Consider the following 144179-nt stretch of genomic DNA (forward strand, 5'->3'; position numbering starts at 1 on the left):
CCTTGCCGGCTTTAGATTGAGCAATGCCGCGAGCAGCGGGCATTCGTAGTTCGACGACTGACGAGCACGTTCGTTGCTTACGCCGCCGCCGAGTGATTCAGTTTTTTTGCGGGCGCAAGTCAGTCCAAATAAAGAGCTTCATTTCCAGGTATCGTTGGTGTGCTACTGACCGCTGGACTGCCGTCACTACAACGTGACATCTGGTGGAGGTGCGGGGTAGGCAACAAACGTGCTCGTCAGTCGTCGAACTACGAATGCCCGCTGCCTGAAGAAGGATGTCTACCCCCTCCCGCCATCGACGACACATTAGATCGGCTATGCAACGCTAAGTACTTCTCAACGATGGACGTGAACAGCGGCTACTGGCAAATTGAAGTCGACGAAAGAGATCGCGAGAAGACTGCGTTCATCACACCAGACGGACTCTTCGAGTTCAAGTTGATGCCATTCGGCCTCTGCTTTGCCCCAGTGACGTTCAAGCGAGTAATGGATACGGTGCTCACCGGCTTGAAGTGGCATATTTGTCTAGTCTACTTAGATGACGTTGTTGTCTTCTCCTCAAGCTTTGAAGACTATCTCAGAAGGCTTCAGATAGTGCTGGAAACAATCAAGTCTTCAGGACTAACACTGAAACCAGAGAAGTGCCACTTTGCCTACGAGGAGCTGCTGTTCCTTGGTCACGTCGTAAGCAAGGATGGAGTTCGCCCAGACCCTCAGAAGACGGCTGCGATCGCAGAGTTTCCACAGCCTAATGACAAGAAAGCTATACGCAGATTCCTTGGATTATGCGCTTATTACCGGCGATTCGTCAAGGACTTTTCGCGCATCGCTGAACCTTTGAACCAACTAACCAAGGCTGACGTGCCTTTTAAATGGGAAAGGCCGCAAGAGGAAGCTTTCAAAGAGCTGAAGCGCCGCTTACAGTACCATCCTGTGGTCGGGCACTTTGATGAAAATGGCGAAACCGAAATCCATACCGATGCAAACAGTGTGGGCTTAGGAGCGGTCCTCGTTCAGAAAAATGGAAGACAGGAGAAAGTTATCGCGTACGCTAGCCGTTCACTGTCGAAAGCCGAGGCCAGCTATACGACCACCGAGAAAGAATGTCTCGCCATATTTTGGGCCACGTCGAAATTTCGCCCCTACCTGTACGGACGACCATTCAAGGTTGTGAGCGATCACCGTGCTCTGTGTTGGCTAGCCAATTTGAAAGATCCCTCCGGCCGCCTTGCTCGTTGGAGCCTGCGCCTTGAAGAATTCGACATAACAGTGGTCTACAAATCTGGCCGCAAGCATTCCGACGCAGACTGCTTGTCGCGAGCCCCCTTCGACGCAGCACCGGAAGAGGAAGACGGCGACGCTTTCTTAGGACCGGTAAGCACCAGCAGTTTCGCGCAGCAGCACCGCTCGGATCCTGAGTTGCAAAGCCTAGTTGATTACCTGCAAGGCAAGACCGCATCGCCTCCCCGAAGGTTCAAGCGCCAACTGTCGTCCTTCGTCTTTCACAATAATGTCCTCCTGAAGAAGAACTTCGCGCCCAACAGGACAGTGCATCTTCTTGTCGTGCCCAAAAATCTCAGGGCAGAAATTATGCAGGCATGTCATGATGAACCGACTGCAGGGCATCTCGGGATTGCTCGCACATTGCACCGCATCCAGAAGAAGTACTATTGGCCGCGGCTAGCTACCGACGTTTCCCATTACGTGAAAACGTGCCGTGAGTGTCAGCGACGCAAAACGCCTCTGACTAGACCAGCCGGACTCCTGAACCCCATACCACCGCCAACTAAGCCATTTCAGCAAATCGGGATGGACCTCATCGGCCCTCTCCGACTTCGTGATAAGGTGACAAGTGGATCATCGTGGCCACCGAATACATGACCCGCTACGCCGAAGCAAAAGCGTTGCCTAGTGGTACCGCAATAGAAGTCGTAAAATTTTTTGTCGAACAAATTCTCCTGCGACACGGCGCCCCCGAAGTGCTCATTACAGACAGAGGAACGGCATTTACAGCGGAGCTGACGCAAGCCATTTTAAACTACAGCCAGACAAGCCATAGAAGGACAACTGCCTATCATCCACAAACCAACGGCCTCACAGAGCGTCTGAGCAAGAGCATCGCAGACATGCTCTCCATGTACATCGACGCCGAACACAAGACGTGGAACTCCATTCTACCCTACGTGATCTTCGCCTATAATACTGCCGTCCAGGAGACAACCAGGTTTACCCCATTCCAGCTGGTATACGGCAGGAAGCCCACGACAACACTCGACGCAATGCTCCCGCACGTTTCCGACGAAGACAACCTCGACGTCACCGCCTACCTTCATCGCGCCGAGGAAGCCCGAACACTTGCGCGGCTTTGCATTCAAGACCAGCAGCACACCGACGCCCGGCACTACAATCTGCGCCGACGAGACACGCATTACAAGCCAGGTGATCGTGTTTGGATATGGACGCCAGTTCGCCGCCGTGGATTGAGGGAAAAGCTGCTGCGACGCTACTTTGGCCCGTACAGAATTGTCCGTCGCATCGGTGGCCTCGACTATGGAGTCATCCCCGACGGCACGACAGCATCTCAGCGACGCTGCACACGCCCGGAAGTTGTACATGCCGTACGCCTGAAGCCATATTATGAACGCTAATGGACTCGAAGCTTGCATTCTCCGTGTTTATTTTCATTTTAAAGCGTCGAGACGATGCTTCTTTGAAAGGTTGGTTTTGTTGGTTTTGTGGGGTTTAACGTCCCAAAGCGCTTCTTTGAAAGGGTGGTAATGCCACGTATCATTGTAGTCTTGGGAAGTAGCGGGGCCAGTTGGTTCATTTTTTCAACTTAAAACATTGCGCAGGGACAGGAAACAGTCGACAAACACACAGACACAGCACTGACTGACAACTGAGGAATTTACTGCTTTGCTTGCAATAAATACAGAAAGTATCGTCTAAAATACAAAGAAAGCCTTGAAATCGTCATTTTGTCACTTCTGTCGTCATTGCTTGTCCAGATAACCCATTTCTTTTTTCGTCAACGTTAGTGATGGTGTGCTTACGCAGGTGGAACGATTCTTCTGAATAATGAACGCTTCGTATATCTCTCGCATGAGCTTTCGGGGGTATCTTCTCAGAATCTTGCAGCGTCGAAAGTGTGGAATGCATTCGCAATCCGACACGTGTCCCGCTAGCTTGCTGCCATATCCTTTTTCGATGTTGCCGACGTGTTCCATGAGACGTATGTTGACGCAGCGTCTTGACTGCCCAACATATGACGCCCCGCATGACAAGGGGATCTTATAAACTACATCACTGTCGCATTCAGTGAATTTGTCTTTGTGCTTTGTTTTACAACGTGTTGTTTTTTCAGCGCCTTGGTTGACCATTTTGCACAACTTGGATAATTTGCTGGGCGCATTGAAAACTAAGTCCACTCCAGCTCGCGCCACCACTTTCTTTAGTGCGTGGCTGACACCGTGGACATATGGCATGACGGCTACCTTCCGCTCTACTTTTGGGGGCTTCTTGGGGTTCGGTCGCCGGAACTATTTCAGTAACTTGAAGCCAAGGCTACAGATGAGGTCGTCCGGGAACCCAGCTTCACGTAACTGTGTCAGCTGTGTCTGGACGCTTTGCTGCTGACGGTGAACGCAGGATCTATTCACCGCACTCCTCAATGCGCCTGTGGCCACAGCTCTTTTTACCAGTTTCGAGTGCGCCGATGAATATGGTAGCAGGCCTTTTTTTGACCGCGGTGCATAACACCAGCACAGATGGGCTTCTTCGATGAATAGTCGTAGATCAAGGAACTGAAGCTGATTCCCCGTCGGTAATTTTTTTGTCAGTTCAAGGTCAGCAAGACTTACACAGAAGATCTTGAAGATGCCGTCGACAACGTCCTGACCTACAATGGTTGGTAGGACCACTACCTCCTTCAAGCAAGCATGGCATCAGGCTGTGCCGGTTGCTCCGTTCGGAGGCCTGGCACCAAGTGGAATATTTCAAAGATTGCCTCAAGATCGCTTGCCTTCGAGAATCGCCGCCTGACGGAGGGGCCAGAAGGCTGCAATTAGCCCTTCGGACGGCGTCACAGGTAACGGACTTTTTGTGGAAAAAGGTGTTGGCATCAATTCCAAAACAGGGCACTCGCTCCCCTCCGAAGCAGACACTCCATGTCCTTGGGAACACGCAAGTGCCTCTCCAGGCAAGCCAAGTGCTTGAACTGGGACCGAAGTTTTGGATGGAACCTCGTCTGGACAAAGTTCAGCTGCTCCCCTTTGTGAGGAGTAGTGCCGGCAAAGGAGATGATGAAGAAGTAAGCAGGTGCATAAGCGAAGGGGTAGACGTTTTAAGTCGAGCCTCGAAGAAAAGAGCCTTTCCACGCCTTGACAAGACGGCCAAATCTTTACAGGAGGCGGACCTCAGCCTTCTATTGTCGGATAAAGAAGGAGGATTTGTCGTCATGTCGTCAGCTTCCTTTGGCGAGAAGGCAAGCCAGGCCATCGCAAAGAACTTCCGCAAACTGAACAAGATTAAACCCCAAAAAGTAAGGAACGAAGCCCTAAAACTGTGTGAAGCCAACAACTTGATAAAACTAGGACTAGCTGTGAAGAACAGTGAGGGCTTATGCCTGAATGCCTTCTTCACGGCAAAAACCCACAAAGATGACTCCCCTTTCAGAGTAATTGTGTCTGAAAGAGGAACGTGGCAGCAACCCTTGGGACGATACCTGCAAGAATCGCTCTCCTTCCTCGCCGTCGAAGACCCTTTCCTTGTCAAGAAGGCAGAAGAAGTTTCCGCATTTCTCATGAACGGCTGCCAGGAAAAAGTGAGTGTCTTCTCAATAGACATCCAAGATCTTTATTACACTCTGCCACATACTGCCTTGTTTGAGACAGTGAGAGAAGGAATCGATGCCATGGGAACTGTAAGGCTCCAGAATGAATGCGGAATCAATGCGGATAGATTCCTTGAGTTGCTGGCCTTCTATCTACGTTCGACATTTGTAAAGCATAATGATGACCTATACATCCAACGGCAAGGCGTATGCATTGGTTCGTGCGTTGCACCAATTCTCAGTGACCTTATGCTAGCTCGCCGAGACCGTCAACTACAAGAAACTCTGGCTAATACCACTGTCGTGAGGACATTCCTGTTTGTGGACGACTTCCTTGTTATCCACAAGCTTCCAAACCAGAAGCAGCACAAGGACGTTGTCGACGGCATCTTCAAGATCTTCTGTGAAAGTCTTGCTGACCTTGAACTGACAAAATAATTACCGACGGGGAATCAGCTTCAGTTCCTTGATCTACGACTATTCATCGAAGAAGCCCATCTGTGCTGGTGTTATGGACCGCGGTCAAAAAAAGGCCTGCTACCATATTCATCGCCGCTCTCGAAACTGGTAAAAAGAGCTGTGGCCACAGGCGCATTGAGGAGTGCCGTGAATAGATCCTGCATTCACCGTCAGCAGCAAAGCGTCCAGACACAGCTGACACGGTTACGTGAAGCTGGTTTCCCGAACGACCTCATCTGTAGCCTTGGCTTCAAGTTACTGAAAGTGTTCCGGCGACCGAACCCCAAGAAGCCCCAAAAAGTAGAGCGGAAGGTAGCCGTCATGCCATATGTCCACGGTGTCAGCCACGCACTAAAGAAAGTGGTGGCGCGAGCTGGAGTGGACTTAGTTTTCAATGCGCCCAGCAAATTATCCAAGTTGTGCAAAATGGTCAACCAAGACGCTGAAAAAACAGCGCGTTGTAAAACAAAGCACAAAGACAAATTCACGGAATGCGACAGTGATGTAGTTTATAAAATCCCCTTGTCATATGTTGGGCAGTCAGGACGCTGCGTCAACATACGTCTCATGGAACACGTCGGCAACATCGAAAAAAGATATGGCAGCAAGCTAGCGGGACACGTGTCGGACTGCGAATGCATTCCACACTTTCGACGCTGCAAGATTCTGAGAAGATACCCCCGAAAGCTCATGCGAGAGATATACGAAGCGTTCAACATTCAGAAGAATCGTTCCACCTGCGTAAGCACACCATCACTAACGTTGACGAAAAAAGAAATGGGTTATCTGGACAAGCAATGACGACAGAAGTGACCAAATGACGATTTCAAGGCTTTCTTTGTATTTTAGACGATACTTTCTGTATTTATTGCAAGCAAAGCAGTAAATTCCTCAGTTGTCAGTCAGTGCTGTGTCTGTGTGTTTCTCGACTCTGTCCTGTCCCTGCGCACTGTTTTAAGTTGAAAAAATCATTGTAGTGTCTGTTCGTTCGCGCAAGGCCGCAGGAAAGGGGTGTTATCATTTTGTTCGTGACGCGAGAAGCGACCGGACTAATCTCGATTGATCACAGCTATGCCGAGCTGCATCTACGTGTTTCCAGATTACTCTAGATGATCTCGACCTGTTATCTCGAAGTTTCTTTGCCGGTTTTAAACTGAACGATGCCGCGAGCAGCGGGCATTCGTAGTTCGACGACTGACGAGCACGTTTGTTGCTTACGCCGCCACCGAGTGATTCAGTTCTTTTGCGGGTGCAACTCAGCCCAAATAAAAAGCTTCATTTCCAGGTCTCGTTGGTGTCCTACTGACCGCTGGACTGCCGTCACTACAACGTGACAATATGACTCTTTCACGTCAGCAATGTGTGTCCGCAATTTTTTCCGCACGATTACATCGTTCTTTCAAGATAAATGTGTGAAAGTGTGATTGCGATAGAGTGTGATAAAATGTTCCCAGGGGAAAAATTTGGTTGGTGATGAGCAATTAGTTAATTAATCAAAAGCGACAAAACGTGAAAAAGAACAGGTCAAAACAGCCTTGGACGTCTATAGTGTACATGGACGTCACAACAGCCACGGACGTCGATGTAGTATGTGCACGTTTCGCTTTCTCATTGCTCCAATGCGGGTCGACGCAGTGACGCAGTTTTTCAAAGCTATGGCTCTTCTAAATGAAAAAAAAACAAACGAACATGAAAAAAACTAAAGCATAAACTCATGACCACAACGACTTGAGGGCGATTCCTCTACACTAGAGCAAACACACATGTAGACCCACCAATTTAATCAAATATTAAAACAAAGTCATTGTTTCTGTCTTGTCCATAAGGTGTCTGCGCCTGTATCAAAGCAAGTATCCAAGATGATGTGACAGCACGAACAAATCGACGTGTTGCTATTCCTTTTAATACGCGAAGCCCTTCGTTAGTTCTCCTCAATCGAGGCGGGACGGCTTCTTGGTTCGGCATGCAATACCAGGGAATGTCGGAAGAAGGTCGCTCCACTTAAATATGCAAGGCGCAAGCCCCAATAAGATTAAACTGGTATCATCTGAACATCACCAGATAATTACACTAATTCGTCCATCCTTCGTATATGCCGACAATTCAGCTTAGAGGAGAAAAAAAATGGTGTTGAAGTTGAAATCTCGAACATTTTATGCAAGGAAAGACCTGAGCATCTACAAATTGCATCCAACAGACTCTATATACTGTTGAAATCTGTTAAGTCTGGCTCATATAATGAAAGGCTCAGGTCTCTGTATAGCTACCGTTCTGGCAGAAAGGACTCCAGCATTTAACTAACTAAAACTGTAGAACCATGCTGGTCAGGTTAAAAGACAGGTAGTTAAACTGAGTATCCTAGAGGCTTCTGCTCTTAATTGAGTGTAACTCAAATCAGCAGCTCCCACTTCACACGTAGCCAGTCGTGGTGCACATAGCCGTCACGAGTAAGGTCCTCTAGCTTCAAGGAAGTGGGAAAGCAAGTCAGCTCATTGCTTGAATTTGTTGGCCTTTCAAGGTTTCCGAACGGGCTCGGTGTAACAACGTTTATGTATTTTGCCCCGGACATCGGATGCACGACGCTCAGCTTAATGTTGTACGTAAATGGCCACGTAATAGAATCGTCCATGTCGCCCTCGTGCACCTGGAGAGCCGGGTATAACATCACCGAATCACCTTCTTTCTCGAACCATACTCCGGGTGATATGCAGTAGCCGCGGAGGTATACCTTCCCACCGGCATAGTTAGCAGAGCCGGTTCTCACAGTGGCTTCTTTAAGGGCTTCCACACCTTTGACAAAAAAGACGCAATGGTCCACGTCCAGGCCAGAAATCCAGAACTGTTCTTTGGTCCAGAGCAATGTTTTCTCACTACTTTCCGTGCATGCTTCGACGGCGTCAGCAATCTGCGCCAGCCTGTCAGCATTCAGACTGGTCGAAATCGAAAGGTCCTTTTTCAGTCTTTCGGTTACTGCGTTTATAGAGTTGGCAAGATTTTCTGTTTGCTCCTTTCTTGCCTTCAGACATTCCTTCATTTGCTCATTACAAGCCACGACTTTGCGCACTCAGTCCGCGAAACTGTCCAAACTGTCTTTCATTAGCTCCGGCAATCCTTTCAAGCTTTCGTTTAAAGCGATCAATTCTTGCCTCAGCGTTTCTTTGAAGGCGTTCACGCTGTGGCAAGTTTCGGTGAGTTTGTTGTCATGTGATCCCTTGTCAACAGGGAATCGCTCGAAGAAGGGTCTCATTTCACATCCCTGCTGTTTCAATGCTCTCTTGAAGGAAGACAAAATCCCCTTTTCGATCCTCAAAGTGGAGTGCCCATAGCATTCCGACGTGAAGGGTGTCTCCAGGGCACGACACTCTGATCTCAGGTGCGTACACACGTCTCTGCGGACAACGGTGGCCGAGCACTTGGGGCAGGAGAACGAGTGGTGACCACACTCCCGTTGGAAGTGCTGCCAGATCTCTGAAGCGGCCATCACGTCCGCGCAGACATTTTCTTCGTTCCAGCATTTCAGCTACAAATAACAGATAACCGTTAGCATAGAGCAAACCTACAGAATAAGCATTCATGCACTCAGCGTCATGACTGCGTTCGTGAACTGCTAAACGCGCACTTAGAGGGAACCTTCTGAGTTCTGTTGTATACTGTTGGGCTTCATGGCGCATAAGAAACTAAGGCTATAAGGTTAGCAATGTGTGATGTCTTGTATAGACTTGACCAGAATGTACTCTTTATTTGCTCGATTTGCTTTGCACATTAGTCTCAAAACAATGGACAAATAAAAGGGGGCATTTTTATCTGAAATGAATGTTACGCGAAAAAGAATGTGGTGATTTTAAAATCAATTTAAACTTTGTTTTCCTTCAGTTTTTCAAGGTTTATGCATGCGAATAAGACGTTGGTTACCGTGAGCTTGTTTCCACATACAGGGCATGTGTTTCACCTAAGACTGTACACCGTTAACTTTTTAACTATTACCCTAGGGTAACCGCGGTTACCCTTGGCGCTGTGCCCAAGAAAGTCTGGCTACATTGCGCCAAAATACATGCTCTTTGGAGAAGCTTGCAGGCAAAGCAACCTCTCCAGTCCACGTAAATCGTCGAAATAGCCAGAACACCGTAGCGTCCCACAGGTGTACATGTAAGCAGTGGCGCCATCTAGCGACAAGACGTCAAAGCACATCAAGCCGTTGGGTTGAATTTTTTCGTCCTGTAATTATTGATGATAGCAAAGGTAGGTGCAGTATGAGCCTTTTCTTTTTGTTGAAAAGAAGCAAAACTATCTCAATACAATAAAATGTCAAAATCTGAATAAAAGCTACAGTACTGAAACACCAGATGACGTTGCTAAGAGGAAAAGATTGGGGAAACACTCTGCATTTAGTCAGGCCCAAGAGCGGGAACATCGCCAAATTACTGAAAAAAACAGGGGCATGTTGTCGCTCGTACCTCGACGTGTGGGCGGGAGTATGCGTAATAAAAGCGAAGAGGAAGCATTTCGAGCCAGCTATCGCGTTGAAGAATGCAGCGGCGACAAGTACTTTTTCCGAAGCGGGCGAGCAGCGCGCCGCCACCTTGTCAACGCATCCCGTAACGTGCCCGTAGCGCGCTATGGCTTGTAGCGTGCGTACACCCGGAAGACGCGACGAGATGCGTAGCGTTCTGCGCATACGTTACCCGCAGAGATTCTCACTGCGTACGCCCAACTACAAGTGTCTATTGGCAGCGAGCCAAGATGCAGCGCTACGATAACATCAAAGCGACTTTTTGAAGTCAAAAAAAAAAACTAGCCCGCTCACTTCGCTCGCCCGGCGCACTCGGGTGCATTAAACCCGATACCCCGCAGCTGTCAAAGTTCTGCCTCTACATGGCTCTATGTACCTTCGCACCCGGAGAGCACCCTCCCCCTCCTGCACAAGCTGCCGCACCAAGTTGCGATCGGCTGCGTCGACCGTCTACGTGAGGATCGCACTAAAGGTCAAGCCAAGCCAGGCACATCCTGAGGCCCCGATTAGACATCGTGATGTTTTGCTTTAGCAATAAAACTGTAAAGGCGATATTTCAGGACCTTAACAAGATACTACGACGACGTGAGCTACTACGACGTGAGCTGTCGCAGAGCGTAGATTTCTGCAGCAAGAATTATGATGATATGTCTGCCGAACTCTCAGCACTAAAGGAGGAAAACAAAACGTTAAAAGAAGAAAACGCTGCGCTATCTGCTGATCGCGACAGCTTACGGAACATGCTCCTTGCTTTTGAGCTTCGGCTGACCGATTTGGAGCAATACCCTCGAAACAGAAACCTGGAAATTAAAGGGCTTCCCGAAGCTGACAACGAAAACCTCCCCGACATCCTCCAAAAGATTGGAGAAGTAATCGAAGTGCCCATAACAGCTCAAGATATTGAAGCCTGCCACTGGGTTCCGGCTAAGAAGTTGAGATGCCCAAATGTGATAGTGCAGTTTCACAACCGATCGAAGCGTGATGCTTTCCTGAGTAAAGCAAAAGAAGTCAAAGCCACAACTGCTGATCTTGGTTACACTGATCTTGGTCAGACTGAAAGTTCTGCCGTGTATATTAACGAACACTTGTGCCCTACTCTGAAAAAGCTAATGAGCCTGACTGTGGCGAGGAAAAAGGATACAAAATGGAAGTTTGCCTGGACAAAGAATGGCAAAATTTTCGCCAGACAAAATGAGACTTCCACAACTGTGCGCATCACCTGCATGGGCGACTTGGACAAGATTGTCTAAGCCGCTGGTGCTGGTCACGCAGACCAATACTGCCGTCCTCAGAACACTATGCTATACCTGGAAAACAGTTTGCCTTGCAACATTCCTTTAAAGTGTTGTACACAGAACACAATTTTTGCAGTCCATATAAATTCGCGATCTCTTGTATCTAAACAGGAACATGTTTCAAACTTTCTTGATGAGTGCCGCATCCAGTTCGATGTGATAATGTTCACAGAAACGTGGTATCGTCTAGACAGTGACATGCTATCTATAGACGGGTACAGTCATTATTTTTTAAACAGAAGTGAAACTCGTGGTGGGGGCGTTGCGATGCATGTCAAGCAAAACATATCCTCCGACATTTTTAAACCATTTACGCGGATCACTAGGGATTATGAATCGTTGTGCGTACAAGCCGAAGAACAATTGTTTACTGTGGTATATCGGCCGCCAACTGGCCGCCATAGCATTTTCTTCGAGTTCGTTGAAGAAGTATTAGACTATGTTGCAGATAAAAATTCTCGCTTGCTACTAGGTGGTGACTTCAATGTAAACATGGGCAGTGATAACGTTCATTCTTTACAGCTGAATAATATAGTGACTTCGTGCGGCTTCAAAAATGTGATTTCGACACCAACTCGCGTTTCGCTGACTGGACAATCATTGCTTGATCAGTTCATTGTAAACGCAGACACAGCAGTTAAAACTGCGGCCACTATAAGCTATGACATAAGTGATCATAGTCCCATCTTTATATCATATTCAGCAATCTCTCCAAGAAAAAAATGCTTAAGCCTCCAATGATCTCTCGGTGCCTATCGACAGCAAACATGGATTCTTTTCGCGCGTGTGTTTCAGACGGTGACTGGTCTCTTGTATATGAGAAAACAAATGCGAACGATGCCTACAATGCATTCCTCTCTATTTTTCGCCGTTACTATGACACCTGCTTTCCATATAGACGAGTGAAATCGAATGGAAGTATAAGAAAGCCTTGGGTTGGGCCCGATCATCTGAAAATGATAAAGAAGAAAAACAAACTTTTCAAAAAATTCCTGGACACCAGAGAGCCATCTGCTTTCTTAAAATTCAAGAAATGCAGAAATAAGTTAAATTCGGAGCTAAGGAAAGCGAAGAAATTGTATTATAATAACCTTTTTACAAATACGTTAAAGAGTCGTCCTCATAAGGCATGGAATGTTATAAACATGGTGTTAAAGGGCCGAAATCCAAGGTTTTCAGCGGCAGAATTTCTAAGCAATACAAACCTCTCCGGTGTTGACTTAGCGGAACACTTTAATACTCATTTTGTCAACTTGACAAATACACAAGATAGCCTGGAAGCAGATTTCACCTTTCCATCTCGCTGCACTGACACTCTTTTTCTTCCGACAACCGATGAGGCAGAAATTTGTTCCACATTTCTGAACTTACATAACAGTAATGCCAAAGATGCTGACGACTTGCAAATAAAGCCGGTTAAATACGTTATTGATATCATCGCACCCTATTTATCGTATATATTTAACTTAGTACTTGAATCAGGCTGTTTTCCAACCGCTATGAAGAAAGCAAGAGTATCCGTTATACATAAGGGGGGCGAAAAGAATGGTTGGTTTGGTTTGGTTTATGGGGTTTAACGTCCCAAAGCGACTAAGGCTATGAGAGACGCCGTAGTGGAGGGCTCCGGAAATTTCGACCACCTGGGGTTCTTTAACGTGCACTGACATCGCACAGTACACGGGCCTCTAGAATTTCTCCTCCAAAGAAATTCAACCGCCGCGGCCGGGATCGTACCCGCATCTTTCGGGTCAGCAGCCGAGCGCCGTAACCCGCCGAGCGCCGTAACTATCGACCGATATCTATACTTTCTGTATTTTCAAAAGGACTAGAAAAACTAATATTTGCACGTATTAACATCTTTTTCTTGAAGCATAGCTTACTAACCGACTGCCAGCACGGTTTCCGGAAAGGCAGGGGTACTGAAACGGCTTTACTTACAATGAAAGAACTTATAATTAACAACATTGAGAACAACTACCTTACAATCGGCATATTTATTGACTATAGCAAAGCTTTTGACCGTCTAAATCATCAAATATTATTACACAAACTGTTTGCATATGGCTTACGTGGTGTATGCCATTCGTTGCTTGAATCTTATTTATGTGGCCGCCAACAGTGTGTTTCTATTGACAATATCTGCTCGTCTTCTCAAACAGTTACCTCCGGCGTACCTCAAGGTAGTGTTCTGGGGCCGTTTTTGCTCAATGTATGTATTAATGACGCTGTTGAAAATAGAAATACTGCATCATTTGTGCTTTATGCTGATGATATGAGCATGTTTCTGGCAAACATATTAGTGCAGTTCTAGCGGAAGCTCAATCTGAATTGTTGAAAATTTGGGATTGGTCCAATCTTTATGGACTAAAAATTAATACAACTAAAACTAAAGGTGTACTGTTCAAAGCCAGAAACAAACATGTGGATATAAACCACCCTCTTGTACTTGGTCCTGAAGTGATAACAATAGTTGATAAACTTAAAATATTGGGTGTAACCTTCTCCGCTGATATGACATGGACTAGTCATATCGAATCATTATCAAAACACCTATCAGCAGCAGCAGGTGCAGTATCACGATGCCGGCAGCTCTTACCAGTGAAAGCCAGACTCCAAGTTTACCACGCTCTTTTTGCTTCTAGAATTAATTACTGTACACTTGTGTGGGCTACAACGAGCCTTAAGAATCTGTGCATTCTTCATCGTTTGCAAAAGAAAGCTTTGCGCTACATTGGCAATCTCCCACGACTACATGCAACCGGCCAGTTCTTTGCAGATTTTGGCATTATCAACGTGATGACTGTCTTTGAATTCCGCTTAGTCTACTCGTTGTTCTTTTCAAGTGAAGATTTTAAAGCATTTTTAACCGCTTCTTCTTGCTTAACTAGTCAAAGAAGTGATCCCCGAACCCGTGCTTCAGACATGTGGTTTGTACCACATCGTCGCACGGGATACTTACTTCAATCACTTACATACCAGGTTCCCTTTGTGCTGAATAAACATGAAAAACTGCGTGCTGATTTCACTACTTTTACTCGGAAACAAGTTCGCGAATATTTCATGAAACGTTGAAACAATCCTTTTGATGCTTTGATTGTGTCCCTCTGGTAATACCATCAGGTTGCACTGTTATTTCGGTAACCACATATCTATTCTTTATACCTGTGTTTATACCTCTGTTTATACCTGCGTTTATACTGCGTTTATACGGCCTTTATATTGCGTTTATCCCTGTGTTTATCCCTGTGTTTATCCCTGTGTTTATGCCTGTGTTTATGCCTGTAATATGTTCCATGTAAAGCAGCTTCCTGCTAAAACTGTCGCCTGCTGAAGTATGCGAGCGCCCTCGGCACTCTCAAGCAGTGAGAAACTGCTTTTTCGCTGAGGTGCCCCCCAACCTAGAGTTGGAAAATAAACATTGAATTGAATTGAATTGAATAGGTGAATTGGACTAGAATTCGTTCCCGATTGAGTGAAAGCATTACTGCGGTGTCGCGTACGCCTTGATGTTGCTCATGTTTTGCGCCTCAAGCCTGATTATGAGCGCTTTAATTTTGCATCGTAAGAGTTTAATTGCGCCTTCCTTTCTTTTCGTTGTTTTGTCGTTGTCCGGGTCGAAAAAATGAAGATCATCATGACATTACTGCAAGTCATTCATACCTCTTTATTTCATCACCATTTTGCAATGCAGTAAAACCACCTCTCGTTCCTGTCCACACAAAAGTCACTAACCCAAGCCAACGCTGTAAATATATTGACCTTGTACTACACCCCTTCATGGAGATAAGAAAAAAAAACGGGGAACCTGTGCTACATAATGGCTGGCACGCTATTATTTCCTCGTGACGCTTGACAAAGATAAGATAAGAGTGCAGGATGCTCGTCGAAAGTGTACTCCCCCTTGACGGTGGCATGATAATTTCCTGACCAAATATTTAGGGAAATCCCCCAAGGTGGAGTAGATTTGTAATAAGGGAGTATTTACTCATTGACGTCCACCCGAGCGCAGCCATACGGCCACAAAGGAAAGCTATACAGCTTTCACAGCTATACAGCTGCGCTCGGGTGGACGTCAATGAGTAATTACTCCCTTATTACGATAATTTCCTGTTTCATTTGGCCTCCTAACAAGTACTTGGATGCAAAAATAGAATTAATGCTTTTATTCGCTTTTTGCTCAGCTGAACTAGTGATAATTGGTACATGTCTTGCACTATTTATCCTCGCTTCATGGAGATTGCTGGTTATCTGTCCGCGCACCACTGAGGCGTTTGGAATTCTGCCTATGCGCACATCTCATCTTTTACTATCACTGGAAAGATAGACGGAATGCATTATAGGTGCTATTTGTTACATATACGAGAGCAATAGCTGTGACAAGCACTGAAATGAGTGACACGAAATAAAACAAAATTTCTAGCGGTCGCAACGAAAATTGCCCTAATAGCGGCCGTACCTTTCCGCACTCTCTATTTGATATGTGTTCCAGGGAAGACTTAATTTTCAAACATGGACTTTTTGGGGTTAAAACAGCTGTATAGTGTTACCCGGTCAAATGTTTAGGGGAAACCCCCAAGGTGGAGTAGATTTGTAATAAGGGAGTAATTACTCATTGGCATCCACCCGAGCGCAGCCATACGGCTACCCCGGACCAGGACGAATTTTTCTTTAACTACGAAGTTTCTGATAAAGCTGTATAGCTTTCCTTTGTAGCCGTATGGCTGCGCTCGGGTGGATGCCAATGAGTAATGACTCCCTTATTATAGTGTTACCAGTGTTGGCGGACAACGGAAAGCTGATGATTTGTCTGAATTAGTACTCTGGTTAACTAATCTCGGATAATTAACTTTTTAACTATCACAGCTAGGCAACTGGTTGCAATCAAAGATTTGTAGCCGGTCGTTAGTAATATATAGCCATATTAGTTTTTACAATTTTGTAAACACGATTATTCTCGGCACAATATCTCCACAAAATTTAGTACATCGTGACAAAATCCGCTCGCGAAAAGAGTGCGGGCAAATCAACCTTTCCAGTGCATGTAACAAGTCAAAAAAGCCAAATTTTGTGGAGCCGTAGCGCCAGGGGTAATCGTGGTTTCGAAATTAAGAAAAGTGATATCGCTATTACTAATGACCGGCTGCAAATCTCTAATTGCAACTAGAAGCCATGCATTACTAGTTAAAAATTATTAAAAATTAGTTAACAACCTTACTACTTCAGACGATTCATTGGTTTGTGGTGTCTGCCAAGACTAGTAATAGTATGTTGAAAAAGCCATATTTTTACCTCTAAAAGCTGTTTTTCAAAATTTTGACTTGCCTGAAACGCCTGGTATACATCGAGAAAGGAATCGTTTTTTGGGAACATGTCTGTATCTACAGCACGACCAAGCCGGTCTATCTTGACGACAGAAAACTTGTATCTATTAAAATGCTTCAGTTAACGCAAAAAAGTTGCATTTTTGGCCGGTATGCGATCCCCAAAATTACAAGCTCAGACCTGAAACTAAAGCTGATGATGATGATGAAATTTTATGATGCAAGGGCATCCGTGGCCAAAGAGCGCCAAGGGACAAGGTTATTTATTCTAATTAAGGTTAGGTCAGAGGCCCATTTCTCAAGTATTTCACCGTACAGAAGCCGAGTACCAGGCAGGGGAAAGCTTGCACCCATTGTATCACCGGTGGGTACCCGGCGGCACTGGGGATTGAACCCCGCACCTGCCGCATGCGAGGCGGATGGTCAACCCGTAAAACTGAACTATTTTCTGCGGTGTTGTTGAACTTTGATCCCCGTAAATCACCTTTCTTGTCAATATCTCGTCGGCAGGGGTCTCCTTCCAGTCGACTTCCTCGTCTTGGCAGTGCTGGCCATCGAGAGGACACACTCGCTGACCGGTCTCTGCGCACTGACCGTAGCAGGACTCGCACAGCAGGTGTAAGCACGGTAGGAGTGCGGTCTTCCTGCACACTAGTCCACAGGCCCGGCATAACTTGTTCCCAGGAATTGGTTTAACGAAGCGTAGGGGCCGCCAGTCGAGCTCTGCGGTGAAACCGACCAACGTGTAGGACATGCCTCCGGTAGCCATCGTCAACTGCTCTACAAAGAGCGCGGGGTAGACTTGCCTGAACACCAAAGTATTATCTATCCCTATGTATTGTTTTTATTTTCAGGGGTCGTCAACGCTACAATCGTGGTGTTATCGTTGGATTCACATGTGCTGGCTTCCTGGAACGCGCGTATGTAATGAAAGTACGCTTATCGCGTCTTTGCGGTAAATGCGATTCCACGAAGTGTCGTATTAATTGCTGCTAAAGAATAAATTGCTACCGTGTGGCCGTAAGTGAGAAGAAGTCTCTAAACGTACTGCAAAACCGGGACCGCCAAAGAAAAAGTTTCATACACTTGATCGTGGTATAGCCATTCTGGTGCTTTATTAACCCTGCATTCTTGACTGTCGTGTGGTACGGAGTGAATTCCGTACTGGAGTATATTACGAGGTTAATCAGCATGTAGGGAGGTTTTATGATAGGCAGCGACATCCCACCTGATCAACATCTCGGCTTTCAGGATTGCTAGCGAAGTATTGCTGTCGCACAAAAAGTGCGCCATAGGCCAGTGCCCAAGGCAAGGGACATGCTTCACATCGAGCAACGACAAGGATTCCTTTAGCCAAAGGGTACAAGCGATATGGTTTTTGTAATCTAAATGTCCTGCTCTTCTCCTTTTGTGTCGTTCCGTTGCGATTCCTGAATCACGAGTGTGATATCCCGAGAATACAGGGTCAATATGATGCGGAATATTTATGTGGCGTGATTCTTGTGTCTCTAATCACCTTATGAAAGGCTTCTCTCGGATAAGTCGCTGGCATATTAAATCTTTAATTTGGCGTGCGGTGGCATATTGTGGTGCATATTTTTCATGTTATGCTTAAGTAGACTAACTGCCTGATGAAATAAAAGTTATTAGTAATATTCATTGTATGCGGCTACGAGAAGCAAAACAATGGGGATACTTAGCAAGTGTTGCGGTGGCGCAATCGCGCTTACTACGGGTGAACGACTTGACAAGCATGAAAGTTGATGTAGTTTACGCCGCGGAAGAAGCGAGATAACCGAGAACCATTGCTAAGTATCACCCGTTTTTTGGCTCTTCGTAGCCGCAGGCGATTAAGATTACTAATAATTTTGATTTTAATCAGGCATTTATTTACTTTAGCATAACATGAAAAATAAAATGGGCCGCGAAATTCCACCAAACGCGCCAAATTACAAAATAAATCTGTCAGTGGTTTTGCCGACAGGAGCCTTTTACAAGGTGGAATTAGGTGTAAAAAAGTCACGATTGTTCAATATTTGGCCAAGTGTACGCAATTAATAAAGCTTCCAATATAATTTCCCAGTGACTTCTTTATCGTCTCCGTATTGTTTGCGTATGATGCAAATAACGTCATGCCAACTTCTCAAGCACCTCCACCTCTCTATGTTCCAAGCGGTTTCCTTGTCAGGCAAGCAAAAAGCGCGGGGAATAATGGGAAGCTTCACATGGAAAGTTTCGACATCAACGGCCTATGATAATGTTCGGTTCAGATAACAAAGGTGGGTTCAGATAAAGCCAACGCTCTCATACTTCACTGTTTTATTGGCGAGAACTCCGGTGAGGCTTGTTACCTCTACTGCCGAGGCACTCGGTGTTTGCGTTGTTTAACGCCATGCGCACAAGCTAAAAGAATTGGAAAAGATTGGCTCTGGACTAAATTAGACCCTCCAATATTCTTAAAACTGCACTGGGGAGGAATCTGAACACGTATGTTTACCGCCGGAACACGATCTACATGTTCCGGGCGTTCTTAGAAAATTCGAATTTGCCCTGTGCGGCCGATTTCCCTAATTTAAATCCCATTAAACGTCCCGGCTTTCGCCTTTTTTTTAATTTCCTGCAGACGGTGGGAGGAGTCGACCAAGCTTTGAACCACTCCCGTGGCGGCTTGCCGCTCTGCCGTCGACGGCGGTAATAGGCGAAAGCAAATAGTCCACGCATACTTTTATTTTCGTGGGCCTAATTTGCAGCTGTGTAACCTCTGACTAGATCTATTGATTCAAGGAAACCTAAAAAACAAAATAAAAGCGAAAGCAAAGTCGCCACACGACTGCCTGAAAGGTGCTCCATGCGTTGGTCTACTCCTCCCACCGTCTGCGGGAAATAAAAAAAAAGCGGGAGGCGGACCTTAATCCGCTTTAAATTAGAGAAATCGGCCGCACAGGGCAATAATTCGTGGTTTCTAAGAATGCTAGGAATGTGTAGATTGAGTTCCCACGATAAAAAGACGAGTTCAGATTCCTCTTCCGTGCAGCTTTAACGAGTGCTCACATCGCACAGGGCACAGCTCTTGAATGCGTTCGTACTACGGCCTTATCTCGGCGAAATGAGTCTATCTGGTGTTGTGTGATAAAGTTTCCGTGCCGTAGGAGACCTCCATCCACAATCCGCCCAGCACTGCCCACCACCCACCTACTAACTCCGAAATTTATTACTCCCCAGCAAACAACCAACCTTCACCCTCCCGTAAGCCTCACCCACCAACGAACACCCATCTTTACATCTCAAATTTGTCCTGTTGTGTCTGAAGAGGTTGCACTTGCGTCCAATGAACGATGCAGCTTTAATCAGCATCGATAAGGAGAAGTGCTCAGCGTTATCGGACAGAATATTTTCGCAGAAGAGGGGAAATCTGGGCCAGTTGGTACATAATGAAGAGGAGAACCTGAGAACCCTCAAACTGAGGGCCCTTAAGGGTATCCCGAATTAATTAATTAATTAATTAATTAATTAATTAATTAATTAATTAATTAATTAATGAATGAATGAATGAATGAAAACGAAAATTACGAGAAGAGGGACGTACACCACGACGACTGAGTGGTCGTCGTCGTACACCCAGACGTCATGGTGTAGTACGTCACTCTATCTACCATTATCCTTTAAGACTGGTTCTCCTCTTTGGATTATATGTCTGTCCAGCAGCGCTGACAGGTCTTTCTGCTGACCACCGCTCCGGGGGCTGCATTCATACTCGTTTATTTTTTCAGCACTTCTACTCAGCAAAACCGCCTGAAACTGCTTTCTCTACCGACAAGGCCGCTGCAGTCACAACGCAAGATTACAGATGCGCTCAACATGGACTACACTCGTTCATGAAGATAAAATGCAGCGAACCTGTGGTACACAATGCCTGACGCCCCATTGTTAACATGCGGTGCCTGCCCAAAAAAAGAGCATAGGATGCTCGTCGGAACTATACTACCTCATGATTTCACCTTGATAATTTCTAAAAGCCCCTCGATGACACCAGCGTCGTTTTTTTATTTTTTGAACGCGTAACAATATTAAGACGCAGAACAGGAAATTAGTGAGTCTGTTCGGTTCATGCTCCGCATAGCTACCGACAATGAAGCACAGTTCGCCCCCTTTATCTTCGCTTCACGCAGAAATACGGTTTCCTGCCCAAGCATTATGACTGGAAACAACGTTGGAATCCATAATGTCACAACTAGTATTTCTACGAAAATACGATATAGTGATCGCAGTGAGGTACTATCAGCGTGAATTGAAACGCGAACAAGCCAATTGAAACGCGAACATCACAACTCGCAGATATTATACTAGGGAGGCAAAATACATGTTTCCCATCGAAGCCGAAAAGACCGCTCTTCTGAAAAGTTAATAGGCCACGCCTGTATTTCGCCTCCAGCCTCTAATATGCTTGATTTTTTTGTGCTCGCGCTCCAGGTGTTTTGTTCGCGTTTCATTTGACGCTGATAGTACATTCCAAGAAATGACCCTTAAGAAAACTCTTAATGTAGTGGCCGCAAAAAAAATCTTTCAAAGGGGGTAACTGGGTCCAGCTCATCATCAGTTGAGAAAGAAATCACCGCATTGAACTACTTATATTTATAGCAGTGAAGGAGGTGATTCCTCCTGGCGACGATGAAGATATGAAGAGGAAGGATTTCGTTCGTGCTTTGCTATTGATGGAAGCTAGATTAGAGAATGTGAGAGATGACAATAACATGTCAACCACAGGCGTCGCCCTTCTGAGCTCATTTGATGCGAGAAAGCCTGTTATTACTACCCCTGTAGCGAAAAATCACGCAGTTGTAAAGCAGCGTTCTTCTCTGTCGTGTCATATACTCCGCGGTCTTACTAACAGCGCTACCTTGAAATTCAAATAACGAGTGACCAACACCAACAAGTCCTACTCAAGCAACTTGGAGGTTACAATGTATTCTCCATGCCGGATACTTCTCAAGCTCCTTTTCCGGCTTTTGGTATGCACGCAGTGAATAGTAGGTAAGTTTTAATGAATGCGTTTTCGTGAGACTGTTGGGATGGCCGAGGGCAGGAAGCCGTCATGGATTTTATGGCTGTGAATATGAGGGCTCAGACTATATTCAGGGTACAGGGCAAGGATGATTGACGCTCGACCTGTCGTATGTCAGTATAAGGCGGGCATCCGGCGTGAGAGGCGAAAGGTACGTGGTACTGGGGTGGTGGGGAATGAGGACGGGCATGAGAGTGTCAAATAAATCTACGCGGAACTTCCGAGAGTCGAGCTAAGTGTGCAGGATCTGAGCATTCTTCAAACGATCCCAACGCACTGTCATGCGCGGCGGCTCATAGAGTCATGAACAGGACATAGAAGTCGAGTGTGGAAGCGCGGCGCTAGCAGTGTTGGATAATATCGTGAGCAGTAAAAAGTCAACGGGTGTGGAGTTTGGCTGGATTTTGGGGTTTTATGCCACTTGAGTCTGAGCGACGTTCTAGGATCAGCTTGCTGATTTTCGGGCCGGTGGTACAGGGTGTATGATTGTTGGGGGTGAATGGGGAATGACGTGCGCGGTAGAATCGCTCCAACATAATGAGATAGCAGGACGACACCCAGATTACTAAAAGTGCAAATATTTACTGCTGCCACTTTAAATTCAGACAACGGCCGGCGGGTGAAAAGGTTACACTCATATATAGCTTTTTTGTATATATTATGTCTCTCCATCCAACAACGTCAATAATCTCAAACTGAAAAACAAGAAACGCAAGAGAATTTTATTTTAGAAAAAGTTTCATTCGTTTAGTTCAGAGTTGCGGTTACAACAGACACTTTGAACAGTGGAAAGAGTTGGGCTGCTCCATACCGTCAGTTTAAGGGAAGGCTGCTATTAGCGTTTACAAATAGAAGTTTTCAGGTTGATTGATGGCTTCTGCACCACATATGACCAACATCAGAAGAGAAGCGAATGAAGTAAATTTGCAAGCAAGTTAACTGCGACTTAAAGGTAACTTTTTAGCCATTACAGATCGGCACCTGGTTACAATTAGAGATGTGTAGCTGCCTCCCAGTAAAAGCTGTAATAAGCATCTTCACTGCGTAAAATCGATAACTTTCGTCCCGGTGGCATAAAAAATATTGATAGTTTATCGGGGAATTAAAAAATTGCGCTCCGGTGAGGTGGCACAAGTGCTATGGAGTGACGTCATTTTATGGGCATCGCTGTCGCTGCTACGAAACCCCACAGTTTTCAAATCGCATGAGAAATGGAGCAAATTTGTCCAGCCACAGCGCCAAAAGTGAACACCTTTCCAAATTTAAAACAGTCATATGCCTAATAATAGTGGATCACTCTCAATCTGAATTTGCAGGCTAAAGCTATACTTGCTGCAGTCCTCCTCTCTGTTATTGAAAGGAAGTTAACAATTAGAGAGAACATAATTCAGCTTTTTCCGGACGTCAACGGTGATGGAAAAGCCAAAGTTTAACCTTTGCAAACAACAACTTTTAACGATTAGTATTCAACTCCTATCATACACAGGGTAAATAAAGCACTACAGGAGCGACGTACGCATCCCAGTTAGTGCAGAGAATGCTCTGACTGGACTAATTCTCCTGTAGTATATTGTAGCATGAAATCACGCGACCCACGTTATCTGAGTTTCAGATGAGAATGTGCACTTTGTCTCTCGAGCAAGTGTGATTCACAGCAGAAGCTCAAATATTAATCGAAGCTGGTCTTCGTGCACGTAGCCGTCGCGGGTGAGGTCGGCAAGGTTGAGGGAGGGGGATAAAAAATAACCAGGCTTGTTGGATGATTCTAAAGGCCTCTGAATAAGCATATGTGTACGCCATGGTTTCACTTCGAGCTGGCATTTTGCGTGTTCTTTTGGGTGCACGACGCTAAGCCTCATTCGGTGCTCGAGTGGCCATTGAATAAAGCTGTCCATGTCCCCCTTGTGAACATGTAAACGCAAATACAGGGTCAGAGATTCGCCATCTTTTCTGAACGTGATTCCAGGTGAGATGCAGTAGCCGCCCAGGTACATCCGCTCGCTGAAATAAGGAGCATACCCCACCTCGAATGCTTTTTCTTTGAGTAGTTCCACACCGTTTACAAAAAATTCGCAGTGCTGTACTTGTAGCTTATTTTGCCCAACAATGAGGCCAACGCTGTCCAATGTTTTCTGGAAATTTTCTTTCGCTTCAGCTTTTGCGGCGTCGATGGCACCTGCAAGCCTTGAGCATCTGTCACCGTTCTCTCGCATCACATTCACAAAGTCGCCTCTGAGTGTCTCTTCCAATGCGCCCATCCTAGTAGAGACAGTGTTGATTGTTGACCGTTTCATCTCCTCATTAGACGCGGTTATTTCGCGAATACTTTGGCGTGTTGCTTGCGACAGTTCGTGCTTCAGCGTCTCTGTGGAGGCGTTCTGGCCGTGCGAGATTTCGCTCAGACGGTCGCCCAGTGCTCTGCTCTCACTAACCACCTGCTCCAGAAGGGCCTTCATTTCGCGGGCTTGCTCTTCTAACACTCGGCTCGAAGCTGTCGAAGCAGGTGGCTCGTCTCTGCGCACAACCATTTCTCCGCATTGCGGCGCAGGAGGCGCCCCCTGGTTTGCACAGCTCGACCTCAGGTGCGCGCAGACGTCGCTGCAGAGAACCGAGGCCGCGCACTTGGGGCAGCGAGTGGAGTGGTGTCCGCAGTCGCGCTGGAAATGTTGAGAGATCTCAGAAGCGGCCATTACAGCAGGGCAGCCGTTTTCTTCGTTCCAGCACATAACCTGGAAGTGAGGAAATCAGTGGATCATAAAGGCTCAATAATTAAAATATACTTTGAACTAATGCATATAACGGCAGAAGGAAATAGGCTTGCTTTCCAGGATTTATTGGTTCGAAGATTAGAGGTAACTGATAGTTAAATATCAGGATTGATAAGTATAGATAATTATGTTGAATGCCATTTCGGGAAAAAAGGCAATTTTTTACAATGGAAACGCAACTACAGCATGCAGTGCGGACCACTGAAAGAAAGAGTAAGCTGTTTCCATTGACAACTCCCAGTTGACGATTCTCGAGCTAAGAGGAAATCAGACATAAAAGAAAATATAGACTGAAATCTGGAGGTTAGAGCGAGGGGTGGGGGGGATACTTAGTGGGGTTTTAATCCGCAAAGCCGCATATCAGCCACGAGAAAGCTCCATGGGGTTCTCATTACTCCCGCAGTCATTTAAGGTCTTTTTTCAAGTCTTTTTTTTCTAATGTTCATTTCACTATTCTATGTAAGCGTCATTAGAGTGTTCTGTCGGTGCTCGCGCCTTGGCCTCCGAGGGCTAGCCGGGAGTATTTGAAAAATTAGCAAATAAACGAGCACTGACATCGTACAGCTGCATGAAAGTGCGGCCGCCGAGGCCAGAATCCGGTCGCATGCATTTGGGGCTCAGCAGCCGAAGGCCACATCCACTATGCTTCCACAACGAATGCTGAGAACTGAGGCGAGGAGAGGAAAGCTCTTTATGCAATATATTTGGTTGTGACCTGAAGCAAAAAATTGGCATTAAATGCAAAACTCCTGCAAGGTATGTTTAAAACCTAACATTAAACGACTTCGTGATCAAAAACCTTGATTAGCTATCGAGATTAATATGCACCAATGCAATTCTCGCCTGTAAAGGCGTTCAGCTGGAATGAAAATAAACGGGAAGGAATTTGGTGCATGCAGCAATAGAGACATAAGTATACCTGCTTTGAATGAAAGAAATAAATAAATAACACCCTTGTCTAGAAAAAAATAATTACTGATCTTGAATATCGATACAAAGAGAAAAAAATTCTTAATTACTCAAGAGAGCTACTAGTGTTCAAGATTCTTCTGAAGGGAGTAAATGAGTTTATTGCAAGTAACATTCTGGCTATCGCTAATAATGGATCGGTTTGTTCAGTACCAAAGCTCTCCGCTACAGCATTAATTATCTCAAGGTTTCGAGTGCATTTCTGATTTTGGCTTGGTCCGCTTGCATTTTCGGCAGTATAAAAATCGAGCATTGTTACTCAAGTTCACAATTGTGTCCAAATAGGGTATTGTCATGAACTCCTTCATTATTCTGGTCTCATTTATCCCTATTCCTGCAATCGATAAAATAAAAAACTATAACAACAAATAAACAACGCTTCACTTTGCGGTGAGTTTGATTGGCAAGTGCGCTCAAAATCTTGCTTGGACCAAGAGAACGCGTGAAAAAAAGATTTAGCATGCATGTAATGGCTGCGCTGGCTTTGTGATATAAAACGACGTTCTCAATATATAAGTGATCGAGGACGAATCACGCAGAGACAACTTTATTTTCTATGGAAATCAGTATAACTGTTATGTGCGGGGTAAGAATGCCAATTTATGCTGAAGCAAGTGGTCTTAAATTACCTCGCTTGCTGCGCCGTTGATCTTCTATTTGTATCATTAAGACAAAGGAGGCAATACACGCATGCTATTCTTTTTTTTTCATACCGCACCGTCGAAACGGATGGAGAAGCGTTTCTATATGAGCGCAAGAAACTGGCTGCCTCTGAAGCGCGTACCAAGGCGCTCACGAAGACTAAAAATGGCGCCATTCCTGACGACGCAGAAAGCGCACGGCGCCGAAGGACAGCTTTTCCTCTTGATGCGGGCAAACAATAAACGCTTGCATGAAACACTGAAAAGCGCCCCCGCCGAGAAGTGAGGTAGGGGCGCAGCTTCGCTGGTGCCGGCGATAAGGCGGGAATCAGAAAAATCGAGATGGGCCAACCGGATATGCCGACAGGCCCTCGCTCTTTGCCGCGCATCTGCTGATAAAGCGCGATGACAAGCGGTTTTGACCAGTCTGACCACCGCGCGCGAGCTCCGTTTTACTTTTGGTGCACCTGCAACATCCACCCTAAGCTTGTTCATCGGCCCATCTTCGTTCATATTTAGCACGAACGTCCAAGGACTGGAATGAGCTTCACTCTGCTGCTAGATTCCATTGTATCTATGACCATCTCAAGCAGTGAACTGAACAACTCGTACATAATTAGAAACACCCACCCCACCGTTAAACCCCTTTACATGTATTGTTAGGTACTGGAAATAAACTAATTAAAGAACTAAGGATTTCAAAAGTAGTAGCAGCGTTAAGACGGCAGAGATTTTTTTAGCATCCATCGATCTAGTTTCTTCGTGAAGGCAACAAACTTAACAATACCACAGAAATTATCCCGTTACACAGTGAATTTCGCTGACTGCGAATCATTTATGTCCTAGTACAGAACATTATCGGTACAGAATGTTACCGGTAGTACAGAATCTTCTCCTATGGGGCAGAAACACAGAAGCTAACGAACAAGGTCCCTCTTAAACAGAGGATATAGCGCAGCAAGCAAAGGAAATGATGTAACGATAAGGAACAGGAAGGGGGAAGATTGGATCAGGGAATAAACGCGGGTTTATGACATCTGAGGAGAAATCAATTTTTCCGGCTTGGACCACAATTATGCGCTAAGTTTTGACGGACAGGTGATTGGCATTATCACGGTGTACACCGTGGACATTATTCAAGAGGATAGAACACTAGTAGCATATTTTTCATCTAACTTGAGTTGGGAAACACACATCGACTATCTCTGCCAAAAACTTTTTGTTGTGGGTGCACTTTCACGAAGTCGCAGCACTCTGTCTTTAAAATGTAATGTTATGCACTAGCCACTCTCATTTACTTGCTGCAGCTTGATATGGGCTACGAGGAGACTGACTAATGTGGAGAAATTAATCATACTACGAAAAAGAGTGGTTCGTTTGAATGCTAAGCTTAAAAGGCCCTGTCCCACACCACAAATTTTCCAAAATAAAACATTATTGGCGTGGACAATCTATATGAGTGCCGTCTTCTGGAAGCAATGCATTTTTTCCACCGATGGAAGAAATTATCAACTTCAGCATCCTTAGAACTGCGCCAAATTCCTGTCAATACAAGAAAGCTGGATACATGGACAAGACCATATTTTCGTAACTACAAATTGGAATCTTTACCTGATAACCTGCCCGGCACTTTGAATACTTTTAACCCTGCTGGCTACACCAGAAAAAAACTTAAGAACTATTCTGTAAAACTATGAATGAGTATGTGTCGTTTTGCTTTCGATTATCAATGCATTATTTGTGAACGTATTGTGTTATTTTTGCGCAAATGGTTGTAATGTTTCTTCCAATAAAGTGACGCGTTTAGTACAGCAATCTTCTACTATTTACAGCGTTGTTAATACTGTATGCAAAATGCTTGTTATGCTTGTTTTTCTTCGTTATGTTTCTTCTATGATGCATATGACCAATTTTCACTATTTTTTGTAAACATTCATGGTTCTATTTTATTATTACGTTTGCTATATGGGCTGTCACTTGTAGCGGTTGCCTGGACTTAGTTAAGCTGCTCTCAGCGTTTATCCAGAAAGCCACCAGCAAAAGCTTAGAAATTAACTGAATTGAGCTGAATTTACATGGACTTCGGCAGGGCATGTAATGCGAAGGCAAGATTATCGATGCTACTTAAGGGTAACGGAGTGGATTTCAAGAGAAGGCAGATGTAGGAGAGGGCGGCAGAAAGTTAGTTGTGCGGATGAGATTAAGAAGTTTGCGGGGATACGGTGGCTGCAGCAGGCAAAGGAGAAGGGTAATTGGAGAGACAGGGGAGAGGCCTTTGTCCTGCATTCTCGTAGTCAGAGTAATGATGACATTACAAGAAGCTCAGGAAATTCAGAAGTTCAGTTCAAGTCGCAGCCATTACCTGTTCATCAAGATTCCACCAAGAGATAACGCAGCTGATGTGAGAAAATTAAACCTCATGTTATATGCATAGCCCCACCCCTTATGTAATACACCTGAATAGGGGTCTTTAAGAAAATAAACCGAAGTGAACTGAATTGATCAAATGACTGTCATCCTTTCGAAAATCAGTATGCCCCCACCTCTCTTTTCAGCATCTCGACGGAAGGACACTCGGTCCAGATGACGTCTGCTTCCAGGAAGTGCTGGTCATCCAGAGGGCACACCCGGTCCCCGTCGCCACTGCACTGGTCGTAGCAGAACAGGCACAACAGGTGCATGCAGGGGAACAGTGCTGTCTTCCTGCACACCAGTCCACAGGCGCGGCATATCCTGCTCTGCGGAATCGGTTTCATGAAGCGCAGGGGTCTCCAGTCCAGGTCAGCGGCGAAGCCTACCAACGTGCACTGCTGGCCTCGAGCAGACATCGTTCACGCCGTCTCGTGCAGCTGCTCAGAAAGCTATCAAAACGCCGATTACCGCCCCTGCCAAGACGCGGTTTCATCTTTCCTTTCCTTTTTTTTTGCCGGTTGCCATGGCTACAATCACGGTTTTTATATCTCACATCACGGTCGTCGCTTGACTTAGCGCGCGTTTACGCGCACCGAGCGGCTTTCTGCCCGCGACCCATATCAACTTTCTGGCTCAGGCGTACGTTATTCGGTTGATTGGTGTTTAAAACATCCCACAGTGACTGAGGCTGTGAATGACGCCGTAGTGAACGGCTTCGGAAATTTTGACCAACTGGGGTTCTTTAACATGCACCGAAATCGCACAGTACACGGGCCTCTGGAATTTCGCCTCCATCGAAATTCGGCCTTAGCTGTCCGGTTTCGGTGGAGATGAAATTCTAAAGGCCCATGTACTTTGAAATCCCAGTGCACGTAAAAGAACCATCCATGACTCTTCTAGTGGTGTTCCGTTCTGTAACCAAATCATTTCGTACTCGGACCATAAATTCTCTATTTTGTGTTTACCTGAACAAATTTGAGGGCGAGAAGCTGTCTAGTGGACACCGTCCTGGATAAGTGGTGATGTAATCAGCAGCTTCGTGACGTCACCGCATATGAAGAAGGAAAAGAATTGAGAGGTGTAGAAGAAAGAGGTGAGAAGCGTCGCCTGAGGCAGGATCCGTCCGTTAGGCTTCGAGGTCAAGACGACAATGGTCGTCGCTGCATAACTGCGAAGGAGCTAGAGGGAAGCACCTCGACCAACAGGAACATTGCTCATCTAATGAAGAAACACCACAAAACGAAAATCAGATAAAGAACTCAGGTCCCTGTGGCACCACCTCAGCGATTTAACTGGGCCAAGGAAACCGACCACATTTCTTTCAAAAACCCTGGGTATCTTCATGAGTCAATCTAGCGTACTTCGGTCTAAACTACATGTTGTACGATAGTATTGATGAAATGCAAAGTCCACAAAGATTCGAAACACCATGCGCGTTTGTTGGTATCTCATTTTCAGCGCTGAAGCTCGCATTTGAAGCAAGAGCGACAAATGAGGAAAGTTAGCCTTCATGGCCATGCGAAGTTAAACCTGAAAAAAAAAACACTGCTGCAGAGTCAAGTTTCAAGCTTTATTTCAGTGAGAACATTATACGGCTCTTTCGCGTCAACAATAAGTGGCCGCAATTTCTTTCCCCATGATTACATCGCTCTTTCAAGATAAATGTGTAAAACTGTGATTGTTACAAATAGTGTGTGAGAAAATGTTACCATGGGAAAATTTTGTGCATGACGAGCAATTAGTGTATTGCCTGAACACGAAAAAACGTGAAAAAAGAGATCAAAACAGCTATGGACGACGATATTGTATGTGGACGTCACAAAAGCCACGGACGTCGATATAGTATGTGGACGTTTCGCTTCCTCATTGCTCCAATGCAGGTAGCCAATGTGATCTCTAAGTTTTTCAAAGCTATTGCTCTCCTAAATGAAAACAAAGCAAACGAGCACGTAAAAGACTATAGCACAAAACATTTCTGTTGCCTGACCAGAACGACATGAGGGAGATTCCTCTACACAAGAGAAAATACGCATGTACTCACACCAATTGAGTCTAATATTAAGAGAAAGGCATTGTTTCTTTTTTTTCGTAAGGTATCCGCGACTGTGTCAAAGGGAGTATCCGAGATGATCAGAGAGCAAGAACAAATCGACGCATTGTCATTCCTATTAAAGACGCGTTCCCCTTCGTTACTTCTCCCCAATCAAGGAGGCACGCCTTCCTGCTTCGACATGCAATCCTGGGGAACGCCGGAAGAAGGTCGCTCCTCTTAAATGTGCAAGGTGGAAGCCCCATAACCTTAAACTGGTATCATGTGAACATCACTAGATATTTACACTAAGTTCGTACATCCTTCGTATATGTCGACAATCGAGCTTAGGGCAGAAAAAAAATGGTCGTCAAATGTATAAGGAATCCCTCAAGGTGTAGTCGATTTATAATAAGGAGCCCCGGACCAGGAAGAATTTTTCTTCAACTGCGAAGTTTCTGAGGAAGCTATATCTGACAAAGCTGTATAGCTTTCCTTTGTAGTCGTATGGCTGCGCTTAGGTGGACGTCAATGGGTAATTACTGCCTTAATAAAAAAAATGGTGTGGAAGTTGCAATCTCGTACAGGTTGTCCAAGGAAAGATCTGAGCAGCTATGAATTGCATGCAACAGACTTTATATACTGTTGTAATCAGTCGAGCCTGGCTCATATAATCAAAGGCTAATGTCTCTCTATAGCTTCCAGTTCTGGCGGAAAGGGCTCCAGCATTGAACTAACTGAAACTGCAGAACCCTTGCTGATCAGGTTAAAAGACAGGCAGTTAAACTGGATATCGTAGGGGCTTCTGATCTTATTGCAGTGTAGCTCAAATCAGCAGCTCCCACTTCACACGAAGCCAGTCGTGGTGCACATAGCCGTCACGGGTAAGGTCCTCTAGCTTCAAGGAAGTCTCAAACCAAGTCAGCTCATTACTTGAATTTGTAGGCCTTTCAAGGTTTCCGAATGGGCTCAGTGTAACAACGTTTATGCATTTTGCCCCGGACATCGGATGCACCACGCTCAGCTTAATGTTGTACGCAAATGGCCACGTAATAGAATTGTCCATGTCACCCTTGTGCAGCTGGACAGCCGGGTATAACATCACCAAATCCCCTTCTTTCTCGAACCATACCCCGGGTGATATGCAGTAGCCGCGGAGGTATACCTTCCCACCGGCATAGTTAGCAGAGCCGGTTCTCAAAGCGGCTTCGTTAAGGGCTTCCACACCTTTGACAAAAAAGACGCAGTGGTCCACGTGCAGGCCAGAAATCCAGAACTGTTCTTTGGTCCAGAGCAATGTCTTCTCACTCCTTTCCGTGCATGCGTCGACGGCGTCAGCAATCTGCGCCAGCCTGTCAGCTTTTAGACTGGTCGAAATCACAAGGTCCTTTTTCAGTCTTTCGGTTACTGCGTTTATAGAGCTGGCAAGATTTTCTGTTTGCTCCTTTCTTCCTTCCAGACATTCCTTCATTTGCTTATTGCAAGCCACGACTTCGCGCACTCTGTCTGCGAAACTGTCCAAACTGTCTTTCATTAGCTCCGGCAATCCTTTCAAGCTTTCATTTAAAGCGATCAATTCTTGCCTCAGCGTTTCTTTGAAGGCGTTCACGCTGTGGCAAGTTTCGTTGAGTTTGTTGTCACGTGAACTCCTGTCAACAGGGAATCGCTCGAAGAAGGGTCTTATTTCACATCCCTGCTGTTTCAATGCTCTCTTGAAGGAAGACAAAATCCCCGTTTCGATCCTGAAAGTTGAGTGTCCATAGCATTCCGACGTGAAGGGTGTCTCCAGGGCATGACACTCTGATCTCAGGTGCGTACCCACGTCTCTGCGGACAACGGTGGCCGAGCACTTGGGGCAGGAGACCGAGTAGTGACCACACTCCCGTTGGAAATGCTGCCAGATCTCTGAAGCGGCCATCACGTCCGCGCAGCCATTTTCTTGGTTCCAGCATTTCACCTACCAATACCAGATAACAGTTTGTGCGGAGCCATCCTGCAGAATAACCCTTCATGCGCTTAGCGTCATGACTGCGTTCGTGCACTGCTAAACGCGCTCTCAGAGGCAACCTTTTGTGTTTTGTTGTATCCTGTTGGCCTTTATGGCGCGTAAGAAACTACGGCTATGGGGTTAGCAATGTCCGTTGTCTTGTATAGACTGCATTTGATCAGAAGGTATTCTTTATTTGCTCCATTAGCTTCACGTAGTAGTCTCAAAACAATGGACAAATAAAAAAGGGCATTTTTGCATGAAAACAATGTTACGTGAAAAAGAACGTGCTGATTTTAAAATCAATTTAAACTTCTTTTGCCTTCAGTTTTTCAAGTTTATGCACACAAATAAAACGTTGGTTACCGTGAGATCGCTTCCACATACAGGGCATGTGTTTCCAATAAGATTTTACACAGTATTTATAAACGGGCTTTTTGAGTTAGAAGAGCGCTTTTTTCGGCATAGTGTTGTAAGTGGTGCAGTTCATCAGAATAGCGGTAAGACGTGCTAACTAGCAGGCTGGCTTAGAAAGATTGAACCGTTAGCTTTTTAACTGTTTCTGTCAGGTTCCTTAATTACTCAGAGGCACCTAGCCTACCATAAGCAATGTCCATAAAATTTATTAGAGTTTAGAAACCGCTGTTACCCTCGGCGCTGTGGCCCAACAACGTTTGGGTACATCACTCCAAAATACATACGCTTTCGAGAAGCTTGCAGATAAAGCAACCTCTCCAGTGCACGTAGCTTGTCGAAATAGCGAGAATGCCATAGCGTCCCTCAGGTGTACGTGTAACCAGTCTTGCCCTATAGTGACAAGACGTCAAAGCACATAAACCCGCTAAGTTGAATTCATCCCCCCCCCCCTGTAATTATTGACGATAGCACAGGTGGGTGCATTACGAGGCTTTTTTCTTTGCTAAAAACAAGCAAAACAATCTCAATAGAATAAAATATAAAACCTGACTAAAAGTAAGAGAACTGCATCGCCAGATCATGTTACTAAGAGGAAGACACTCCGCATTTAGTTAGGCCGAAGAGCAGGAACCTCGCCAATTTCCTGAAAAAATAGTGGCTTGTTGTCGCTCATACCTCTGCGTGTGGGCGAGAGTGCGCGAAATAAAAGCGAACAGGAAGCATTTCGAGCGAGCTATCGCATCGAAGAATGCAGCGGCGACAAGTATTTTTCCGAAGCGGGTGAGCAGGGTGCCGCCATCTTGTCAACGCATCCCGTAACTTGCCCGTCGCGCACGCGCGCTATGGCTTGTAGCGTGCGTACGCACGCAATACGCTACAAGGTACGTAGCGGTGTGCGCATGCGCATTCGTTACCCGCGGAGCCGCTCACTGCGTACGGCCAGCTAAAAGTATCTATTGGGATCGAGCCAAGATGCTGACTTTGTGAAGTTGAAAAAACCAGCCCGCTCACTTCACCCGCCCAGTGCACTCGGGTGCATGAAACCCGATACCACGCAGCTGCCAAAGTTCCACCTCTACATGGCTCTATGTACCTCCGCGTGAGGGGAGCGCCCTCACCCTCCTGCACAAGCTGCCGCAGCAAGTTGCGATCGGCTGCGTCGACCGTCTGCGTTAGGATCGCCCTCACGGTCAAGCCAAGCCAGGCACATCCTGAAGACCCGATTCGACTTCGTGAGCGATTGCTTTCGAAATAAAACTATTACGGCGATACTTGGGAAACTTACAACATACTTCGACAAATAGGTGAACTGGACTAGAAAGTCGTTCCCGAATGAGCGAAGGCAGCACTGCGGTGCCGTGCACGCCCTTATGTTGCGCATGTTTTGCGCCTCAAGCCTGATTATGAGCGCTTTAATTCTGCATCGTGATCCATTATTTGCGCCTTCCTTTCTTTTCGTTGTTTTATTGATGTTCTAGTCTACCAAAATGGAGATCGTCATGACATTAGTGCAAGCCATTGAAACTTTTTTTATTTCTTCGACAATTTGCAATGCAGGAAAACCACCTCTCATTGGTGTCTGTCCACACAAAAGCCGCTATCCCAAGCCAACAATGGATATATCTTGAGCTTGTACTACACCCCTTCATTTCGATAAAAAAGGGGGGGGGGGCTGTGCTGCAGAATGGCTAGCACGCTATTCTTTCCTCGTGAAGCTTGAGAAAGATAAGAGTACAGGATGCGCGTCGAAAGTATACTCCCCCTTGATGGTGGCATGATAGATTCTGAACGTGAAGCATTTCACCTTTTTCCGTGGGGCCCCCCTAACAGGTGTTTGGATTCAAAAAAATGGAATTAGTGTTTTATTAGCTTTTTTCTTAGCTTAACTGGTGACAATTGGGACATGCGTTGTGCTATTTATCTTCTCTTCATGGCAATAGCTGGTTCTCTGTCAGCGCACCACTGCGGCGTATTGTGCCTGTGCACACATCCCATGCTTTACTATTCATTGCAAAGATCGATGCCTGCTGTTTGTACAGTATACCATAGTAATAGCAGTGACAAGAATTGAAATGAATAACACGAAATTAAACAAAAAAATCTAGCGGTCGCAACGAAAATTCCCCTAATAACAGCCTCACCTTTCCACACTGTTCTATTACAGGTGTTCCCGGAAGACTTAATTTTAAAAATGTGCTTTTTGAGGTTAAAGTACGGCTTTCGCGGTAAAGTATTGGCAGTGTTTGCGGACACCGGAAAGCCGATGATTTGTCTTAAGTAGTGCTCTGGCTAACTATTTTCGGATAATTAACTTATTAACTATCACACCTATACAACTGGTCGCAGTCAGAGATTTGTATCCGGACGTTAGTCAATTTCGTAACAACGTGCCAAAATAAATGAGCTTTGGAAAAGCATGACCAAATCAACCTTTCCAGTGCATGTAACAAGCCAAAGGAGACAAATTTTGTGGAGCCGCAGCGCCAGGGGTACTCGTGATTTCGAAATTATGAAAACTGATATGGCTATTACTAACGACCGGCTGCAAATCTCTAATTGCAACTAGGAGTCTAACACTACCAGTTAAAAACAATTATTAAAAATGAATTAAATACCTTACTACTTAAGACGATTCATTGGTTTTCTGGTGTCCACCAGCAATGGTAATAGTATGCTGAAGAAACGATATTTTTACCTCTAAAAGCTAATTTTGAGAATTTAGTCTTTCCTGAAACGCCTGGTATACATCGAGACAGAAATCGCTTTTTCGGAACTTGCCTGCATCTACAGCAGGACCAAGCCTGTCTATCCTGACGACAGCAAACTTGTGTTATCTATTAAAATGCTTCAGTTCACAAAAAAGTGTCTTTGTGACCGGTACGCAACCCCTAAAGTTACAAGCTCAGAAGTAAAACTAAAACTGTCGATGATGATGATGGCGAAATTTTTTAAATTTATTTATTTATTGAATACTGCGGCCATGCTGTATGTCCAAGCAGGAGAGGGAAATACATACAGGGGGAAAAAGCAAAGCAAGTGTGATAGTACCGAACAATATAAATACCACAAAAGAAGCAACGAAAAATTACAATAGAAAACACCGTTACAGTACAGCTACTAACCCAGCAGTGAAATATCAAAAATGATTACAAACCAATGGAGAGTTCTCCGGTAGAGCATTCCATTGAGAAACTGTTCTCGGAAAAAAAAAGCTTGTATGTATTTGTGGGTGCAAAAATAGGTTTCAGGCTAAGGGCATGCTTATGGCGCGAGGCTCGTGTTGAATCATTAACGATGTAATTTTCAGGTCGGATACCAAGTCTAGAAAAGTATAATGAATGAAGGAAGTTCAGACGGGCTTTCTTCCTTCTATCTGCAAGTGGTTCTGCGTCTGCGAGTTTCAACAAGGCGCAAGGGCATCTGTCGCCAAAGAGCGCCAAGGCACAAGGATGTATATTCTACTTAATGTGGGGTCAGAGACCCATTTCTCAAGTATTTCACCGTACAGAAGCCGAGCACCAGGCAGGGGAAAGCTTGCACTCATTGTATCATCGGTGGGTACCCTGCGGCACTGGGGATCGAACCCCCCACCTCCCGCATGCGAGGCGGATGCTCAAACCGTAAAACTAAAGCTATTTTCAGTGGTAGTTTTAACTTTGTTCACCGAAAATCCTCTTTCCTGTGTTCGAGTTCCGCGTGCTCGAGTGTAGGAGCACCGCGTGCAGTAAAAAGCCAGCGGGTGTGCAGTTTGGTTGGGTGTTGGGGTTTTATGCCGCATGAGTCTGTGCTACATTCTAGGATAACGTTGCTGATTTTCGGGACGGCGGTACAGGTTGTATGATTGTTGGGGTGAATAAGGAATGACGTGCGCGTTATAATCGCTCCAATATAATGACAGAACAGGACGACACCCATATTACTAAAAGTGCTAAAATTAACTGCTGCCACTTTAAATTCAGACAACGGCCGGCGGGGAAAAGGTTACTCTCATATATATCTGTTTTGTATATATTATGTCCCTCCATCCAACAACGTCAATAATCTCAAACTTAAAACGAAAAAACGCAAGATAACTTTATTTTAGAAAAAGTTTTCATGGTTTAGTTCAGACTTGCGGTTACAAGACAGTTTGAACAGTGGAAACACTTACGCTCCTTCATACCGTCAGTTTCCGAGAAAAAATGAAAATCGTCTTTATTTTCTCTTTTAACGAGAAAAGGGGGTGACGGGTAAAAGCCTCATAACTGCGGCTTGACAAATCCCGGCCCCCTCGATGTACAGTTCGACAGCAGTGCTCGTACAGATTTTACAGGATTCAATTTCACACTTCACCTCAGAGACCTAAAATTTCCACCCTAAAGAACAAAAACACTACAAATAAAAGCACATGCAGTTTCAAATACATTCCAAACACACATTCTAGAACACATCAGGTTTTAAACATAAAAATTTCGAACACGCTCAGATTGAAACACGTTCAGTTTAATCATTTTAAGTTTTTAACATCTTGGAAAAACGTTATCTTTAGTGGTAGCAGAAATTAGAAGTCATTTTACACAAAAACAAAGCTCCAATAAAAAATAAAAGGGACCAAGAAAAACACAAAACGCAATCATACAAGAGAATCATGTGATGTTGGCTGCAAGGAAATGTGCATGTAGCGCTCGTAATGACATTTTTTCCTGGTAGATATCGAACGGTTCTATTAGCGTTTAAAAAAATATAGTTTTCAGGTTTAAAGATTGCTTCTGCACCACATCTGACCGACATCAGGAAAGAAGGAAGAGAATGAAGTTAAATTGTGAGCTACTGAACTGCGACTGGAACATAACTTTTTGCTCATTACAGATCGGCGCCTGGTCTCAAAGATGTGTAGCTGCCTCCTAGTAATAGCTGTAGTAAGCATTAATAACTACTTAAAATCGATTACCTTCGTCCCCGTGGCTTAAAAAATATTCATCATTAATTAGGGAATTCGAAAGCTACGCGCCGGTGAGGTGGTGCATGTGCGATGGAGTGACGTAATTTTTGGGCATCGCTGTCATTGCTACGCAGTAGAGCAATTTGCAAATCACGTGAGAAATGAAGAAAATTTGTTAATCATCGGCGCTGAAGGTTACGCTTCCAAATTTAAAACAATTATATGCATAATGATAGTGGTTACCTCTAAATCTGAATTTGCAGGCTAAGCTATATTTCCAACAGTCGTCGTCGCTGCAATAATTTAGAAGTAAACTATAAGAACCTTTAAACCACTTGACTAGGAAACATAATTAAGATTTTTTCGGACGTCAACGGTGATGCAAAAGACAGAGTTTTATTTTTGCAAAGCATAATTTCTAACGATTAGTATTCCACCGCTCTCATGAACATGAGAAATAAAGCACTACTGGAGCGACCTACAGGTGCCCACAAAAGTTTTGGGAACACGAGGATTAAAAGAAGGCTTAATACCTGAGCAGTATAAGCATGCAGTGTCGAACTGATGCATGTGCTCCGTACTTTCCTACGCGATCTGAAGGACAAACTTCTGAATTCCTGGCAGCGCCGCGACGTAGCAAGGAAATTCAGCTTTTTTTTGTGTGGTTTCAGCGTTCGAAAACTTTTGTGGGCACATGTACGCGTTTGAATAAGTGCAACGATTGATCCAGCTTTACTAATTCTCTAGGATTTCATTATAGCTTAAGCTCACGTGATCCACGTTAGGGTCTTTCATTTAAGAAACTGCACTTTTCTTTCTCGAGCAAGTGTGGTTCATAGCAGCAACTCAAATATTAATCGAAGCTGGTCTCCGTGCACGTAGCCGTCGCGGGTGAGGTCGCCTAGGTTAAGCGACGGGTATTCAGAATAACCAGACACGTTAGATGATTCTGAAGGCCTCTGATTATATTTGGATGTACGCCACGGTTTCACTTCGAGCTGGCATTTTGCGCCTTCTTGTGGGTGCACGACGCTCAGCCTCATTCGGTGCTCGAGTGGCCACTGAATAAAGTCGTCCATTTCACCCTTGTGTAGTTGGAACCCCAAACACAGGATCACAGATTCGCCATATTTTATGAATGCAATTCCAGGTGAAATGCAGTAGCCGCGCAAGTACACCCGCTGGCTGGAATAAGGAGCACACCCCACCTCCAACGCTTCTTGTTTGAGTGGCTCCACACCGTTTACATAAAACTCGCAGTGCTGCACTTGTAGCTTATTGTGCCCAACAACGAGGCCAATGCTGTCCAATGTTTCAGCTTTTGCATTGTCGACGGCAGCTGCAAGCCGTGAGCATTTGTCACCGTTCTCTCGGGTCGCACTTACCAACTCGCTACTAAGTGTCTCTTCCAATGCGCCCATCCTAGTGGAGACAGTGTTGTACAATGACCGTTTCATCTCGTCATTAGACGCGGTAATTTCGCGAATGCTTTGCGTTGAAGTGTCGTTGATTTGACGTGTTGCTTGCGACAGATCGCGCTGCAGCGTCTCTGTGGAGGCGTTCTGACCGTGCGAGATTTCGTTCAGTCGGTCGCCTAGCGCTCTGCTCTCACTAAGCACCTGCTCGAGAAGGGCCTTCATTTCACGGGCTTGCTCTTCCAACACTCGGCTCGAAGCTGTCGAAGCACGTGACTCGTCTCGGCGCACAACCTGTCCCCCGCATTCCGGTGCAGGAGGCGCCCCCTGGTTTGCACAGTTCGATCTCAGGTGCGCGCAGACGTCGCTGCAGAGAACCGAGGCCGCGCACTTGGGGCAGCGAGTGGAGTGGTGTCCGCAGTCGCGTTGGAAATGTTGAGAGATCTCCGAAGCGGCCATCACAGCACCGCAGCCGTTTTCTTCGTTCCAGCACATAACCTGGAAGTGAGGAAAGTAGTGCCTGATAAAGGCTCAATAATTAAAATAAAATTAGAAATAATGCATATAGCGAAAAAAGGAAATAGGCTTGCTTGGCAGGATTTATTGGTTCGATGATTAGAGGTAACCGATAGATAACTATCAGGATTGATAGGTAGATTATTACGTTGAATGCCATTTCGAGAAAAAAAAGCCAATTTTTGACGATGGAAACAAAAGTACAGTGTGCAGTGCGGGCCAGTGAAAGAAAGAATGATCCGTTTCTATTGATAACTACGAGTTAACCATTCTCGAGCAAAGATACAATCAGACAGTAAATAAAACAGACTGAAAACTGGACGTTCGAGCGGGAAGGGGGAAGCGCGGGGGCGTTACTTTGTGGGGTTTTAAGTCACAAAGCTGCATATCAGCCACGAGAAACCTCCAATGGTTTCTCATACCTTCCGGAGTTATTTAGTCTTTTTTTAGTATAATTTTTGAACGGATGTTTATTTTACTATTCTATGTAAGCGTCATTATCGTCGGATACAAGTTGAGAACGAAGCGGCTTTTCCCCGTCAAAGGACCCCCCTCCAGCCAATGGCGTCAGCCGATTCTCGTGACCCTGCCAGGGTGACAAACCAGGGAGTGCTACATGAAAGAAGATAGTCCCTCCCTCCATTCATGATGGGTTTCAAAGCGCGACAAGACGGAGACGAAAGGAAGAAACACACACGAAAGCGCCTGTCGTGTGTGTTTCGTCCTTTCGTCTCCGTCTTGTCGCGCTTTGAAACCCATCATGAATGTTTACCAACTTGCCCAACTTTCTGCACTCCTTCAATGCATTTCTAGTACATCGGGCTCTGTTATATGTTCTAACTTCAATCTTTCTGATCCTTCTATTCTGAAAGCGCTTGTCGTGTGTGTTTCTTCCTTTCGTCTCCGTCTTGTCGCGGTTTGAAACCCATCATGAATGTTTACCAACTTGCCCAACTTTCTGCACTCCTTCAATGCATTTCTAGTACATCGGGCTCTGTTATATGTTCTAACTTCAATCTTTCTGATCGTTCTATTCTGAAAGCGCTTGTCGTGTGTGTTTCTTTCGTCTCCGTCTTGTCGCGCTTTGAAACCCATCATGAATGTTTACAACTTGCCCAACTTTCTGCACTCCTCCCTCCATTGTCGGGGATAGGCCCCTCTCTCCATTGTGGCACCGCTCCTTGCATTGCCACCCTAGCAGGGTCATGAGAATTGGCCGACGCCTTTGGATGGAGTGGGGTCCTTAGACGGGGAAAAGCCCCTTCATTCTTAAGTTGTATCCGACTATAGGGTGTTCTGAAGCCACTCGCGCCTTGGCCTCCGAAGGGCAGCCGAGGTGTATTTGAAAAATAAGTAAATAAACGTGCACTGACGTCGTACAGCACGCGGGAGTTTTTACATTTCGACCGCATGAAAGTGCGGCCGCCGCGGCCAGAATCCGGTCGCATGCATTTGGGACTCAGCAGCCGATTGGCGCATGCACCACAGCTACCACAATGAATGTCGAGAAGTGGGGAGAGGAGGCGGAAGCTGTTTCTGTAATATATTTGGTTTTGAAACCAAAGCAAAAATTTGGCATTAAGTGCAAAACTCCAGCAAGGTACGCTTAAAACGTAACGCTCAGTGACTTTCTGAGCAAAACGTTCATTAGTTATCGAGACGAATATGCGCCAATGCGACTCTTGCCAGTAAAAACATTTGGCTAGCAGAAAGAAAATAAAATGAAACTAATTGGGTGCATGCAGCAATAGAGGCACAAAACTATACCTGCTTTGACTGAAACAAATAAACAAATAACACACTTAAAAGTAGCCTCGTCTGAAAAAAATCATTACTGATATGTAATAAGGAAGTAATTACCCATTGATTACTGATCTTTAATATCAGTATAAATAGAAAAATTATTCATTACGAAAGACGAGTGCTACTGTTCTATATTCTGCTGAAGGGAGTAAATGAGTTGATTGTAAATAACATTCTAGCTATCGCTAAAAAGGAATCGGTTTCTTCAATACCAAAACCCTTCGCTACACATATTTATCTCAAGGTTTTGAGTACATTTCTGTTTTCGGCTTGATCCGCTCGGATTTTCAGCAGTATAAAAATCGAGCATTGTCACTCAAGTTCAATATTGCGTCCAAATAGGGTATTGCCATGAGCTCTTTAATTATTCTTGTCTTATTTATCCCAATTATTGCAGTCGATAAAATAAACAACTATAACTTCAAACAAACAACGCTGCACTTGGCGGCGAGTTTGTTTAGCAAGTGCGCTCAAAATTTTGTTGGGCTCCCGGGAAAGCGTGAAAAAAAGATCAGCATGCATGCATTGGCTGCGCTGTATTTGTGATATAAATAGATGTTCGAAATGTAGCCGATCGAGGACGACTCACGCAGAGACGTTCTTTTCTGTGAAAAATTGTGGAGTTGTTTTCTCCGGTGCAAGAAAGCCAATTCGTGCTGAAACAAGTGCTAAGCCGTTGATCATCTATTTGTATTGTCACGTAGTGGTGACTGCAGTGCCGCGAACAGGAAAACAACGAGGATGTCTTTGAAACGGAACTCTTATTCGGGCTGACTTGCGCCCGCAAAGAACTGAATCACTCGGCGGCGGAGTAGCAACAAGCGTGCTCGGCGGTTGTCGAACAGAATGCCCGCCGCTGTCGGCCGTGCTCTTTTTAAAGCTGATAGCGAACCTTCGAGATCAAGCGTGGAAGGTTCTAGAACTCTCTGGCACAAAGTAGAATCGCCGAAATAGCGTCGCAAAAGCTTTTCGCTCAATCCTCGGCGGCAAATGGGCGTCCAAACCCAGACTCGGTCTCCTGGCTTTTATTCCGCGTTGCGTCTTCGTAGGTTGTAGCGTGTGGCGTCGGTCCGCTGCTGGTCTTTGATCCTCAATCGGGCAAGTCTCCGGGCTTCTTCTGCGCGTTGTAGGTAGGCGGCGACGTCGACGTTATCTTCCTCGGTAACGTTCGGCAGCATGGCGTCCAGCGTGGTCGTGGCCTCTCTGCCATGGACGAGCCTAAAAGGCGTCATCTGGGCGGTCTCCTGCACTACGGTCTTGTAGGCGAAGACTACGTAAGGCAAGATGACGTCCCAGGTCTTGTGTTCGGCATCGACATACATGGCGAGCATATCGGCGATGGTTTTCATATCGGCTAAGCATATCGGCATATCGGCGAAGAAAAAGGAGGAAATACACGCTTGCTATTCTTTTTTTCCCTACCACACTTGCGAAACGGATGCAGAAGCGTTTATATATCTTAACACAAGAAACTCGCCGCCAGTGAAGCGCAAACCAAGGCGGTCATGCAGACTGAAAATGGTGGCTATCTTGACGAAGCAGGAAGCGCGCGCCGCCGAAGGCCCGCTTTTCTCCACGATGCGGGCAAACAGTAAACGCTTGCATGAAGCAATGGAAAGCGCCCCTGGCGAGCAATGATGGTAGCGGTGCGGCTTCGCTGGTGCCGGCGATAAGCCGACCATAAGACCTTCGTGATGGGTCAGCCGGATGTGCCGACGGCCCCTCGTTATCTGCTGCGCATCTGCTGATAGAGCGCACTGGCTTGTAATTTTTTTCCAGTTTTGTTACCCTCTCGCGGGCTCCATTTTACTTTTGGTGCACCTGTACATCCACCCTCAGCTGGTTCGTAGGCCGAGCTCTCTTCATATTTAGCACGACCGTCTAAGGGCTGGAATGACCTTCACTCTGCTGCTAGATTTCATTGTATCCATGATCACTTCAAGCACTGAACTGGACATTTCCGACATAATTAGACACACCCCACCCTCACGAGAAACCCCTTTACAGGTACACTTAAGCACTGGAAATAAACTAAGTAAAGCAGTAAGTTTCAAAAGTAGCCTTGATAGCGCCAGCCACTCAGTTATAGACGAACCGGCTACGTATGTCACCCACTGGCGTTTCGTAACTCTAACATGAGACTGCCCGGACCTGCCACCTGTATTCGCTGTCCACTTGGCTCACCTGTCTCTTGAGCAGGTCGTCGGCTGACCACTCCTTCCATTCGACGTCTTCTTCCGGGCACTGCAGGCCATCCAGGGGACAGACGAGCGTGCCGTCCTGCGCGCACTGCTCGTAACAAGACCCGCACACAACGTGCATGCAGGAGAGAACTGCCGTCGCTGGGCGCACCAGAGAGCAGGCACCGCACACACTGATCCGTGGAAGCGGCCTCACGAAGTGCAGCGGCCTCCGGTCGAGCTCTGAGGCGAACCCGGCAAGCGTGTATAGCACACTTTCGGTAGCCATCTTGGCCTACGACGTTCCAGCGCTCAGCTCTGAATATATGCTGCGCCGCTCCGACAACGGCCCTTTATTATCAGCGTTTCCCTCCCTCTCTGCTTCTTCCCGTCGTCAAGGTTACCATCAATGTGATATCCTATTCGAGTTCAGCTCCCGTTTCTTTTGCGTGCCGAAATGTCTGCTTCACCGAGCCTGTCTTCTTGTTGGTGGTGTGTAGGCACGCAGATATTGAATGCTGTTTGGGCCAACGTTTTTAGATCCCTTTCAGTTTGCAAGCTCCCCCGCGCCGCGCCCGAGAAAGCGGCCCCCGTCCGCTTCCACTCACCACGCGGCGCTGCTGTCGCTGTCGGCCCGGAGGCGCCGGAGCGCTCGCGCTTGGCAGTTGCTGTGACAGCCTGTTCTCATCCGCGATAACATTCGGAGCGAACACGTCGAACTCAAATTTGCTGTACTTTTGGAGCTGTCACGTTGAAACTTCGGTCGCATGGTTGAAGAACTGTTTCGCCTGACTAGTAAGGGTGAGATAAAGAGCAGGCTGATGCCAGTTCGCAAAACAACAATCGTTTGCATTGCGCTTTATCGCATCACGTTTGCGACGTTTAGCGCTGATGATATGCGTATGTTGGAGTAGAGCTATCAATATTTCTTCGGGAGAATGCACGAAACATTAATGAAAGGATAAAACTAGCGATGTTCCGCTTCTAGATCAGTCACGAAATTCCGCGCTATATTATCAACGAAGCACCGCACATGCAAGCAGCATTTTGCACGTTCTTTAGAATTCCAATTTCAGAGAACACAAGTATAAATTTAGACACACTTAGCTGCATGTTGGGAGGGAATAACTATAGAAGAGCTTTTTATTTGCAATGATAGCACAGACAGGAGCAGCGTACTGCACTTTCATTATTAGAATGTTAATTTCATTGAACACAGACAAGCATTACATGCAGACACACTAAGTCGGAAGCACGGAGGGAATGGCTACTTGAAGGCGAGCTTTTTTATTTGCAATGACAATATTTCTCTGTTCTCTAGCCGACGGTTCACGTCTCTCGCCTAGAAGTGGACGCCTGTCACTATGACAAAATGCAGCACTTGGCATGTAAAAGTGGCCATATGCTCTGCACATCCAAGCCGAACAAGGTTTTGATGTACAAGCTCGTCTAGCAGCTCCCAAAAAACGTCCCTTTCAAACACGGGACCTTTCTTCAAAGAAATCGGGATTGCTTTGTTTACAATGTTGGTAAACTCTAGCATCTTTTTGGTGGGATGCGTTAAGCACCCTTGCTTGAAGCTTTTGTATACTGTAACATAAGCGTCACTGCCAACAACTGGCACAGGACAGCTGATATCTTCTATGCTGATATCTGCTGGCTGCTCCAAATCAGGCGGCGGCGACCATGTCGTAGACGCGAAGGGCCACGCTGGTCGGGCAAACAGCGTGGCGAGCGCCACCGCACGGAAGGAAACGGAAAGGCGACAATCCGCGCACCGCAGCTTTGAAACTGAAAGGGATCTAAAAACGTTGGTTTGGGCTGTCCCGAGTCCAGTTTGAATTTCCCGCCCGGGCGCCGGCTTCATCTGCAAACACTGGACTTCTCTCCTCCCCGCTATTTCTCTTCCTTCTCCCTGTGCGCCTTCACTCTCGCCCGCGTGCTTTCTCCCTCTTAACACCGCCCTCCGGGGTTTCGTCTAACGCACGGTGTAAGAATATATTTAGGTGTTGACACTGGCCGCCCGCCGCGGCGGAGAGCGCGCACAGATTGTGTTCGCCCTCTAGTACATGCGCCGACCGCAGCGGCGCGGGGGCGCTGCGGAGCAGAGGCCCTTCGCTTTCGATGCGGCAAGCGGCGTGCCCAGAGCCGTATATTCCCTTCTCCGGCGTGCCCTGCTTTAGGTACCCTTTTAGGCTGTGTTGGTCGATGTTTTGGGCTGAGAGAGTGCATCACAAGCTGTGAACACCACGATCTCAGCTTCCACGTCGTCAGCTTCCATCGTGGACGAGCAAATTTTGCTAGAACTAGCTTTTTGTGTCGCGGTTTGGCACAAGCCGGATTGACAGTTGTGGAAACGCACGTGGTGGCGCGGGCCGACGCCATGGACGGTCGTCGCGGCCTATGTGCATTGTGTCTGTGATCTGTTGTTTGTTGCTGTGACACACCTGTCAACTTCAGCCGGGTCCAGAAGTCTGCTAGACGCAATTATGGGTAAGAAGTGCTTCGTACCCAACTGCAGTTCGGGCTACCGGAGTTGTCCGGATCAAGTTTCACTTTTTAAACCTCCGTCGGAGCCTGCTCGCTTAGAACTTTGGCGCCGGGCAATTCCCAGAGCAGATAGGATATTGCAACCGAGCGACCACGTCTGCGCGAAGCACTTTCCCGAGCATATGATATCAAAATCGTACTATGCCGAGTTCAATGGCAAGGTACTTTTAAATGTACCGAAGAAGATCCCGGTGCTGTCGGCGAATGCTGTGCCCAGTATTTTTCCCGGGTGTCCGAAATATCTGACAAAACCGACAAGGTCAAGAAAGCCTCCTAGAAAACGACAGTCTACGGCCACGTGTGGCGATCAGTCAAGCAAGCGGCCCGCTCCCGCCGCTGTCGCACTGCCCGTTGGGACGGTCTGTGAAAAACAAAAAGGCACCGATCCATCATCGAGCCCTCAGAAGAAACTGCAGACATTTGAGTGGAGTGATCAAGGAACGTGCCCTTCTCCCGCCATGGAACTTGGAGGCACCTCCTCAAGTGCCACCTCCGTCTTCCTTGGCGTTCATGACGTTAAGGTTTGTTCTCTTCTGCACTGCTCCGGGTACTTAATATTCTAGGTGCTTAGTGTTCCCTGTACATAACTTTCTGCTAACCGTATCGGTCCTCCCGGCATGCCATAGATACCTATAGGTGCCCCTGGATAACCAGATACAGTTGCTTGCAATACAGGTTAATAGTAACTGCCCAGCCCAGGACATTAAATAATTTAGCTGTTGTTAACATACAGCATGATTAAGCCCTTAGCTTTTGAAGCAGTCCGCGAAACTTTTGCCTGTAGCTTTTTGGGTTTGGCTGCTTTTGATAGTAGCATATGTTTTATAACAGTACCTTAAATCCATTTCCACTGATATAATTTCTCTCATTTTTCGTCAGGACAACCGCACGAGTCCACATCAGGGTGGTCCAGATGGATTGTGTCACGTCCAGACTGAAGCACCATTGGCAGCATGCAGCAGCCTCGGATTAGTCGAGGAAAGTCACGAGGGAGTGTCTGTCAGCGGCCAAGATGAAAAGGAACCGCTCACATTTTCATGTCTCTCGAGTTATGTATCCAGCATTCAACTTCCAGGAACCTCGTGGGCAACACAAGTTGTTGATAGCTTTGGTGTGGAGGCTGTAGTCTTCACGGAAGTGGCTTTGGCGAAGAAACGCGACCAGGCACCTTTCCTGAGGAAGTCATTAGATGCTAAAGTTTCATCCAGCGGAATGCTATCACTGCGTGCCTTCATTTATGGTCACCCTATAACTGTCAACGCCATAAGCGGCGATGTTGTTCCATGCGGCCTAAGCGACTTGGAGAGTGTGATTCACAAGTTTCACAACCTGCACGTATGCGCTGGTGGCCCCGGTGGCGAGATGTACCACAACATCCATGTGGCGTGTGGCGGCACAGAAACTGCATGTAATTTTCTGAACAAGCAAGTTGCGACCGTTGCGAAAGATTGAAAGACACACTCCGGATACATTACTCCCGTATGAAGAAGAGAGGAGAAATGAAGCACATTCGTCTTTTAAGCAGCCCTTCCAAAAAAGCCCGCATTGACCTTTTGCGGAAGGCAAGAATTTCCTGCTACAGGTCCAAAGTGCGACTTCTAAAAGGAAAAAAAAAGCTTGAGGCGGAACTGAGCAAATGCAAAGCCAAGCTTAAACAATTAAGTGATGAAACACTTGACCGCATTCCTCGTGATGCGAACCTTACTGAGGCACAGCAGCTTGTGTTAAAGGAATGTGTGGCTGCTGGCAAGACTGGTTCTAAGAAGGGACGACGATACTCGGACAGCTGGATCCTGCTTTGCTTGCTCCTTCATATCAGGTCACCAGCAGCCTACAGGTTCCTGATGGAAAACGAAGTGCTCGCATTGCCGTCAGTCCGAACAATACGCCGGTATGTCTCTATGGTGGGATTTAAGTCGGGATTTGACAGCAAGTTCTTTTCTGCTCTGAAAAGGAAAATAGAAAAAATGGACGACTTCAAGCGACATGGGATTATCATGTTCGATGAAATGCAGGTTAGAAAAAGTAAACGTGTCAATTCTCGCACGATGACATATGTAGGGCTGGCAACAGACGCTGGAAACGCTGATGAGCTCGCTGATCACGCCCTCGTTTTCATGTTCTGTCCTTTTGGCGATAGCTACGCTCAACCTATAGGGGTGTTCGCAGCAAAAAATGCAACCAAAGGCTCCATTCTCGCTCAGTGGCTTCTCCAAGCTATTGTGATGCTCGAAGAAGCCGGTGCAAAGATTCATGGGTTTGTCTGTGATGGCGCGTCAACAAACAGGAGCATGTGGAACATTCTAGGTGTTAATGGAAGCCTCAAGGAGAGCTGCTACTAGTTCACGCACCCAGTTGACCCTGAAAGAAAAGTTTTTGCGTTTTCTGACACTCCACACTTGTTTAAGTGTGTGAGAAATAGACTTAAGCAGCAGCGATACTTGAAAAACGAAGGACAGTGGATCAAGTGGGAGTACTATGCTGAAGTCTACAAGGAAGACGTTGCCAACGCGGGGGGCCTAAAAGTCTGCCCGAAAATAACGCACTCTCACATATACCCGAGTAACTGTGAGAAGATGCGTGTGAAGTTAGCCACCCAAGTCTAGCCGCTCCATGGCGGCGGGTATTCAGTTTTATCGGGAACAAGGTATCCGCAAACTCATAGGCAGCGAGAAAACTCAAGAATTCACGTTGTTTTTAAACAATTTGTTTGATGCACTGAACAGGCGATTTCCAGCAGAAGGGATCACAAGGAACAGCCGAGACCTCGCAATTCTCAAGCATGGAATTGACTGGCTGGACAGCTGGGAAAGAGAACTGGAAAGTGGCAACATTATAAAAGACATGTTCTTGACAAAGAGCACTTGCGAGGGACTTCGAGTCACATTGAAGTCCACTTTGGATCTTTGTGAGGTGCTGCTTGATTGCCACAACTTTAAATATGTCCTAACCAACAAAATGAACCAAGATCCTATCGAGCGGTTCTTTGGCAAAATACGGTTGGCAGGAAGCCAGAATGATCACCCTTCGATGCCCACCTTTATGCAGCTTTACCAGACGCTGTCGATCTACAGTATCCTTAAACCTCCGAAGTATGGCAATTGCAAAGTCGTCGAGGGTGAGGAACCATTGCTGGATGCGTCATATTTCAGGGCCCTCATTAGAACAGACGACAAAGTGGCATCATGCCCTGGATTCATCAATCAAATTAAAGAAAAGCTAGACGATCTAGTTTCAGTAGAAGACTGGGAATGTGAAGATATCGTTCGGGAACACAAATCAGACGGAGGGCAAATTACAGACTGCATACTTTATTATGTCACCGGTTTTTTGAGCAGAAAGATGCGAAGAGTTACCAGCTGCGCTGCTTGCTTGTCAGCCTTCAGCGTAAAAAATAATTCTTTTGCTGAAGCAGCTCTAACAAATGTGAAGACCAGAGGGGGTCTTACCCACCCTAACGTCAACATATTTGACCTTCTAAAGCATACGGAGCGGTTTTTTGTTGACTATGCAGACTGCCACACGGTGTACTGGGACACCATAGACGCAGTGATAGATACATACATGATGACATTCCCATGTGCTGATCACAAGGAAGAAGTACTCGCACAGCTCCTCCACTATTACGTCAGCATGCGTATGAGGCAGCATTGTAAGCACACCAATGCAGTCATGACAAAGCAGTGTCAAGAAAAAAAGAAACAGGCCAAGCTGTGCTCATCCTAGATGATAGAGGATGATTCGTTCAGTGTATCGTCCAAATAAACGAATGCAGTGATCATCACAATTGCAGCCACGGTCTTGGCTCTTGATTACGCGAAAGTAGCCCAGTAGGTTGTGATTCACTGTGTTTTGTGCGTAACCTAGTGACTACAGGAAATCACATCTCTCAGAGAGGCTACTTGTAGTAATAAATTTGTTTGTTCAACAGAATGGGTATTAAGGCCGCATTTGAGCAAAAAAAAAAGTAAATTGTGCTGTTAATGTCCCGAAGGGGCATATGGGCATTAATAGATGCCGCAATGGAGGGCTCCAAACTTAGACCACATGGGATTCTTCACATCACACAGCACACGGGCACCTTTTGCGTTGTTTTGCGGCCACCGCAGCCGGCATTACACCTACGTTCTCGGGCCTAGTGCTAGAGACAACCACTCAGCATCGTCGGTGCCGACCTGAGGGATAAGATTGGCAGAAACAACGCCAGTGGCATTTCCAGTAACTATTTGTGTTTCGCGTACCTAATTGTGGACTGCACTTGCTATTAAAAAGCCGCAAATGTACACTTGGATTTTTGTTTTGGTCCCGGCGTTCGCGTGTATAGCGGCAGTGGCGTTCTGCAATACAGCACAAGAGCGCGGGTTCTATTCGTGGCTGCGGAGTAAGTATTTCTGATGCAGGCGAAACGCGGAAACGTCCTTGAGGTTTCTGTGCAAATTAAAGAACTCCAGGTGGCCGAAGTTAACCATGTTCTCAACACGGCGGTCATCTCGCAGCATTGGCGCAATACACTGCTCAAGCAATGTTTGAATGTACGCGTAGGCTCTTCAGGCCAAATGTGGGCGCGTTGAGTCCGACCTTTTATATTTAAGAGGCAGTGTAGTTAACTATGCTCACAGCAGTCGTGCGGATGAACGAAAAAAAAATTTGCTATGAACGCATTTCGATAACGAGCTCGGAAGCAGCACAGGGCTGCGTCCTCGCTGCTGTTCCGCCCATTCATGCAGTCTCAGCAAGAAAAACACGAAGTAGCCCAAAATTATTTGGTGTCGACAGCAGTTTCAATCCTTCGTTGTCTTGCCGCACTTCACAAAGCACGCGTACACGCAGCGGCACCGAAAGATCCCGTGGCATCTGCATTACGGCTGCCGATGCTCGGCGACTAGGGGCCCAGGGTGCGTAGCGCCATCTGTCAGCGTTCGAGAGAAGCGCAGGGAGCGGCGAACAAGTCCTGGTCGCGCCGCCGAGCGCAGTGTCAACACCTAAATGTATTCTTACACCGTGGTCTAACGTAACTCGAGTCTCTCTCGTTCCTTCTACCGCGCTGCACGACTGTGGCAACACCGCGTTTTTACAAGTTGTACATGCCTGGATAAATGTTCGATTTTCCTTGTGTTTGCGACCTGTCATCTATCTGAGGAGTGGCCGCAGACCCAACGCGTGCCACGGAATCAGAATACTATTTTTTTGGAGACCGAAATGGTTTATTGTTCACGTGTGTTTAACATCCCAAAGAGCGACTACGAAAGACGCCATAGTGAAGGGCTCTTTGGTAGTTTCAAGTACCTGGGGTTTTTCTAACGTGCACTGACATCGCACGGCACACGAACGTCTAGGATTTCGCCGCCATCGAAATGCGAGCGCCGCGGCCGGGATCGAACCCGCGTCTTTCGGGTCAGCAGCCGAGCGCCATAACCACTGAGCCACAGCGGCGGCACGCAGACTGATACGGTAATCATTGGAAGAGAGAAACACAACTCCTTATGATGTGTCCTGCACAGATTTTCGGTTTTATTTTTGTTTTTGCACGAAATCTCGACGGGTGATGATTCGGGCTAGTGGATCGTACACACGGGGTTCGCAAAAAGCAAGGACAAGGCAGAACACAAGCGCTAGCTTCCGCTCAACACTCTATGGGCGCTTAGAGTGTTGATGAAGGTACAAATCAAGAGCAGGGGGCACGACATGAAGGGTTATCAGGCTGTGTGAAATCAGAGACCTCGAGAGCAAAAAGAAAAACTGAACAAATTGCAAACAAAACAAAACCTAAAAGCATGTAAGCAAATTTCACAAGTACGCACTGTCCGCTGCATCCAAGAAGGCAATGTCTTTTGTTGATAGTGATGAGGATGGATTTTTTACAGAATATTCAATCCCAACCTTTTGCCTTGCGAAGGCTTCAATCATCTCTCCTGTTCTCTTTTCTCTATTTTCCCCTATCATTAGGCATTCCTCGTAGCTAGGTTTGCACTTATGAAACCCGCAATGACGAGAAAAACTCCGGACTCCCCATCCCGAACGTTACTGTTGTTTGGCCAAAGTACGAGTAGCCGCAGGAAAGCGGTATCTTGTAGCGCATTGTTGTTGTATGAATACCCCTCTTCGGGCTGCTGCGAGAGACTATCGAGGAAGGTGTCTTAGAGGCGTATTCGAATTAGCCAGGCTCCGCTGGTAGAGTTTGTGCTCAAAATGGCTTCATAGGTAGACGCCATGGATGTGCAGCTGTGGTCTTCGCGCTCTGTTGCTGGCACTCAAAAATCAATTACAACTAACTGAAAAGGACGACAAGCGCAGAAAGAGGTAGCCAAGAAACATTACATCAAGAAAAGACGCCAACGTATCTAACCGTGGAGACTTCAGGAGATGTAAATGTAAACTTTGATGTTTTTATGTCGATATTATTTTTCTGGTTTCTCGCTTACTTTGTGTGACGGATTCCTTTCGTGAAGTAATATTTTGTTCGTCCGCATATCTGTTTTTTTTTGCATTCTGCAGGTCAACAGGTTTTTTTTTTGTTTTTGAAAACTGAGTTTTAAATTTTTCCTTTGAAGTTTCTTTTAAGCGTAGACGTGTCCACAGAAACTGCATGGCAAAAATTGAAAACTCAGAGCTTGTCTTGCGAAAATATAAATTTAAAGCATGTGGACCTGTAGCTTGCCTGTAGAAATTCGATGATTTTTGAACCAGCTTGAATTCACAATTCGCTAAATGGTGCAGCCTTTTTACAAATTTAGGGGGTTATGGAATAGTTGAAAAAAGTGCAACACTGAAAGTTTATGACAATGTATTCATAATATAATTTTTAGTAGACGCTCAGACAATTTTAAGTAAATGGCAAAGTAAATTACTTTTTGCAGAATTACTTTAGAATTACTTAGAATTACTTTTTGCAGTAAATTACTTTTTGCTTGTTTCTGCATTAGTTATTGATATTTTTATCCTTTATTCTTTCTGTTCGTCGGGAATGATGAAGGCCTAAATGCAGGGAGCTTCCAGGTGCTAGTCAATAAACTTGACTGCGTTTAGTTTTCTGGTCTGCACCATGTATTTAAAGAGGCGGCGACCCGCGAGCTCGACGTACACCACGACGACTGAGGAGTCGTCCTCGTACACCCTGTCGTCATGGTGTAGTACGTCGCTCTATTTACTCTTCTCGTTTCCGACTGGTTCTCCTCTGCAGAACATTTGTCTGCTCGGCAGCGCTGGCAGGTCCTTCTGCTCACCACCGCTCTGGCCTGTGGCGCGTGCATTCACACCCGTTTATTTTTTAAGCATTTCAACACAACAAAACCACCTGAAAATGCTCTCTCGTCCGACAAAGCCACTTCAGTCACAAATCAAGATTACAGATGCGCTCAACATGAACTACACTCTTTCATGAAGATAAAATACAGCAAAACTATGGTACACAATGCCTGGCGCCCAATTGGTTATCTGTGGTGCCTGCCACAGATAAGAGCATAGGATCCCCGTCGGAAGTATACTCCCTTATGATTTCGCCGTAATAATTTATAAAGACTCCTCAACGACACCAGCAACTTTTTTATTTTTTTGATGCGTAACAACATTAAGACGCAGAACGGGAAATTAGTCCATCTATGTGGTTCATGCTCCGCATAGCTACCGACAATGATGCATGGTTCGCACCCTTTATCTTCGGTTCACGCAGAAATACGGTTCCCTGCCTTATCACTATGACTGGAAACAACGCTGGAATCCATAGTTTGTATTTCCCCGCTGTTTCTTCGGAAATATGATATAGCGATTGCAGTGAGGTACATTCCAAGGAATGACACTAAAGGAAACTCTTAATGTAGTGGCCACAACGAAAATGTCTCAATAGCCGGAATTATGTCCAACTCATCACCAGTCGAGAAAGAAATCGCCGCATCGAACTACGTATATATTTAGCAGCGAAGGAGGTGATTTCTCCTGACGACGACAAAGATATGAAGAGGAATAATTTTGTTCATAAGAATATTTTTTTTCTTGCGTTTCCATAGATGGAAGGAAGATTAGAGAGTGTGAGCTAAGCCAATAAAATGTTAACCGCAGGCGCCGCATACAATTATTACCCCTGTAGTGAAAAATAAAGCAGTTGTAAAGCAGCGTATTCTCTGTCCTGTCATATACCCGCGGTATTACTAACAGCGCTACCTTCAAATTCAAATAATGATCAACAAGGGGAAGCTTTGGGCCAGTTGGTCAGACATGTTGGGGAGGAGGAATAACCGCAAACTTGACAGGACTGAAGATCGAGAAGAGGACAGGACGAGCGGTAACTAGCAACTGAAGTTTATTGAAAAAAAGACATGTTGCAGCAAAGGTTGAATCTGCGCATAGCGTACGGGAACTAAGATAGTGACACGTGGAACACACAAGATAATTAATGATATACATCGAAACGAACAAGAAACGAACAAAAAACAACAAAGAAATGCCCGTCACAGGTTTAACAGAAACCGGGTCTCTTTATCTAAAAGCGCCACGGAAGGCTCACTCACACACATATCAAGCCCAAGTTTGCGCATGTGTGCCGCCTCTAAAATCTTTCTTTCGAGCCTCGACCTGCCCCTTCCGATGATGGTGGCTTTGTTGAACTGTGGGTAGCAGCCATCGCATTCCCTGCAGTGTCTCGGCAGATTTGCGCAATTATCAGGTTTCAAGGAGCGGAAGTGCTGTCGCAGCCTATCGTTTAGACATTGACCCGTCTGGCCAACGTATACTCTGCCGCATCGCAACGGGAACTGGTATACCACATCAGTGGCACAGTTGACATATCTGTGCTCATGCTTCGTCGTGCACGCGACACTGCGCTTACCTTCCGCCACGCTCCCGCAGAGCTGCGATAGCTTGCAAGGGGCTGAGAAAACAATTTGAATGCCTTGCCTACCTGCCACCCTCTTGAGGTTATGGGCCATCTTGTGCACATAGGGGACAACTTCAAGCGGCCTTTTGTCCAGAGGGATCGCCTCCTCTTGGCCACGCACCTTGTTCCGCAGTTTCCACAACAGAGATTCCGCCACTGCTTGGAGAACGGGTGGTGGAAAGCCTGACTGCAGCAACTTATCCACTTGGCCCTGAAAACTACCTGCAGCTTTGTGCTGGCATGACTTTGAGAGAGCTGACCTCATACAGGTCATGGCTATGCCTCTCTTAATTAGTTTGGAGTGGCAGGAAGAGAAGGGTAACACGGCCTTTTTTGAACGCGGCCTGTAGGCCCAGCACACGTGGTCATTGGAGCTAAAAGAAAGCTGCAAGTCTAAAAACTGGATGCACTGATCTTGCTGTTTTTCAAGAGTGAAGTTTAAGGAATGGGAACAATGCTTGAAAACCGCAAGTACGTCCCCCGCGACTGTGTCATGACGGGCTTCGTGGTCAACATTTAAAAGGACTAAGAAATCATCCACATATCTAAAAACCTTTTTAACATCAATGCTGGCAGCGTCAAGCTGAAGCTGAAGCTTGCGGTCAAACTTAGCAAGGAAAATTTCACACAGGACCGGCGCAACACAAGATCCAATGCAGATGCCCCGTTTCTGGGTGTACAGGTTCCCCTCAAATTTAACAAGGGTTGCGCAAAGGTAGTACCTTAGCAACTCTAAAAATCCGTCTCTGGAGACACCACAATCATTTTGGAAAGATACAACACCTGAAAGATCAATCAGCTCGATCAATCAATCAGCCACCATCATCGGAAGGGGCAGGTCGAGGCTCGAAAGAGAGATTTTAGAGGCGGCACACATGCGCAAACTTGGGCTTGATATGTGTGTGAGTGAGCCTTCCGTGGCGCTTTTAGATAAAGAGACCCGGTTTCTGTTAAACCTGTGACGGGCATTTCTTTGTTGTTTTTTGTTCGTTTCTTGTTCGTTTCGATGTATATCATTAATTATCTTGTGTGTTCCACGTGTCACTATCTTAGTTCCCGTACGCTATGCGCAGATGCAACCTTTGCTGCAACATGTCTTTTTTTCAATAAACTTCAGTTGCTAGTTACCGCTCGCCCTGTCCTCTTCTCGATCTTCAGTCCTGTCAAGTTTGCGGTTATTCCTCCTCCCCAACATGTCTGACCAACTGGCCCAAAGCTTCCCCTTGTTGAACCTTATTTCTCCTACATTGGGCTCTTTTTTGTGTCACTATCCGTCCAGCAGCAAGTGTGGTTTCTGTGCTAGCCTTATTGCTTCAACTGAGTGCCGAGCAAGAACCTATGGCTATTTCCTTCGTGCTTCTATCTGCCCCCCGGACATCGAGAAAGCGTTCGGGGCATTTCCCCCTTCAGTTGGGCACTGGAGAAGAATCACCAAAATTCTGAAAGCGGAATGCTGGCGTCAGGTGCGACTTTTGCACGAGTGGTTGAAACTGCTCTGCTTCGAGTGGTGCGGTCGCGGGAGCCAGGGACAGAGGACCCTGTCCGACTATCAGAAAGCGGCCCGCTCGTCCGTGGACTTCCTTTGGAATCACCAGCGGTTGAGCCTCCCGAGGAAACGCAGACAGGTGGCTGCTGAAAAGGTACCTGTTTTCCGCTTGTACGGAGCTTCCCTCACAGAAGAGGCACAAGCCTTACTCGAGCGAGGGCCTAAATATTGTTTGGATGCGCCAGTCAGCAGGCACGGCATGCTCGCACTCGTGCGGCGGATAGCGGACAAGGCGTCCAAGGAAGAGCGTCAGCGCTGCCATTTAGACGGTGTGGATGTAGTAATGAGGTGTTTTCCTCATAAGTCGCACAGCCAGGATCTCCTGGTAGAGTCGCTGATGATTTGCGCAGGGGTGAGCTGGCATTGCTCCTATCCGATAAGGAAGGCGGCTTCACAGTCCTCCCACAAAGTGTGTTCCGCGAGAAGGCCCAGCAGGCAGTGACCAAAAATTTCAACGAGACGAGACTAAAACCCTCGAAGGTCAAGCAAGCTGCACTGAATTTGCTCGAGGAGATGGACCTTCAAGCCCTGCACAACCAAGTGAAAGCTATCAAGGCAGATGCCCTGTCTGTGTTCTTTTCTGCAAAGACGCATAAAGACTCGTGCCCTCTACGAACCATCGTGACCGAGAAAGGTAGCTGGCAGGGTGTTCTAAGCAGGTACCTCATGAAGCACCTCAACAACCTCAGTCCTGAAGATCCATTCAAGGTTGCGAGCTCGGCTAGCGTGACAGCTGTGCTGCAGGAGAGTGTCATCGGCGCGAATTTCAGCATTTCGATTGACATTGAAGAGCTCTTTTATTCCATTCCGCACGACGAACTTTATTCCGCGGTCAGCGAGCTGATTGATCTTTCAGGTGTTGTATCTTTCCAAAATGATTGTGGTGTCTCCAGAGACGGGTTTTTAGAGTTGCTAAGGTACTACCTTTGCGCAACCCTTGTTGAATTTGAGGGGAACCTGTACACCCAGAAACGGGGCATCTGCATTGGATCTTGTGTTGCGCCGGTCCTGTGTGAAATTTTCCTTGCTAAGTTTGACCGCAAGCTTCAGCTTCAGCTTGACGCTGCCAACATTGGTGTTAAAAGGTTTTTAGATATGTGGATGATTTCTTAGTCCTTTTAAATGTTGACCACGAAGCCCGTCATGACACAGTCGCGGGGGACGTACTTGCGGTTTTCAAGCATTGTTCCCATTCCTTAAACTTCACTCTTGAAAAACAGCAAGATCAGTGCATCCAGTTTTTAGACTTGCAGCTTTCTTTTAGCTCCAATGACCACGTGTGCTGGGCCTACAGGCCGCGTTCAAAAAAGGCCGTGTTACCCTTCTCTTCCTGCCACTCCAAACTAATTAAGAGAGGCATAGCCATGACCTGTATGAGGTCAGCTCTCTGAAAGTCATGCCAGCACAAAGCTGCAGGTAGTTTTCAGGGCCAAGTGGATAAGTTGCTGCAGTCAGGCTTTCCACCACCCGTTCTCCAAGCAGTGGCGGAATCTCTGTTGTGGAAACTGCGGAACAAGGTGCGTGGCCAAGAGGAGGCGATCCCTCTGGACAAAAGGCCGCTTGAAGTTGTCCCCTATGTGCACAAGATGGCCCATAACCTCAAGAGGGTGGCAGGTAGGCAAGGCATTCAAATTGTTTTCTCAGCCCCTTGCAAGCTATCGCAGCTCTGCGGGAACGTGGCGGAAGGTAAGCGCAGTGTCGCGTGCACGACGAAGCATGAGCACAGATATGTCAACTGTGCCACTGATGTGGTATACCAGTTCCCGTTGCGATGCGGCAGAGTATACGTTGGCCAGACGGGTCAATGTCTAAACGATAGGCTGCGACAGCACTTCCGCTCCTTGAAACCTGATAATTGCGCAAATCTGCCGAGACACTGCAGGGAATGCGATGGCTGCTACCCACAGTTCAACAAAGCCACCATCATCGGAAGGGGCAGGTCGAGGCTCGAAAGAGAGATTTTAGAGGCGGCACACATGCGCAAACTTGGGCTTGATATGTGTGTGAGTGAGCCTTCCGTGGCGCTTTTAGATAAAGAGACCCGGTTTCTGTTAAACCTGTGACGGGCATTTCTTTGTTGTTTTTTGTTCGTTTCTTGTTCGTTTCGATGTATATCATTAATTATCTTGTGTGTTCCACGTGTCACTATCTTAGTTCCCGTACGCTATGCGCAGATGCAACCTTTGCTGCAACATGTCTTTTTTTCAATAAACTTCAGTTGCTAGTTACCGCTCGTCCTGTCCTCTTCTCGATCTTCAGTCCTGTCAAGTTTGTGGTTATTCCTCCTCCCCAACATCAAATAATGAGTGACGAACATCAGCAAGTCCTACTGAAGCAAATTGGAGGTTACAATGTATTCTCCATGCCGAATACTTCTCAAGCTACTTTTCATGCTTTAAATAAGCAGCAGTTAATAGTTGGTAAGTTTTAATGAAAGCTATCGCAGAGACGGTTGGGGTAGCCGGGAGCAGGAAGCCGTCATGGATTTTGGGGCAGTGAATATGAGGGCTCAGATTACAGGCACGGTGCAGGGCAGGGGTGATTGAAGCTCGGCCTGTCATACGTCCACATTAGGCGGGCGTCCGGCGTGAGAGCCGAAAGAGACGTGGTACTGGGGTGGTGGGTAATGGGGATAGCCATGAGAGTGTCAAATAAATCCAGGTAGAGCTTTCAAGCATCGAGCTAAGCATGCAGGATGGACGTGCTTCAAGCGAGCACAGCGCACTGTCACGCGCGGCATGCTCATCCAGTCATAAATCGGACACAAAAGTCGAGTGTGGAAGTGCGGCGCTGACAGTGTTGGAGCACCGCGTGCAGGAAAAAGTCAACGGGTGTGCAGTTTGGTTATTTGTCGGGGATTTATGCCGCATGAGTCTTAGCGATGTTCTAGGATCACCTTGCTGATTTTCGGGCCGGAGGTACATGTTGTATGATTGTTGGGGGTGAATGGGGAATGACGTGCGCGGTAGAATCGCTCCAACATAATCAAATAGTAGGACGACACCCATATTACTAAAAGGGCAAAAATTAACTGCTGCCACTTTAAATTCAGACAACGGCCGGCGGGTGAAAAGGTTAGATCCATATATAGCTGTTTTGTATATATCATGTCCCCCCATCCAACAATGTCAATAATTTCAAACTGAAAAAGAAGAAAACGCAAAAGAATTTTATTTTAGAAAAAGTTTTCATCGTTTAGTTCAGAGTTGCGGTTACAACACACAGTTTGAACAGTGGAAGTGGTTGGACTTCTTCATACGGTGCTATTAGCGTTTAAAAATCATAGTTTTCAGGTTTAAATATTGCTTCTTTACCACATCTGACCGAGATCAGAAGAGAACTGAATGAAGTATATTTGAAATTTTGTGAACTACGACGTAAGGGTGACCTTTTAGCCATTACACATCAGCGCCTGGTCTCAATTAGAGATCTATAGCTGCATCCCAGTAATAGCTATAGGAAGCATTGATAAGTGCGTAAAATCGATTACCTTCAGCCCCGTGGCTTAAAAAATGTCGATCATTTATCGGGGAATGCGAAAATTGCGCGCCTGTGTTGCGGCACGTGTGCTATGCAGTGACGTCATTTTGTGGGCATCGCTGTCATTGCTACGGAGTCGTGCAGTTCTGGAGTCGAATGAGAAATGGAGCAAATTTTTCAAGCCACAACGCCAAAAGTAGTCACGTTTCCAAGTTTAAAACAGATATATGCCCAATAATAGTGGCTAGCTCTAAATCTGAATATGCATTTTAAAGCTATATTTGCAATAGTCCTCCCCGCTGTTATCGTAAAGAAGTTAAATATTGGAGAAAACATAATTTAGCTTTTTCCTGACATCGGCGGCTATGAAAAGGCCAAATTTTATCCTTTGCAAGGAACAATTTTTTACGATTAGTATTCAACTCCTGTCATACAGAGGGTAAATAAAGCACTACACGAGCGACGTACGCATCCCAGTTAGTGCATAGAATGCTCTACAGAACTAATTCTCCAGTAGTAGATTGTAGCATGAGCTCAGGCGACCCACATATAGGTTTTTCAGATAAGAAAGTGCTCTTTTGTCTCTCGAGCAAGAGTGATTCACAGCAGCAGCTCAAATATTAATCGAAGCTGGTCTTCGTGCACGTAGCCGTCGCGGGTGAGGTCGCCTAGGTTAAGGGACGTGGAACCAAAATAAGCAGGCTTGTTAGATGATTCTGAAGGCATCTTAATAAGTGTGTGTGTGCGCCATGGTTTCCCTTCGAGCTGGCATTTTGCGCCTTCTTCTGGGTGCACGACGCTCAGCCTCATTCGGTGCTCGAGTGGCCACTGAATAAAGTCGTCCATTTCACCCTTGTGTAGTTGGAACCCCAAACACAGGATCACAGATTCGCCATATTTTATGAATGCAATTCCAGGTGAAATGCAGTAGCCGCGCAAGTACACCCGCTGGCTTATATAATGAGCATACCCCACCTGCAACGCTTCTTGTTTGAGTAATGCCATACCGTTTATAAAGAAGTCGCAATGCTGCACTTGTAGCTTATTGTGCCCAACAACGAGGCCAATGCTGTGCAATGTCTTCTGGAAATTGTCTTTCGCTTCAGCTTTCGCAGCGTCGATGGCACCTGCAAGCCGTGAACATATGTCCCCGTTGTCTCGCATCACACTAACTCGCCTCTGAGTGTCTCTTCCAAAGCCCCCATCCTTGTGGAAACAGTGCTGATTGCTGACCGTTTCATCTCCTCAATAGACGCGGTTATTTCGCGAATGCTTTGTGTTGCTTGTGACAGTTCGTGCTTCAGTGTCTCTGTGGAGGCGTTCTGACCGTGCGAGATTTCGTTCAGTCGGTCGCCTAGCGCTCTGCTCTCACTAACCACCTGCTCCAGAACGGCCTTCATTTCGCGGGCCTGCTCTTCTAACACTCGACTCGAAGCTGTCGGAGCAGGTGACTCGTCTCTGCGCACAACCTGTCCCCCGCATTCCTGCGCAGGAGGCGCCCCCTGGTTTGCACAGTTCGACCTCAGGTGCGCGCAGACGTCGCTGCAGAGAACCGAGGCCGCGCACTTGGGGCAGCGAGTGGAGTGGTGTCCACAGTCGCGCTGGAAATGTTGAGAGATCTCCGAAGCGGCCATCACAGCAGCGCAGCCGTTTTCTTCATTCCAGCAGATAACCTGGAAGTAAGGAAAATGGCGGATCATAAAAGTTCAATAATTAAAATATTATTACAAATAATGCATACGACAAAAGAAGAAAATATGCATGCTTTCCAGGATTTATTGGCTCGAAGATTAGAGGTAACCGACAGATAACTATCCGGATGGCAGATAGCTAGATAATTATGTTGAATGCCATTTTTAAAAAAAGAGCAATTTTAGGCAATGAGAATGCAAGTGCAGCATCCAGTGCGGCCCAGTGAAAGAAAGAATGAGCTGTTTCCATGTATAATTCTCATTTTACGACTCTCGAGCGAAGAGGCAATCAGACAGTAAAGAAAATACAGACTGAAAACTGAACATTAGAGCGTGGGGAGGGGGGGGGGATACTTTGTGCAAAGCGGCATATCAGCTATAAAAAACCTCCAAAGGTTTCCTATATATTGCCGCGAGTCTTTGTAGCGTTTGTTTGTTGTGTTTATTTGCTCATGCTTCAAGGCTGCCGGCACGCCGCTTTATCGCTTCGGTTGTGACGCAAGACGCGCCTAGAATTATCTAAATGGATCGCATCTGGACGGAGCCGACTCTAGCTTGTGCCAGAATGTTCTAGTAACTTCTAAAGCTTTATCTCGAAGATTCGCTATCGGCTTTAAAAGAGCACGGCTGACAGCGGCGGGTATTCTGTTCGACGACCGCCGAGCACGCTTGTTGCTACGCCGCCGCCGAGTGATTCAGTTCTTTGCGGGCGCAAGTCAGCCCGAATAAAGAGTTTCGTTTCGAAGACATTCTCGCTGTGTTCCTGTTCGCCGGACTGCAGTCACCACTACGTGACATCTGGTGGAGGTGCTAACGGATGTCCCTGTCGCTCTCACCCCCTGGGAGCCGTCAGAGCAGCCCGAGCCGTCTCAAAGAAGATCCCGCGAAAGCCGCAGCAGCCGCCCCCCCCCCCCCCCCCCCCGCAGGCGAAGGGCGAAGCAGCCGTCGTCTCCAGAGGTGTCCACCAGAATTCGGACTGCTACCGGACCGCACGCGAACGAAGAAGGACCCCTCAATTTCGACTTCAGCCATGGTTACGACACCAGCCCCCATTATTTTAGACCAGCCCCGACTGCCGCCCACGTTCAACGCTTCACCGAGCGAGAACCCCGAGGAATCGTTGGAACAGTTTGAGCGTGTCGCCGTGTTCAACAGTTGGGACGACCAGACTAAGATGTGCCATGTTTTCTTCGCCTTGGAAGGACCAGCGAGAACTTGGTTCGAGAGCACCGAAGATTCTCTAGCGACATGGGAATTATTCAAACGGGAGTTCCTGAAGGCCTTCACGAGCATTATCAGGAAGGAAAGAGCTCAGCTGCTTCTACAGTCACGCATCCAACACCCGAACGAGTCAGTGATCGCATATGTAGAAGATATGAGGCACCTTTTTCGACGAGTCGATCCTGACATGACGGGGGAAAAGAAGGTGGAGCTTTTGATGAGTGGCGCTAAAGAGGCACTTTTCAGCTGTCTGACTCGCAACCCACCGAAGACGGTCGCGGAATTCACCAGTGAAGCAGCCGCCATAGAGAGAACCTTGGAAGCACGAGCCGGTCATTTTCCTCGACAGCCCCAAGTGACCTCGACTGCCCTCTCGGATGGCACAGCCTTCGAAGGCAACCTGCGGGATGTTATCCGCGAAATTGTACGAGAAGAGCTACGTCCCCTGCTACCATCTTCTAACCAGCCTCAAGTAGCGACCCTTGAGGAAATTGTACGCGAAGAAGTGCAGCATGCGCTTGGCACTCCGTCATCTTCGCCTCCAGCTGAAGCTCCAGCCTTAACCTACGCTGCTGCACTACGCAGTCCTCAGCCCCAACGCGAGAGCCGCATTCCGCCTCTTCGACGTGAACCAGCTGTTCCCGAACGCCGTCCCCCTGCCCCCGTCCGCCCAGCCTACGACCGACGCCCAAGCCCCAGGAAGTGAGACGCCTGGAGGACTGCCAACAACCGCCCGCTGTGCTTCCATTGCGGCGAAGCCGGTCATGTACTTCGCCACTGCACGTACAGACGCATCGGCCGGCGTGGTTTCGCCATCGACGCCCCACGACCATTCTCCGGCCAGCGACCACGGGAAATCGACGACTACCTGCACAGAGGGGAGTACGTGTCGTCAAGCCGTCTTTCCCGCTCGCCGTCACCGTCCACCGCACGTTTTGCATCACCGGGTCGCAGCTACGCCGCGGCTGTCCGAGGAAGGTCCCCTAGCCCGCGTGGGGGAAACTAAACAAAGCAAACTGTGGAGGTCAGGTTGCTTGCCGAGGAAACGACGAAGATCCTCCAGCGACCACGCCGTATGTAGACGCCACACCTAATACGCCGACGACGCATACAACATCAGCCTCGACCACGACGCGAACCGCCTTCAAAACGACGTCGTCATCAGGAAAAGCTTCGACCACACGCCCCATCCACAATTCACATATCCGACGAAGCCGTGACCCAACGCCGAAGACGACATGTAACGCCAGAGCCAGGACATCCGACTTAGAAGTCGTTATCGACGGCCGAAAAGTTACCGCTCTAGTCGACGCAGGAGCCGATTATTCGGTGATGAACGGACCGTTCGCTGCGCAGCTGAGGCAAGTAACGACCGCTTGGGACGGCCCACAAATTCGCACCGCAGGGGGCCACCTCATTACGCCATCAGAACGATGCACAGCGCGAGTGACTCTCAAGGGACATACCTATCCCGCGACCTTCGTAGTGCTACGGCAATGTTCCCGCGAAGTGATCTTGAGCATGTATTTCCTTAATGAGCATCAGGCGATCATCGACCTGCGATCCAAGATGATCACACTTTCCACGGACGAGGCCATCCCGTCGATGAGAACTCCGGAACATCGCGTTGCGCTCAGTGTCCTGGAGGAACAAGTGAGTGTCCCATCCCGCTCAAGCGTCATCATCACCGTAGGCGCCACGCAAGCGGATAACACTGAAGCCATTATCGAGGGGAACATGCAGTTGCTTCTCGACCGAGGAATCGGCATCGCCAGAGGCATCGCACATTTCCGGAAAGGACAAGCCGAAGTACTCCTGACAAACTTCAGGGAATAATACCGGCACGTTAACAGAGGAACGACGATTGTTTTTCTCGACGAAATATCCGACGTACGAGAATCATTCGCCCTCTCCGATTCATCCGTAGATGATTCACCTGACCAAGAGAACTCGCCCACTTTCGACATAAACCCAGCCCTGCCCCGGACCAGACAAGACCAGATCCGCAATCTCCTTCAGAGCTACAGCCAGTGCTTCTCGTCATCGCCAAAAGTCCGACAAACGCCAATTGCCAAACATCGCCTTATAACCGACCAGCACACCGCACCTCTCCGCCAGAGCCCCTACCGAGTGTTGCCGCGAGAACGACAAGCCATCCGGGACCAAGTGGAAGAAATGCTGCGCGACGACGTTATCCAGCCTTCAAAGAGCCCCTGGGCGGCACCTGTTGTTCTAGTGAGAAAGAAAGACGGTGCACTTCGATTCTGCGTTGATTACCGGTGCTGGAACAACATCACAAAGAAGGACGTCTACCCCCTCCCTCGCATCGACGACACACTGGACCGGCTCTGCAACGCCAGGTATTTCTCATCGATGGACCTCAAGAGCGGCTACTGGCAAATTGATGTCGATGAAAGAGATCGCGAGAAGACCGCATTCATCACTCCAGATGGCCTCTTCGAGTTCAAGGGGATGCCGTTTGGTCTCTGTTCCGCACCAGCGACATTTCAACGAGTAATGGATACAGTGCTGGCAGGCCTGAAGTGGCAGATTTGTCTGGTATATTGAGATGACGTCGTTGTCTTCGCCTCGAGCTTTGAAGAGCACCTGAAAAGGCTTCGAACAGTACTAGAGGCAACCAAATCGTCCGGGCTAACCCTGAAAGCAGAGAAGTGCCACTTTGCCTATGAAGAGCTGCTGTTTCTAGGCCACATGGTTAGCAAGGGGGGAGTACGCCCAGACCGGCAGAAAACAGCTGCTATCGCAATGTTTCCGCCACCGGCCGATAAGAAAGCTGTGCGCAGATTCCTCGGACTGTGCGCTTATTGCCGACGTTTCGTCCAAAACTTTTCGCGCATCGCCGAGCCACTGATGCACCTGACAAAGGCAGATGTGCCCTTTAAATGGGAAGCGCCGCAAATAGAAGCCTTCAAGGAACTTCAGCGCCGTTTACAGACCCCATCGATCCTTGCGCACTTTGATGAAAACGCCGACACTGAAATTCATACCGACGCAAGTAGTGTGGGCCAAGGCGCTGTTCTCGTTCAGAAAATTGACGGAGTGGAGAAGGTCATCGCGTACGCTAGCCGTTCCCTGTCCAAAGCCGAAACTAATTATTCGACAACTGAGAAGGAGTGCCTTGCCATCATCTGGGCTACGTCGAAATTCCGCCCCTACCTGTACGGACGACCGTTGAAGGTGGTCAGCGATCACCACGCACTGTGCTGGCTGGCCAGTTCGAAGGACCCCTCCGGCCGCCTTGCTCAATGGAGCCTGCGGCTCCAGGAGTTTGATGTAACCGTCGTTTACAAGTCCGGCCGTAAGCACTCTGACGCCGACTGCCTGTCACGAGCCCCTGTAGATGCACCGCCGCCGGACGACGATGAGGACGCCTTCCTGGGACCCATCAGCTCCAGCTCTTTTGTACAACAGCAACGCGCGGACCCCGACATAAAATGTCTCATCGAATACTTGGAAGGCAAGGTTTCTTCACCCCCGCCTCGTTCAAAACGAGGATTGTCTTCGTTCTGTTTACACAAAGATGTCCTCGTGAAGAACTTTGCAGCGAACAAGACAACCTACCTGCTTGTTGTACCTGCAAGTCTGCGCGGAGAAGTTCTTCAGGCCTCACACGACGAGCCGACAGCTCGACATCTCGGGTTTTCACGCAACCTCCACCGCATTCAAGAAAAGTATTACTGGCCCCGCCTGTCTGCCGATGTCGCACATTATGTGAAAACCTGCCGAGATTGTCAGCAACGAAAGACCCCTCCAACCCGACCAGCAGGATTTCTGAACCCCACCGAACCCCCCTCAAGGCCCTTTCAGCAGATCGGTATGGACTTGCTTGGGCCCTTCCCGACATCAACATCTGGAAATAAGTGGATCATTATAGCGACCGACTACCTGACCCGCTACGAAGAGGCAAAAGCTCTACCGAACGGAACAGCAGCAGAAGTCGCCAAATTTTTCGTGGAGAACATAGTTCTGCGACACGGCGCCCCCCATGTGCACATCACTAACAGAGGAACAGCATTCACGGCGGAACTGACGCAAGCCATCCTCCATTACAGCCAAACCAGCCACCGGAGAACAACTACATACCACCCGCAGACCAACGGACTGACCGAGCGCCTCAACAAAACCATCGCCGATATGCTCGCCATGTATGTCGATGCCGAACACAAGACCTGGGACGTCATCTTGCCTTACGTAGTCTTCGCCTACAACACTGCAGTGCAGGAGACCACCCAGATGACGCCTTTTAGGCTCGTCCATGGCAGAGAGGCCACGACCACGCTGGACGCCATGCTCGCGAACGTTACCGCGGAAGATAACGTCGACGTCTCCGTCTACCTACAACGCGCAGAAGAAGCCCGAAGACTTGCCCGATTAAGGATCAAAGACCAGCAGCGGACAGACGCCACACGCTACAACCTACGAAGACGCGGCGCGGAATACAAGCCAGGAGACCGAGTCTGGGTTTGGACGCCCATTCGCCGCCGAGGATTGAGCGAAAAGCTTTTGCGACGCTATTTCGGCCCGTACAAGGTTCTTCGTCGGCTAGGTGAATTGGACTATGAAGTCGTCCCTGACCAAGTACTGCATCCCAGCGACGCCGCCTACGACCCGAACTAGTCCATGTCGTACGCCTAAAGTTCTATCATGCACGCTAAAGGACGGCGCGTTTCCACATTCGGTGTTTATTTTTGCACAATCCGTTTTTGATTGTTGATAGCCGCATTATTTTCTAAAGCATCGAGGCGATGCTTCCTTGAGAGGGGAGTAATGCCGCGAGTCTTTGTAGCGTTTGTTTGTTGTGTTTATTTGTTCATGCTTCAAGGCTGCCGGCACACTGCTTTATCGCTTCGTTCGTGACGCAAGCGTGACCGCCGAGCACGCTTGTTGCTACGCCGCCGCCGAGTGATTCAGCTCTTTGCGGGCGCAAGTCAGCACGAATAAAGAGTTTCGTTTCGAAGACATTCTCGCTGTGTTCCTGTTCGCCGTACTGCAGTCACCAATACGTGATAATATCTCCCGGAGTTTCAGATTTTTTTTGTAGTGTTTTTTTCATAGAAACTTTATTGCGAAAACAGGTGATATACACAAACACTGTTTGGACCGAGAGCTACAAAGCTAGTGGCCGGTCCAATACAAATATTACTTGCAGTTCAGCCACAGAGCGCGGAAGACTAAAGAGTTAATCATGATATACACAATAGTGAGGTTACAAATAACACGAAGCAAAAAAAACAAAAATAAGATGGGAGACTGCAGGAAGAATACAAAGAATACAAAATACGAAAAAACATAAAATAAAAGAATACACTGAATACAAAGAAAAAACGTTCCAATACCAAGCACCAAAAAAAATGAGGTATCAAGAATTCACACAACAAGAGTGTCAGGCAAAATTTGATTAGACTTGTAATGTAGTTTACTGGTCATTTTAAAATTTCTGGCTACTTTCACCTCGATGGACAATCCGTTCTATATTTTTGCTCCATTGAACTCTATCCGGCGTTCACCATATACATTGCTACATTTTGGAAGGTTAAATTTACAATTGGATGCTTGTCTTGTGTTACGGGAAGGCAGCGCAAAAAGGCTTAAAGGAAGGGGAGAGCTAGTGTTTATTATGCTGTTTATCAAGAGCGAATTTTATAGTTAAGAGTTTATGGGAACGATAGTACTTGATTAGCATCAGAAATGTTGCTCCTAGAGTGATCTAAAGAAGATCTTATCGCGTTCAGTGCCCGTTTCTGGAGACGACATAAAGGTGACAAGTAGGTTTTATATGTTTGGCCCCAAGATTCACAACAGTAACTGATATGTGAATGGCAGAAGGAATAGTACAGGGAGTATAATACATCGTACGGAAAATAATGTTCTGCCTTAATGGGCATGTGGCATCCGAGAGCTAATTTTTTGCATACGTGGTTAATTTGTTCTTCCCAATGTAAATAACAATAAAAAAACTCACAGGTATTTGAAAGACGAGACTGGTTGTATTAATGAGCTACCTAGAGTAAGTGTAATTGAATTTTGGTTGCCTTGTAACCTAGAATGAAAAATGACGTGCTTAGTTTCAGCGACATTCAAGGTTAGGCGATTTTCTAAGAACCAGGAAGACAGGATTTGAAGTTCACTCGTCATTGTGGTTTGAATTACCGGAAGAGATTCACCAGTAACTATCACAGCGACGTCATCTGCGTACATTACCAATTGGGAAGAGTGAATTGCCTTTGGAAGATAATTTTTGATCTAATGTTTATTTTACTATCCTATGTAAGCGTCATCAGGATGTTCTGTAGCCACTCGTGCCTTGACCTCCGAAGGACAGCCGGGAGTATTTGAAAAATAAGTAAATAAACGAGCACTGACATCGTACAGCTCCATGGAACTGCGGCCGCCGAAGCCGGGATTCGGTCGCATGCATTTGGGGCTGAGCAGACGAAGGCCACTGCCACTAAGCTCCGGCATTGAATGCTAAGGAGTGGGGAGAGGAGGGAATAGCTATTTGAGCAATATATTTGGTTGGGAAACCCATGCAAAAACTTGGCATTAAGTGCAAAACTCCTGCAAGGTACGTTCAAAACGTAATGCCTAAAGACTTTCTGAGCAAAACCTTGATTAGCTATCGAAACGAACGCGCGCCAATGCGATTCTCGCCTGCACAGGGGTTTGGATGGAATTAAGGAAATAAACAGGAAGGTATTTGCTGCATGCAGCAATAGAGACATAAAACTATACCTGCTTTGACTGAAACAAATAAACAAATAACTAACGCAGTCAGAAGTACCCTCTTCTGGAAAAAAAATGATAACTGATATTGAAAACCAATATAAATAGAAAAGTTACTGAAGTTCAAAATTGTGTCCAATACCGTATCGCCATGAGCTCTTTAATTATTCTGGTCTCATTTATCCATATTCTTGCAGCCGATGAAACAAACAACTATAAAAACAAATAAACAACGCTTCACTTGGCGGCAAGTTTGAAAAGTGCGCTCAAAATTTTGTTTGGGTCCAGGGAACACGTGAAAAAAAGATCAGCATGCGTGTATTGGCTGCGCTGTCTTTGTGACATAAAACGACGTTCTAAATATTACCCATCGAGGAAGACTTGTGCAGACACAACGTTATTTCGTATGAAATTTTGAGTAACAGTTTTCTCCGGTGTTGTGTTGTGTAGAGTTTAGTGGCGCATAAGCATCTAAGGCTATCATGCGCCAAGCTCAAGGTCTTCTCCGGTGTAAGAAGACAATTCGAGCTGAGGCAAGTTGTCTTCAATTACCTCGCTTCCTGTGCCGTTGATCATTTATTTGTATCATAAAGACAAATGAGGCAATACATACTTGCTATTTTTTTTCATACCGCACCGTCGAAACGGATGCAGAAGCCTTTATATGTCTTCGCACAAGAAACTCGCCGCCAGTAAACGCAAACCAAGGCGGTCGCGCAGACTGAAAATGGTGGCATTCCTGACGAAGCAGAAAGCGCATGCCGCCGGAGGCCAGCTTTTCTGCACGATGCGGCAAAACAACAAACGCTTGCATGAACATCGAGGCACCCTAGCATGGATGGATGGATGGATGGATAGGAGCGCCCCCTTTGAAACGGGGTGGTGGCAATTGCCACCATGCTCAGCTTTTCTTTTTTTCTTTTTTTTTGTTTACTGCGTTGGCAATTCTCATTAAGAATCGCCATCATCTTTACCGACGGTTTCCTACAATTCTAACCTTATGCCACATCTCTGCTTTTCAGCCACCAATCCTCCAATCGCTTTTTGCTAAACTCCACTGCAGATTTATTTACATGACCATTGTTATCTTTAAACCCTAGGGCCTCAGGAAGAGTGACTGCGCCTGCATCGACATCCGGATGGATACATCACATTTGATTATGAGGTGGTCAATTGTTTCCACAGATCTACCACACACTGCACATGTGCCATCTTCTTCCCTAAATTTCTTTTTGTAGCTGCGCGTTCTAAGATACGCTGACCTAGCTTCAAAAAGTAGGGCACTGCCTCTTGAGTTATCATATAAAAATTCTGATAGCATGAAGCATTGATAAGCGCCACCTGGCGAGCAGTGATGGTAGCGGTGCGGCTTCGCTCCACCCGACGATAAGGCGGGCACCAGGTCATCCAGGTGGGCCAACCGGATGTGCCGACGCCCCCTCGCTCTCAGCTGCGCATCTGCTCACAGAGCGCGATGGCATGCAGTTCTTCCCAGCTTGGTCACCACTCGCGTGCTCCGTTTTACTTTTGGTGCACCTGTAACATCCACCCTCAGCTTGTTCGTCGGCCCACCTGTGTTCATTTTCGGCACGAACGGCTAAGTAGTGGAATGTCGTCCACTCCGCTGCTAGGATTCACGTCAAGAACTGAACTGAACAACTCCTACAGAATTAGAAACACCCGCCCTCACGAGAAACCCCTTTACAGGTATAGCTAGGTACTGGAAACAAACTAATTAAAGAACTAAGGATTTCAACAGTAGCCTTGCTAGCGACAGCCACTCAGTTATAGACGAACCGGCTACGTGTGTCACACACTGGCGTCTTACAACTGGTGCTTTGGTGAGTTGGTATGCCATTTCAAAGTTGATCACCATCATAACTTCCGAGGAACCAGAAGCCCTAATTCTTTTGCCTACAGTGTTAAGAATGGGCTGCTAAACGCATGCGTCCGTGGACCATGTGATGTGTGCGGCTTCAATAATTTAAAAATAGAAAATGCTTTTTTTTGTGGGAGGGGTGAGAGGAAGAAAATGGCGCAGTATCTGTCTCGCATCTCAGTGGTCACCTGAACCATGCCATAAGGGAAGGGACAAAGGAGGGACACGTTACCTTGTTACTATGACTGCTTAATATCTTTGTGTGAAGCCTGGGTGGCAAGGTTTAGTTTTGGAATATCTGCAATGTATGCCTAGATGGAATTTCACATACTGGTACGCATTGTTATTGTGCTCTTTTAGGCATTCATTGATCCATTTTCCCGTCTGGCCCACGTATTACTTGCAGCAGGCCAATGGGATGGCACAGACACCACCTTCTTCATACGCCACCAAATGATTCTCGTGCTTTGTGGCATCTTACTTCTTGTTGTTGTTTGAAGAGTCGTACATTTTTTTCTCGTTAGAAGCAACAAAACTTTTGTTTCTAGTCAGCGCCTGTCCTGATGGTCTTTCTTTTCGTCCCTATGTGATGACGTCATAGGTGACCTCACGCGCATGCGCCGGGAGCTACCAGGGCGGAGTCGGAGCGCGGGTCGGCGCTCTGTATATAGACTGATTTGGTGATGTCATAAGTGACGTCACCCGCATGCGCAGTACATTTCCGGTTACGACATTCTGCGCCATTTCATGACACGATGAGTTTTTGTTATGTCTATTAATTTTTAAAAGTTAAAATTAATCCACCTTAATTATTTTCTGTTACGACATACTATGCACTGTCGATGACTTCATCAATTTTTATTATTTTGATTCAATTTTAATTACTAATTTTTCAGGAATTCTGTGTTGTGACAAACGACGTCTTGTTAATGACGCAGTCAGTTTTTAATTAATTGTTAGCTAAGGTGTGACAATTAATTTCATGTTACGACATACCACGCCATGTTGATGACGTCATTAGTTTGAGTGACAGCTAGGATGAGACTTCTGCGGACGCATACGCCGGTGAGTCATCAATCTATAAACGCTTGTTCCTTAATTAAAATGCACCGTATTATGTATTCTTGCCAGATTTAACAGCTTCGTAGCTATGTGGCTTCTTTATTTGTGAAGGCTCCTGAGAGCTTTTTTTTGTTTCTTTGCGTGCTAATACCTTTCCGACTTCATGGTGGTGTTCAACTCAAAGGTCCTTATCACCTAAACACGGCTGTGTGGACTGTGCACGGAAACGGATTGCTTGAATAGTGTTACTGGATGTCGGTCTTCGAAGAATTAAAACACCCCCAGTGTGGATGTTAGGTTCGATCAGCACTTTCAGAGTGAAAAAACTTCACCAATTTTCGTGATTCATCTTCCTACAGCCACCTATCTCACCTTGGCGGTACAATCGTAAGTAAACTTTTATAACAGAATACATATGGTAGTAGCCATTAAGGCAGTTGTTAGAGCCATCACTGAAATAAATAAAAACCCATTCATGGAGAAAATATTCAAAAAGAATATGGAAAGCGGAGCAATTGAGATCTTTAAGACCGACACACAGCACCCGTGTTCCAGCCATTCATTAATACTCAGGGTAATAACCTGTGCTTAGGCGACAACAGCTTTTGCCTTCCCACATGGCCATGAAGTGGAAGGAGTGCCAGCCCGATAGCGAGAAAAAAAAGTTCGCGAGACTGTTCAGAAATAAAAAAGCAGCATCACCTCAGAAGCTCTGACGCCTGCAAAAAATTACAGAATTACAGAACACTTAATTTTTAATAGTAAGTGCAAAGCTTTCGGTCAAAACAACCGCTTAACAATGAAGTTTTTACTGATGAGGAGGTGAATTCGCATGTCAGGAGTGAAGGTACAAAACACGCCACTGATATTTCAACAACGGGGGGGGGGGGGGGGGTGCGCGCTTCCTTTCATAGAGACCGTGATCAACAGAGCAGTCGTACACCATACTAGAAATTTATCAAGTGCGATATGCAGCCGCACAAAAACAGCGCGAAGTTTGTGGTCGCTCAGGGCACTCTCACAGAGAGATAGCAGCGCCGCGGTGCGGCCCCGCAGACGCTCCTGCCGCCGGCCCGGGGTCTCTCCACTTTTGCTCTTACCTGTACCTACTCCCCTTTCTGCACTGTTCAGCAATTATCGACAAAGCACGCAGCGTTACGACGGCAAAGATTTTTCTAGCATCCGTCGATCTAGTTTCTTCGTCACGGCAGCAAACTTAGTAATGCCACTGAAACTGTCTTGTTACATAGGGAATTTCGCTGATTGCGAGTGAGTTATGTCTTAGCACAGAATCTTACCGGTACGGAATATTACCGGTAATACAGAATCTGCCCCTGCGGGGCCGAAACGCAAAAAAAGGCTAACGAACAACTTTCAGCTTAAATTGAGGATAGCGCAGCAATATAAGGAAATGATGTAACTTTAAGGGACAGGTAGGGAGCACATTGAATCAGGGATTAGACGCGGGTTAATGACATCTTAGGAGAAATCAATCTTTCGGGATAAAAATAAAGACTTGTACCCTAATTATGTACCAAGTCTTGAGCGACAGGTGATTGACATTACAACGGTGTACACCGTGGACATTATTCAGGAGCGTAAAACACTAGTAGTATATTTTTCATCTAACTTGAGTTGGGAAACGCACATCGATTATTTCGGCGAAAACTTTGTGTTGTGGGTGCACATTCACGATGTCGCAGAACTCTGCCTTTAAAATGTACAGGTCAGATTGATTACGCACTCTTCCACTCTCATTTAACTTACTGCAATTTGGTAGGGGTTACGACGACAGTGACTAATATGGAGAAACTAATCATACTGCAAAAAAGAATGGTTCGTCTAAATGCTAATCTCGAAAGGCCATGTTCCACAACGCATGTTTCCCAAACATATAAAATTTTTGGCGTCCACAATCTATATGGCCTCCGTCTTCTGCAAACAATTTATTTTTCTTCCACTAATGTCAGAAATTGTTTATCAACTTTAGCATCTTTAGAATTGCGCCAAATTCCTGTGAACACAAGAAAGCAGCATACACAGACATGACCATTTTTTCGTAACTACAACTTGCAGTCTTTACTTCATAACCTGACTACAGCCGAAAAGAACTTATGAGCTCTTTTGTAAAATTATGAAATATGTGTTGTTTTGTTTTTGATGATAAATGCATTGTTTCTGAACGTATTGTGTCATTTTTGCAAAAGGCTGTGCTCTTTCTTCCATTTATCTGACGCGTTTAGTACAGCAATTTTTTACTTTTTACAACGTTGTTACTGCTGTACGCGAAATGGTTTTGATGTTTGGTTTTCTTCTTTATGTTTCTTCTTTCATACATACGACAAATTTCCATTATGTTTGGTATGCCTTCATGGTTATATTTTATTATTACGTTTGCTATATACACTATGACTTCTGACTTCTAGTGGTTGCCTGGACTTAGTGGAGCTGCTCTGGCAACTTCTATCTAAGAAACCCCCCGCAAAAACTAGAAATTAACTGAATTGAGCTGAATTTACATGGATTTGGGCGCGTTATGTAATGCGAAGGCAAGATAACCGCTGGTCCTTAAGGGTAACGGAGTGGATTCCAAGAGCAATCAGAAAGTTGGGCGGCCGACGAGATTAAGAAGTTTGCGGGGATAGGGTGGCCGCAACTGCCCGTGACAGGGTTAATTGTAGAGATATAGGAGAGGTTTTTCTACAGCAGTGGGCGCAGTCAGGCTGATTATGAGATTACAAGAAGTTAAGAAGTTCAGTTCAGATTACAGAAGTTCAATTCAGTTCGGAGCCATTACCTGTCCATCAAGATTCCACCAAGAGATAACGCAGCTGATGTTAGAAAATTAAATCTCACGTTATATCCATAGCCCCACCCCTTATGTAAATCCCCGAATTAGGGTCTTGAAGGAAATAAACTGAACTGAACTGAACTTAACACATTAATGCCGTCCTTTTGAAAATAAGTTTGCCCCCACCTCTCTTTTCAGCATCTCTTCGGGAGGGCACTCGGTCCAGATGACGTCTGCGTCCAGGAAATGCTGGTCATCCAGAGGGCACATTCGGTCCGCGTCTCCACTGCACTGGCGTAGCAGGACACGCACAACAGGTGCATGCAGGGGAACAGTGCTGCCTTCCTGCACACCAGTCCACAGGCGCGGCATATCCTGTTCTGCGGAATCGGTTTAATGAAGCGCAGGGACCTCCAGTCCAGGTCAGCGGCGAAGCCCACCAACGTGCACTGCTGGCCTCGAGGAGACATCGTTCACGCCGTCTGCTGCAGCTGCTCAGAAAGCTATGAAAACGGCGATTACCGCCCCTGCCAAGGCTCGGTTTCCTCTTTACTTTCCTTCTTTTTTACCTGTTGCCATGGTTACAATCCTGGTTTTTATCTCTCACATCACGGTCGTCGCTTGACCGAGCGCGCGTTCACGCGCACCGAGCGGCTTTCTGCCCGCGACCCGTATCAACTTTGTGGCTCAGGCGTACATTACTCGGTTGATTGATGTTTAAAACGTCCAACAGTGACTCAGGCTATGAATGACGCCGTAGTGAACGGCTTCAAAAATTTTCACCAACTGGGGTTCTTTATCACGCACCGACATCGCACAGTACACGGGCCTCTAGAATTTCGCCTCCACCGAAATTCGGCCTTAGTGGTCCGGTTTCGGTGGAGATGAAATTCTAGAGGCCCATGCACTGTGCGATCTCAGTGCCCGTAAAAGAACCATCCACAACTCTTCGAGTGGTGTCCCGTTCCCTAACCAAATCATTTCGTACTCGGACCACAAATTCTCTATTTTGTGTTTACCTGAAGAAATTTGAGGACGAGAAGCTTTCCAGTGGACACCGTCCTGAATAAGTGGTGATGTAATCAGCAGATTCGTGATGTCACCGAATATAAAGAAGGAAAAGAATTTAGAGGTGTAGAAGAAAGAGGTAAGAAGCGCCGGCTAAGGCAGGATCCCTCCGTTAGGCTTTGAGGTCAAGACGATAATGATCGTCGCTGTATAGCTGCGAAGGAGCTAGAGGCAAGCACTTCGACCAACAGGCACATTGCTCATCTAATGTAAAAACACCTCAAAACGGAAATCAGAGAAAGAACTTAGGTCCCTGTGGCAGCACCTCGGTGATTTAACTTGGCCAAGCCGTAGCTTAACCGGCCACATTTCTTTTAAAAACACTGGGTTTCTTCATGAGTCAATCTAGCATACTTCTGTATAAACTACATGCTGTATGTTAGCACTAATGAAATGCAAAGTCGAGGAACTTTCTAAACACCACACGTGTTTTTTGGCCTCTCATTCTCCGCGCTGCAGCTCTTATTTGAAGCAAGGGCTTCAGATGAAGAAAGTAAGCCTACATTGCCATTTCAAATTAAACTTGAAAAAGAAACACTGCTGCACAATTCAGTTTCAAGCTTTATTAATGCGAGAGCGTTACATTATTCTTTCGCGTGAGCAATAAGTGGCCGCAATTTTTTCCGCATGATTACATCGCTCCTTCAAGATAAACATGTGAAAGTGTGATTGTTACAGGTAGTGAGTGATAAAATGTTGCCGTGAGAGAAAGTTTTGTACATGACGAGCAATTAGTCCATTAATTACAAGCGAAAAAACGTGAAAAAAGCAGGTCAAAACCGCCATGGACGACGATACTGTACATGGACGTCAGAACAGTCATGGACGTCCATATAGTGTGTGGAAGTTTTGCTTTCACATTGCTCCAATGGGGGTCGACGCAGTGATCTCAAAGTTTTTCGAACCTATTGCTCTTCTAAATGAAAACAAGACAAACGAGCATGTAAAAAGCTATAGCATAAACTCATGGTCACAACGACTTGAGGGCGATTCTTGTACACGAGAGCAAACACGCATGCACTCCCACATATTAAATCAAATATTAAGATAAAGGCATTATTTCTCTCTTGTTCGTCATGATCCGCGTCTGTGTCAAAGCGAGTATCCGAGATGATCAGACAACAAGAACAAATCGATGCGTTGCCATTCCTGTTAAACACGCGGCCCCCTTCGTTAGTTCTCCGCAAAGAAGGCGGCACTGTTTCCTGCTTCGGCATGCAATCCCGGAGAACGTTGGAAGAAGGTCGCTCCTCTTAAATGTGCAAGGTGGAAGGCAAGCTTAAACTGGTATCATCTGAACATCCATAGATATTTACACTAAGTTTGTCCATCCTTTGTATATGTCGACAACCCTGCTTAGAGGAGAAAAAAATGGTGTTGAAGTTGCAATCTCAAGCAGGCTATCCAAGGAAAGACCTGAGCGGCTATGATTTGCATGCAACAGACTCTACATACTGTTGTAATCAGTCGAGCTTGGCCAATATTATGAAAGGCTAAGGTCTCTCTATAGCTGCCAGTTCTGGCGGAAAGGACTCCAGCATTGAACTAACTAAAACTGTAAAACCTTGCTGATCAGTTTAAAAGACAGGCAGTTAAACTGTATATCGTTGAGGCCTCTGTTCTTATTGGAGTGTAACTCAAATCAGCAGCTCCCACTTCACACGAAGCCAGTCGTGGTGAACATAGCCGTCACGTGTAAGGTCCTCTAGCTTCAAGGAAATCGGAAACCAAGTCAGCTCATTGCTTGAATTCGTAGGCCCTTCAAGGTTTCCGAACGGGCCCGGTGTAACAATGTTTATGTATTTTGCCCCGGACATCGAATGCACGACGGTCAGCTTAATGTTGTACGCAAATGGCCACGTAATAGAATCGTCCATGTCACCCTTGTGCAGCTGGAGAGCCGGGTATAACATCACCGAATCACCTTCTTCCTCGAACCGCACACCGGGTGATATGCAGGCCGCGAAAGTATACATTCCCAGCAACATAGTTAGCAGAGCCGGTTCTCAAAGTGGCTTCTTTAAGGGCTTCCACACATTTGACAAAAAAGAGGCAGTGGTCGACGTGCAGGCCACAAATCCGGAACTGTTCTTTGGTCCAGAGGAATGTCTTCTCACTCCTTTCCGTGCATGCTTCGACGGCGTCAGCAATCTGCGCCAGCCTGTCAGCATTCAGACTGGTCGAAATCACAAGGTCCTTTTTCAGTCTTTCGGTTACTGCGTTTATAGAGCTGGCAAGATTTTCTGTTTGCTCCTTTCTTGCTTTCAGACATTCCTTCATTTGCTCATTGCAAGCCGCGACTTCGCGCACTCTCTCCGCGAAACTGCCCAAACTCTCTTTCATTAGCTCCGGCAATCCTTTCAAGCTTTCGTTTAAAGCGATCAATTCTTGCCTCAGCGTTTCTTTGAAGGCGTTCACGCTGTGGTAAGTTTCGTTGAGTTTGTTGTCACGTGAACTCCTGTCAACAGGGAATCGCTCGAAGAAGGGACTTATTTCACATCCTTGCTGTTTCAATACTCTCTTGAAGGAAGACAAATTCCCCGTTTCCAGACTGAAAGTAGAGTGTCGATAGCATTCCGATGTGATGGGTGTCTCCAAAGCACGACACTCTGATCTCAGGTGCGTACACACGTCTTTGCGGACAACGGCGGCGGAGCACTTGGGGCAGGAGACCGAGTGGTGACCACACTCCCGTTGTTAGTGCTGCCAAATCTCTGAAGCTGCCATCACGTCCGCGCAGCCATTTTCTTCGTGCCAACATTTCACCTACAAATAACAGTTAACCATTAGTATGGAGCCACCCTGCAGAACAACCATTCATGCACTTAGCGTCATGACTGCGTTCCTGCACTGCTAAATGCGCACTGAGAGGGAAGCTTGTGAGTTTTGTTGTATCCTGTTGGGCTTATGGCGTATAAGAAACTACGGCTGTGGGGTTAGCAAAGTCTGATGTCTTGTATAGACTACATTTGATCAGAAGGTATTCTTTATTTGCTCCATTAGCTTTGCATAGTAGTCTGAAAATAAAGGACAAAAATAAAGGGCGTTTTTGTCTGAAAATAATGTTACGTGAAAAAGAATGTGTTGATTTTAAAATCAATTTAAACTTTTTCCTCGAGTTTTTCAAGTTTTATGCATACGAATAAGACATCGGTTAGCGTGAGATTGTTTCCGCATACAGGGAATGTGTTTCACTAATATTTTACACAATTTTTATAAACGGGCTTTTTGAATTCGAAGAGCACTTTTTTCGGCATAGCATTGTCAGTGGTGTAGTTCATCAGTATACCGGTAAGACGTGGTAACTAGCGGGCTGGCTCACTAATATTGAACCGTTAACTTTTTAACTATTACTGTTTGGCTCCTTCACTACTGAAAGGCACCTAGATTACCGTAAGTAATATCCACAACAGTTTTTAGAGTTTTGAAACCGCGGTCACCCTCGGCGTTGTGCCCAACAAACTCTGGCTACATCGCGCCCATACATACTCCTTCGAGAAGCTTGCAGACAAAGCAACCTCTCCTGTGCACGTAATTCGTCGAGATATCCAGAATGCCGCAACGTCCATCAGGTGTACATGCAAACAGAGGCGCCATCTAGTGACATGACACCAAAGCACATCAACGCGCTGGGTTCAATTTTTTTTCCCCGTAATTATTGATGATAGCAAAGGTGGGTGCATTAGGAGCCATTTTTTGTTGAAAAGAAGGAAAGCTATGTCAATAGAATAAACTGTAAAACCTGACTAAAAGCTAGAGAACTGCAACGCCAGATGGCGTTGCTAAGAGGAAATCATTGGGAAACACTCTGCATTTAGTTAGGCCTAAGAGCAGGAACATCGCCAATTTCCTGAAAAAATAGGGGCTTGTTGTCGCTCATACCTCTACGTGTGGGCGAGAGTGCGCGAAATAAAATCGAACAGGAAGCACTTCGAGCGAGCTGTCGCATCAAAGAATGCATCGGCGACAAGTATTTTTCCGAAGCGGACGAGCAGGGCGCCGCCATTTTGCAACGCATCCCGTAACTTGCCCTTAGCACGCGCGCGCTATGGCTTATAGCGTGCGTACGCACGCAATACGTTACAAGGTGCGCACGCGCATTCGTTACCCGCGGAGCCGCTCACTGCGGACGGCCAGCTAAAGGTATCTATTGGCAGCGAGCCAAGATGCTGACTTTGTAAAGTTAAAAAAACCAGCCCGCTCACTTCACCCGCCCGGTGGACTCGGGAGCATGAAACCCGATTCCACGCAGCTGCCAAAGTTAAGTTCTACCTCTACATGGCTCTATGTACCTCCGCGCGCGGAGAGCGCCATCACCCTCCTGCACAAGCTGCCGCACCAAGTTTCGATCGGGTGCGTCGACCGTCTGCGTGAGAATCGCACTCAAGGTCAAGCCAAGCCAGGCACATCCTCAAGACCAGATTAGACTTCGTGACGGATTGCTTCCGCAATAAAACTATTACGACGATACTTGGGAACCATAAAAACATGCTTCCAGGAATAGGTGAACTGGACTAGAAAGTCGTTCCCGAATGAGGGAAGGCAGCACTGCGGTGTTGTGCACGCCCTTATGTTGCGCATGTTTTGCGCCTCAAGCCTGATTATAAGCGCTTTAATTTTGCATCGTGATCCTTTATTTGCGCCTTCCTTTCTTTTCGTTGTTTTATTGTTGTTCTAGTCGACCAAAATGGAGATCATCATGAGATTAGTGCAAGCCATTCAAACTTCTTTATTTCTTCGAAAATTTGCAATGCAGGAAAACCACCTATGGTTGGTGTCTGTCCACACAAAAGCCGCTATCCCAAGCCAACAATGGATATATCTCGAGCTTGCACTACACCCCTTCATTTCGGTAAAAAAAGGGGGGGAGACCTGTGTTACACAATGGCTGGCAGGCTATTCTTTCCTCGTGACGCTTGACAAAGATAAGATAAGAGTACAGGATGCTCGTCGAAAGTGTACTCCCCCTTCATGAGGGCGCGATAATTTCCTTTTCCATTTGGCCCCCCAACAAGTACTTGGATGCAAAAATAGAATTAACGCTTTTATTCGCTTTTTGCTGAGCTGAACTAGTGATAATTGGTACATGTTTTGCAATGTTTATCCTCTCTTCATGGAGATTGCTGGTTATCTGTCCGCGCACCACTGAAGCGTTTGGTATTCTGTCTGTGCTCAGATCTCATCTTTTGCTATTCACTGCAAAGATCGACGAAATCCATTATAGGTGCTATTTGTTACATATACGAGAGCAATAGCTGTGACAAGCATTGAAATGATTGACACGAAATAAAACAAAATTTCTAGCGGTCGCAACGGAAATTCCCCTAATAGCGGACGTACCTTTCAGCACTCTCTATTCCATATGTGTTCCAGGGAAGACTTAATTTTCAAAGATGGACTTTTTCAAAATTTAGTCTTCCCTGAAACGCCTGTTATACAGAAATCGCTTTTTCGGAACATGTCTGTATCTAATGCACTACCGAGCCGGTATGTCCTGACGACAGCCAACTTCTGTTATCCATTAAACTGCTTCAGTTAACGCAGAAAGTTTGTTTTTTGGGACCGGTATGCAACCCCCAAAATTACAAGCTCAGACCTAAAACTAAAACTGATGATGATGATGAAATTTTATGCTGCTAGGGCATCTGGGGCCAAAGAGCGCCAAGGCACAAGGTTATTTATTCTACTTAAGGTTAGGTGAGAGGCCCATTTCCCAAGTATTTCACCGTACACAAGCCGAGTACCAGGCAGGGGAAAGCTTGTACGCATTGTATCACCGGTGGGTACCCGGCGGCACTGGGGATCGAACCCCGCACCTGCCGCATGCGAGGCGGATGGTCAAACCGTAAAACTAAAAGTATTTTCTGCGGTGTTCTTCAACTTTGATCCCCGTAAATCACCTTTCTTGTCAGTATCTCGTCGGAAAGGGTCTCCTTCGAGTCGACTTCTTCGTCTTGGGAGGGCTGGTCGTCGAGAGGACACACTCGCTGACCGTTCTGTGCGCACTGACCGTAGTAGGACTCGCACAGCAGGTGCAAGCACGGTAGGAGTGCGGTCTTCCTGCACACTAGTCCACAGGCCCGGCATAACTTGTTCCCAGGAATTGGTTTAACGAAGCGTAGTGCCGCCAGTCGAGTTCTGCGGCGAACCCGACCAACGTGTAGGACATACCTCCGGTAGCCATCGTCAACTGCTCTACAAAGTGCACGGGGTAGATTTGGCTGAACACCAAAGCATTATCTATCCCTATTTATTGTTTTTATTTTCAGGGGTCGTCAACGCTACAATCGCGGTGTTATCATCGGAATCACATGTCCTCGCTTCCTGCAACGCTCGTATGTAATGAAAGCATGCTTACCGCGTCCTTCCGGTAAATGCTCTGCCATGAAGTGTAGTTTTAATTGCCGGTAAAGAATAAATTGCTACCGCGTGGCCTCATGTGAGAAGAAGTCTCTAAACGTACTGCAAATCCCGGACCGCTAAAGAAAAGGTTTCACAATTTAGATCGTGGTATAGCCAATGTGGTCCTTTTATTATTCCTGCACCCTTGACTGTCCTATGGTACACCGCGAAATATACACTGGATCAGACTGTGAGAATAATGCGCAAGGAAGGAGTTTTGGGATAGGCCTTAACATCTCACCGAATAATTACTCCGGAATTCAGGATTGCTAGTGAAGTAATACTGTCGCACCAAAGGTGAGCCACCGGCCAGTGCCCAAGGCAAGGGGCATGCTTCACATCGAGCAACGACAAGGATCCCCGTAGAGGCAGATGGTGCAAGCGATATGGTTTTTTTGGAATTGAATATACTGTTTTCCTCCTATCGTGTCGTTCCGTTCTGTATTCCTAAATCAAGCGTGTGAAATCCCGACATACAGGGTCGGTATTCTGCGGAAAATGTACAGCCGGCCAAATCGTTAGTGGCTTGGTTTTCGCATCCCGAATTAAAAGGCTTCACTCGGTTAAGCCGCTGCCATAATCAAGCTGTAATTCGGCGCTTGTGGTGGCATTTTGTGGTCCATTTTTTTTTTCATATGATGCATAAGTGAACCAATTGCTTGAGTAAGCTAAAAAATTAGTATTCTTCATCGTATGCGTCTACGAAGCACCAAAACGATGGGAATACTTAGCAATGATACTTTTGGATCAATTGCGCTTATTCTGGGTAAAGGACTTGTATTACCTAAAAGGAGAAGTGGTTTACCCAGAGAAAGAAGCTAGATAAACCAGAACTATTGCTAAGTGTTCCTCTTTTTTACTTTTCGTTGCCGCAGACGATGATCATTACTAATAATTTTGATTTAAGCAGGATATTATTCTACTTAAGCATAACATGAAAAAAAAATGGGCTGCAAAATCCCACCACACGCGCCAAGTTACAGAATGAATCTGTCAGCGGTTTTGCCGAGAGAAGCCTTTTACAAGGTGCATTTGGAAATGCAATACAATTTCCGTTTCGCTTCTTTATCGCCTACGTATTGTGTGCGTATGATGCGAATAACGTCATGCCAACTTCCCAAGCATGTCGACCTCTCTATGTTGCAGGCGTTTCCTTATCAGACAAGCAAAAAACATAGGAAATAAGGGGAAGCTTCGCATGAAAACTTTTGACGTGAATGGCTTATGATAAAGTTCGGTTCAGATAACAAAGGTGGGTTCAGATAGAGCGATCCCTCCTATACTTCGCTGTTGGAATGGCGAGAACTCCGGCGAGGCTTATTACCTCTACTTTCAATGGACTCGGTGTTTGCGTTGTTGAACGCCAGGCACACAAGTTAAAAGAATTGGCGAAAATCGGCTCTCGACTAATTTACACACCATGAAGTTCTTAATGAGTGCTGACATACCATAGGGCATCGTGTTTGAACGCGTTGGCACTACGGCCTTATCTCGGCGAAATGGGATAAAGCCTCACTGCCGTAGGAGACCTCCACCGACAATCCGCCCACCACTGCCCACCACCCTTCTACTAACTCCGAAGTACATTACTCCTCAGCAAACAACCCACCTTCACCCTCCCGTAAGCCTCTCCCACAAACGAACCCCTATCTTCACCCACCGAATTTGTCTTGTTGTCTCTGAAGCGGTTGCACTTGCGTCCAATGAACGATGTGAGTTTGATCAGCACTGATAAGGAGAAGTGCTGAGCGTTATGGGACAGAATGTTTACGCAGAATAATAGAAATCTGGGCCAGTTGGTACATAATGAAGGCGAGAACCTGAGAACCCTCTAAACGAGGGCCCTCGAGGCTATCCCGAATGAATGAATGAATGAATGAATGAATGAATGAATGAATGAATGAATGAATGAATGAATGAATGAAAACTAAAATTACGAGAAGAGGAACGTACACCACGACGACTGAGTGGTCGTCGTCGTACACCCAGTCGTCACGGTGTACGTCTCTTTTTTACCCTTGTCCTTTTCGACCGGTTCTCCTCTCAAGAATATTTGTCTGTCCGGCAGCGCTGGCAGGTCTTTCTGCTGTCCACCACTCTATCTTCTGGAGGCTGCATTCACAACCGTTTATTTTTTCAGCATTTCGACACATCAAAAACCACCTGTAAATGCTTTCTGTTCCGACAAGGCCACTGCATTCACAAACCAAGATTACAGACTCGCGCAACATGGACAACACTCGTCCATAAAGATAAAATATAGCGAACCTATGGTACACAACGCCTGGCGCCCAATTGTTAACATGTGGTGCCTGCCACAGATGAAAACATAGGATGCTTGTCGGAAGTGCATCCACTCCTGATTTCACCGTGATAATTTCTAAAGGCGCCTCTATGACACCAGCATCTTTTTAAATTTTTGGACGCGCAACAATATTAAAACGCAGAACAGTAAATTAGTCCGTCTATGCGGTTCACGCTCCGCATAGCTACCGACAATGATGCATGGTTCGCACCATTTATCGCACCCTGCCTACTCACTATGACTGGAAACATCGCTGGAATCCATAAAGTCATACGCGCTATTTTTTCGAAAATACGATATAGTGATTGCAGTGAGGTACATTGCAAGGTATAACCCTAAAGGAAACTATAATGTAGTGCCCACAACGAAAATTTCTCAATAACTGTAATTAAGTCCATCTCACCATCAGTCGAGAAAGAAATCACCGCATCGAACTACCTAGATGTTTAGCAGCGAAGGAGGTGATTTCTCTTAACGACGATGATGATTTGAAGAGGAGGGGTTTTGTTCATAAGAATCATTTTTTGTGCTTGCTTCGCTATAGATAGAAGGTAGATCGGAGAGAGCGAGGGATTACAATAACATGTTAACCGCAGGGGCCGTTCTTTTGATCTCATGTGATGTGATAAAGCCTATCATTTTATTACCCCTGTAGCGAAAAATAAAGCACTTGTAAAGCAGCGTTCGACTCTGTCGTGTTATCCACTCCCTGTAGTATTCCTAACAGCCCTACCTTCAAATTTAAATAATGAGTAATTAACACCACAATCTCCCACTGAAGCAAATTGCAGGTTACTAGTTGTTCTCCATGCCGAATACTTTTCAGGATACTTTTCAGGCTTTCAGGAAGCACGCAGTGGGTAGTAGGTAAGCTTTAATGAATGCGTTTTCATGAGGTACTTGGGGTAGCCGGGAGTAGGAAGCCGTCATGGATTTTGTGGCTGTGAATATGAGGGCTCAGATTACAGGCACGGTGCAGGGCAGGGGTGATTGAAGCTCGGCCTGTCGTACGTCCATATTAGGCGGGCGTACGGCGTGAGAGGCGAAAGGGACGTGGTACTGGGGTGGTGTGTAATGAGGACCGCCATGAGAGTGTCAAATAAATCTAGGTGGAACTTCCGAAATTAGAGCTAAGTGTGCAGGATCTGGGCATGCTTCAAGCGATCGCAGCGCACTGTCATGCGCGGCGGCTCATAGAGTCATAAACAGGACGCATAAGTCGAGTGATGAAGCGCGGCGCTAGCAGTGTTGGATAATATCGTGAGCAGTAAAAAGTCAACGGGTGTGGAGTTTGGCTGGATTTTGGGGTTTATGCCACTTGAGTCTGAGCGACGTTCTAGGATAACCTTGCTTATTTTCGGGACGGCGGTACAGGTTGTATGATTGTTGCGGGTGAGTGGAGAATGACGTGCGCGGTAGAATCACTCCAACATAATGAGATAGCAGGACGACACCCATAATACTAAAAGTGTAAAAATTAACTGTTGCCACTTTAAATTCAGATAACGACCGGCCGGTTAAAAGGTTAGAAGCATATAACGCTGCGTTGTATATATTTGTGCCTCCATTCATCAACGCCCATATATCGTAAACTCAAAAATAAAAAAGGAAGAGAATTTTATTTTAGAAAACGTTTTCATCGTTTAATTCAGAGTTGCGGTTATAACACAGAGATTGAACAGTGAAAACAGTTCGGCTCTTCCATACCGACAGTTTCAGGGAAGAGGGCAATTAACGTTTAAAAATAGTAGTTTTCAGGTTTAAAGTTTGTGTTCTGCACCACATATGACGGGCATCAGGAGAGAAGTGAATGAAGTATATTTTCAAGCTACATAACTACGACTGGAACGTAACTTTTTAGCCACTACAGATCGGTGCCGCCTGGACACAATTAGAGGTGTCTAGGTGCTTCCTAGTAATAGCTATAATAAGCATTAATAACTCCGTAAAATCCATTACCTTCGGCCCCGTGGCTTAAAAGATATTGATAATTGATTCGGGAATATGAAATTTGCGCGCTTGTGACACGGCACCTGTTCCGTGGAGTGACGTAATTTTGTGGGCATCGCTGTCAATGCTACGCAGTCGCGCAGTTTCTGAATCTGACGAGAAATGGTGCAAGTTTGTCAAGCCAGAGCGCCAAAAGTTATCACGTTTCCAAATTCAAAGCAGTTATTTGCGCAATAATAGTGGATAGCTCTAAATCTGAACATGCATGCTAAAGCTATATTTGCAAGAGTCCTCCTCGCTGTTATTGTAAACAAGTTAACTATTAGAGAAAACATATTCACCTTTTTCCGGGCGTCAATGGTGATGGAATGGCCAACGTTTAACCTTTGCAAAGAACAGTTTTTAACGATTAGTATTCCACTCCTACCATACACAGGGTAAATAAAGCACTACAGGAGTGAAGTACGCATCCCATTTAGTGCAGAGAATGCTCTGACTGGACTAATTCTCCAGTAGTAGATTATAGTATGAAATCACGTGAACCACGTTATGGGAGTTTCAGATAAGATAGTGCACTTTTGTCTCTCGAGCAAGTGTGATTCACAGCAGCAACTCAAATATTAATCGAACCTGGTCTTTACACACGTAGCCGTCGCGGGTGAGGTCGGCTAGGTTAAGGGACCGGGATAAATAATAAATGGGCCTGTTAGATAATTCTAAAGGCCTCCGTATTTGTGAATCAATTCTCCACGGTTTCACTTCGAGCTGGCATTTTGCGCCTTCTTCTGGGTGAACGACACTCAGCCTCATTCCGTGCTCGAGTGGCCACTGAATAAAGTCATCCAATTAACCTTTGTGTAGTTGGAACCGAAAAAGTAGCCGCACGGATTCGCCGCCTTTAGTGAGCATTATTCCAGGCGAGATGCAATGGCCGCGCAGGTACACGCGCTCGCTTAAATAAGTAGCACACCCCACCTACAACGCTTTTTGTTTGAGTGTTTCCACACCGTTTACAAAAACCTCCCAGTGCTGTACTTGTAGCTTGTTGTGCCCAACAACAAGGCCAATGCTTTTCAGTGTTTCAGCTTTTGCAGCGTCGTTTGCACCTGCAAACCGTGAATATTTTTCACCGTTCTCTCGCATCACATTCACTAACTCGCCTTTAAGTGTCTCTTCCAATGAGCCCATCCTTGTGGAGACAGTGTTGGTTGTTGACCATTTCATCTCTTCATTAGACGCGGTTATTTCGCTAATGGTTTGTGTTGCTTGCGACAGTTCGCGCTGCAGCGTCTCTGTGGAGACGTTCTGACCGTGCGAGATTTCGTTCAGTCGGTCGCCCAGCGCTCTGCTCTCACTAAGCACCTGCTCCAGAGGGGCCTTCATTTCACGGGCTTGCTCTTCCAACACTCGGCTCGAAGCTGTCGAAGCACGTGACTCGTCTCGGCGCGCAACCTGTCCTCCGCATTCAGGTGCAGGAGGCGCCCCCTGGTTTGCACAGTTCGACCTCAGGTGCGCGCACACGTCGCTGCATAGAACCGAGGCCGCGCACTTGGGGCAGCGAGTGGAGTGGTGTCCACAGTCGCGCTGGAAGTGTTGAGAGATCTCCGAAGCGGCCATTACAGCAGCGCAGCCGTTTTCTTCGTTCCAGCACGTAGCCTGGAAGTGAGGAATATAGTGGAACATAGAATCTCAATTGGTGCATTGTTTAGGGGAGTCCCCCAAGGTGGAGTAGATTTGTTATAAGGGAATAATTACTCATCGACATTCACCCTAGCGCAGCCATGTGGCTACAAAGGGAAGCTATACAGCTTTCTCAGAAACTTCGTAGTTAAAGAAAAATTCCCCTGGCCCGGGGTTCGAACGTGTGACTAGCGCTTCATCGGAGCAGTCGCTCTACCAACGATTTTTCTCTAACTACGAAGTAGCTAAGAAAGCTATATAGCTTTCCTTTGTAGCCACATGGCTGCGGTCGGGTGGATGTCGGTGAGTAATTACTCTGTTATGATAAATTCTCAATAATTGAAATATAATAAGAAAAATTGCATATAACGGCAGAAGGGAACAGGCAGGCTTTTCAGGGTTTATTGGTTCGAAGATTAAAGATAACCGACAGATAAATATCCGCATAGATAGCTAGATAATTGAATTGAATACCGTTTAGAGGAAAAAAAAGGCAGTTTTCGACAATGGAAACGGAAGTACAGCATGCAGTGCGGCCCAGTGAAAGAAAGAATGAGCTGCTTCCATTCATATGCCTCAGTTAACGATTCTCGAGCAAAGAGGAAATCAGACAGTGAAGAAAATATAGACTGAAAGGTGGATATTGGAGCAGGGGGGGGGATACTTTGTGGGGTTTTAAGTCGCAAAGCCGCGTACAGGCTATGAGATAGCTCCAAGGGTTTGTTATACATCTTGGAGTTATTTAACGCCTTGTTTTTATTTTTTCATTATTTACAACGTATGTTCAATTTATTATTCTATGTAAGGGTCATTAGGGTGCTCTGTAGCCACTCGTGCCTTGACCTCCGAAGGACAGCCGGGAGTATATGAAAAATGGGTAAATAAGCGAGCACTGACATCGCACAGCTGCATGAAAGTGCGGCCGCCGAAGCCGGAATCCGGTCGCATGCATTTGGGGCTCGGCAGCCGAAAGCCACTGCCACTAAGCTCCCGCACTGAATGCTGAGGAGTGGGGAGATTAGAGGGAAGCTGTTCATGTAATATATTAGGTTGTGAAATCCATGGTTCGACGGAAACCCGCCTGGTCGGAAAATTCATGGCCGGAAGTAACAAGCGCCGACCACTCGTTAGACACAAACAAAAACAAAAAGAGACGTTTAGGCTCCGCTACGGGAGCCTTGTTCACAATTTCTCTTCACAATACCTCTTCACAAACAACTCTTTGTTTTTGTTTGCGTCTAACGATTGGTCGGCGCTTGTTATTTCCCGACATTTGGTTGTGAAACCGAAGCACAATTTTGGCATTAAACGCAAAACTCCTGCAAGGTATGTTTAAAACGTAACGCTGAACGACTTTCTGAGCAAACCCTTCATTAGATATCGAGACGAATATGCGCCAATAATGCACTAGCGAAATCGACGCAGGAGCGTTTATACTCGGTCGGGCAACCAAGTCGCCGCCAAGTGACGCGCGAACCACGACGGTCATGCAGCCTGAAAATGGTGTCAATTCCTGACGAAGCAGAAAGCGCATGCCGCCGAAGGCCCGCTTTTCTGCACGATGCGGGCAAACAATAAACGCTTGCATGAAGAACTGAAAAGCGCCCCTGGCGAGCAGTGATGGTAGCGGCGCGGCTTCGCTCCACCCGACGGCAAGGCGAGCATCAGATCATCGAGGTGGGTCAACCAGATGTGCCGCCGCCATAGAGTTTCTTACTGTTACCTAGAGGAAAGCTGGCGGCGCTACATTTCAGTCACCATGGACGCTCAAAGCTTCATGGGACGGCGAGCTACTTGTGGCGAGACAGTCGTATTTTTTCGGGAACACGGAGTGGCACTACTGAGATATTTCATTGCGAAAACGGTGTTCACGTGTGCGCAGACGACTTTCGCGCGAACGCAGTGTGCAAAAGCCATAGTAGTGAAAACGCAACGACACACGACGACAATAAAAGGTTTTACTTTTCTGAAATGCCTTTAAAAAACCTCTCAAAGTATCTAAGCAACAAGATTTTTTTTAAACATATTTCCTTTTAAAAGTGCGCCTGTTAATTACGAAATATTAGTTTTTGTAGTATTCGTTACTTGGCCAATAGGAAAGCTAGCCATCTCTTATTTTGGGCGAACTTTGCATTTACATGCTTTTCTGCTCATTTGTTGAAATTTACAGACAGAATATTGAATGTTAGGATATTCGTAGTTATCGAACAGCTTTATTTTTCTATTATTTTTTGGCCAAAAGTTGTAGTTCAGCAGTCGGTAGCTCACCGCCCCATGATGCTTTGAGCGCATGTGGAGGTTGAAGTGGTCTTGAGGAGTCTCCATGCAAACTTCCATAGACGGGTTGCCAGCTTTCCCTCTAGGTAATAGTAAGAAACTCTAAGGCCGACGCCCCCTCGCTCTCAGCTGCGCATCTGCTGACAGAGCGCGATGACATGCAGTTCTTCCCAGCTTGGTCACCACTCGCGTGCTCCGTTTTACTTTTGGTGCACCTGTAACATCCACCCTCAGCTTGTTCGTCGGCCCACCTATGTTCATTTTCAGCACGAACGGCTAAGTAGTGGAATGTCCTCCACTCCGCTGCTAGGATTAACGTCAAGCACTGAACTGAACAACACTACATAATTAGAAACCCCCAAACTCACATGAAAACCCTTTTCAGGTTTACTTAAGTATTGGAGGTAAACTTATTAAAGAACTAAGGATTTCAAATGTAGCCTTGCTAGCGACAGCTACTCAGTTATAGACGAACCGGCTACCTGTGTCACCCACTGGCGTCTTACAACTGATGCTTGGGTAAGTTGGTATGCCATTTCAAAATTGCTAACACCATCATAACTTCCCAGAAACCAGAAGCCTCAATTCTTTTGCTGAGAGTGCTAAGAAGGGGCTGCTAAACGCATGCGTCCTTGGACCATTCGATGTGTGCGGCATCAAAAATTTAAAAATAGATTTTTTTTTATTTTTTTTTGGGGGGGGGGGAATGGCGTAGTATCTGTCTCGCATCTCCGTGGTCACCTGAACCACGCCGCAAGAGAAGGGATTAAGGAGGGACAGGTTACCCTGTTACTGTGCCTGCTTCACACCTTTGTGTGAAGCATGGGTGGGAAGGTTTAGTTTTGGAATATCTGAAATGTATGCCGAGATGCCCTTTCACAGACTGGTACACATTGTTATTGTTCTCTTTTAGGCGTTCATTGATCCATCTTCCCATCTAGATCCATCAAGAAAAGCAGCTTCTGCTTTTCTAATCAATTAGCTTGAAGCGAGAGTAATATTCTTACTTGATCAACACAAAAAAAATTCATTAATTAAAAAAAAATCCCTTGTGCTCCTTGGTTTCTGTGGCTGTTGACTTCTCTCATATTTATAACGAGCCCCTCATTCCCCTTCTCCTATATATATTGAAGCGGGTAGACGGCGACGACGACCAAGAGCGTGGGAAGAGTAGAAGACGACAACGAAGTTCGGACTGTGTTCTCGGTGCCGCTCGCAGCTGTTCTTTTCTATTTGTAAATATTTGTAAATATATTCTTTCCCGCAACATATTTGGTGGAGGTGCGGCTTTCCCCTACGTCTACCGACGACGGAGCTCCGCAGCGGCCGCCAGTTGCCTTCACTCATCATGACCCAAGACGCCTCCCAGCAAACCTCAGCCCCGGCCATGACATCACTCGTTCTTTCTCCCCCTCGTGACGCTGGGACATTTTCTGGTACCGACAACACTGAGGTCGACGACTGGATCAACATGTACGAGCGAGTGAGTACCTACAACCGCTGGGATCCGACCCTTATGCTCGCAAATGTAATATTCTATCTAAAAGACACCGCCCGGGTCTGGTATGAGACCCACGAAGACCATCTAACCAGCTGGGACGTGTGCAAAGAGAAACTCCGCGAATTGTTTGGACGGCCGCTCGGCCGAACACTTGCCGCTAAGAAGGACCTCGCCTCCCGAGCTCAAACATCTACGGAGTCGTATGTGTCGTACATTCAAGATGTGCTGGCCCTCTGTCACAAAACTGACGCCAACATGCCCGAGTCTGACAAAGTCAGCCACGTGTTGAAGGGAATCGCCGACGATGCCTTCAACTTGCTCGTATACAAGAGCTGCACTACAGTCGACGGAATTATTAAGGAATGTCGACGCTTCGAGGAAGCCAAAAGCAGGCGTATTAGCCAGCCGTACACACGCCTCCCCAACACGGCTGCGACTTCTTCATGTGAAGACCTGCGACACCGCCCAGCGCCCCCAGAAAATGTGACCCGCATCATCCGACGCGAGCTCGAAGCTATGTCCCCTGCCCCCCTGCATCTACATGATGGCGACAACCGCTTACCTACCATCTCTCTGGTACAAGCTGTCGTCCGCCAAGAGCTTGCCAACCTTGGTTTCCAGCCCGTCAGCCGTGTACGGTCTTCACCACCACCCGAAATCACTGCGATTGCTCCTGGACAACCTTCGTACTTCACTCCACGTGGCCGAAACCCTAACGACTGGCGGACAACCGACGACAGGCCCATTTGTTTCCATTGCCACTGCATTGGCCACATCTCCCGCCACTGTCGAAATTATTGGACCCGTCGCAGCACATACCGTCCTCTCAGCTCCCACCGCGACGACGAACAGCCCAGCCACTACACGCCCCCTCCAGCCCAGCACAGTGCTACAGTCGACGGCCAGATTCCCCGCTCCAGCCGCTCCCCGTCCCCCCTGCGTCGACAGTCTCGTTCGCCCCAATGCCGTCGCTCCTCTCCTGGCCCCTACGGACGCTCGCAAGCGGAAAATTAGACGCTGCAGTGTCTGGAGGTGATGCTGCAGTACAGCCCCACTCCCAAAATCCTCGATTAGCCCTTCGCGCACACCATAAATTGCTCGCCATTCATGTCGATGGAGTGCCTGTGAGAGCCCTAATCGATACAGGCGCGCACGTATCCGTCATGAGTTCAGCCCTACGACGACGCCTCCGAAAAGTACTGACCCCTGCACCCAAAGCCGTTCTCCGCGTTGCCGACGGCGGAACGCCTCATGTTGTTGGACTATGCACAGCCCGTGTGACCATATCCGGCCGCCATACATCCGTTCTGTTCTCTGTTCTGGACCAGTGCCCTCATGAAGTCATTCTTGGCCTCGACTTCCTGTCTGAGCATTCAGCCCTTATTGACTGCGCCACTAATGTTGTTCAGCTTGACCTTCCTCTTTCTGCTGAGTCGCCGTCCCCAGTTATACACCGTCTTTGTGCTGTCGACTTTGTCCGTCTACCGCCTCAAGCCGCAACTTACATTTCTTTCTCATCTGTTCCCCCTGTACCTGATGGTCACTACGTAGTCACTCCGGAACTTGACGTCGCCCTGACGCGCAGCATTGCGCTTCCACACATTGTATTTACAATGTCGGCCAACCGAGCGTACCTTACGGTCCTGAACTTTGGTTCATCCATCCAACCGCTCCCGCAAGGCATCTCACTCGCCACGCTGTGCCCTGCTGCCGAATGTGTGATATCAGTGGTGGACAGCTGCTTACCTTCCACTCAGCAATGCCGGTTGCCTGCGGCCCCATCAACAGCGAACCCAACGGACGACTACGCCGACATGATCGCTTCTGACCTACCGCCGATGCAAGCTCGCGATCTTAGGTGCCTCTTATCATCTTTCCGCGACATCTTCGACTTTGATAGCCGTGTTTTGGCTCGGACCTCTGTGGTGACGCATCACATAAACACCGGTGATTCCGCTCCTCTCCGCAGACGTCCGTACCGAGTGTCCAGCGCCGAACGCACCGTCATAAATCAAGAGGAGGACAAGATGCTCGCAAAAGACATCATCGAGCCCTCGTCAAGTCCTTGGGCTTCACCAGTCGTCCTGGTGAAAAAGAAGGACGGCAGCTGGCGCTTCTGCGTTGATTATCGGCACCTCAACCGCATCACAAAAAAATACGTATATCCACTCCCAAGGATCGATGATGCCTTAGATTGCCTCCACGGCGCCAAATATTTCTCTTCAATTGATCTTCGATCGGGGTACTGGCAAATTGCCGTTGATGAAAAGGACCGCGAGAAGACCGCCTTCGTGACGCCTGATGGCTTATACCAGTTTAAAGTCATGCCGTTCGGCCTCTGTAACACCCCGGCTACCTTCGAACGAATGATGGACTCCCTTCTTCGTGGTTTTAAATGGTCCACCTGCCTCTGTTACCTAGACGATGTTGTGGTTTTCTCGCCTACTGTTGCCACGCACCTCGAGCGCCTCTCCAATATTCTGACAGTGTTTCGTAACGCCGGACTTCAGCTGAACTCATCGAAATGCAAGTTCGGTCGTCGCCAACTCACTATTCTCGGACACCTCGCTGACGCTTCTGGTGTACGCCCAGATCCGATCAAAATTCAAGCTGTGAAGGACTTTCCTCTTCCAAGGTCGTCGAAAGATGTGCGCAGCTTTTTCGGCTTGTGCTCGTATTTTCGCCGTTTTATCAAAGATTTCGCCGGCATCGCTCGTCCCCTCACCGATCTTCTGAAGAACGACACCCCCTTTGCCTGGGGCCCTGCTCAAGAGAACTCATTTTCATCCCTCGTCCATTTGCTGACCACTCCGCCCATCTTAGCGCATTTTGACCCGTCGTCTCCCACAGAGGTCCGCACCGACGCCTCCGGATATGGCATCGGCGCCGTCCTAGCCCAACGTCAATAGGGTCAAGATCGAGTCATCGCTTATGCCAGCCGCCTACTTTCAGCCGCAGAGCAAAATTACACCATTACTGAGCGCGAGTGTCTTGCCCTTGTCTGAGCAGTAGCTAAATTCAGACCCTACCTGTTCGGCCGTTCAATCGCTGTTGTCACTGACCACCACGCTCTCTGTTGGCTGTCTTCATTAAAAGATCCCACCGGTCGCCTTGGTCGCTGGGCATTGCGCCTCCAAGAATACTCATAATTCGTCGTGTAAAAGTCAAGGCGCCATCACCAGCACGCTGGCTGTTTATCCCGATACCCTGTGGAACCACCTGACCTAGAGGACGCTGAGACCCTGCCCTGCCTCTTAGCTATCTCTGATCTTGCCGATATCGCCAACGAACAGCGCCACGACTCATCTTTACGACCTATCTTTGATGGCATCCGTTCTGCAAACCGATCTCCGTCTCTGAACCTTTATGTGCTCCAGAACGGCATTTTGTATCGCCGAAACCTACGCTCCGATGGCCCTCCGCTCCTGTTAGGATTTAACGTCCCAAAACGACTCAGGCTATGAGGTTGGTTGGTTGGTTTATGGGGTTTAACGTCCCAAAGCGACTAAGGCTATGAGAGACGCCGTAGTGGAGGGCTCCGGAAATTTCGACCACCTGGGGTTCTTTAACGTGCACTGACATCGCACAGTACACGGGCCTCTAGAATTTCTCCTCCAAAGAAATTCCAGCCGCCGCGGCCGGGATCGAACCCGCGTCTTTTGGGTCGGCGGCCGAGCACCATAGCCACTGAGCCACCGCGGCGGCTCCAGGCTATGAGGGACGCCGTAGTGAAGGACTCCGGAAATTTCGACCACCTGGGTTTCTTTCACGTGCACTGACATCGCACAGTACACGGGCCTCTAGAATTTCGCCTCCATCAAAATTCAGCCGCCGCGGCCGGGATCAAACCCGCGTCTTACGGGCTAGCAGCCGAGCGCCATAACCACTGAGCCACCGCGGTGGGGCGAAAGGAATAAATTTCAATCACTGTAAGCTTTTTTCCTGATCGGGGGTGCGGTGGTTTCCTACAAGGGCAGTTTCTCCCACAATTCCGAGCGTTTGTTTGGAGGACGCACACCACGGAACGAGCTGCGGTCGAGCTCCGGTCGATGACCGCGCGTTGCAATTCATATTGAGCGCTGTAGTACGTGTGGCGATGAGAGAGCGATATGGGCTGCATGCGTTGACGCTGACAACTCTGAGCGAACTCTCGCGATCAACCCTTAACTGCCACCTGCCACTGTGGCCAGGTGGGTGGGGACTTTTACCACTTGTGCGGGAAAAGATCCCGATGGCTATGTCTGGGAAGGGTGGAACAGAACAATGCAAAAAGGAGGAGGAGTGTATGGTGATACATCAAGGATAAAATTGGCAAAGAATCAAATAAACTTACAAAGAACATGTCAGGGTATCGGGTACAATTGCTGGCAAAAGGACATGGCTAGATGTAGTTTAATTAGGGACCGGGGACAAATGCAGGTAAGGAGACAGGGATCTAGTTAAGTGAATCAATGACGATATAATGCAGTTTCGAGACGGTACCTATATTGTTCTGCTTCGAGACATCAATGGCGACATCGAGGATATGGATGGATACACAGACTGTAACCGGAGGTTAATGCTATACTTCTGTGAGCGGCACAACCTAGTTGTTGTCAATAGAGACTAAATGTGAGGGAAAAACCACGTGGGAATACAGCAACACGCAGTCAACCATTGACTACTTTCTAATGTCGCAGGGCATCTATAGCAAGCTCGCAATAATGGAAATAGACGGAGAGAGGAATTATAGCCTAGGAAGTGATCTTAAACGTAATAGTCTACAGTTGGGAGCATCTTCGAAAAACGTAGCGCGAAAAACAAGACACAGGTAAGGTGAAGACAGGACACGAGCGCTTCTCACGACTGAATTTTTTATTAGGAAGGATATCAGAATATATACCATAGATATGGAAGCGAAGAAGAAAGAAGGAAAAACAAACTAACAACTCAAAAAAAGAACAAGACGAGGAGATAAAAGGCCGGCGTTGGAAGCAGGTACATAGCATAGCAACATAAAACACGTGCACTGTTACTTGACAACCGATTGGAGGTACACAATCTCACTTTTTGTTAAGGCGATGGATGCGTCACTAATACACTTTTCCCCCCCTTTTGCGATATAGAACGCTTCAATAATCTCTCTTGTACGTTGATAATATGCTCTGTCAAGTACTACAGTCTTATCGAAAAGGGGGCGACATTTACATTCTCGGCAATGCTTCGGTAAATTTGTGAAAAATACTATGTAGGGCAGACCGGGCGCTGTCTAAATGTCCGGCTGTTCGAACACAGAAATTCTTTAACGCCAACAGCTCTTGAAAATTTACCGAAGCATTGCCGAGAATGTAAATGTCGCCCTCTTTTCGATAAGACTGTAGTACTTGACAGAGCATATTATCAACGTACAAGAGAGATTATTGAAGCGTTCTATATCGCGAAAGGGGGGGAAAAGTGTATTAGTGACGCATCCATCAGACAGAGCATATTATCAACTACAAGAGAGATTATTAAGCGTTCTATATCGCGAAAGGGGGGGAAAAGTGTATTAGTGACGCATCCATCGCCTTAACAAAAAGTGAGATTGTGTACCTCCAATCGGTTGTCAAGTAACAGTGCACGTGTTTTATGTTGCTATGCTATGTACCTGCTTTCATCGCCGGCCTTTTATCTCCTCGTCTTGTTCTTTTTTTTTTCAGTTGTTAGTTTGTTTTTCCTTCTTTCTTCTTCGATTCCATATTTATGGTATATATTCTGATATCCTTCCTAATAAAAAATTCAGTCGTGAGAAGCGCTCGTGTCCTGTCTTCACCTTACCTATGTCTTGTTTTTCGCGCTACGTTTTTCGAAGATGCAATTGCTCCGACTAGCCCAGTTTAGCTTACTTGTACAGTTGGGAGCCCTGGTGAGAAGAGAAATGCAGCGAAGTCAAAAAGACAACGAAAAATTAAACGACCACAAAATAGCGCTAATAGCAGTAGACATAGATGAAGCAATCGAGAAACGCCCCACGGAAAAGTGGGATTATAATCAGTTAGAACTACTCATCAGTACAAAAATGAAACAAGTGAGAAGAGTAAACCGCTGGAGAGGAAAGAGGAAGCCACGAAGCTGGTGGAATATGGAAATTAAGTGGGCCAGCCAAAAACGACGCCCGGCTTCAAGGGAACACAGAGAAGCAAAGAGGGCGCAGTTATATGAAGAAGAAATAGGCCAAAAGGGGAACCTTTCGACAAAAAAAACAGCAAGTTCAGGTCCTCGTCCAGGCTAGAATAAAGCAGTCCTCTGATTAATGGCTGGCTGAAGTTCGCGATGCAAATAAAGGGATAAAGGGGGGCCAAGAAAATTCTAGAACCATATAGGCTGGTTAGAAAAAACAAATCAAAGAAAGCAGGAAGAGATTAAACATGGTGAGGGAAAATGTTTAGAGGGAGACGTTGCTGTGAACTACATTACGTCAGTTATAGCTGCGTCATTTAACAAAGGAAATAGGGTAATCTCCCATTCTGAAGGAGCAACACAGGACAGCACAATAGAGAACAGCTTAGAACTGATTAGTCTTAAATGGAAAAAGGCGGAAGCAAATATTCCTAAAATCGCATCCACAGGGATAGACAAAATTCCAATTAAGCTGATTAAGAACTTGGCCCAAGAAGCGAGGAAACGCTGATAAAGCATTGGGGTCAGTCATAACAAATAAGCAAATTCCGCACAGCTGGAGACAGAGGAAAAAATGAATTTGATTTATAAAGGGAAAATAAGGTAAGATGAACATAAAATCCTTCCGATCAATTACGATAACGTCTGTTATATATAGGCTGGCAATGCAGGTGGTGAATTTAAAAATGTATTCATGGGTAGATGGTAATAGGATACTCGGAGAACTTCAGAATGGGTTTAGAAGGGGTAGGCGCTTAGTTGATAGCCTGTTCGTGCTTACCCAATGCATAAAAATAGCTAAGGCGGAAAACAGACCTCTATATTTAGCCTTTCTGGACATAAGCAGTGCATACGACAACGTGAACAGGGAACTCCTGTGGAACATGTTAAAAGATGTAGGTATCGGTGATGAGGTAGTTGATTTTCTACAGGAAATCTTCCGAAATAATAAAGTTGAAATTACATGGGAGGAATAAAAAGTACCACAAGTTTGGGGGTACACAAAGGATTAAGGCAAGGTTGTCCTCTATCACCACTGCTGTTCATGCTTTATGTGATAAATATGGAAAGAAGGCTACAAGAATGTAATCTACGTTATAATCTGCCGTACAGATTAAGCGGAAATGTAGTTGAGCAGCGGCTCCCGCGTTTAATGCATGCGGATGATATTGTACTGTTAGCAGACAGCCAGGAAGATTTGCAAACTCCGGTTAATTGTTGCTGAGGCGAAGGAGACGCTTTAGGTTTCAGTTTAGGGCAACTAAGTCAGCTGTGATGATTTTCAACTATACAACTGATCAGGTGCTTACAATACAAGGCCACGAAATACCCAGAGTGGCCGAATACAAATATCTCGCGATATGGCTAACCGAAGGGCAGATATATACAGAAAAGCGCGAACAGTCTCTTCGGGCAAAAGGGCGAAGAGATGCCGGGATAACGAAACATAGGGCATTTTGGGGGTACAACAAATTTGAGGTACTGAGAGGTATATGGAAAGAAATAATGGTGTCTGGGCTTACATTCGGGAATGCGGTTCTGTGCTTAAGGGCTGAAGCTCAGTCGAGATGAGAAGTAAATCAGAGCTGTTGGAAGATTAGCACTAGGTTACCACGGCAAAGCAACAAACGAGGCAGTACAAGGGGATATGGGCTGGGCATCGTTCGAAGCACGGGAAGCTAAGAGTAAAATCCTATATAAAGATCGCCTGACGTAATTGGACTGTAACAGGTGGGCAGCTAATTAATTTAAATACTTATGCATAAAGAGCGTTGACTCACAGTGGCGGAAAAGATCTGGGAAACTAACCAGTAAGTATGCCGGACACGAGGACGAAGAAAGAAAGAGCATTAAACGACAGGTTAAAAAAGCGGAAGTTAAAAATTTATTTATTTATTTATTTATTTATTTATTTATTTATTTATTTATTTATTTATTTATTTATTTATTTATTTATTTATTTATTTATTTATTTATTCGATACTGTCAATCCCATCAAGGGTCGTAACAGGGAGGGCATTAAAAAGTACAGAGGCGCACAAAAAAAATAGCAATGGTAATTAATCGAAGTACATAAAAAATATGACCCGAGATTATACATTTTAGAAGATACGTATAACAAATAAACCAGAATGAGGAGCATGTGACATGATTTTGGCGGACAATAATACCACAAGTGAAAACACAAACGGAAGAAATAACTTCGTAATGACATATATGAACTCAATAAATACTAAGATATAAGTAGTTGATTTTCCACATGCGTGCTAAAGGAATTTAATGATGGATTACTAACAATGGATGTGTTCAAGGGGTTCCATTCGCGTATAGCACGAGGAAAGTATGAATATTTGAAAGTGTCAGTAGGGAATGAAAACTCGTTTAGAGTGTGTATGTGTTTATTACGTGTTTGTCGCGTTTGTGATTTTGGTGTGTATCTTGAAGTGTCGACTTTTAATTGATTGTGTACGAGTTGGTACATGGTTTTAAGGCGCGCTAGTTTTGCTCTGTTTTGAAGGGTTTGTAGTCCTGCGTGTTTGAGTAGTTCTGTTGGTGAGTCTGTCAACCTGTGTTAAATATACATTTGACCGCCTTCCTCTGCACTGCTTCTATTTTTTTAGTAAGCTTGTTAGTGAAAGGAAACCAAAAAACATTAGCATACTCTAGAATTGGTCTGACATATGTGTTATACGCAAGGAGATTTGTTTCTGATGGTGCTAGTTTGAGGCGGCTGTTAATGAAAAATAACTGTTTTAAGGTGGTTGATGTGACATTGTTAACATGAGAATACCATCTGAGGTCAGAGGTCAGTGTTATGCGTAAATATTAATACTCGGACACCGAATCAAGAGGAATAAGGGAGTAATTACTCATTGACATCCACCCGAGCGCAGCCATACGGCTACAATGTTTAGGGGGATTCCCCTAAGCATTTGACCAACACTGTTCCCACTTCGAGTTATTGATCAATTCGCCCTCACCCTACCATAAGCTTGCCGTCCGGGTTAGCTCAATTGGTAGAGCGACTGCTCCGGTGTAGCGGTGGTCCCGGGTTCGAACCCCGGACCAGGACGAATTTTTCCTTAATTACGAAGTTTCTGAGAAAGCTGTATAACTTTCCTTTGTAGCCGCATGGCTGCGCTCGGGTGGATGTCAGTAATTACTCCCTTATTACAAATCTACTCCACCTTGGGGGATTCCCCTAAACATTTGACCAAGACCGAATCAAGAGGAATGTTGTTTAATGTGTACTGGAAATTTGATTGGTGTATATTTCTGGTTACGGATAAAGAAACTGATTTTTTAACATTAATAGTCATCTGCCATTCTTCACACCACTTGGTCACTGCTGTTAAAGCGTCATTTGAAGCGATATGGTCATTGCGCAGTTAATTTTCTGGTGAAGAACACAGTCATCGGCAAAGAATTTAATATTGTCAGAAATACTAGTAGGTAAGTCGTTTATAAAAATTAAAAATAATACTGGGCCAAGAACACTTCCTTGTGGCACACCGGATGTAACATTAGTTGTTTCGAACTTAGCATTGTTAATTTCGACGAATTGAGTACGGTCAGTCAAATGATCAACGATCCAATCTACTATAGGGCCAGCTCCAAGGGTTGCTTTAAGTTTCATAATAAGCTTGGAATGTGATACGCGGTCGAAAGCTTTCGAAAAGCCTAAGAAAATGAGATCAGTTTGTTTCTGTTGATCAATAGCGAAGGATATGTCATGAGTAAGTTCGATTAGGTGTGTGACTGTAGAAACACCTTTCCAAAAGCCGTGCTGGAAAGGTGTTAAAATTTGATTTTCCTCTAATTAGGTTCAATTCAATGGAAATTCAATGGAAAAGAAGCATAGTGTAGAACTATATCGATAATGGAAAAGGCAGGTCAGGAAATAATTTTGCTATGATAACTCAAGAGGCAGTGCCCTACTATTTCTAGCTAGGTCAGGGTGTCTTAGAACGCGCAGCTACAAAAACACTTCATAGAAGATGATGGCACATGTGCTGTGTGTGGTAGACCTGTAGAAACAATTGAACACCTCATAGTCAAATGTGAAGGAATCCATCCGGATGTCCATGCAGGCACCGTCACTCTTCCTGAGGCCCTAGGGTTTCGAGATAACAATGGTCATGTAAATAAATATGCAGTGAAAGTGAGCAAAAAGCGATTGGAGGATTGGTGGCTGAAAAACAGAGAGGTGACATTAGGTTAGAAGTGTAGGAAACAGAAGTGAAAGAAGATGAAGAATCTTAACGGGAATTAACAACACAGTTGAACAAAAATAAAGAAAAAAAAGCTGAGCATGGTGGCAATTGCCACTACCACGTTTCAAAGGGGGCGCTCCTATCCATCCATCCATCCTTCCATCATTACACGCTTTAAGAAAAGAATTGGTAAAACCCTTTTTGCCGCATACTTGCTGCATTAAACGACAAAATATTTTATTTCAATAACGAAGTCAGCAAATTGATAATCATTTAGGTAAAAAATGTGACTACTCACAACCATCTGTTTCTGGTGGCGCTGCGAACGAAAGCTTGGAAAAGCGAGCAGCAACAGGCGACGCACATTGGATGGTGTGGAAAGCCGCTGCACGGCTCCACTGTCTACCTGGTTCTAAGGTAATAACCGAGTTCCCCGTAACTGCGTCGCAGAATAAGGAATGATGATGATGTTGGCCAAAGCTACTGATTTTGGTTTTTATTTTCCCATATTCTCGTTGCTTAGTGTACTGTACACAGCTTGGCTCATGCCATTCAGTGTACGTGCGTGTACCTTGGGAACGCGAGAGCTCGCACGCCCCTCTAGCGTGACATGAAAAATTTTAAGCCCGCGCGGCAGCATCCCCTCTGCTTTGTGTGTGTCTATATCACACCATTGTACACCTTGCACGCTCTTTGCTAGAGCGAATCCCTCTGGCAGTCTCGCTACCGTAGCCTTTTGTGTGCTACCTTGATTGATTTTTGCCTCTGCCTTTCGCGGTCCTCAGTTCTCTCTCACGTCTGCTGATGCCAGTATGAGGAGGCGAAGAATGAACACATGCTTTTGCACGTCTACTCGGTTTATCTGCGTTAAAACCCAATACTTTTTTCCCGGGCTCCTAAGTCATTTCATTACTGGCAAATAGAAAGTACAGCTATCACAACGTTTTCCCTCGGCGGAGCTTCGTACCGTGTTTGCATTGAAGGAGGGTCAAGTGAAGATGCGGAAGAGGCACGGAGCCGGTGCTTTAGCGGTGCTCAAAGCGGGGGCTGCTCTCACCCTAGCTTTTTCTATACTGGAAGCTCCTCTGTCGCTCAGTACTAGTGAAAATTGTAACAAGTCAAGAATGAGGGCTTAAAGTGCTCCAATTGCCGTGCACCTTCCTCATGCAAAGCCCTTGTTACCGGAGTGTAGTACAGCGGGCCGCTGTTGCCTGTTTTGTTTCTCTATACTTCTCTTTATAGAATCGGCCTCAGAACATGAACTACACCCAGCCGTAGGTTATAATAAAACTTTAAATAAGCTCGATTTTATTACCCGCGTCCCTGCTTCACTTCTGACCTTCATTTCCAATGTACATTCGTTATATGCTGGCAGCCCCCCCCTCCCCCCCCCCCCCAATTACAAAAACCATATAGTATTGTCTTGCCCGAACTTTTGCGCGTACATTCGCTCAGGAACGAAGCAACTTCATTTCTCGAAGCTGTAAGCCTGCACATGTTTCACAGAATTTCCTCATTGCGCAAAGCAATGCGGTCGTTTTCCGGCGGGGTTTTCAGTCCTGCGCGATCAGCCATTGCTGGTCTCTCAGGGAGGAGGGTAGTGCGAGGGTTTAAATTGCGCGCTCCCACTTGGAGTGGCATAAAGAGTACTGGATGCATTTGCATGGCGGGCAGGGGGGTATTGTGAGGGAAGAAAGCTTGCTTGTGGCGGAGGTTCAGGAAGCAGTTACCCTGGAGCTGGAGATATAATTTGGGCTCCTTTAGAGCTAGCGAGAACGCGTCATTAAATGGCGAGGAAACACATCGGTGCGATGCTAAACTTAAATTTTTTTTCTAGCTCGCAACAATAACCCCTCTGAAACCTCAGAGCGAAACGCTCTTAACACTAGTGTGCTTTAGCACCGCCGTACCTTAAATTACTTTAACTACGGCTGCAAGTTAAAATATGACCTATCAAGAATTGCAACGACTGCAACAACACCCTGTTATCGATTTGGCAGAGGGGTTGTACAGCTCTGCTAAAACTGTTAGTTCTGAAATGTTAAATCCGCTTAATGACTGCCTGAGTACTGAATTTAAGGCCGAATACGCAACAGAAAACATTGTTTTCGTGTAGAAAGAGCCATCACTGAAATTAGTTTGCTGTAACGAACTCATCATTGTGCGTATGTAACACAATATCATACTAACTCCCATTTTTGCTTAGAAAGTTTTTTGATTTCCTTGAATTGCGAGGCAATAATACTTTAGTATTCTATGACTACATTCACTTTGTACCAAAAATATTTCATTGCCTGTTAAAGTTTTTCAAACAATACTTGATACAATCAAAAAGTGTCACTACATGTCTTCAAATCATGATGCATTTCTGAATTTTGGGCTAAATGTTCTCTTATGAATTTTGCCTTTTTTCCCGCACTCTAAAATGCAAAAGCACTAAGGCTAGCACTGAGAAAATTGAACCGAAATTTCTAAAATCCACAATTTGTGCTCGGCTATGCCAATGTGAATGCTAGTTTTTGTTTCGTCTTCAAGGTTGGTTTATTTGCCGCTTTGAAGTAGATAGCTACATTACTTGATTATATTTATCATTTATTCTCATGACCAAAAATCTTTTCTCGGTTTCTCGTAGATTTCAATTGACAGCAGGACATAAAGCAGTAAAAAACTGCATGAACTTCCTATAAACAAATGTTAATAGAATATCCCTGGCTAAGGAAATATGACTACTAATGTTTACTTCGTGTTCAACGTTGCTTTAGTTGCTTTGACATGATAGGCCAGAGTACTTAATTAATTTAGGCGATTATTACCATCGTAAAACGTTCTAGAGGGACGTATAGCTAGGTGACTTTCTGTCAGTTTCTAGTATATTTCTACTGACACCAGTACATAGAAAGGCGTAAGAAAATTGTACGACGTTCCTATCAACAAATGGCAATAGAATATTGTTACGGGGATGTTACGGTGGTAAATCTATATTGGCGGCTGCTCTGAGATGACCGGCACTCAGCTCAGACTCCGACGGCCAAGCTACCTACTGTCAACGTCGTCGTCGTCCAGCGCACCGCCACTTCTTCGTTCACGATTCGTTCACTTATTTAGCAACCAGTTCACCGGTAACACTATCCCCCTCGGCTGAAGGCAACGTCCCGGTGCGTGTTAAGCGTGCGATATCGAGGGTGGGTGATAGGGCTTGAGGCGAGCCACATGAACGACTTCGGATGTCAGTGGAGCGGACGTCGACTTTGGGTGAAGCGGAGTGATTTCATACGTTACGTCGGTCACTGCCCGTAATACACGATAAGGACCTGTGTAGCGCGGTAGAAGTTTTTCACATAACCCCACACGACGGCATGGGAGCCACAGCAAGACGAGAGATCCGGCACGGTAGCGCACATCACGGTGCAGGCCATCGTAGCGGTGTTTTTGAGCCTCTTGGGAGGCGGAGAGCTTGTGACGAGCAACCTGGTGGGCAGCGTCTGCTCGGGCGATAGCGTCACGCGCATATGTAGTGACAGGGCCAGCTGTGGGCAGCAGAGTGTCGAAGGGCAGTAAGGGGTCTCGTCCAAAGAGAAGATAGAAGGGCGAGTAACCAGCGGTATCATGGCGCGAAGAGTTGTAGGCGAAGGTGACAAAAGTCAAGCTGATGTCCCAGTCCGGGTTGTCGTCGGATACGTACATGGCGAGCATGTCTGTCAGCGTGCGGTTGAGACGCTCCGTAAGGCCGTTCGTATGAGGATGACAAGCCGTGGTGAACTTGTGACGAACGGAGCACGAACGAAGGATTTCGTCAACAACTCGGGAGAGGAAGCAGCGGCTGCGGTCGGTAAGGAGCTGACAAGGAGCGCCATGGTGTAATATGACGTCGTGCGGAAGGAAGTCAGCGACGTCAGTGGCGCCGCTGGTTGGAACGGCGCGAGTGATCACGGACCGCGTGGCATAACCGGTGGCGACCGCAATCCACTTGTTCCCCGAGGAGGACTCCGGAAAGGGCCCAAGTAAATCTAGCCCAACACGAGAAAACGGGTCGGTTGGGATGGGAATCGGCTGCAGGTGGGTTTCAAAAGAGGGCGAGAAAACAATTACATCATCTAAGTAACAAAGACAGGTCGTCCACTTGAACCCCGGAGTAACGAGTCCATCATCCACTCAAATGTGGCAGGGGCGTTACAAAGGCCGAAGGGCATGACCTTAAATTGGTAAAGGCCATCAGGGGTGACGAAAGCTGTTTTCTCGCGGTCTCTTGCGTCAATTAGTCCCGGTCCATGAAGCTTCCGGGCCGCAGGTCGCCAGGAGCCGACCCCACCGACCCAAGACGCTGCACACAAATGAAGACACCGTTCCCCTGCCCCGGCCGTTCGCCGCGTCTTAGGGCCATGGCGGTCGGCTCCTGGCGACCTGCGGCCCGGAAGCTTCATGGACCGGGACTCATTCTCTCATCTTTCTCATCGTGGCGGCCAGCACTGCACCATCTTCTCTTACTGTTCAACCCCCCACTCAAGACCATCGCCATTTCGCCGTCTGTTCGTCACCGATCGGGACGATCGCTCGGAGGCCCCGGGTAGTGTGACAAAGACGAAGCTGGCAGTGGCGCGTGACGGAGCGCTCGCGCTAGGCCAGCGGCCATTACAATGATCTCTTGTTCATGGTTCATCACGTCTCATTTTTGGCTGGCCGCCACGTAACAATATGCTCGGCTAAGAGAATGTGACTGTAATGTTTGTTTTGTGTTCCAGGTTGTTTTAATAGCTTTGAAGTGTTCGCCTACACCACATGATTTGAGTCATCTATTTGCATGACCGAAAATATTTTCTCAGTTTATAGTGTATTTCTCTTCTCACAATAGCACATAAAACATGAATTATTAAAATAGAATATATATTCTGTTCTAAAACGTTTTTCCATACCCTTACTTGATTCCAAGTGCTTTTGCTACGATTAAAGTTGGTCGCTTTTCGACATAGTGAAATTGTTGACTAGCTGCAACAGATTGCACCATGCAATCAGGCAAGATGTCGTCACGATTACGCGTAAAAGATACTTTTAACCACCTCAAACACAATGCAGTTTGTTCTTTTGTTTCTCTCGATGTGTCAAACTACACGCAGATTTTCTAGTAACTTTCTATTGACAGGAGTATCTGCAAAGAAGTGACAGTCTACCAGCTTTGTATTAACAAAGGTGTATAGAATGTAAAAGTTACAAGATTACTAGAGTAAATAGAATGATAATAAAAATTCTATAGAAAGTTGATAGCCATTTTTGTAAGGGTATAGTAAGCGAGCACTTTAGCGTCATTGATTTGTGCTCAAGCAATGATTGAAGCAATGAAGAAGTGGACAACCTTAGATTTCAGTCAACCAAATGATCAGGCAGGCTTTCGTGAAGGATACTCGACAATAGACCACATTCACACTATCAATCAGGTGATAGAGAAATGCGCCGAATAGAACCAACCTCTATATATAGCTTTCATTGATTATGAGAAAGCATTTGACTAAGTGGAACCCTCAGTTGTCATGCAGGCATTGCGGAATCAGGGTGTGGAAGAGTGTTATGTGAAAATATTGGAAGATATTTGTAACGATTGCACAGCTACTACAGTTCTCCATAAAGTAAGCAATAAAATTCCAATACGTAAAGCTGTAAGGCAGGGAGACACGATCTTGCCAATGCTATTCACCGCCTGCTTACAGGAGGTATTCCGGGGCCTGAAATGGGAAGAGTGGGGATAAGAGTTAATGGAGAATACCTTAGTAATTTGCGATTCGCTGATGGCATTGCCTTGCTAAGCCATTCAGGACAAGAACTCCAAAGCATGATCAATGAGTTAGACAGGCAGAGCAGAACGGTGGGGCTAAATATTAGCATGCAGAAAACCAAAGTAATGTTCAACAGCCTAGCAAAGGAACAGCAGTTCGCAGTTAGTAGAGAGGTGCTGGAAGTAGTAAGAGATTCTTTACTTAGGACAGGTAGTGACCGCAGATCCTGATCATGAAAGGGAAATAACTAGAAGAATAAGAATGGGATGGAGCGCATATGGCAGGTTCTCTCAGATTATGAATGCCAGTTTACCAATATCCGTCAAGAGAAAATTATACAACAGGTGTATCTTACCGGTACTCACCTAGGAGGAAGAAACGTGGAGGCTAACAAAGAAGGTTCAGCTTAAGTTAAGGACAACGCAGCGAGCTATGGAAAGAAAAATGATAGGTGTAACTTTAAGAGATCGGAAGAGGGCGGAGTGGGTGAGGGAACAAACACGGGTTAATGATATCCTAGTTGAAATGGCATGTAATGCGAAGGCAAGATAACCGCTGGTCCTTAAGGGTAATGGAGTGGATTCCAAGAGAAGGTAAACGTAGGAGGGGACGGCAGAAAGTTAGGTAGGCGGATGAGATTAAGAAGTTAGCGGGGACACAATGGCCGCAACTGGCGTAGTACAGGGTTAATTCGAGACACATCGGAGAGGCATTTGCCCTGCAGTGGGTGAAGTCAGGCTGATGATGATGAATGATCGATCATAGTACAGTTAACGGCAGGTACTAATGAGGTGTGTGCTGGCCACGAGTCAACGCGTTTGGCGTTACATTTTGTGCTTATATAACGTCCCCGTGATTATCAATAATCTAAATTTTGACTTTCATCGTGAGACTAGTCATTTGTCAATCAGGCTTGCGTGAGTATGGATGCAGTCAAGGGGGTGACGGATCGGGGCGTGATGCCTCTCCTGCAATGTGCTTGCCTCAAACGACTACTACGCAAGGCTGTAGTAATATTTTTTGAATACCACCAAGTTTCGTCCATACGACATTCCCTGCAGCTGCCGAAGTGTCATTATGCTGATGAACGTGTCTTTGAATGACAAGCACGAGGAAGAACGTTAAATGGAAAGCTTAAATGCATGTAGCCGGTATTTTAGCCCCTGGAAATACTGTTGTGTAAAGCTTACCACAGGCAGGAATGAAAAGAGACGAAGATTTTCTGCCCACAGTCAAAGAAAAAGCTTTGTAGTGGCGACAGTGTATGCGCGCTTTAAAGCCCTGGGTTAATGGTAAGGCCGTAACGCGTTGGCCGTTCTTTGTTTATACAATGCGCACAGCTTTCTACATAGAAACAGACTCGCGATCTTCTGCCTCTCCTGAATGCAATAAGTTAGATGACTGAGCCCGTGAAACGAAGCTGAAAACGATGAGGCTGCGCTCCTACAGCGATAAAGGAACAAAAGTTGTTCAAGAACGATAAGACTTCGCGGCAGTATCTGATCAGGTTTTCGCGTTTGCAACTTACAGGTGCGGCGGAAATACTTTAAATTTGTGGCTTTTCGCAGGGCGACTCCTTCCTGCAAGTGAAGTGCTATTGAACACGGAGCCATCGAACATAGTCGCGCATTATTTTGCAGATGGCGTCGACGCGTTACTCCTGCGAGCCCTGCTGCATGCTATTCAACGGCCCCGTACCCTACCACGACCACCTGAAGAGCGTCAAACACCTAAAGAATGTGGAAAGCCAGACGCACTTCCAAACACGGGCCGACGGCGGACGACCCGCCGCTGAGGCCGCCACCCTGGATACCGACGCATCCGCGGCATCGGCTGCCGCCGTTACTACTCTGGCGCAGAACGCTGGGCTGCCGTTCCAGTGCAATGTCTGCAACGTGGCCATGACGTGTAAAGAGGCCCTGATTGCACATACAAGCTTGAGTTGAATTCCAGGAACAAATTGCTGTCAGTTTACCTTTGCTCAGCTGGAAATATTCTTGGAAAGAGTTATTTGCAGTTGGACACCACCACCACGTAACTGAAAGCACGTTTCAGGTGTCTTTTGGCACAGGGAGCCAGTTATGCACGTTTTGTAGCGCAACAGAACTTTTTGTACCGCAACAGACCTTTTTGTAGCGCAACAGAACAGCAGAATTTTGTGCAGTTACTACGGAAAAGTACTACAGATCTGCAGACTACAGAAAACTTCTATACAGTACTACAGAAAAATGCTATGAAAGAACATAAAAATTTGTCGTGATGACAAAAGTACAAAATATTGTTCCCGCAGGGGCACCTTTAACGAGGTATTGGTGCTCTGCGCCACCACGGACCCTTAGCCCCCATACCGAAGCTGTCATCCGTACCGTGGCGATAGGTAGAAAGGTGGAGGGAAGAAACCTTGAACGGTGGCGGTCGAGGAAGTGGTCAATCCTCGGCCGATAGGCTCCTCGTCTGTCTACCAGGCGGGGAGTCCCGGGACCTTCCTCTGTGCATAAGGGTGAATCAGAGGCGACAAAGTATTGGGAACCCTTAGCCAGTACATGCCGTATGGAAAAATTTGCAAACAAATCTGATCGGCCCCCCAAAAAGGGGTCGCACCGATGCGAAAAAATTGATGCCACAGAAACCAGAAACGTTTCCGAAGTTTTTCATGGTTCACTCAAATGCAGATGAACCTGTAGCAAACTTGTCTGCATTTCTGATCGCCAACACTCTAAAGAACTGTGTAGGCAGAAACTACAAAGCAAAAAAGCAGCGAACCGGATATCTCCTTGTAGAAATAAACACAAAAGAACAGAGCACCAAACTGATATCTTTACAGAATCTTGGAGAAATGAGCGTACAGGTAACCCCGCACCGCACACTCAACCACTCAAAGGGCGTCATATCGGAACATGAACTCCTGCAGAGTACCGATGCTGAAATGGAAGAAGAACTAGCTGAACAAGGAGTAATAGCAGCCCGACGAATAACCATCCGGAGAAACAATGCTGAAATCAAGACAAAACACATCGTCCTAACTTTCAATAGCACAACTCTCCCTGATTCCATCCACGCCGCATACCTCCATTGTAAAATCCGCCCATACATACCGAATCCGAGACGATGTTTCAAGTGCCAGCGCTTTGGACACAGCATGGCGGCTTGCCGAGGTAAACCCACTTGTGTCACATGCGCAGAAGACGCACATACAGAGGAAAGATGCGAACGTACACCAAAATGCGTCAACTGCAATGGCGCACGTGGCGCGTACTCCAGGTCGTGCCCAGTCTGGAAGACAGAAAAACAAATCATAACTTTGAAGACCACAGAAAACCTGTCCTACCTTGAGGCAAAAAAACACGTCTCTTTCAAACAGAAAGGGACATACTCTGAAGCGGTGACGCGGGGACCGCCGCCGCCTTCGGTTTCTGTCGGCACACAGGTCGATCCGAAGGACCTGGGGTCGACAACCAAGTCCCCACCACAGAAGTCAGTGACACAGTCCACAGGGCTGGTTAAGCGGTGCCAGCAAAAAAGACGAATGCGAAGGCCACGGGCCATCGCAACCAAGAAGCATCCTCCACGTCCACAGTGGAGGAGATGGATGTCAGCGAAAGTCCGCTGACATCTAAAACACAAGCATGAACTCCGGCGCCACGAAAGTGGCGATGGATACAACTCCTAGTTCGCCACCGCTACAGCGGCGGCGAGACTCCCTAGAGAAAAAAGGGAAACCACGAATCACTGCTCCTGAGAGTAAGTAACTTTCCCCAATCCCCAACTTATCACAATGGCGTATCTAATACAATGGAACTGTAGAGGTCTACACAGAAACTACACAGACATAACCGATATGCTCAAAACAATGGCACGTACAGCTGTGTGCCTGCAAGAAACGAACCTTGGGCCACAGCACACAAATATCTTAAAAAAATATAATATTTTCCGGAAAGACCGAGTACAAGCTAGCCGACTCTCAGGAGGCGTCGCTATCATTACGCAAAGCGATGTCCCTGCAAGAGAGGTATCATTAAAGACGAACTTAGAAGCGGTCGCAGTAAACATCATTAGCCATAAAACAATAACAAAGCGGCGCAGCGGAGGGTCGAATGGGGCGGTGTTGAGGCGGTCGATAATGGAGCGCAGCTCGGCATCGCGGCGCTGTTCTTCGGCAATGTTAGCGAGGACAGAGAGGGAGCACAGAGCATCCACGCTGTCAGTGCCAAGATTGTCACACGGGCCAAAGGGGTAACGGGAAAGGCAGTCGGCATCGGCGTGCAAGCGGCCAGACTTGTAGAGTACAGAGTAATGGTACTGCTGCAGGCTCAGTGCCCAACGACCAAGCCGTCCTGTAGGGTCTTTCAAGGAAGAGAGCCAGCACAACGCATGGTGGTCAGTGACAACTGTAAAGGGGCGGCCGTATAAATATGGGCGAAATTTCCCAACAGCCCAGACAAGAGCTAAGCACTCGCGTTCGGTAATTGAGTAATTCCGCTCCGGGGCAGAGAGGAGACGGCTGGCGTACGCGATCACACGGTGCTCTCCGGATTGTCTCTGTGAGAGGATAGCGCCGATGCCGTAGCCACTGGCGTCGGCGCGAACTTCAGTGGGAGCGGTCACATCGAAGTGGGCGAGAACTGGCGCGGTAGTAAGCTTCGATATCAGGTTGGAAAACGCTTGTGCCTGGTCGGGTCCCCAGATGAAGGTGGTGTCTTTCTTCAGAAGGTTGGTTAGGGGGCGGGCGATGTCGGCGAAGCCTTGAACGAATCGACGAAAGTAGGAGCAGAGCCCCAAGAAGCTTCGGACGTCGTTAGAAGAACGTGGCTGGGGAAAGTCTTTGACGGCTCGGATCTTCTCAGGGTCAGGGTGGACCCCCGTATTGTCGACGACATGACCCAAGATGGTGAGCTGGCGGCGCGCGAAACGGCATTTAGACGAGTTGAGCTGCAGGCCGGCATGACGAAAGAGGGAAAGGATCTGGGAAAGGTCAGTGATATGAGTGGAAAACGTGGGCGAAAAGACAATGACGTCATCGAGGTAGCACAGACAGGTGGACCACTTAAAGCCGTGCAAAAGGGCATCCATCATGCGCTCGAATGTGGCTGGCGCGTTGCATAATCCGAAAGGCATAACTTTGAATTGGTAAAGCCCATCAGGTGTCACAAAGGCGGTCTTTTCACGGTCCTGGTCGTCTACAGCAATTTGCCAGTAGCCGGAGCGAAGATCTATGGATGAGAAAAATTTGGCACCATGAAGGCAGTCAAGGGCGTCATCGATACGCGGCAAGGGGTACACGTCCTTTTTGGTGATCTTATTCAAGTGCCGATAATCAATGCAAAAACGCCAGGAGCCATCCTTTTTCTTCACAAGTACGACGGGTGAGGCCCAGGGACTGTGCGAGGGTTCGATAATGTTTTTCGCGAGCATTTTAGTAACTTCCGCATTGATAACTTGACGCTCGGCGTGAGAGACTCGATAGGGGCGGCAGCGGATGGGAGGGGCATCGCCGGTTTCAATGCGGTGCCTGACGGCGAGAGTTTGGCCCAGCGTCGTGTTGTTGACATCAAAAATATCCGAAAAAGATTCGAGAAGGGCACGAAGCTGGGCAGTTTGGTCGGGACTGAGGTCGGTGGCCATCATGGTCGTGAAGGCGTCGCGCGACTGAGGAGACTGCCGGCGCGGGGTGGCAGTGTCTTGAACAGGGGTGTTGGCCAACTGAGCGACGTGGCAAGGAGCGAGAGGAGATAGTGTAGCCACGCAGATGCCGGACGGGAGCACTTGAGAAGAGACGCCGAAGTTGAGGAAAGGCAGAGAGAGGGCGTTAGCTTGGATGGTGGCGATGGTATGAGGTAGGGCAACGTTACGGGTCAGCAGGAGGTCAAGGTTGGGCGTAACGAGATAGTCGCCATCAGGAACTGGGCGAGATGGGGTCAGTGGAACGAAAGAGGCGGTTCGGGATGACAGGCGAGCATAATCGGTACTGTACAGCCGCAGGGATATATCGACGGGTTCTGAATCCAGCAGTGGAAGTTCAAGGTGTAGGACGCCATCCGAGCAGTCAATGAGGGCGGAATGGTCAGTCAGAAAATCGAAGCCAAGAATGAGGTCATGGGCACAGGTGGTAAGCACGGTGAATTGAACCGGTATACTGTGACCGCCAATGGTAACGCGCGCGGTACACGTACCGTCGACAGCAGGCGTGGCACCATCCGCGACACGCACACGGGACATTGCAGGCGTGAGGACTTTGCGTAGGCGACGGCGGAGGGCAGCACTCATCACTGATATTTGAGCACCGGTGTCAATCAGGGCGCGCACAGGAACACGGTCGATAAAGACGTCCAGGAGATTTGGTCGAGAGGTCGAGAGAGGATTTATGGTCCGGGTCGTTGATGCAGCGTCACCTCCGGGAGCTGCATCATTTAGTTTTCCAAATGGGAGCGGCTGGTTGAAGGCGACTGTGGGGAGCGAGAGCGGCGGCCCTGCGGCGACGGAGAGCGGGAGAATCGGCGTGGAGGGGGAACGGCTGCTTCAGATGGTTCGGACGGGGCTCGGGGCGAGAAGGTGCGGGTCGAGGTAGAACTGTAGAAGGAGGGGCGGACGTTGCGGGCTGGTGAAGACCATGGACTGCGGCAATGTCGGGCGATGTGGCCAATGCGAGAACACCGGAAGCAGATGGGGCGGTCGTCTGCCGTACGCCACTCATTTGGATTGCGATAACGCTGCGGAGAATAATAGGTGCGACGATAAACAGAGAGAGGTGGCTGGGGGGTGTCCGGGCTTCTGATGGTGCACACAGCCGGAGGAAGGTTCAGGTTAGCGAGTTCCTGACGCACGACGGCCTGAATCAGCGACACGGTGGGTAGAGAGTTATCAGGTGCGGTCGGACGGGGCAGAACAGGCGCAAGGGCTTCCAGTTCGCGGCGAACGATGCGGGTCACAGTGCCGGTAACGGGGTCATCATCGGAAGAGGCGCGGGACGGTAATCGGTGTTCCTCACAGGAAGAAGTAGCGGCAGTATTAGGGAGCCGAGAGAACTGCTGTGGAATTCGGCGGCTTTTAACTTGTTCGAAATGACGGCATTCTTTTATGATTGCGTCCACGGTGGTGCAGTCTTTGCAAACCAGTAAGTTAAAAGCATCATCCGCAATCCCTTTCAGAATATGGCTCACTTTGTCGGACTCGGTCATGGCGGCGTCGACCTTGTGGCAAAGCGCCAAGATATCTTGGATATATGCCACATAGCTTTCGGTTGACGACTGGGCGCGCGACGCGAGCTGCTTCTTCGTGGAGAGCTTCCGGTCATCGGGTCTGTCAAACAAAGTACGGAGCTTTTCTTTAAAAGTATCCCAGCTCGTCAGTTCTTCTTTGTGGGTTTCGTACCAGACCCGGGCCGTGCCACTAAGATAGAAGATCGCATTCGCTAGCATCACGGTGGGATCCCACCGGTTATAGGCGCTCACTCGCTCATATAGGCTGAGCCAGTCGTCGACATCGGTGCCGTCGTTCCCAGAAAAGGTACCAGGGTCACGGGGAGGAGCCATGACCACGAAGGGAGCAGAGGGAGCAGAGGGAGTGGTTCGTGACTCGCCGGGTGGAGCCATGATGGTAGTAGCCCCGGCCTGACGACCGCTTCGGAGCTGCGTGGCGTGGAGATCGTTTACCCGGCACGTCCACCAAAGATGTTACGTGGCCCGAAGTCTATGTCGGCACAAGGACGACCGGAGCACAGGGTCCAGATCACAGCTAGCCCCGAGCGGCAAGCGCGCACACACCGGGCACTTCGTCTGCGTCGTCTTCACGGAGATTATCCGTTGCAATATGTTCTGTGTACATACCACCACACAACACAATTACCATGCATGACCTAGAAGAACTTCTGGGACAGTTGCCTGAGCCATATGTCATAATTGGGGATTTTAACGCACACTCCTCATTCTGGGGAAGTGAGCATACTGATTCCAGGGGTCAGCACATCGAGGGTTTTATTCTTTCAAATAGCATATGTTTAATGAACACAGGAAAAGCAACGTACTGCTGCCCTAGCTCTGGAAAAATGACCTGCCTAGATTTAGCGTTTGCATCACCATCGGTTTTTAATGATTTTATTCGGGATGTTTTAGACGACCCTCGGGGAAGTGATCACTTACCTACGGTTTTAAAGCTAACATCAGCTACATCCATCCTCCCTACTAAGCCACGGCGATGGAAAATTCACCTCGCCGATTGGGCACTTTTCAGAACAAAGGCCACACTAGAAAAAGAATATGCCGAAACCCTTAGGATAGAAGAAATAAATGAAAAATTTTTGGCATGCTTAACATCTGCAGCAATAGAAGCAATCCCACAAACATCTGAAATTGCACGAAAAACACATAAAGTTTGGTGGTCAAATGAATGCACATTAGCTAAAAAGCAGCAAAACAAGGCTTGGGGCAACCTTCGCAGATATCCCACTGCAGGGAACTTGATCATCTTCAAAAGGGCTAGAGCCAAAGCACGATACATTAGACGCAACGCAGAAAGGGCATCATGGCACCAGTATATATCCTCCATAAAAAGCTCAATATCATCAAAGAAAATGTGGGAGCAGGTGCGGAAATTCACTGGAAATTTTACTCCATTCACATTTCCAATGCTAACAACACCCGGTACTCAAACAACATTAGAAGAACAGGCCAACATATTGGGTGAGCATTTTAGCATTTTCCGACAGTTTCAAGCTCATCCAACTACACACAAACATTTCAAAAGCACAAAACAATAGTAGAAAAACAAAAACTTCACTTTGGAACATGCATACACGAAGACTACAATCAGCTTATTACAATGCAGGAACTAAACACAGTACTAACAGCCGGTAAAATGACAGCACCAGGTCCAGACAATATACATTATGCCATGCTTGCTCACCTCTCTGAGACTGCCATAGAGGCTCTCCTAAAATTTTTCAATAAAATATGGACGAGTGGAGAAATCCCCCAAGCATGGAAAGAAGCAATCATAGTACCGTTCCTAAAACCTAGCAAACCACCATCTAGTCCCACCAGCTACAGGCCAATAGCACTCACTAGCTGTATAGCAAAATCATTCGAAAGCATAATAAACATCAGACTAACCTTCATACTTCAGTCCCAGCAACTTTTAGATATACACCAGTGCGGATTTAAAAAGACATGTTCCACAACCGATCACCTCGTTCGCTTTGAGAACACAGTTCGGGAAGCGTGCATCCACAACCAACACTGTATCGGGGTCTTCTTCGGCCTGGAGAAGGCTTACGATACCACGTGGAGGTTCGGTATCCTCCGTGACCTAGCGGACCTAAGTATCCGTGGCAGGATGCTGGGCTGTTTGAGCGACTTCCTAAGCAACCGAACATTCAGAGTCCGCCTAGGTGCAACCTTCTCCAACACTTTTATTCAAGAAACTGGCGTACCCCAGGGGTGCATCTTCAGCACAACCTTATTCATCATCAAAATGAACTCCATAGGAAAAGTAATCCCAAAATCCATAATGTACTCAGTTTACATAGACGATCTCCAAATAGCATGCACGTCATCCAGCATACCTACCTGTGAGCGACAGATACAAATAACAATAAATAAACTGGCTACCTGGGCAGATAGAAACGGATTTAGATTTTCCCCTCAGAAAACAGTAGCGGTTCTGTTCTCTTTGAGACGAGGCCTACAGGCCGACCCCACACTATATCTAAACCAAACCCCACTACCTGTCAAACAAGAGCATAAATTCCTAGGGATAACTTTCGATAAAAAGTTCACTTTCTTGCCACATATAAACAGCTTAAAGAAAAAAGCTTCGCAGGCCCTCAATGTGCTAAAACTACTGTCAAGAAAACGCTGGGGGTCTGATAGGGCATGCCTATTACATATATATCGTTCTCTGGTTCGCTCTAAGTTAGACTATGGGTGCATAGTATATGGCTCAGCAAGACCATCCTACATAAAACGACTGGATCCTATCCACAATCTTGGTTTAAGGTTGTCTTCCGGTGCTTACAGAACTTCACCAATAGCAAGTCTGTATGTGGAAACGAATGAACCTTCCTTAGAAGATCGAAGAACTGCACTAACTTGTACATACATCCTCAAAATCCTTTCTCAGCGCAAACATCTCTGTTATCCAATTGTCACGAAATGCCCATCCCGAATACTCTTCAACAACAAGCCTCACGCAGTTAAGCCATTGCTCTTGCGCTTCGAAGAAAAATGCCAAGCCCTGAACATACTAAATGAAATTAAAAATATTGCCCCAAGACACGAAGCGTTACCACCGTGGTACACTCTTCCCACAGTGTGTGACGTCACATTAACACGCTTCACGAAAACCTGTACACTACATGACCATATATTACAAGAATATCTAGCACTACAAGAAAAATACAGAAATTATACTGCATATTATACTGATGGGTCCAAAACTCACGCTCAGGTAGGAAGCGCAGTAATACAAGGAAAAAATAAAAATGCAGTACGACTGCCCTCATGTGCTACAGTTTTCACCGCTGAGTGTTATGCCATATGTGTTACGGTACAGAAAATCACAAATGAAAACAACAAAAACAGCATCATTTATACAGATTCACTGAGCGTCCTTACAGCATTAAACTCCAAAAATGCCACGGAGCCACTCATAGGAAGCATAATACACAATATAGTAAAGGTCACAAAACAAAAACATGTTATAAAATTCTGCTGGGTTCCCAGTCACGTTGGTATTAGGGACAATGAGAGAGCCGACATGTGTGCTGCACAAGCCAGAACCATGGAAATAAAACATGTGAATTTGCCTCCTAGGGATTACATGAAGTTAGTGCATAGCAAACTAAGAGCCAAATGGCGAGCTTCTTGGGAAAATGAAGGAAACAACAAGCTGCATACCATAAAGCCCATTTTAAAAGAATAGAAATCATGCCGCCATAAAGAGCGTTTTATCGAAGTAATTTTATGTCGTTTACGCATAGGTCACACACACATCACCCATAACTTCCTATTAACAAAAAAAGACAAACCTGTGGGTGAAATGTGTGGTGAGGAGCTCACAGTAAATCACATTTTAATTTCTTGTTCGCATCTCGAAGAACTTAGAAAAAAAAATTTTACGGTATTTTACAATGCACACATTCCATTTCATCCCGCATTGCTTTTAGGCGAGCAAACACTTGTCGAGTTTTCACTTGTTTGTAAATTTCTAAAGAAAGCCAATGTTTTAAATTTAATATTATGTAACCTCTATACACTTAACATAACATCTCTAACCTTGTGTTTGGCGCATGATAGCCATAGTTGCTTATGCGCCATAAAACCCCGTATAACTAACTAACTAACAAAATATTGTGTTGTATTTTTGACTCGGTTCTGTAGGCTTTTGATTGTAATGTGTAATTTAAAGCTGTTACTGTGAAACTACAGGACACACACCCTGCACATTCCCTCTCTAGTAGCCTCAACTATTCACTAAACCCTTTCTTGCACAATTGAGAGGTGGCACGCATTCTGTTTCTTTCTATTGCAGGGCAAGAAGCACCGGAAGGCGTTGCAGAAAGAACAGGTTCTGCGTCAGATTTCGCTTGACGAAGGCATACGCACACTGTCCTTGTCCGAGTCAGCCCCCAACCAGACAACGGTCTCCCCCATAACACGTGCATCTTTGCCGCAGCATCAGCCGATGGAAGATCTGGAAGATGTGGACCTTTCATGTCAATACTGTGGCATCGTTCTCTTCAAGAACATTGAGTACAAATTGCAGCACTTGGAGACTGAGGCGCACTACAACAAGAAACTCCAAGAAATCGGTCGACTAGGTGGCAGGCCGCAACAGTAGCCAAATATGGCGACAGCCCTATTGTAATAAAAGCCAAAGATACTGGAAACCTTGGTGGATTCTGGTAATGGAAACCATGGTGGACTGTTGGCGTTGGTCGGACTACTGGGAAATGGTGGTACTCTTGGGAGATGGTGGGACTGCTGGGGGATGGTGGGACTACTGGGAGGTGTTGGGACTACTGGGAGATCGTGGGATACTGGTGCATGTTGGGACTACTGGGAGATGTTGGGGCAGGGGTCACGGGGGCGCCATTACATCTGTCACAATGAGACCAAAAAATTTCGAAAAAGTTGAAGCTCGTACAGCCTGTTTTATTTTGTGTTCATGCTTCTCTTGCTCTTCTTTACCCACGTTCCAACGCAGCTGGTCCCCATGAAACCGCCTTGTTGATGTACTGCCAGTGCATGAGGGCTTGGGAAAACTGGGTGATGCACTCTGCAGAAAAAATTCAAGTGAAAAAATTATCCACAAGTTTTTCCCTTGCCTATATTAGTGTGCTAAAAAAGTAAGCACTGTATTGTGGCCACAGGAACAAAGTCAACATAAATGAAGAACCACTGAAGCTATTTGCACTCAAAAAGGCAAATAATTTCAGGCTCTTACCAATACATCACATGCTCATCATTAAGTATCATCATCAGCAGCATAACTAGCACCACTGCATTACAAAGGTCTCTCCTATATCCCTACAGATAAGCGTGACATGTGCCATAATGACCAAAATACAAAAAGTCATGCTTTTTATTGTCCTCTGTTGGCTTTTAGTGGGCTATTAATAAGAGAAACAATAAAAGGTAACATCAGAACGGCGACATCAGAAGGGTGACAGCAGTAGCTCAGCTGAGACGTCACAGACGATACATTAAGAAAAGAGGCTATGCTCCATGATACATCAGTTGCAAAAAATAAAAACAGCAAACAAAAGGTAAAACAAACCAGTGTGAATGCTCCAAGTGACATCACTTATATCCTTAATTTTGAGGGACCACATGGAATTACAATGTGGTGAGGTAGCAAATTTATTCTTCAATGGCAACAGGAAAAATTTCTTGAATTAGTGGTGGTGCTGCGCCCGACCAGTGTGACGAAAAACACTTGCTGTGGATTTGCCCGGCTACAGCTTCCGTGAGACGACGCTTCCTAAGAAAGGTAGGCCTGCGATGGGACGTCGCAGATGACTGTCGCAAGTGGACTCATGATAATCGCTTTATCGCGAACTTTTGCCGCTTTTTAAGCGAGGCTTGTTTGCACTCCTTTTTATAACTCTTTCCCTTTTCATTATGCCTAGTGGCAAACAGCTCGAAAAAAAAAATTAGTGGTGGTGGCGTCCTGGTTTGAGGCGGGGCAGTAAAAGTTAACAATGTTGTGCAAAAGTATTGTAGAGTATATGAAATACACCTCAACGAGCGATTTCCCCTTTTATGCAGGAATGCCTGATGGTCAAGTGATATGACTGATTGCACATATGCTGTACTGAGTGTCACTGTTGGATTAAAGGGAGTTGGTGGCATAGCTTGAAACAGTTTGGCGCAAATTTGAAAGAGCTAAAGAATATTTCAGTTTGGAATCAAAATTTTTGTGCATAAACTGTGCAGCATGGCAAGACCACACAGGACAAGGCATCTCCTGATAAACTCGAGCGCCTTTGTGGTGCCAGCAGCATGTATCGTAACATGCTCCAAGCATATGGAGCTAAATCTTATTAAGGTTTCTTCATATCATTAACCCTAGAGCTGGGAAAGGATGTCAATACGCTGTGACAAAACAACGCAAACAAGACAACGACGAGGAAGGAATAAATGCGACGGCATGAGTGCTGACTTTCAACAAGGTGTATTGGAAAGCATGTCAAAATTGGGGCCTCAAAAAACAATGAACAAAAGGGCGCCTTGTGTCAACCACATTGTGTGTGTTGAAAACAAACCAAAAACTGATTATGAAGAATTTACGAGCATGAACTCTTCCTTAGGGAGCGATAAAGGTTTGCTAATGCAGTGATTGCAGTTTTTTGAAATTTCAGAGGCCTCGATTATCTCCCTCAAAAAACTTTTCTTTTTCTGTCGGGCACAATGCAGCACGTGAATTCCGGTTCACAGCGTTCAGGATCTGGCAAACGGTCGCAATCGCGACAGTGAATCATCAAATTTTTCTTGCAAGCTTTCTTCAAATTGTCTTCGTGAACTTTTAACCTCTCAGTGGCACACCTGCCTGTTTGCCCAATGTAAACACAGCCGCATTTCAAGGGGATCGAACACACTATGTCTTCTGTGCAGTGCACGAAGATACTGTGACGGCTGATCTCAGTTGACTGCTTACACAGGTACTGAAGCTTCATAGGTGTGCAGAAAACAGCAACGCCAACTCTACTGCCTATTTTCTTTAACCAGTGCAATGAATTGTGGATTTAGGGAACAGGTACGTACAACCTTCCTGTTGGGAGTTACAGTCTCGACTGGGGCACAACCGGAGTGTGTCATCTTCTGCTTAAAGCTATCGGCTGCAGACACTAACAAAGGTTCTGAATATCCAGTGCTGTACAAACGGCATATAAGCTGGGCAAAACTGGATGCCATGACAGGTACACAGGATTTCATCAAGGCATTTTTGAATCAATCGCTAGCGATAGCTCTTCACCAGCTTCGAGTAAGCCGAAGGAAACAGTAAAAGTGGCTTGTTTGCCCTTTGCTCGTAAACCCAACAAGTGTGGCCCCCAGGAATGAGATCCAAAAAAACGTAATGAAGTATCCTCTATAGTTTCAGTCGTGATTCAAAGCGGACTGAGGCTTTGACTGAACTCCTCTATCACCTTAGACAATGCTTCATCAGGATTGGGGACCCTGTAATATGTGACGTAACAGCGGCGCTAATACAGTTTTTTTGCCAAAACAAGCTATTTTGAAATGTAACAAAGGTGTACTGAAAGTATGGGCTTGGAAGTGCAACAAAAGTATTCACCAGAACGCCTGAGACGTTCGGAATGCCAATGCTCCATGTAGGTCAATGGATTCTTCAACACGTTATTATTCCTGAGTGAGGGATGGTGTAATATAAATCCTTCATATCAACATAGCACCCCACGAAACTGGGGCAAGAGTTATTGCGTAGAAATTGCGTTACTTTCTGTAACGCAGATTTTATGCGAGGGGAGTCATCAATGCTCAGCAACTTAATTTTCTGTTGCAAAGAGAAAGCGATTTGTTTCTGCCAGGTTTCGTTTTCTGAAACTACGACCCTCAAGGAGCTGTCAACTTTATGCGTCTTTACAGTAAATAAGATAGCTGGATAATTGTTCTTGGTGGAGTTGATGGCATTAGCCATATGGTTCAATTCTAGATTATTATGTAGTTTCTTGACACTGGACTTTGCTTTTAACAAATCTGATAGTAAGTGGCACTCAAACTCAGAATATGCTGCATCTGTGGTCTTGGACTGAAAGCACCTTTCGACATGACCACAAAACCACCCTGTTTATCAGCAGTTAAAAGCAAGAGGCCCGCCCTCTTAAATACGACAGAGTTCGGCCTGTGGGCAAGTTCCTAACACAGGGTTCAAACCGTGACACTGCATCGAAACCCCCTGAAACACACCTGTCACACTCAGGTCCGGGCGCAGAAAAGGCAACTCTTCAAACTATGGCAAGCATCTCCAGAATAGTTCTCTTCGGAGGAATGGAAAAGTTTGGTCCATAAGTACATCAAGTACCAGAGGAGGCAGCAACTCAAAGCAGAAGGTGTACAGTTTGTTTTCAGACACTTGTGCCTGAAAACAAGCCAGCAAGTGACTGGTTCACGGTGTCATGTACCGTTGACCAGGTGACGGAAGCCATCTGGAATGCCACTTTGCAGCCAGTTCGCGCTCACTAGCCCGGAGCAGAGAAGCCAAGGCACGAGTGCCTGAAAACAAGGTGCACAACGTCGACGCTGAGTTGCTGCCTCGTCTGCTGCTTGAAGCATATACGGACCAAAGTTTGCCATTGTTCTTTGGAAGAGGGCTATTCTGGCGCTGTTTGCCGTACTTCGACGTGTTGCCTTTCCGTGCCTGGACCTGAGCGTGACAGGTGCGTTTCAGGGGGTGTTGGTTGATGCGATGTCGTAGTTTGAACCACGTCAGGCACTTGCCCGCAGGCTGAACTGTAACGGGTTTGAGACGTTGCTGCCTTTCGCATTTAGCTGCTGATAAAGAGGGTGGTTTTGTGGTAATGTCTAAAGGCGTCTTTCATTCCAAGGCCGCGGAGGCAGTTAATTCTGAGTTCAAGTGTCACACAGCAGCTCATTTGTTAATAGCAATGACCAGAGCCAAGAAACTATGTAATAATTTAAAGTTGAACCATCTGGTTAATGTTATCAACTTTAGCAAAAAACTGGCAGAGGTGCCAATGGGAGGTTAAAAGACCAGGGTTACGATGTGAAGAAAGCTATCATGGGAAATCTGATGATTCATTGTCGCGTCTGCCATCGTTTGCCAGATCCTGAATGCTGTGAGGCGGAATTTCCGTGCTGCATTGTTCTAGACAGGTGGCACAGAAAAGTTTGTGCGGGGGATAATCGAGGGCACTGAAATTTGAAAAAAACGCAATCACTGTGTTAGCACACCTCTTTATCGCTCCCTAAGAAAGGGTTCATGCTCTTAAATGCCTCATATTCAACTTTTGTTTAGTTTTCAACAGATACAATGCGAATGTTACAAGGTGTCTGTAGAGCCACTGAGATTAAGACCGCCACGCAGCAGCCGAAATATATGTGTTCCCGCCGGCCTGCAAGCTGTTAGTCGACGCGGTTGACACGGTCGCGCCGACGAGTGCCCGCGCCGAAGAGCTAGCCGGGTACGCGTTACGTGAGTTACGGGGCGCCGGCAGTCTCGTCTCGGTCCCTTTGAAGGATCCCCGCCGCGAGAAACCCTAAACAGCAGTTGCACCCGCACCGCTTTTCGGGGGAGCGCTCCTTTGTCTTTTGCTTGTGCGTGTGTGCGCCGACTCCGCGCATTCACCGTGAGGGAAACGGTGCCGCTTCTGGGCGACGCGCGGGAAGCCGGGAACACGGACTGTGTTTGGTCGGTGTCAGTGGCGCGCTTTCCGAACGCTGGCATTTAGTTTTCTTTTTCTTCAAGGCAACGGGCGGCTTCGGCGGCGGCATGCCATAGTTCTTCAGCTGCGCGGACAGATATACGCTTCAGCTACGCATATTGCCCGAACTTGCGGCTTAACGGCGGCGCCGAGACGCTTTTTCTTTTGGCCGTGTGCTTCTGTTACCGCTGGTTGGCGCCGCTTCGAGGAACAGGGCAAATGACGGTTCTGTTCGTGTGTTTGTGTGTATTCCTGTCTCTTTTCGTGCGCGCAGTCCGACTTCCTGATGGCAAGATACTCTGTTATGGTTTCGTTGCGTTTTGCTTGTGATGTATCTTATATTGACACCGTCCATTCATCGTCGTCGTTCTACTAGAACCACGAGAGCGCGGAGTGCGCGCGCGAGCTGGCCTTAGAAAGAAAGAAGCCGAAGTGTCTGGCTGCGAATGCTCCGTTTTTGGGGCTGCTACCGACGTCTGCTGCAGTCACCTACTTTGACGTATCCAACCAAGCCGGACGTACTGTACCACCCGTGACATCTGGTGGAGGTGCGGGGTAACGCATTCCATGGCTCGGACTCCCCCAGCAAGTAGGGATTCAAGTCCTCGAGGGTAATCTGCCATCGAGGTGACGCCTGTACACCACGGCAGCCGCCGGCTCCAAGGCCTTCAACCCGAGTTTGGGCTTCTGGCGTCTCGGTCAACCCAAGCGGTTCGTTCAGCGCCATCGTCGACGACCGTCCAGCCCGAAATAGGCATGCAGACGACGATTAGTTCACCTTCTGTTGTGCTGCAGCAGCCTCGGGAGCCACCGATCTTCCAAGGTTCTCCAGGCGAAGACCCGGAAGACTGCCTGGAGAAATTTGAACGCGTGGCCCGGTACAACAGATGGGCGGATGACTCCAAGCTTTAGCACGTGTTTTTTTCGTTGGAGGGCGCAGCTCGTACGTGGTTCGAGAACCGGGAGTCGTCCATAACGACGTGGAACGTATTTAAAGACCAGTTCCTGAAGGATTTCACCACGGTGATTCGAAGAGAACGGGCCGATCTCCTCCTTCAGTCCCGAACTCAGCTACCAAATGAAACCATACTGGTATACTTCGAAGAGATGACAAAGTTATTTCGTCGATGTGACCCGGACATGACAGAGCAGAAGAAACTCCGGTACCTTATGCGAGGTGTCAAGGAGCAATTCTTTGCCGGACTGGTTCGCAATCCACCGAGCACGGTCGGAGAGTTTCTGTCCGAGGCAACCACCATGGAAAAGACACTCGATATGCGGTTGCGGCAATACGAGCGTCCGCCTTTGGCCATGACTGCGGCAGCCACGGACATCAGTACCACCCACATGCTTCGCGAAACCGTACGAGCTATCGTTCGCGAGGAGCTCCAGAAGTTGTTCCCGGCTACGCCGCCTGCGCAACAGTTTCTGCTCTATCCGAGGTTATTCGGGAAGAGGTGCAACAGGCGCTTACAACACCAGCTCCCTTTCAGCCGTCCACAGCCCCACCGCTAATGACATACGCCGCCCCAGATAACCACTTACGTCCTTTGAACATCCTAAGAATGCCTGGGGCTGGATATTGTGTACTTCTTATAGACATCCCAATTAGTGCACTGAATGCACCGGAGATGCTCCATAGATCATCAGAAATGCATCGGTACCTTTAGCATAGGATGTGCATTAGATCAAATGGTTGGATATTTGTCGCATCCAGGGGATATCCATGATCATATAATGTTCTTCTAATGGATATCCTAATTTGTCCATGGAGCACACTGAAGATATTCTATAGATCACCAAAAGTGCTTCTTTACCCCTAGTAATGGATGTGCACTAGACCTCGCAGTTGGATATCTGTCGCATCCACTGGATGGCCACAAAAGCTACATAGCCAGCGTTGCAGAGCAGCAATTGAGAGCTGCTGAAGCATAATACAGCCCTCTTACAGCAATACAGCAGATGCTTGCAATCAATAGTGTGTGCACTAAAGCAAGGAAGGAAAAATTAATGACCTTTGTAATAGAACTGCACCATTTTAAAACACAATGACAAGTTACTTAGCATCAGTGCTTTTTATTTAGAATATCTGCATCAGAAAAGTCATAACAAATAAATCTAGCACAGGGTGGTAAAAATTTCATAATAAAGGAAATGAGAATATGCTGTGACTCTTTCTCAGCTTCAGATGTTCACAAGCACTCTTTCTACAATTCTTGACAGACTTGTCGTATAGCTCTTGTCACTTACAATGCTAAGCAACTTAGAGTGCATCTTGTTTCAGACACTGTTAGGGATCGTTAAGCCTCTGCCGATCCAAGAAGGAGTTAGTGCCGACTGCTGGTACCTGTCGCCATAATTACCTAAGTAGGAGGGGAGGCAGTTTGCAGACAGACTTTCATGGAATCACCGAAGCCGATAATTAAGGAGTAATTAAGTTTAGGAAATGAAAAGTGTGCGCGAGCGCTGAGATTGAAGGCGTAGCACGTACGTGAGTGTAATCTGCATGCGTCTCACGCTCTGCTCAAGTAGCTCAAGGTCAACAGGTCACAGAACCGTCACTACGTCTTGGTTACATCACAAACGATGGCAATGTTTCGCATTATCAATGTTTTGCATTATCACCAAAAAGCTCTGAGTAATTGCCGATAGAAGAAAACTTTAATAAATTCATTCCATGGAGCCCATCTTAGGATTCAGGCTTTTCTTATATGTTCGAATGTGGCACTAAAGCCGCCGAAGATATATGGCGCGTTCAATGTCCGCGTTTGGTGGACATTAACATAGTTTGCACATCTATTGTTCACGCTTGGTGGACATGCACGAGATCATATATTAGGCATCTAGTGTCCATGCTTCGTGGACGTGCTCTATATTTAAAAAACAATCATATTATTGACGTCCTATAGACGTCTAGCGCATCCAAACGTGCCGGTGATCCTTATGATGCACATCTAATGGACAACCCTTTTAGGACATGACGTTTGGATCTTTCCGGTACGTCGAATGGATATTTGTGGTTCACTGGGGCTGTTGCTCGTCGCGCACAACCGCCGCCGAGTCGTCTTCAGGAAACCCCGGCCTCTTTTCGGCCGCCACCACCTGCTCGTCCTGCTCCAACGTATCCCCGTAAAAGTGACATCTGGCGCACTCCCAACTACCGTCGCTTCGTGAAAGATTTTGCTCGTATTGCCGAGCCGCTGACGCGCCTAACCAGGACGGACACAATTTCAGATGGGAAACAGCGCAAGAAAATGCATTCGCAGCCAGACACTTCGGCTTCTTTCTTTCTAAGGCCAGCTCGCGCGAGCACTCCGCGCTCTCGTAGTTCTAGTAGAACGACGACGATGAATGGACGGTGTCACTCACGTGCACTGTCGGCCCGCCTAAATACACGGCCACAGGCAGCTGTTACGTCACGAGAGGGCCGGCCCAATCAGCGATGAGCTGAGGGGTTAAGAGGAGATTTTGGCGGGAATCTGGGGGTTCTCGCCAGGAGCTTTTGACCGGGAGAGCTCTGACGGCTCCACTCTGTTGTTGCTCTCCCTTTGATTCTGTATTCACTGTACCATCATGCTAATCTTATATGTATAAAGTTTTTGTTTGTTTCTACAACGAAAAGCGTCGTCATGGTCCTTCGCGCTAATTAATGCCAATCACAAGACCGGGCCGTAACGACAACGAGACGGCCTGACCTCGCTCAGCAACAGACCAGCGAGGAGAAGAAGAAAAGTGGAAAAGAACCTCAACTGGCGCAGCCGACAGGATTGGCAGCCATCGCCTCCGGCTCGAGCGAAGATACCAGAGTCGACGGGTCCACATCACCGCAAGACAGCGCTCGACTGACCGTCAGCGACAGCGGAACTGCGTGACACCGGAGCTTCAGAGGCACTGGGACCCAGGAACCTTCGGGGTGCAGTCGTCCCCAGCAGCCTTCAGGAAGCGGCTTCACGGCAGGGAGCGGCACAGCGAATCGACGGAAGGGAGCGTCGGCGTCAACGCTGGTGAGCGGGATTTCTTACGATTCGCTAGAGGGCTCAAGGCTCGAACTTAAAGGGGTGTATGGTCATGACGTGGAGCATGATGGCGAGCACGGCGGACAGTGAGACAGAGGAGAGCGGCATGACAGAGGAAACTCTCCAGGGCATAAGAGCTTTCGCGGAAGCACAGAAAACTTCCAGGGATGAAGCGGTTAACGTAGGAGAAAGCAGAGCGCCCCAGGGCAAGGCAGCTCAAGTCGAGACAGGCAGTGAGCTCCTCGGGGTGGCAGCGGACGTAGAACCGGAAGCTTATGCCTTGCGGCGCCTAGAGTTAGATTTTGAGTTGCAAAGTCTCAAACTGGAGTCAGAGGAGCGCATAGCCATGAGAAGGGCTGAACTGGAGTTTGTGGGTGCCAGGCAGTCCCCACTTGTCTCTGATGTGAACGAGCAGCGGCAGACAGGCCTGGACCCGACCACTCAGTGTGCTAAAGTCCTTAAATGGCTAAGGCTGCCAGCCGACTCAGATGTACCTATGTGGTTTGATGAAGTCGAACGAATGCTTGCGAGTTACAACGTCCCCGATTCCAGTAGGGTGCACTTAATAATTCCCACTCTAACGGAGCGGGGCCGCTACTTGTTTCGTGGACTGGGAGACGAAGCGTGCCGCGATTACGAGGCGGTGAAGGCAGCTGTCTTGAATGAGCTTCAGCTAAGCCCGCCCGAGTACTTAGAATGATTCGAAGGAGCGTCTAAGCGCAAAGAGGAAACGTGGACACAGTTTGCCTCACGAGTAAAGACCTACTTTGAATACTACCTCCGTTCGAGAAAAGTGAGTGCAAAAGATGAAATGGTTGCACTCATGGTAGCTGACCGGATGAAGGCGAGCCTTAGTGCGGAAGGCCTTGAGCACATTCGCCTACGGGAAGGCGAGAAATGGCTTAGACCCGAAGAAGTTTCGCGGGCGATGCAAACTTTCGAGCAAGCAAAAGGAAAGAACCGTGCTGTAAGACAAGCGAACGCACAGCCGGCGCGCAAAGAACATGCTGCCCCAGGCAGCGCGCCGCTGGCCCCATCACGGACCACACACGATGGGAAACGGCAGCCCACATGCTACGTATGTCGCGCTGCAGGTCATCTGGCTGCCCACGAGTTGTTCAAAAGAAAGACGATGACCGTAGAGACGCCCGGGCAAACAAGGTGACAATAGTAGACCCAGGGACGGTTAATGACGCCCTACCTATTCACCCTGAGAATGCTTTGGTCGCAGAAGTCAAAGTGCCTCAGCGAGAGGAAATACGAAAGTCGAGACTGCAATAAGTGCTGCTAGACTGCGCTGGCATACCCGCCGTGGCCATACTGGATACCGGTAGCCAGGTCCCCATTGTGAGGGAGGACCTCGTGCCGAACACGTATCGTGAAACGTCGGGCACCATTAGGTTAGTGGCAGCCTTCGGTAATGCAATCTAAGCAAAATTAGTACGCCTCCCCGTCGCTCTGAGGTCGTCCGCGTTGCTCTTCGAGCCGCAAAAAGTGCAGATTATGTGTGCACTGACCAATAAGCTCGCCGAAGAGGTGGACTGTCTTCTTTCTAATGAAGACTGGGAGCTGATATCCCAGACCAGTGAGGGGGAAGCAGTAGCAGTCGCGGCTGAGCTGCCTAAATCTGACGCGAGAATTGCTCAGCCAGATAGTGAGTTTGGTGCAGGAAGCGAAACGGTATCTAGGCGTCTGTACTTGAAATAAGTACAGAAGCCCTGCCGACCGAATTGCAGGATGAGGAAATGACGGATGCACCGGATACTCTCAGCCAGCGGGAAAAATTTTGTGCAGCGCAGGTGACCGACGAAAGTCTCCGAAAGGCGTGGTCTGACGCGAAAACCGGAAAGGGAGGCATGTTTATATCGGAGGGACTGCTGTACCACTGGGACACGATCGCTGGTGCCAAGGTTAGGCAGTTGGTGTTGCCCTGCGAAAGACGTCAGGAGGTACTGCGACTGGCACATGAGTCCCTGTGGGGAGGCCATCTCGGGCCCAAGAAAAAGAAGGCGAGGATAAAATACAGCTTTTATTGGCCTGGCCTGGAGTTAGAAGGGAAGCCGCACTCTAAAACATGTTGTAGAGTACCAAACCCAATCCCTTGGTCAGGCGAAGCCCAAGGGGCGTTCAAATAACTGAAAATGTCACCCTGTCGGGCGAATATGCTGAGCACTCCGGATCTTAACAAGCCTTATTGGCTGTTCACAGATGCATCCGAGATCGGAGCTGGCGCCTGTCTGGCAGAAATCGACGATGGTGGTCGGGAGCGGCCGATTGCTTTCGCCGGCCACCGTTTTACTCCGACACAGTCAAGGTGGTCGACAATTGAGCACAAAGCTTCCGCCGTTATCTGGGCGCTGAAGAAATTTGACTACTGGGTATTTGGGGCGGAAATCAATGTCGTCTCCGACTATAACTCTCTGTCTTATTTGACCGCGTGCCCGCCGCATGGGGCAAAGCTGACGATGTGGGCTCTCGCACTCCAGCGCTACTACGTAGCGATCACCCACCGGAAAGGGGCCAACAATGCGAACGCGTACGCTTCGTCTCGCCTCCCCGAAGTAAGATGGGAGGGAGCGGAGAGAGCCTGAGCCCTCCGGCGAACGTGAATGTTCCCGCAAATCGGTGTGAATGTGCTTCTTTTCGTGTTTTGTGTGCGCGCGGGTGCCGTGAAAACAACCCCACTCCTACTCAGACTGGGGGACTGAAACGGGCGACAAAGTGCAGGGAAAATGTGAAAAAAAACGCCCGCACTCCAGCGTATTTGTGTGTGCGTGGGCGTGGTTTTTTTGTTTGTTGTTGCTGCATGAACTCAGTGTCTCATTTGTCTTATTTTCGGCTAGTCTGTGCTAATAGCCCAGATATCCTCCTGAGGGGGAAGTTGTAAAGCCACTGAGCTTAAGACCGCCACGCATCAGCCGAAATATATGTGTTCCCGCCGGCCTGCAAACTATTAGTCGACGCGGTTGGCACGGTCGCGCCGACGAGTGCCCGCGCCGAAGAGCAAGCCGGGTACGCGTTACGTGTGTTACGGCGCGCCGGCAGTCTCGTCTTGGTCCCTTTGAAGGATCCCCGCCGCGAGAAACCCTAAACGGCACTTGCACCCGCACCGCTTTTCGGGGGAGCGCTCCTTTTTCTTTTGCTTGTGCATGTGTGCGCCGACTCCGCGCATTCACCGCGAGGGAAACGGTGCCGCTTCTGGGCGACGCGCGGGAAGCCGGGAACACGGACTGTGTTTGGACGGTATCAGTGGCGCGCTTTCCGAACGCTGGCATTTAGTTCTCTTTTTCTTGAATGCAACGGGCGGCTTCGGCGGCGGCATGCCATAGTTCTTGAGCTGCGCGGACAGATATACGCTTCAGCTACGCACATTGCCCGAACTTGCAGCCTAACGGCGGCGCCGAGACGCTTTTTCTTTTGTCCGTGTGCTTCTGTTACCGCTGGTTGGCGCCGCTTCGAGGAACAGAGCAAATGACGGTTCTGTTCGTGTGTTTGTGTGTATTCCTGTCTCTTTTCGTGCGCGCAGTCCGACTTCCTGAGGGGAAGATACTCTGTTATGGCTTCGTTGCGTTTTGCTTGTGATGTATCTTATATCAGTCACGTGCACTGTCGGCCCGCCTAAATACACGGCCACAGGCAGCTGTTACGTCACGGGAGGGCCGGCCCAATCAGCGATGAGCTGAGGGGTTAAGAGGAGATGTTGGCGGGAATCTGGGGGTTCTCGCCAGGAGCTTTTCACCGGGAGAGCTCTGGCGGCTCCACTCTGTTGTTGCTCTCCCTTTGTTTGATTCTGCATTCACTGTACCATCATGCTAATCTTACATGTATAAAGTTTTTGTTTGTTTCTACAACGAAAAGCGTCGTCATCGTCCTTCGCGCTAATTAATGCCAATCACAAGACCGGGCCGTAACGACAACGAGACGGCCTGACCTCGCTAAGCAAAAAACCAGCGAGGAGAAGAAGAAAAGTGGAAAAGAACCTCAACTGTGCTCTTTCTTCATGTGCACTGAATTCTCAGAAGGAATTACCAACAAGCCCGTTGATCAGTCTTGCAAAAAACAATACAGACGGGGTAGCTCAGATAGTTGGGGCATTCTTCTGAGTAATGCAGTCATAAAGACACTGTTGGAATATACAGGCAGGGACTGTTTTTGAATTGCTATTAATAGTGTACTTGGGGAATACGCTTGATTTGGTTTATGGGGGTTTAACGTCCCAAAGTGACTCAGGATATGAGGGACGCCATATGATTTTGCATATTGATATGCTGGGCTTCATAAGACAAGCAGTGCAACAGGAAGCAATGAATCTATGCTAATCTAAAAGAATTAAGGCTCAGGCATGATAGTGTAGCTAAAAGGTTATAATGAGAAAGAGGAAAAGCTTTCGAGAAATACGAGTCGATGACACTGGCCTAAAATAAAGAATCTAAATTTGGGTGAAAATCTGTAGTGACCTCAAAAAGTTGGATTGCACATGAGTAAAGAGAATGGGAGCCGTGATGACTGGTATAGAAATATTAGTTTGAATTATGGTGACAAGTAATACGCGGACTCATTCTGTGCTCTAACAGTTCATGCAAAATGCACATCAATAAAATATGAACACAGTTCAGGGATCAAAGCGGTTTCCAGCCTTAATGATTGACACGTCAGCTTCAGGTTGCCAGAGATAGAACCAAGAGGTTTGGACTGGGTAATAATTATTGGTAAAATTTGACTCTAGATATCCTCAGTAGTTTAAAGCATGTCCGAAGGCTTCTCACCCAGCCCTCAGGTACTCGAAAGCTTGGCTTATCAATGAGTTCTGAGACATGATGAGGAGTAATGGGTAATGCAGTAAAATGGGTAACAACTGATTTTTCTCAAGAAAGCGCCCATGGAGCATGCTGTCAAACATAAATTCTCAAGGAATCTTCAATTAACCCCAAAATGTCAGTTTATGAGCAGCCACTTTGTTATAACCATCACATACAAAAAGAGACACCAGAACAGTGAAGTTCAGGTTCTTCTTCTTCCTTGCACCAGAGGTGCCCCGCCAGAGACGGTTTCTAGACTAGAAGGCTGAATCGTTATCTTCGCACCAGGGGTGCCCCGTCAGAGACGGTCTTACGATGAGTTGGAACGCAGAGGTAAAAAAGGGAATACTTGAAGATTTATATACAGATATCTACATCACATACAAATTTAGGCACTGCAGACAAATTTAGTGGCAAAAAGGGAAATTAAGCAACAAAGATACAAAACAACCAAAAAGTGGATCTGGCTAACACTAGGGGAGGCCGCTACTCGGCAGAGCCTAAGATGCATATCTCACCTTAGCGCAGAACCCCCATTCCGTCTCCAGGGCCCGATTTTAAAGACCTAGAGGCCCGGCCCACATTAGTAGCACCCATTCATGTTATACTCCTAACATGATTGGTTCATCGAGAGCATGGCCAGCCCTCCAGCTTCCGTAGGGTAAATCACCTTCTCCACCACAAAATACAAGTAAAAACAACACACACGCACAGACATGCCAGCACGTGCGAGGTAAAACAATCTCTTCCTCGCAAAAGAATAAAAGAAAAGCAAGTGCAAACACCCAGTCGTGCCCGCACGCGCAAAGGTAAAGCATCCTTTCCTTCGCACAAAAATACAAGCGGGGCGAGGGACACCTGTACTTCCCGGCGCATTCGCGAGCGGCCGCGTTCCGAGAAAAGGAGGCACTTCGCTTTGAGCACTCCAAGCCGCCCCCCTCACGCCGGTGACATCCATTGAAGACGGCAGCTGGCGGGGTTGTGAGGAGAATTAACGGTCCCGATGACCCCGCGTACACTACCGATCCCTTACATGTCCTTCCAAAGATTCTACAAAGGGCTCAAATGCCACTTTTAGAATTATAACAAGAAGGGATCGGTACGGGTCACAAACCCGTTGTGCGAGTGACAAACCGTAGCACTGAAATTAATTAGCGGCAATTTCATCAGCAGAGATGCCGCCAGACTGTAGCTGGTAGAGATAATATGAACGCCCGAGGGGGAAAGAAAAAAACCGCCATGCACACTCAAATACACACTGTGGCATGCCTGCCGTGCGCCGTAACACGGCGTCCAAGTTGGTGGGTTGCGCCCAGTTCACCACCTCCAAGTACACACATTCAAGTACGCGTTTCACACATTCAAATACAGCGCCTTGACTGAAGTCCACGTTGTCGCGCTGCGACCAGTTGCACCTGCATGCACACATCCGTCCTCGCGAATGAGCACACATGCACACAGACACTCTCAACCGAAGCGTTCATTGGCACTTATATGGGGTTCTTAAGCGGCCACGTGAGCCTCCTTTGTCGCACCGAGTGTCCCTGTGTGCGTTCGAGCCAACACGTGTCTCAATCGACACGATTAACGCCTAATGGCCGCTATGCTAAGAAGACTGGTGCCACAGTGGGGAAAGAACTGAACAGCTCGTGCCCTCCAGGATCAAACACGTCCCGGTTCTCGATGGGTTCAAACCCCTGGCCACACGACGCACCTGAGGGCACACTCTCTCTTCCGCGCCGGTACGAACCGCGTACTGCGTAAGGCGCACAGCCCCTGCCCCGTCCAACCATACCAGTCCGGCCAGTCTTGCTACTCTTGATTCGGCGACCGGTAGCACGGAACGTACTGTTCCTCGCGCCGACTTTCGACGTGAAAGCAACCCCCTGCCTCCTGTTACTTCGCCTCGCTTGGAGCCATTTGCCCCGCTCCTGCACGGGCAAACATTTAAATCGCCGCTCCCTGCTTGATAGGCGCTTGCTGGCTTCGCGGCATCGTCAGCTGCATGAGCTCCCTCGCAGTCACTTGACCCTAATTTGCCTTGTGGCAAGTCGCCACTCATTTCCGGGTCCTCACATGACCTGGCCAGACACACATCGGGTGCGTTCGACAGTTGCGCGGCGCTCTGCCCGGTCGGCCCAGCAGGCCCACTTCTGCTCTCTGCCTCGGATGAAAGGCTCTTGCCATCAGCAACGCTGCGGGGCTCTTTATGCCCTATGGCGGACACAGTGTGTGTTTGCGGCAACGTTAGGTTTCCACCTGTCACTAGCTCCGTGTCGGCGGTCTCCATCTCAGTAATTGAGCCTGCAGGAATTAGACCGCTGTCCTGCTTGTTATCGGACAGCTTGGTCTCGATTGCCCCCAAAACATCGGAATTTGGCTGCTCCTTTGCGTTGCTAGCTACTCGCGGTGGCGAAAAAGCTGTGACATTTTCGCGCCCTTCGGGGTTCTCCTTTGCACTTCCACCGCTTTTTGCGGTCTTACCGAACGAAGAGGTGTTCCCGCATATTGGCTGATTGCCTACAGCGACCTGGCTGCTCTTTCCTTCACCTGTGTTTGACAAGAATAAACCCTTGCCTTCCAGCACGGGCGACCTCACCTCTCGGGACTCGGAGCAGTTCTCCCTCGCTAGTTCACTAGCTCATCTAGACCCCTTGAGCTTAGAGATCTCGAGCTCTACCTGCTGGCGTCTTGCTTCTATTACCTTCAAGACGTATTTAACATCCTGAGGTTTTTCCTCGCGTAGCAGCGCCTTTCCACCATTTACTTTTGCAAGCTAAGCCTGAAAATAAGCTAAGCGCGCCTTCGCCAATTCTACTCGGTACTTCACGACGAGTGTGGGCCGGCATAGGTAACCCTCCATACCGCCGTCTGTACCCCTCAACTGTCCAACCGGCTCGAACACATGAACAGGGATGTGAACAATGCCACGAAGGAAACTCACAGTTTCGATGCGTCGATCCGCATTGCTAGCTCATTGGCATCGGAGTCCACCGCCATTTTCACCGGCTGCTGCGATGAGCTGTCGCACGTTGCTGGTCCTGTGCACGTTGTCGTCACTTGCTGTGACCCGCCGGTGACCGTCAAGTTCTCAACGCACTGCTTTCCTGGACCGGATGCAGTCTCGCGTCGCTGGACTACTGCCGTGGTCCTTGCCGCTGTCTCTCCCTGCAAGCCCGTTGTGTCGTATGACGGTGCGGGCAGGGCACTTTTTCCTTATTTCTTTTTTAAGCCCAAACAAATATCTGTCTCTCCCTTTTCATTTTGGGTGGAAAAAACAGCGCGAAAGGGACGGAAGACAAAGATGAAGAAAACCACACGGACGAGCGCAGTGGTTTCCTTCATCTTTGTCTTCCGTCCCTTTCGCGCTGTTTTTTCCACCCAAAATGAACGTATACCAACTCGCCCAACTTTCCATTCTACTACTGTTTCTCCCTGCAGGTCCGTTCTCGAACGCTGATTTCTTGCCTTGTCGTCGCCTCTTTCCCTGTCTTCAGTCTTCTTCCTGCGCCGTCTTCTTATGACCGCAGGATCCTGTCGGCTGCGCCAGTAAAGTTCAGCTTCTTCTTCCTTGCACCAGAGGTGCCCCGCCAGAGACCGTTTGTAGACTAGAAGACTGAATCGTTATCTTCGCACCAGGGGTGCCCCGTCAGAGACGGTCTTAGGATGAGTTGGAACGCAGAGATAAAAAAGGGAATACTTGAAGATTTATATACAGATATTTACATCACATACAAATTTAGGCACTAGAGACAAATTTAGCGGCGAAAAGAGAAATTAAGCAAGAAAGATACAAAACAACCAAAAATTGTATCTGGCTAAAACTAGGGGAAAGGCCCCTTCTCGGCATAGCCGAAGATGCATAGCATCTCACCTTAGCGCAGAACCCCTATTCCGTCTCCAGGGCCCGGTGTTAAAGACCTGGAGGCCCGGCCCACCTTTAGTAGCACCCAATCATGTTATATCCCTAACATGATTGGTTCATCGAGACCATGGCCAGCCCTCCAGCTTCCTTAGAGTAAATCACCTTCACCACAAAATACAAGTAAAAACAACACACACGCACAGACATGCCAGCACGTGCGAGATAAAACATTCTATTCCTCGCAAAAGAATAAACAAAAAGCAAGTGCATACATCCAGTCGTGCCCGCGCGTGCGAGGTAAAACATCCTTTCCTTCGCACAAAAATACACGCGGGGCGAGGGACACCCGTACTTCCCGGCGCATTCGCGAGCGGCCACGTTCCGAGAAAGGAGACGCTTCGCTTTGAGCGCCCCCTGCAGCCCCCCTCACGCCGGTGACGTCCATTGAAGACGGCAGCTGGCGGGGTTGTGAGGGAGAAATACCGGTCCCGATGACCCCGAGTACACTACCGATCCCTTACAAGAAGCCCTCCTTATTCGCTGAAAACAAGGGAGAATTATGAAACATCATTCCGGCGCACAAAATCACACGGATGAACGGAGCAGACTCCATGAATACCGGATTTCAACTGAGGTTTATTCAACAACACAGGCTTTTTATGTGCAAAGGGTTACTACTGATTCCTGGGGCTGAAAACGATTTCCGCAAACAGATAACAATTATTCAGGGCGGCAAGAACCAAAACACAGAAAAACATAGGCACAAGGATATCTTGCCACTCACATTCAACACATCGGCACGCCTATGCATCACCTGACCCAACAAACATATTTGCCTTGAGATTATCTATTTCTTTTTTCCAGAGCGCTACAAAAGGGCTGCTGACGTAATTCTCTTTTTCAGCAGAGGTACAAAAGGCTTCAAAGATTTCCCAGCTCTTTCAAGTGCTAAACATGCACAAGCCATGAGTTTCTTTCAAAAATGCCTTGCATGCTCGCTTGTGCGAGCAAAGGCGAATGTGTTCAGCTAAATGACCTCCACCACTTATTGAATCAGCTGTCCTGCGATGTCGAAGCAAGAGTTCATTCATGCACGCCCCGTCTGTCTAATGTAATGTTTGCACAGGCAAGGAGTATGCCGTGCACCATGTCAACCTCATGTTTAACGAGGGGTTTGGTGTGCTTAATTTCGTAGGCAGGCCTTTTCGTAACGTCATTTATCAGGTGGCACATGCATCCCAGCTTTCCTAAGCTGAACATACGACATGTACACCGTGTTTGTCCCTGGCCTTCTTGAGGCGGTGTGACACCTGATGGCAGTAGGAGACAATGACAGGTCGCTGTTGAGAATGTGTGTTGTCTTCTGGATTTCGCTGCCCAGCAGACTTCATCTGTCGAGCCTGGCTTTCTGTCACTAAGGCTACAATTTCTCCTGTGAAAACTGCCTGCTCCAGTCTCCTTACTTGGGCATTGATGCTGTCACGGAGTCGTGACAGCGTCAATGCTGAAGTAAGGCGACTGGAGCGGGCAGGTAGAAAATAAATAATCTCAAGGCAATTGTGTGTGTTGGCTCAGCCAGGTAGGCGATATGCAGGCACGCCAATGCGTTCAACTTGAGTGGCAAGACACCCTTACACGTATGTTTTTGTTTTGGTTTTTGCAACCTTGAATAATTGTTACCTGGTCGTGGAAATACTTCTCAGCCACAGGGGTCACTAGTACCACTTTCCATGTAAAAAGCCCATGTTGTGGAATAAACCTCAGTTCAAGTCTGGGGTTCATAGAGTCTACTCTCTTCGTTAATGTGTTTTTGTACACTGGAATGATGTCTCATAATTCGACCCAGAACCAATTAGACCAGCCCTCCTTGCATAACAAAAACAAGGCAGCAGTAATGAAACCAGTTGTCTTATGTCTCCACTCTTTCTTTTACATCTGTGACCTGCGATGAGTAGCATAAAAACACATATTTAGTTAGCACGCACGCATCATAATGTTAATATTCGTTTTCGAAGCAGTATCGCACAATGCAGCCAAAAACATGCACAAATTTCGCACTTCATCCATAGAATGCAACATTAAAAAGACGAGCAATATTGAATGTAAAAGTACAAAAGGCCTGCAACAGGCCCATTCTGACAGCCAACTAATATTGCTCATAGAAACATGTAAACATATCAGGCCAGAGCTATCCAAACTACTCCAAGCAGTAGCATAAAGGAAAAGAGCAATGAAGGCAAGAGAACATTTCATGACAACCACAAAAACAAAGCACAATGCAGTAACAACTTACAACACAGCTTTGGACTCCATATGGTGGCCACGAAATCCATGCCATTGACTCGTACTGGAAGACAGATGTGCCACCTGCAGATACCAATTTTCCCTTATCACTATGGCAGTAATACAAAAACAAGCATGCGAACTCGGTCCAACAGTGAATATCACATGAATATAAAAAGGTCAGGAAAAACATACTTGCCCATGTATACGCCTCCATACAAAGGAAAACTAGCCTGTTTAAAATCCACAGTTGCTCTAGCATTAATAAAAGAATCTTGCTATGAGGAAAACAAATCTGCGTTCGAAAGCATAGATAAACATCGTAATAACTGAGACAATTATTGCGCCACTTCCTTTCCTCAAAAACCAATTTTCGACTAAAGCAGAGTGATCGAAATCCAAGATCCTCTACTCTGGGTCACCAGAAACGCGATCAGTATCATAAAAAAGATGTTCACATACTGATTTAAAAATTAAATCTTGACGGCCGGAAAGTAACTTTCGGTGGTAACTGCAACCTGAGACAGTGTTTCCTTTATAGTGGTGTTTGAATTCAGACGCGGTAAATGGGCACTGGTCGCAATGGAGGGTTCCGGATTAATTTAGATCCCGGATTTAGCATCCGGGAAGTAGCATCCCTTTTTAGCACCCCGGATTTAGCATCACCTTTGCCAAAACAACTACCGACGATTCTTGGCAGAGCAACTCACCGCGCCGACATTTCGCCAGCCAGCGACAAACATGCGCCTTAAATGCTTTTATAGGATTGAACACGAATACTGCAGCAGTCCGACAGGTCACCGTTCCAGCATTATATGCTTCGGATAATGCACAAGAGTACTGCTTACCTTTTCAGACGATTGCGTAGTCGTGCAGAACGCTGTTTGCCTTCGTGCCACGGGCACTACACCAACCAGTGTGAGTTTAGCCCGAGTGCTGCATAGCTGACGCACTCTAGAGCATAGTCCCACAGAATAAAATATTCCAGACTTGGTTTCAAGCCTTTCAACTGCGACACTGACCACGCATCTTTGTGCTTGGACACCCATCCTGCACTGCACAAAGAAGCACACAAACTGAAAAGCTAGACACCAGAAAAATGACCCTTTACCTCGTATAGGCTATGTCGACAGCACTGCGCGATTGTGCACCCTTGTGCAAGAAGAAACACACGCAAACAACAACACATTTCACGACGGCTCACAATCCAAGTAGCGAATTGTAACAAGCGTCGAAGCGCGTCACAGCATCCGAACCGCCATGAGGGTTATACAGAAAAAAAAGCTACCAGCGGCCACCTGGTGGTGACAACCAGTTTCTGTTTCAGTTTCGTGGTGAAAAAGCTTATATCCTACTTTTTACTTTATTTTTGGTATTTTAATTGGGTATTCAGCCATATCGGCATCCGCAGAAATTGCAGCGATTCCCAGCAATTACCACTGGTAGAAACGCGCGGATTAACGACCTGTTGCTTGCGCTGCGATTGAGCAATGCATGAGTTCTCACAGCAGTATCGCAGTGTTGTTTTCCTCATTCACGAAATTACATGCCGATTTCTGTTTGTATGGGGATGTTTTTTTATATTGATGGCAGATCAGCAAGGCTAACAAAGTACCCAACGTAGCAGTCGTAGAGAGTACGTTGTCGTAAAAACATGATGAGGCTATCCCTTAAAATGTTTGATCGACAGCACGACGTGCGAGGGGGCAGTGTTGAAACGCGCGTCGAGAGAACAACCTCCATGGTATATGCTTTCTTGAGACTACAGGGAAGGTGTGCATTTGCTATACTGGAGTTCTCTCATCCAATGTAAAAACCAAATCAATTCTTAGTGTGAAATATGCTGTGTAATTAAGATCCTCATATTGTGTTTATATATATCTGGATTTCTGTTTTGAAAAACAGTGTTGTACTGATAATTGTGTACCAAAGTGCCTGTATAAGTCTGCTGTAATCAGCCTTGTAGAAATATTCTGTGTATATATTTGTATTCGCAACTTCGTAACCATTCTCCAAAGCAGCTGTGTGTCCAGTTGTGTGCTTAACAGTTTGTTAATTGAATTAGCAATGTCTTAAAATTCACGCTCAATAAAATTTTCTCAATGAAATTGAGTGTTTGGATTCAGGCATGCAGGGCTCTGTAAACATGCAATATATTATTTTGTATACAATGAAGTTAAACTTTTTCAGGAATATTTTGCTCAAGATAATCTAAGCCCCAGTATATAAGTCGTTTGTTTTCAAATATTTGTGAAATTGTCAAGTCAACATATGCACATGTAAAAAAAGAATTTTTTTCATGCAGTTTTAATTTTAACAGCGTAAAGTTCCAGGTGTACCTTTGATAGATTTGACCCACTGAGATTGTTAGTGCATTGATGAGTTTCATTTTGACAACCATATAAGCACATGCATGCAGTATCTGCTGCCCAGCATCGGCCATGCAAATGCAGCCATGGTTTGTGCCATGCCCAACAAGTAGGTACACGTCCGTAGGCTTCCACCGTGGTTTCCACATAGTCCAGTGTTGCCTGCCAGACCCATCAAGATAACCACGATGGATACATCCAAGCCCACCACAACCCATATTGTTTACTCAAGTATCCAGCATGGTTTCCATTCTGCCCAATATTGTGTACTGGAAGTGCCAGTGTAGCCACCACAGTTTCGACTGGATCCATCAAGGCCCGTCACCACTAGTGCATCCAGCATCTCTCCCATCACTCTCCACCAGCACGCAACATGGAAACCAACTCTTCCAATCGGCCCACCGCTTTCTCCAACATAGCCAGCACAAATCCAGCAAGACTTTTGCTAGAATTTTCAACAGGGAGTCATGCAGTTATTAAGAACCCATAATGTTGACTCCTTCATGAGGCGGGCAACAAGTACTGCGGTGACCCCTTAAGAAAATTTTTCTTGTGTGTCTGATGAGAAGCCGTTGCTCTTTCACAACAGAGTCACTAGAATGTCTTGAGAGTTTCTAATGAGTTTTCTTCTGAGTTTTTTTTTATGTTTCTAAAGAACCCCAGTAGCACAAGGTGGCGGGCCCATGCGGGTCCGACATAGGCAATGAGGGCTGGTGGCTGCCCGCAATAAACCCACAGGGGCCCCCCGTGGGTGAAGTGCTGGCACAAAACGCTGGGGCTGCCCACTTCGTGCCCGAATGGGTCCCTCGTCGGCTAAGCATGGGCTTGAACAGACTGGGCAGCCCACCTAGATCCCACCGCAGATACACGCGGGCTAGGATGCGGGCTCTATTATGGTGAAGCGCGGGGAACCCCAACAGGGGCTGCCCGTACACCACCATGAGGGAGCCGCAGTGTTTTTGTGTGGGCAAAGCGCTAGTATTCCCGCCTTCAGCCGACATGGGTCCCGCGTAGGAAATACAGGGGCTAAACTATGGGCTTCACAGTGGCGAAGCGTTTCAGGCATGCAGTTTGGGCTGTCTTAGCAACACCGGCGAAGGTCCCGCGTGGGCTGGGAATGGGCACATTTGCCATTCCGAAGTCTTCACCGCCTGTATTCTAAATCGGGTATGAAAGGGGTAAGCATGGGCTGCGTGCAGTTCGTGTGCATAAAAGATGGGGCTACATGACTGTGAAGTGCGGGCACACCCAGCAGGGGCTGCCCGTGCAGCGCCCTAACAG

The 144179-nt window shown here is 47.0% G+C and overlaps 4 protein-coding genes and 2 pseudogenes across 5 annotated transcripts; 1 reads left to right on the forward strand and 5 right to left on the reverse strand.

The window, feature by feature from the left end:
• Window positions 1–7679: 7679 nt before the first annotated feature.
• On the reverse strand, window positions 7680–17622 carry LOC149355821 (uncharacterized; annotated as a pseudogene).
• A 4987-nt stretch (window positions 17623–22609) lies between these two features.
• LOC149355822 (TNF receptor-associated factor 6-like) lies at window positions 22610–43872 on the reverse strand. Of its 2 annotated transcripts, none has more exons than XM_089577695.1 (2): window positions 43541–43872; window positions 22610–24207 (listed from the first exon to the last, which is right to left on the reverse strand). In XM_089577695.1, exons 1-2 carry the CDS (start codon window positions 43823–43825, stop codon window positions 23128–23130), a joined length of 1365 nt encoding a protein of 454 aa, XP_089433821.1. In that variant the 5' UTR covers window positions 43826–43872; the 3' UTR covers window positions 22610–23127. The 2 variants fall into 2 exon arrangements, with proteins under 2 accessions (XP_089433821.1, XP_089433822.1); XM_089577696.1 differs by lacking the exon at window positions 43541–43872 and adding an exon at window positions 28400–28967.
• LOC149355823 (uncharacterized) lies at window positions 30808–39496 on the reverse strand. The gene is made up of 2 exons (XM_089575357.1): window positions 39242–39496; window positions 30808–32254 (listed from the first exon to the last, which is right to left on the reverse strand). Exons 1-2 carry the CDS (start codon window positions 39494–39496, stop codon window positions 31124–31126), a joined length of 1386 nt encoding a protein of 461 aa, XP_089431483.1. The 3' UTR covers window positions 30808–31123.
• A 16906-nt stretch (window positions 43873–60778) lies between the features above and the next one.
• On the reverse strand, window positions 60779–75842 carry LOC149355824 (TNF receptor-associated factor 6-like; annotated as a pseudogene).
• A 2232-nt stretch (window positions 75843–78074) lies between these two features.
• LOC149355825 (uncharacterized) lies at window positions 78075–82621 on the reverse strand. Its single transcript, XM_089577697.1, is given in 4 exon segments — window positions 78075–78396; window positions 78398–79203; window positions 82338–82561; window positions 82564–82621. Coding segments are annotated over 4 exon segments (1410 nt in total).
• A 27688-nt stretch (window positions 82622–110309) lies between these two features.
• Window positions 110310–120501, forward strand: LOC149355826 (uncharacterized). The gene is made up of 3 exons (XM_089577698.1): window positions 110310–110604; window positions 111023–111024; window positions 120193–120501. The coding sequence occupies exons 1-3, from the start codon at window positions 110310–110312 to the stop codon at window positions 120499–120501; spliced, it is 606 nt and encodes a 201-aa protein (XP_089433824.1).
• Window positions 120502–144179: the final 23678 nt, after the last annotated feature.

The sequence above is a fragment of the Amblyomma mixtum genome, chromosome 3, assembly GCF_055824585.1.
Source record: "Amblyomma mixtum isolate Tamu chromosome 3, ASM5582458v1, whole genome shotgun sequence".
NCBI lineage: Eukaryota > Metazoa > Arthropoda > Arachnida > Ixodida > Ixodidae > Amblyomma > Amblyomma mixtum.

What these genes read in the sequence shown, in the direction of transcription:
- LOC149355826 (XM_089577698.1), top strand. Translation starts at nt 110,310, where the DNA reads ATGGCGTCGACGCGTTACTCCTGCGAGCCCTGCTGCATGCTATTCAAC.
- LOC149355822 (XM_089577695.1), bottom strand. Translation starts at nt 43,825, where the DNA reads ATGGCTACCGAAAGTGTGCTATACACGCTTGCCGGGTTCGCCTCAGAG. An exon ending in ACGACCTGCTCAAGAGACAG is followed by an intron (nt 24,208 to 43,540) that starts GTGAGCCAAGTG and finishes CCTCACTTCCAG; the next exon opens with GTTATGTGCTGGAACGAAGA.
- LOC149355823 (XM_089575357.1), bottom strand. Translation starts at nt 39,496, where the DNA reads ATGGCCGCTTCGGAGATCTCTCAACATTTCCAACGCGACTGCGGACAC. An exon ending in TGAAGGCCCTTCTCGAGCAG is followed by an intron (nt 32,255 to 39,241) that starts GTGCTTAGTGAG and finishes TGGTATTGGTAG; the next exon opens with GTGAAATGCTGGAACCAAGA.